Source organism: Ceratotherium simum, chromosome 10 (assembly GCF_057802395.1).
Source record: "Ceratotherium simum simum isolate JZ-2026a chromosome 10, ASM5780239v1, whole genome shotgun sequence".
Lineage (NCBI taxonomy): Eukaryota > Metazoa > Chordata > Mammalia > Perissodactyla > Rhinocerotidae > Ceratotherium > Ceratotherium simum.
This window is the reverse complement of record NC_141909.1, coordinates 57,425,298-57,569,476: the sequence shown is the minus strand read 5'-3', so window position 1 is coordinate 57,569,476 and position 144,179 is coordinate 57,425,298. Positions and strand designations below refer to the sequence as shown.

The following is a 144,179-nucleotide window of genomic DNA, read 5'->3' as shown; positions in this document are numbered from 1 at the left end:
TCATCTAAGGAGAGTGCATTGACCTCTCTGAGGAGCAACAAGATACTCCCCGCATTTATTGGGCAAGTTCATTGAGAACTGCTGGGACAGCACTTAACACAGTGTCTGGCAAATAAGGTCTCAATAAATGTTAGCTACTGTTGTTGTTACGAAAACTCTTTCATAGAGGCTGGATGTGGCTCTACCAGAGGCCCTGGTCGCCCCAATGTCAGTGCCCACAGCCTGTAGGGAATTCCCACAATTCAATAGCAAAAAAACAAAAACAACCTGATTTAAAAATGGGCAAAGGAACTAAATAGATATTTCTGCAAAGAAGACATACAAATGGCCAATAGGTACGTGAAAAGGTGCTCCACATCACTAATCATTAGGGAAATGCAAATCAAAATCACGAGATATCACCTCACACTGGTTAGGATGGCTATTACATACACATATATGTATACAGTTATATACATAGAAAAGATAACAAGTGTTGTTGAGAACGTGGAGAAAAGGGAACACTTATGCACTGTTGGTGGTACTGTAAATTGATGCAGCCACTATGGAAAACAGTATGGAGATTCCTCAAAAAATTAAAAATAAAACTACCATAACATCCAGCAATCCCATTTCTGGGAATATATCCAAAGAAATTTAAATCAGGATCTTGAAGAAATATCCGCACTCCCGTGTTCATTGTAGCATTGTTTACAATAGCCAAGACATGGAAGCAACCTAAGTGTCCAATGATGGATGAATGGATAAAGAAAATTTGGTATATATCTACAATGAAATATTATTCAGCCTTAAGAAGAAGGAAATTCTGCCGTTTGAACAACATGCATGAACCTGGAGGACATTATGCTAAGTGAGATAAATCAGACACAGAAGGACAAATACTACTTGACAACACTTACATGTGGAATCTAAAATAGTCAGATTCATAGAAGCAGAGAGCAGAATGGTATTTGCCAGGAGCTGGCGGGAGGGGGAAACGGGGGTATCAGTCAAAGGGTACAAAGTTTCAGCTGTACAGGACAAATAAGTCCTAGAGATCTGCTGTACAGCATAGTGCCGACAGTTAATAACACTGCAGTGTATGCTCAACAATCCAGTAAGAGGGTAGATCTTAAGTTGCTTTCTCATCTCACATAGACACACACACAAATAATAAATCACGAGAGCGGGAGAAAACTTTTGCAGGTGATGGTATTATCATGGCATAGACTGTGCTGATGGTCTCACGGGTGTATGCTTATCGCCAAACTCATCAAGCTGCGTGCGTCAAAGGTGTGCAGCTTTTTGTATGTGAACCTCAACAAAATGGTTTTAAAAAAAAATTTAAGAAAAACAGTAACAAAGACCAGTTGAGTAAAAAAAAAAATATGTTAACTTCACCCAAAAACACCCTCACAGAAACACCCAGAATAATGTTTGACCAAATATCTGGGTACCCTGAGGCCCAGTGAAGTTGACACATAAAATTAACGGTCACAGTTTATATAAACGTGTCCCCACTAAACTGTGAGTTCCTCGAGGACCAGTACTAGCGTCTTTAATCTCCGCATCTCAGGGTGGAGCACAGCCAATATTGTTTACTAAGTGGGCAGTGGTTCTGGCCCTGATCAGAAGACTCACATTTTTAGGTAAGAAAATGCTACCTCCTCACTGATAGCCAATTTTACAATTCTTCCTTCAGCCCAAAGTCATTAATTCTTAGGTCTAACATGAAGCCTTGAACTGTTCATGCTGAAATGTAATCCCATTAAATCTTGTCTAATCCTCAGTGGAGGAGAGAGCACAGCCTATCATGCCTCCCAGTATTGTAATCAGCATCACCTCAAGCGCAGCAGGACAAGTAGATCTTCACGGCCCTTCCCCCTTCAGCCTCCCCTTGTGCATCGAAGGTCACCACCTCTACCATGTGGGAGAAAGTCATCCGATGGACACATTATACCAAGGAGAAGGAGACTGAGATTTCTCGAAAGATAACTATGTGCTACACACTGTGTGCATGTTATCTAATTTAATCATCACAACAGCCACAAGTAGTATTCTTTACATTTGACAAATGAGGAGTTTCAGAGAAGATACTTAAATTCTGGGTAAGTAAATGTCGATCCTCTATTATACGGTGGGAATGGGACTTGAACCCAGGTCTGCCTGGCTCCGTAGCTCTTGGTCTCTCTAGGACTCCATGCTGTCTCCCTTACAGGGAGTGGAATTACTCTTGTCATCTTCTGTAGAAACAAGCAAGATTGCCAGGAAAGTGCCTGGTGACTCTCCCCAGGTGGCCTGCAATGAGCCGGCTAGTACTGGAGGCGCCTCTTTCCCCAGCAGGTGGACTGAACCAGTCTCCCTCAAGGTCTCCGGATGTGGGCAGCTGAGTTTCCAAACCATGGCTGAACACAGCTGGTAGCAAAGCTCAGATCATTTGGTGCTCAAACATAGACTGTTTTTACCCTGAGCTCCAAGCACACTCTCATGCTTACTCCATGAAAGGGGAGAGCATTATGGGGAGGAGGTTCTCCTGCTGGCCAGCATGCCCCGCTCGCCTGGGCCCGAGCGCACCTCTCCCGGGGCTGTCAGGAGAGAGGGACTGCTCGACTGTCGGCCCTCCTGCTGGCGGCTCCGGTCGTGCCAGTGAGGCCTCCTGGTGTTCGCCTGAGCCTGCTGTGGGGCCTCTTCTCATAGTCCCTTATTTCTAGATAGCACTTTACAGTTTACCTTCACATATATTTCTTGCTTCATCTGCTAAATCAGGAGTTGGCCAACTACTACCAGCGGGCCAAACCCTGCTTGTGCCTATTTTTGTTGTTGGAACACACCCAACCCCGTTCTGACACGTTTTGTCTGTGGCTGCTTTCCCAGTTGAGTAGCTGCTGCAGAGACCATTACGGTCTGCAAAGCTTAGAATATTTACTATCAGGCCCTTTACAGAAAAAGTTTGCCAGCCTGCTCTAAACAACCCCAGGAGGCAAAAGCAATTACTATCATTATTTCCAACTTACAGGTGAAAAAACTTTGATGAAACCAAGCGGCTCAGAAAGCCAAAATGTTTTCTTAAGGACACAGAACTGGTTGGCAGAGTCAAAGCAAAAGGCAAGAGCTTTTCCTCCATGTAGGAATTCATATTTAAGAGAACGGAACATAGGGAAGCATTGGCACCAGAGGGTAATTCTTTGAGAATGTCTTTTAGGCCCAGTGACCCTGTCTTGGGGAAAAAAAAAATACAGGCAGGTTTCTGCTCTTGAAGCATGTTGGACAGCCCACACTTCTCAGTCTGTGGATGTTGAGAATCAGCCCTGAGCTCGAGGCTGCAGGGTTTGAAATGCCAGCCAAAAGGGTCTGGAATGTTCGGAGTTGATATTTCATTAACTTTTTATATTCTAATTCAAGAAGTAAAGAAAACCCTTACAAACCATGGGTATGCAAGAAATAAACGTGAGAAAGGTGCGTGCAGGGACGAAGCCATGAAGTCTTCTGGTGTAGCCAGGGAAGCAAACTTGCAGGGGGTGACTTTTCTCATGTAAGATTCTTTCCTCCCTCCCACCCAGCCGCTCACCACTCACAGAATCTGAGTGGCGAAGGCAGCCACGTTCAGAGTCATCGTGTCCCTGTGCTGCCTAGACCCAGAGATGCTTCTCATGGCTGTTCTCATGTTGATTCGTGTTTATAACACAGAGACTCGGAGGCTTTTGTTTCTGACAAGAACTCGTCATTTCTTAATGACATTTAGTAGCAGCCAGGCACCACCTCCTTGTGGCTCCATCCAAGACATTCTCACTCTCCCTGGTCACCCTGGGATGTTTAGAATGGTCTGGCAATGGATGCTGAAGGGTGGGGGAGCCCACAGGGGACTTGGTTCTCAGTCTTGGAAACCAGGGGTCTGTGGAGCTCTGGGCAGGTAACCCCAACGCTGTGTAGATGGAGGAGGCCTTGCAGCCTAGGGAGGCAGCCCTAGTCCTGAGGCAAAGCTTTGAAGCAGGAGCACCTCGGAAGAGAAAAAAAAAAAGGAAAGCAAGGCCTGGGCTAGACGGTGAAGCCAACCGAGAGGAAAGAAGGCAGGAGGCTGCCGACAGCAGTCAACCCTCGTGGGCCAGGTGAGTGGGTGCATCTATAAATGGCTCCTCCTGGATTATGCAGTGCACAGCCCATGCAGCCATACGTAGCAGCTCTGAGAAGCACCAGTTTGGCTCGAAAACTTTCAGAAATAGATTTTGGAAATATAAGATTGAGTCAAGCTTAGTAAGTGTATGTGTGTGTGTGTGTGTATATATATATATATATATATATATATATATATATGCGTGGATCTTTGAGCATAAGAAAGGATGAAAGAAACAGAATAAAAATAAAATAAAATGAGCGCTTCTGCGCTCTTTGTGCTGAGCTGCATTATTAATGATCAAGGCCTTGCCTGGGAGACAGCAATCTAATAGAGGTTTTAAGAAGTTATTCTGCATGAACAGGTCAAAGGCAAGGAGCAGGAAAGAGGCAGATCTGAGACTCCGGTGCCAGTGGTTCCTCCTCTCTCCACCAGAACCTGGAGACAGGCCTGTTTTCCCAGCCAGCCCCACTCTTACCTCCACATCAATATTTTCCATCAATTTCCTTCCAATACCCTTAAAAACAAGATGTTATCAGCTGTAGCCAATTTCATGCAGACTTGAAGGAAATTAAACCCTGGGTTTGCTGGAAGATATGAGGGCAGTGGTTCTCAAACTTTCCTGTGGTCAGAACGCCCTGGAGAGCTTGGGAACACACTGATGACTGGGCCAACTTTGGTTTCAGATTCAGTAGCTCTGTGGGTGGGACCCAAGAATTTGCATTTCTAATAAATTCCCAGGTCAAGCTGTTGCTGCTGGTCCAGGGACCACACTTTGAGAACTACTGGATGATAGACTAGTATGTTTAATAGCACAGACTTTGGGGCCAGACTGCCCCTGTGCGAATCCTGGTCCCACGCCTTACTTGAGGAAGCTACTCAAACTCTTTGCACCTAGTTCATCAGCTATAAAAGGGTGTTTTGACAGGGATTAAATTAGTTAATAATACACAGAGTCCAGCCTATAGAAGCCATTGCCTATCTCAGCCTCATTTGAAGATAGAGAAGGACAAAGAGGAGGCAACACAAGTTAGGGGAGGGGAGAGGGGCAGACAGGCAGGGCCAGGCGGTGGCCAGGGACCCTCCAGCCCTGTCTCTGCATGGTGGGCGTTGGCTGCCCTGGCCATCACCCCCACGACCTGCTCACAAATTGCCTGCTGACATTGCGTCGCTGCCTTCCCACCGCCCAGGGGAAGAAGAAGAAAAGGAAAGGGCAGGTGTCGTGACGTCTTATCCACAAGGCACTGCCATGTCTGCTGTCTCCTTTGGTCTTCTCCACACCCCTGTGAGTTAGACCTTATCAGATGCAGACATCTGAGGCTCAGAAGGGTCAAGTGACCCTCCTTCAGGTTGGAAAGCCAAGGCACCCACTGGCTCTGAAGCAGCAGCTCCATGCGGGCACCTTGTTAGCATGACTGGCCAACACCTTAGCTAGATTGCCCTTCTCTTTCTTCCTTCTTCTAGAGCAAGGGTCAGGGTCAATGTTCAAGGGCTCTTCCTGGGAAAGGGTCCCTGGCAGAAGAATGGCTGAAGGTGATCCTCCTGATTTGAGAGGGTCTGGGGAATTCCCAAGCCAACAGCTTCTCCAGCATCCCAAAAAAGGCTAAGGGGACAAACACAGGGTGGGCCCCTGTTCCTGCGCTTGGCCTGGAGGGGCAGGTCTCAGCTCACAGAGCACTGATGGGACAGGGTGGCAGGGCTAACCCGAGAGCACTCAGGACACCCACAGGCAGCTATGCAGAGGCTCTTCCTTGAAGTCAGGAGAGACGGGGGGTGGGAGTGGAGCTGTAGGGCCAGGTGACTGTCTCAGGTTCAGCATTCCATTACCCGCTGACCACCCTCAGGCTATGGAAGCCCGCCCCATTCAGGGGTGGGGGGTGAGGGACAGAGAGGTGGTGGCAGAATCCAGAATCTTCTTACTCCAGGCCACCTGCCCCATCAAGGACTTTTCCTGACCCCCCAGCTTTGCCCCAGGCTTCAGTTCTCATCTCCATTTGTCTCCTCACTTGCTGTCTTGCCATTGCTTGACTGCCTGGCATTTGACCTCCACACCCATGAACTAGTCCAAGGGCAGCCCTGATGCACAGTGGGCTGGAGGTCAGACAGGCCAGGCCCTCTGCTCCCAGGTACCCCCTGCTCCTACCCCGAACTTTGCTTGGTGCATCTAGAGAGGGTAGACAGTCAGAACATTGGGGAAAGCCCTGTGCAAGCTCTCAAGTCCATGGGCACAAGCTGCCTGTATATCCTGACCAACTGCCTTTCTGTTCAGGGAAACATGTTGTTTTCTTTCCAATATGATTTCAAACCAAGTAACAACATCATCAGAGGGACTTGAAATGCCCAAAGCCACAAAGGCTGTCATCATGAATCTTTTTCTGCCCCAGTCAACTCAAAGTTTGATTCCAAGGAACATTGTAAATTGCTGCTGGGTGACAGCTAAATACAACACAAACATGTCACAAACCTCATAAGCTCAGTGAGAGTGACAGAAACAGACTGAAAAATTAATATGTCATACACACATCTCTGGCTTGTCTGTTTTTCAGATTTAACCACATTTATGCTTTTATCAGCACTAGATAATCTTCAGCCACCAAATGGTCCTTTTGGGATTGTAAATGTCTTTGAAATGAACATTTCCACACAGAACTCCCCTTATGTATCAGAGGAGTTTGAAGGTGCTTTGTGATGTGATTTGAAAGGAGCTAAAAAGCACTTCCTGTCCCAAATCTTCTTCCTTGCCACAGTGCCTGAAATTCCCACAATTAAGGGCACTTATTTAGGACATGACATTGAATTCAGACAGCATCTGCTAAAATTCAGTTCCATTCCCAAAACAGGTAGCAAGTTGACCAATTAGCACACAGCTCTTCCTCCATCTCTCCTTCCCGTTCTTCCTTCTTAAATGTTGTTGAGGGACCACCATGCATTACCTCAAGGGTTCTTAACTGAGGGTCCCAGACACGGGCTTCAGTGGTTTCACGACATGGTCTGTCAGTTTAGTGCATGTGTTATGTGCACATAGATCTCTAGAGAGAGGTCTCGAACTCCCATTGTATTTCAAGGAGGTCTATGACTCCCCAAAGGGTAAGACTCATTAAATTTTTCTATATTAATTTGACCAATTTAGAAGGTTGGCCCAGGGACAACAACCAGGTGACCTGGGAGGAAGGGTCTCTATGCCCTGCCACCAGGAAGGGCAAACCAGTTGGAAGGTCACACAGCAGACCCTGGGGAAAGGGCCAAGGTCACATTTGACCTTCTTTGTGATTATGCCTAACGATGACCTCTTATCTCTACATCTCCCTCCTCCCCACCCTCCCTCCAGCAACTACATACACACTCTCTGCAGAATAACAATATATAATTTATTAAGCACGTACAGCATGACTGGTACTACGCTTAGCACTACATATGTTGTCTTCTTTAATCCACACAACAACCATTTGAGATCCTATTGAGATTCTATTATTGCCCCATTTTACAGGTGGTGAAACTGAGGCTTAGAATGATTAAGTTGCCAAGATCACGCAGATAACAAACAGCAAAACAGGGCTCAGATAGCCTTACTCCGGAATCCATGCTTTTAACCACGATGTCAATGGTTCTCAAACATGAGTGGGCATCAAAATCACCTGGAGGGCTTGTGAAAACTCAGATTTCTGGCCCCACTCTAGAATTTCTGATTAAGCAGCTCTGGAGTGGACCCCAAGAACTGGCATTTCTAACAAGTTCCTAGATGCTGCTGCTTCTGGTCTGGGGACCCCGCTGTCATACAGTGAAGTTAATAAGTCCCTCCCTTGTGCAGGCTCTTTGCACAGGTTCCTTCCAAGACCCTGGAGGGATCCTAAAAATGTGTTCATAAGATCATATATTTTTGTAAAATTTAACAATACGTTTGTGTGTTATTTTCTTAAAGGGGATCCTAAAAGTTGTATAAGCTTTGAGTTCCCCCAAAGCCTGGATTTTCCCCAAGCCCTGGTGTCTTCCTTCAGTCACATTTCTCCTGTTTTCATCTCAGACCTGGCTCCCGTTCCAGTCCACACCCAGGAGCAATAGCTACCCCCACCTCAGCAGGCTGGGATTCCACAAAGTTCTTCAGTCTGTCAGGATATAGCTGCAGACAGATCTGTCTGCAAGTTTCAGATAAAGATGGGCCTAAAGTAGCTGAGTGTATTCAAGTGGCAGCCTCAGCTATCAAGACCCCCTGGTGGAAGTCTGGGTTGGAATCTTAAGGGATGTCACACAGGCCCCTGCAGGAGGGGAGGGGAGATGGAGAGGGCCCTTGGCCCCTCTGATGCACCAGTGATGGAGGTAGTGAGGGAACCCCTTCTTCAGTACAGGGTGGTGAGAGAGGGCGCGGGGGCCCTTTGCACCGGTTGCTTCAAATCTTCCACCTGGCAGAGCTCACTACCACCCAGAAAGTCCGTGAGCATGTTGTTTGGGAAGCAGGAAAAAGAGGAAGGCGAGAAATGAAAGTCAAACTGGACCTTTCTACAGCAACTTGGGGCTGGAGGAACCCACAGGAGCTTGGTTACCCCCACCCTACTCCCACCACTCAGCAGGCTGGAGGGCAGCACCGCCCAGTAGAAATACAACTTGGAGCCACAGATACAACTTTATATGTTCTAGTAGCCACATCAAAACGGCCAGAAACAGGTGAAATTAATTTTAATAATATATTTAATCCAACATATTCAAAATTTTATCACAACATATAATCAATATAAAAATTATTAATGAGTTTATTATTACAGTAGTCTCCCCTTATCTGCGGTTTCACTTTCCGCGGTTTCAGTTACCTACAGTCAACCATAGTCTGGAAGCAGATGATCCTCCTCCTGAGTGTTGTCAAGTCAGTAGTAGCCTAATGTTATGTCACAGTGCCTATGTCATTCACCTCACTTCATCTCATTCACCTCGCTTCATCTCATCACGTAGGCATTGTATCATCTCACGTCATCACAAGAAGAAAGGTGAGTACAGTACAATAAGATATTTTGAGAGAGAGACCACATTCACATAACTTTTGTTACAGTATATTATGTGTTCTATTTTATTATTAGTTTTTGTTACTCTCTTACTGTACCCAATTTATAAATTAAACTTTATCATAAGTATGTATGTACAGGAAAAAACATAGTATATATAGGGTTTGATACTATCCATGGTTTCAGGCATCCACTACGGGTCTTGGAACATATACTCTGTGGATAAGGGGGGACTACTGTATACTTAAATAAGTTATATTAAAACTTCAGATCCTCAGTTGAACTAGCTTTTTTTCAAGTGTCCAATAGTCACACGTGGCTAGTATTGGAGGCACAGCTCAAAGATAAAACAAACTGACTTCCTGGGCCTCCTGGGAGTTTATGCATAGATGAGAATGTCTATGTCCCTGAAATGGTGGTAGTCACAGCACAGTTGTCTGGAGACATCAAAGGGAAGATGAGGGAGGGATTTTGGAGTTTGGAAAAAAGCAAAAGGCAAAAATTCAAGATGGTTAGGATTCCTATCCCAGAGTCTCATATTTCTGGAATGACTCCCTTTAACTCCTGTCACCCCACGCCCTCACTCTACCGGATGAGCAGGTTGTAGCCGAGAAAAGTGAGGCTGCTACACAGCTTTCTTGGCTCCTCACCCCTCAGGGCTCAGCCCAAATGTCACCTCCTCAGAGACCCCAGCCACCCCCTCTTCCTAGTCAATCTCTAGCCTTGCTTTATTTTCTGCACATTACAGTCCGAAATCACGTTACTCATCTGTCACCTTGTTTATTCTGTCTCCTCCAAATAGATGTGAGTGGGGGCAGGTCCCTTGTCTGTCTCACAGCACACTCCCAGCACCTAGAGCTGTGCTGTGCACATTGCAGGCACTCAGGTATTTTGACTGACTGACTGAAATATAAATACTTTATTAAAATGGATATATAACTCTGGTATTTGCAAGAGTGATGTTCTGAGACATTCACAGTTCTCCCAAGCATATAATCTCCTCCATAAAAAACAACCAGTTTAAAAAAAAAAAAAAAAAGCCAAAGCCACACTGAGATGCTCGATGAGTGTCTGACTCCAGCTCATCAGTTTCTGCAATGAGTCTAAAGCTCAAATGTTAACTCTGAGATGCCAGCTCTCCACATTTCTGCAGGCCTGGGATGGAGACGGAAGAGTTAATATTCCATCACGGAGCCGAGGTCTTTGACTGTGATCACATTGATAATTTTCTTTCCATTAAGATGTTGAAGCCTTGTGGCTGTTCTAAGTGACGCTTTTCTAAGTAATGGTCTCTCCTGGTGTAAAAATGCTATAAGTAATGGGAAGAAAGGAAAAAGAGAGAGGAGCTTGGCCTCTCACCGTATCTATATAGTCAATTGGTGTTTCTGTCCCTGGTCCTGATATGTTCATAGGAACACACCATGGACCACGGCAGAATTTCCAGGAATGCTAGATGTGGTTTTACTATTTTTATGTCTACTCATTGAAAACTGAACAGAGAAAGGTGAGACCTTGTCCTGAGCCTGAAGCAGAGCTAACTGGGAGGCAAGGAGATGAGACTATGAGCCATGTGACATAGACCCTCAGGTTCACCGCACCTGGCAGGGGGGAACTAGGAATTTCCACTTGTGGCTTGGCACTCCCCTCTGCTTCCCCTATGGTCCCCACAGCCCACACATGACACAGAACTCTGTCCTGGCCTCTGAGTTGCCTGTGCTCTGCTGTATCCAAGCTCCTTGCCCTCTGCCAGGCTTAGCTGTCCACCTTCCCTGTGGTGGCAGCAGGATTGCAGAGGAAGAGGAAGGGGCAAGGGATCTAGACCAGAGAGAGCCAGTTGGCAGGACCAGAGTGTGGCCTTGCAGGGGTTCCACCTACTGTCTCTAGGATGGTGCCCACCTCTCACATCTCCTTTCTCAGTCTGGTCTGTCCTCTTCCCTCCTCTTCACCAAGCCATATTCCTCCCTCTTCCTCCTCCTACTGAATCTCCCTACCTGACTTAGGTCATCGTACTCCCTCTGCGATGCTACTGACCTCTATTTTTCAGAGTTCTAAAAATCCATATGTCTATTTAAGATGGGCCTGACTTCTTTGAGGACAGTATCTGCCTCTTCTGCTTCCTCATAAGCCCTTCCTATAGTCAATAAAGTACCAAGGGTGGAGACTGGGGGGTGAGGGCCCCTGAGGAGCCCACGTGGGAGAGAAGCAGCCAGAGAGGTGGTAGGGAGTCAGAGCAGTGGAGAGTTAAGAATGTTGATGGAGGAGAGGGTTTCAAGGGGGAGATGAGGCAATCAAACTCTACAGAGACAGGGAGAGAGAGAGAGAGAGAGAAGGCAGCAAAAGGGCACTTTTGGATTCAAGAATTAGGAAATCACCAGAGAACTTGGAGAGGAGCAATTTTGGCATAGTTTCAAGGAAAAGCTAAATTGAAAAGCGTTAAGAAGTGAACGAAGGGCAGTACCCAGTGCTGGTAAGATGCCCTTTCAAGTACTGCTCGCCAAGTATAAATTGATGTGACCATGTATTGAGAGCTTTAAAAATATTTATACTCTTTGGCTCAGGATTTCATTTCTAGGCATGGAATACAGAAAAAGATGTAGGCACAAGAATGTTTATCACAACATTACTTATAATCATTAGAAAATGAAAAACACTTAAATGTCCAAAATTGGATATCAAAGATGAAAAATTATTTAGTCATTACCATTATTATGTTTAATCATCTAGGATTACAATATCATATTTAATCAAACTTCAGAATATAAAACACTATATTCAGTACGAATCAAATTTTGTTAAATAAAAAATTTGGATATATCTCTCTATGTCTATTTACCTACTATTTTTGTATCTAGCCTCATAGATAAAATGTCTAAAGAAGAAACCTGCTAGAACATTAGTAGTCAGTGGTCCTATCTGCATTGTGGGCTTATGGGTAATTTTAATTTTCTTTTTTATATATTCTGTATTTTTCAAATTTCTGTAGTAATTATGAGTCATGCTTATAATCAGGACGACAGAAAAGGTTTGCTTTTATAATAGAATTAACCGGTGGTGAGGAAGTAGAAGTAAGGAATGAAGATTGTTTTTTAAGAAGTTCAGAAGAGGCAAGAGAGTTTCAGTTCAAGATGGTGACATAAGAGGATCCTGAACTCACCTCTTTCTAAGGACACACCAAATCTACAGCTACATATGGAATGATTTCCGCTGAAAGAAGTCTGGAAACCAGTTCAGCAACTCCTATACATAGAGTAAGTGAGGAAAAGCCCACATCAAAACCAGTAGGAGAGGCTGAGAAACCATCTTGCCATAAACCCACAACTAGGAGGGAGCTCACAACTTCCAGCTTCTCTCTGAGGACAGAAGGGTTTGGACAGCACATCTGGTGCCCAAACTTTTAAGACTTCCACCTGAAACATGGGCCCCCAAAACATCTAGCTTTGAAAGCCAATAAGGCTTGCATCCATAAGATCCACAAGGCTACAGACAACTAAGAGACAGTTCTTAAAGGGCTCCCATGAACTCATGTGGCTAACACCTTAGGGCCTAGTGCAGAGGCAGCAGACTGAAACAAGAGCAGTCTTTCCATGAAAGAAATCTATTTGCTTATCTTAAAAGCTTTGGCCTAAGGGGAAGGTTTCTAATTTAACACACATCAAGGGAATGACTACAGCCTTCTCCAGAGACCAGGGAGGCCAGTGGGCACCATCTTTGCACTTTCCCTTTGCCTCACACCCGGTTGTTGGTGTCTCCCAGAAAAAAGCTTGTGCACATGTCTGGCACGCTGGTTTTGCAGCTGCCACCCAGAGGACACCCCTGCTTGCCTTGTTCTGGTGGTCAATGGGGCTTACATTCACAGGGCCCCCTGGATTGTAACAAACAGAGAAACAGTACTTAAATACCTATACCCCAAGGCACAGCACAGAGGCAGTAGACAGAAACACCTATCTTCCAGTCTTCCCCTGAAAGAGATATATTTGCATACTTTAAAAGCGCTGCCTGAGGGTCCAGCTTCCAATCAGCCTAAATCTAGGTTCTGAGATCCTCCTCTTTGGGACACATCTAGGTCTTGGCACACCCTCAACTACTGGGACCCACTAAGAAAAAAGAAGTCTGCTTGGACAATCACGAAGGTTTGAGAGACAACCAAGAGCTAGGGCAAAGTTGAACAATAAATTTCATCTTTTACATGAGACCACTCCATCAAGACTGGGAAAAGTGGCTGTTTTATCCAGTGCATAGAAACCAACACAGAAAGTCAAGGAAAATGAAGGAACAGAAGAATATGTTCCTAATGAGAGAATAAGATAAAATCTCAGAAAGAGATCTTAATGAAATGGAGATAAGTGATTGATCTGATAAAGAATTCAATATAATGGATATAAAGATGCTCCCTGGGGTCAGGAGAACAATGCATGAACAAAGTGAGAATTTCAACAAAGAGATAGAAGATATTAAAAAACTAACAAACAGAAATCACATGGGCTGGCCCTGTGGCTTAGTGGTTAAGTGCACGAGCTCCGCTCCTGGCGGCCCAGGTTCAGATCCTGGGTGCGCACCGTCGCACTGCTTCTCTGGCCATGCTGAGGCTGCATCCCACATACAGCAACTAGAAGGATGTGCAACTATGACATACAACTATCTACTGGGGCTTTGGGGAAAAAAAAAAGGAGGAGGATTGGCAATAGATGTTAGCTCAGAGTCGGTCTTCCTCAGCAAAAAGAGGAGGATTAGCATGGATGTTAGCTCAGGGCTGATCTTCCTCACAAAAAAAAAAAAAAAAAAAAGGAATCACAGAGCTGAAGAATACAATAACAACTGAAAAATTCAATAGAGGGTTTCAATAGCAGATTAGATGAAGTGGAAAAATGGATCATTGAACTTGAAGGGCAGTGGAATCCATCCAATAAGAGGAGTAAAAAGAAAAAAGAATGAAATTAAGTGAAGATAGCTTAAGGGACTTATGGGACAACATCGAGTGGACCAATACTCGGTTTATAGGAGTCCCTGAAGGAGAAGAGAACTTATGTGAAGAAACAATGGCTGAAAACTTCTCTAACCTGGGGAAGGTAACAGACATCCAGATCCAAGAAGTCCAGAGAGTTACAAATAAGATAAATCCAACAGACCCACGCCAAGACACATTATAATTAAATTGTCAAAAGTTAAAGGAGAGAATATTAACAGCAGCAAGATAAAAATTACTTGTTACTTACAAAGGAACCCCCATAAGACTATCAGCAGATTTTTCAGCAGAAATTTTTCAGACCAGAAGGGAGTGGCACGATATATTCAAGTGTTGAAAGATAAAAACTGCCAACCAAGAATACTCTACTTGGCAAAGTTGTCCTTCAGAATTGAAGGAGAGATAAAGAGTATTCCAGAGAAGCAAAAGCTGAAGGAGTCCATCACCACTGGACTAGACTTACAAGAAATGTTAAAGGTACTTCTTTAAGATGAAATTAAGGGGTAGTAATTAGTAACAGGAAAACATATGAAAGTATACATCTCACTGGTATACGTAAATATATAGGTAAATTCAAAATAATCTAATGTAATGGTGGTGGGTAAATCACTTATAAATGTAGTATAAAAATACTAGACAATAAAAGATAAAAATAGTAAAAATAACTATAACTACAATAATTTGTTTATGGATACACAAGATAAAAAGATGTAAATTGTGACAGCAGAAACATAAAAGGTGTGTGGGGCAAGAAAAAAAATGTAGAGCTTTAGCATGCATTCAAACTTAAATTGTTGTCAGCTTAAAATAGACTGTTCTAACTCTAAGATGTTTTATATAAGCCTCATGGTAACCACAAACCAAATACTTATAGCAGATACACCAAGGTAAAGAAACAGGTATCTAAGCATACCACTATAGAAAATCATCAAATCACAAAGGAAGAGAGCAAGAAAAGAAGCAAGGAACAAAGGAATTACAACAGCCAGAACACAATGAACAAAATAGCAATAATAAATCCATACCTATCAATAATTACTTTAAATATAAATGGACTAAATTCTCCAATCAAAAGATATCAGATGGCTGAATGGATAGAAAATAAGACCCAACTATGTGCTGCCTACAAGAGACTTACTTCAGCTTTAAGGACACACGTAGAAAGTGAAGGGATGGAAAAAGATATTCCCAGCAAATGGAAACCAAAAGAAAGCTGAGATAGCTATACTTATAACAGACAAAATAGACTTTATGATGAAGACTATAATAAGAGACAAAGTTCATTATATAATGCTAAAGGGGTCAAACAAGAGGATATAATATTTGTAAATATTTATGCACCCAACAAAGGAGCACCTAAATATATAAAGCAAATATTAACAGATCTAGAGGGAGAAATAGAAAGCAATACAATATTAGTAGAGGACTTTAATATCCTATTTTCATCAATGCATAGGTCATCCAGACAAAAAATCAGTAAGAAAACATTGGTGTTAAACAACACGTTAGATCAGATGGAATTAACAGATATATACAAAACATTCCATCCACCAGCAACAGAATACACATTCTTCTCAAGTGCACCTGGAACATTCTCCAGGATAGATCATATGTTAGGCCACAAAAAAAGTGTTAATAAATTTAGGAAGATTGAAACCATATCAAGCATCTTTTCTGACACCAACAGTATGAAACTAGAAATTAATTACAAGAAAAAAACTGGAAATTCACAAGTATGTGGAGATTAAACACCACATTACTGAACAACCAATGAGTTAAAGAAGAAATCAAAAGAGAAATTAAAAAATACCTCTATACAAATGAAAATGGAAATACAACGTACCAAAACTTTTCCTATGCAGCAAAGCAATTCTAAGATCAATGTTCATAGCAATAAATCCCTACATTAAGAAACAAGATAGATCTCAAATAAACAACCTAACTTTACACCTCAAGGAAGTAGAAAAATAAGAACAAATGAAACCCGAAGTTAGTAGAAGGAAGGAAATAGCAAAGATCAGAGCAGAGATAAATGAAATAGAGACTAAGAAGACAGTAGAAAAGATCAATGAAACTAAGAGCTGGTTCTTTGAAAAGATAAACAAAACTGGCAAACCTGTAGCTGGAACCACCAAAAAAAAAAGATAAAGGGCTCAAATAAATAAAACCAGAAATGAAAGTGGAGATGTTATAACAGATACCAAAGAAAAACAAAGGATCATATATTTGTATATGATCAAATATACACCAACAAAATATATGCCAACAAATTGGACAACCTAGAAGAAATGGATAAATTCCTAGAAATATACAACCCACCAAGCCCAAATCATGAAGAAATAGAAAATCTGAATAGACCAATTACTAGAAAAGAGATTGAATCAGTAATCAAAAACCACTCAACAAACAAAAGCCCAGGACGAGACAGCTTCATTGGTGCATTCTACCAAACATGCAAAGAAGAATTAATACTAATCCTTCTCAAACTCTTCCAAAAAATAGAAGAGGAGAGGTGCTGGCCCAGTGGCACAGTGGTTAAGTTTGTGCACTCTGCTCTGGCGGCCCAGGGTTCGCAGGTTAGGATCTCGGGTGTGGACCTATGTACTGCTATCTAGCCATGCTGTGGTGGCATCCCACATATAAAGTAGAGGAAGATGGGCACAGATGTTAGCACAGGGCCAATCTTCCTCAGCAAAAAGAGAATTGGCAATGGATGTTAGCTCAGGGCTAATCTTCCTCAAAAAAAAAAATATATAGAAGAAGAGAGAACCCACTTCTAAAATCATTTTATGAGGCCAGCATTACCCTGATAACAAACCTAGACAAGAACACTACAAGAAAAGAAAATTACAGGCCAATATCCCTAATGAACATACATGTAAAAATCCTCAACAAAATATTAGCAAACCAAATTCAACAATACATTAAAAGGATCATATACATGATGAAGTGGGATTTATTCCAGGGTGCAAGGGTGGTTCAACATTCACAAATCAATCCATGTGACACACCACATTAATAAAATGAAGGATAAAAATCATATGATCATCTCAAAAGGTGCAGAAAAAGCCTTAGACAAAAATCAGCATCCATTCATGATAAAAACTCTCAACAAACTGTATATAGAGGGAAAGTACCTCAACATAGTAAAGATCATATATGACAAGCCTACAGCTAACATCATATTCAAGGGTGAAAAACTGAAAGCTTTTCCTCTAAGATCAGGAACAATACAAGGATGCCCACTCTTGCCACTTTTATTCAACATAGTGCTAGAAGTCTTAGCCAGAGCAATTAGGCAAGAAGAAGAAATAAAGGCATTTAAATTGGAATGGAAGAATTAAAATTGTTTCTATTTGTAGGTAACATGTTATTATATATAGAAAACCCTAAAGACTCCACCAAAAAAACTGTTAGAACTAATAAACATATTCAATAAAGTTGCAGAATACAAAGTCAATATACAAAAATCTGTTGCATTTCTATATACTAAGAATAAACTCTCAGAAAGAGAAATTAATAAAATAATCCCATTTACAATTTCATCAAAAAGAGTACAATACCTAGGAATAAATTTAACCAAGGAGGTGAAAGACCTATACACCTAAAACTACAAGATGTTGATGAAAAAAAGTGAAGAAGACACAGATAAGTGGAATGATATCTCATACTCAGTGATTGGAAGAATTAATATTGTTAAAATGTCCATACTACCCAAAGCAATCTATAGATTCAATGCAATCCCTATCAAAATTTCAAGGGCACTTTTTACAGAAATAGAACAAATAATCCTAAAATTTGTATGGAACCACAAAGGACCCTGAATAGACAAAGCAATAAGAAGAAAGAAGAACAAATCTGGAGGCACCACACTTCTTGATTTCAAACTATATTACAAAGCTATAGTAGTCAAAACAGTATAGTTTTGGCATAAAAACAGACACATAGATCAATGAAACAGAATAAAGAGTCCAGAAATAAACCCAGACATATATGGTCAATTAATATATGACAAAAGAGCCAAAGTTATACAATGGGAGAAAGGATAGTCTCTTCAAGAAATGGTATTGGGAAAACTCGACAGCCACATGCAGAAGAATGAAACCGGACCACTATCTTACAGCATATACAGAAATCAACTCAAAATGGATTAAAGACTTAAACATAACACCTGAAACCATAACACTCCTAGAAGAAAACATAGGCAGTAACCTCCTTGACTTTGGTGTTGGCAATGATTTTTTTGGATTTCACACCAAAAGAAAAGGCAACAAAAGAAAAAATAAACAAGTGAGACTACATCAAACTAAAAAGATTTTGTATAGCAAAGCAAACCATCAACAAAATGAAAAGGCAACCTACATAATGGAAGAAAATATTTGCAAATCATGTATCTAATAAGGGGTTAATATCCAAAATATATAAAGAACTCACACAATTCAATAGTAAAAAAGCAATCTGATTAAAAAATGGGCAGAGGATCTGAATAAACATTTTTCCAAAGAAGACATACGAATGGCCGACAGGTACATGAAACAATGTTCAGCATCACTAATCATCAGGGAAACACAAATCACAACCACAATGAGATATCACCTCGCACCTGTTAGAAAGGCTATTATCAAAAAGACAAGTGTTGGTGAGGATGTGGAGAAAAGGGAACTTTGTGCACTGTTGGTAGGAATGTAAATTAGTGCAGCTACTGTGGAAAACAGTGTGGAAGTTCCTCAAAATATTAAAAATAGGACTACCATATGATCCAGCAATTCTACTTCTGGGTATTTATCTGAAGGAAATGAAATCACTATCTTGAAAGATATCTGCACCCTCATGTTCATATTACCATTATTTATAATAGCCAAGACACAGAAACAACCTAAGTGTCCATCAGTGGTGGATGGATAAAGAAAATTTGGTATATTTATAGAGCCTAAGATTATTCAGCTGTAAAAGAGAAGGAAATTCTGCCATTTGCAACAACACGGATTGACCGTGAGGGCATTATGCTAAGTGAAATAAGTCAGACAGAGAAAGACAAATACCATATTATCCTACTTAAATGTGGAATTGAAAAAAAAAAAAACTGAACTCAGATATGGAGAACAGATTGGTGGTTGCTGGAGGCAGGGGGTAGGGGGTTGTTGAAATGGGTGAAGATAGTCAAAAGGTACAAACTTCCAGTTATAAGATGCATAACTCCTGGGAGTGTAGTGTACAACATGGTGACTATATTTTTTAATTAAAAAGAGAAAAAGTAAGTTCAGTTGAAGTGATGGGGAGAAAGAAGATGGTAATTCAAGGAGTAGCAAGGTATGGGAAGGCTTGGTTTAGGTTTATTTTTTAAGACAGGGTACAATAGACCATCCTTTTAGGCAGAGAAGAATAAATAGGGAGGGACAATTTGAAGATCCAAGGGAGAGAGTAATTAACAAGAATGACCACAGCCACAGGGGCAGATCAGTAGCACAAGGAGAGATGGTCTTAGAGGGAAGAGGGACCTTTCTTTCCTGAGATGGTCCAAGGTAGAGAGAAGGGAGGGGAGAGGAGCCCAGAGTGGTCTCAATAATGACCCTGCTCTGCTCTAGTACAGAGCATGAGGCACAGGGGTGGGGTAGGCGTGGGCTTTGGGAGGGAGGAAGGCACCTCACTCTGTCTGCATCTCCACACCTGGGACCATAATCCTTCTTGCCTTCTCATTAAAATACGTTCCAGGCATCCACACCTCTGTGCTCCCACTTTTCTCCCTTCCACAGAATCTTGCACAAGCGAGACATATAGATGTAGTATGTTACTGGTTGTAGGCATATTGCATTTTGCAGGTGGCTCTTGGAGGGGATCTAGTGGAACACAGAGGAATGGTGTCTCCTCCTGGGAGTGACTGCAAACTCAGCCGGTCTAAAGCTGAGGCCATTGCCACCTGCCCAAGCCAGCTCCCCTTGAAGATTGCTATTCTTGTTATAGGCGTGGAGGTCCAGACATAGGGCTGAAAACCAGAGCCATCTTTGACAGTTTCCTCCTCAAGGATCCTCTCAACTCTTCCTTGCAGTGTCTCTTGTGCCCACGTCAGGAATAGTCTCACTCCCACTGTTGGCCTCAGGTCCTAATCACCTCTCAGAGAGATGACAAAATTACCCACCAGCTGGTCTCCCTGCCTCCAGCTTATTCCCACTGCCCTCTGTTCCTGCAATGCTTTGCTCCCCTTGGCTAAGCGGCCTTCGGTGATGCTGTTCTTTCCTGGTGAAATGCCCTTACTGTCTTCTCTTGGCACCCTCCAGACTCAGCTCTGACACTCCCATTCAGGTCCAGCCTCTCCCTCTCATCCAGCAAGCTATGCTGTGACCGTTGAACTTCTCTGTGTAATCTGCAGGACTCTGTGAGGACCGGAACACGGTTCTATTTGTCATGTTATCCTAACGTCTAACCTGGTATCTGGCACTTAGTTTGAGTGCCTGGTAAGTGATGAAGGAAGAGCTGAGCGAAAGAGTGATGCTCACAGCTTATTCTACTCAAGTTGAATGAGTAGGTGATGGGAACTAACACTCGTGCTGTGTCTACTCCAGGCGTTGCACCTAGTGTCCTAAATGCTTTGAATACGTTATTTCAATAAGTCGCAGATCAACACAGGGAGGTAGAGGTTATTATTACTATATTGCAGATGAGGAAATGGGCTTAGAAAGGGAAAGAGTTTACTCAAAGGCACCCAGCTGGCCCCCACCACTGTCTAACTCCAAAGTCCCTATTATCTCGGTCTATATATCATTACACTCTATCTCCCTCCCCAGTTAAACTCCCTAGTGATTGCAAAGCTTAGGCAACTGAGAAGTTACTCCTTTGCAAAGAAGTTTAGGGCTTCTAACAAACAACTTTGTCATCCGTGCATCTTTAAATATCTATTTCTTATCTTTACATCAGTCCTAGAGCTCTTTGCAGGCAGGAACTGTGTCTTATTCATCTTTGGCAAGTTTTAGGTATTTTGTAAATATTTACTGACTAGATTATCAATGAAATTATTTATTGATTTATTATGAAACTATGAGGATGAATTTTCTGGAGGCAGGTTAGGAAGTATTTTTGAGCAGATGGCCCATTTGGGCACCCATCAAATTATACTAGATGGGTCATTTTCTAAGCACAGGGCCAGCCCTGGGGCTGTAGATGGAACAAATTTAAATTCATGCTGAATTCATTAAAAATTGCAGGGCAAGAAATCTTTCAGGAGCACTAATGACGTCCCCATTTAAAACTAAATTAATTCTGTATGGTCTAAATATTATTACAGTGAAGTGCAAACGAACATAATTGTGAGGAGGCCCTGCTTCTGAAAAGGAATCCATTAAAGGAGAGTCAATCATCCAGGCTTAGCTATTTGTTAATACTACTTGACATCTTCTGTGTTACCTCACTTTTCTCAGTTCATTTACTCAACACATATTTATGGAGCACCTGTTCAAACAGCGCAGGGGACTGGCTGCTTGGGAAGTAGCAACAGAAATGGAAGGTGTGGTCCTTGCTCTGGAGGTCTTTGCTGCTCCAAGTGTAGTCTGAGAACCAGCACGTCAAGAGTTTAGCTAAACTACGCCATGATATTGCTGTCTCAGCATTCATTTTGTGTGGCCAAGTGGCCTGCAGGGGCCTTAAACTGACCCTCCTGCAAGCAGATGACCAGGATAACACCCGCAGAGTCACAAGAAAATTTAAGTTTCTGACATGACTCCTTCCCCTTGTGTACCCCTTAGATAAGACCCCCATGAAGCTTACTAAAACCCCGCTGTTTTTAGTTTGAATTGACTAATTGCGCCTCAGACCGGAAACTCCAAAGCACTCCACCCACAGACCCTAATAAAAGCATATGCCCAAGGTCCTGATGTGCTCTCTGCTTGTTCCCTGCCATGACTTCCCTGCGTGGCCCCTCAAGGAGGCCCCTCGAGGTGTACTCTTCCAGGATCTGTAAGCAATAAACCTCTCTATTTCAATTTCCCTCCTGGTCTTTTGTTGAACCCTGGCTCACCATCCAACACCTCGGGGCTCGCATTTAACAACGACACAACACAGCAGCAGCAGCACCTGGGAGCTTGTTAGAAAGGCAGGATCTCAGACCCCATCCCAGACCTACTGAGTCAGAATCTCCAGTTTAACAAGATCTCTGAGTGATTTGAATGGCCATTCAAGTCTGAGAACCACCGTGGAAATCACTACCATCTAGTTGGCCACCTAGGGCAATCAAATGAGATACCTTCTTAACGATATAAAACTTTCTCAATCAGGTCTAGCCTATGCGTATATCATTTTGTTCTACACCTTACACTTACACAATGTTATATGTCAATCGTATCTCAATAATGCTGGGGGGGAAACGCCTACTCTGACCACCTTCTTCACTCCTGCAACCTGAATCCCCCACCACACCACCCTCATAATCTCCTTGTTTTTTTCCCTCCTGACATTTATTACCTTCTAACATACATTATACATAGTTATTATGTACATAGTTTACTCTCTGTCTCCTCCTGCTAGAGTTGAAGTCCACAGAGGGAAGGATCTTTGCCTGCTTTGCTGACTGATACACCCCAAGGATTACGGATTTGAGCTCCTCGAGGGCGGGGATGTTTCTGATGTTCTTCTAGCCCCCAGCTCAGCCTGAGGCTTTCTAAGTGCAGAACAAACGTTTCTTAATAATTGGATAAAGATTGGCTGGCTGCTTCCAGGGCCCAAAGACCCTCCCCTAGTGCAGTACTTCCAGGCTGTCTCCTTGTTCTGAGTCACTGAAGAGCAACCTGGAATCTGCATGCCTCATGGGTAGCATACCATGTCGTCCAAACTGAGATGCTTTTGCGATTGCAGGGAGGAGGAGGGGCGCTATTAATAATTCTACAGATACAACAGGTACGGCATGGGGATGGTCTCAAGCAGCTGTCACCTTACTTATGGGGCCCACTCTGTTATAGTCTGCAATCCGGTTCCAGAAAGATGGATTGGAAAGTTGCCTCCATGTTAGTTCTTCTCTTATACACTCAGATATTAATATTTTGTGTCAAATAGTGCCAATTTTCTCACTGATATTCTCCTATGAAATACAGTAGATTATCTAGATTGTAAGCTTATATTTTGTTTCTGTGGAATGCAATGATACCATTTTTATTTACAAGGAGGAAAACGTAAACATACCTGTTTTTCCAAAATTGGCTTTTATGCAGAAAGGGCTGTGTATCCCAACACTAAGCAGAGGAAATGACAGGTGCAAGAGTGTGGAGGTGTCGGGGAGGATGGGGAGGCAGGACCCCATGGCGTTTCCCTTATACCTCTTGCCTGAACACAGCTGGAGCCTCTGTCGCAAAACAAAAACAGAACAAACACCCCCCCACCTTGCTTTCCTTCCTTCCATCATGAGTCCCCACAATACATACATAAAACTTGTTTTTTGAGGGGAGCACATTTGATTTTTTTTTCATAAATATTTAACAATATGGTGTGGAAGAGATACCCATATTATGTTCCCTTCAGTAAAACAAAGGCTGACAAACAAGCCTGTCACCGGAATGCACCATCTTCATTAATACAGGTATTATGTAATGCTTTGCATTGTTCACCTATGCTCTCCTGGCTCTCAACTGAGTTCTAAGCTTGTTGGGGAAGGGATCGTGTCATATATTTTTGTCTTAGTCTGGCATCATTTAGTTGCAAGAAACAGAATCCAATTCCATCTAGGTCAAGTTAAGAAATGCCTTATTGGAATGTTATAGGAACATCTCATGGAACAAAGCGCAGGAGTTACAGGCAGGCCTGAGTGCAATGGGAAACGTGCAATGCATGGAGCCCGCTCGCCATCCCTCAGAGCCCGTGGTCCCCCTCCTCACTGCATCTCTCTCTCCTTTCTCTGCACCAGCTTTCCCTCCATGCTTGTGCCCCCAACTACCTAACCAATTCTTTCTCATGCTTCATGTTTTTCCAATGGGAACACCATTGGCAGCTTGGGTGGGACAATTCTTTACTGAGTTGATTGTCCTGTGCATAGCTAGATATTTAGCGTCTCCTGCCCCTACCCAACGAATGCTAGTAATGTCTCCTTACCTATTTATTGTAACAACTTAAAATACCACTATGCATTTCCAAACGACCTCAACTATGTAATAATACAGGTGCAGCATCTACTTCCAACAGAGTGTCAGTGTCTTAGTTCACATTCCCAGGAGAGAAACTGATTGATCATTCTGCAGCCATTAAATTGGACCCTGGTCCACTCAGTCATGACTGGAAGTGTGAATTTCAGTCAATCACAATCATAGGGTACACCCAAGGCTGCCAAGACCTGCCCTTCATCGGAGCTAAAGGTAGGGATAGTTCCCAGAGAAGGGACTGTGACTAATTAGTCTAAATTAGATTGACGAAAGGATGGGGTCAACACAAGGAGTTCTCAGGGATAATCACATTTCTCAGGAGGCCCCAATTGCAGTGCTCAGTTTCTGGCCATGCATTTGGAATCAATGCCTACAGGTCATCTATTCTGCCTTCCCGTCTCCTTTGAATGCCAACCTTGGCCCCACCTTTTATCTTCCCTATTTCCACTTTCCCTCATCCTGCAGTTTCCTACACCTCCTCCAACCTTTCAAGTCCATGAGAATGTGATCTTAGTGGTTCTGGCTCCTCATGCATACCAGATAATATGACATTAATTTACTAGAATTCAAACTATTTTATAGTCATAAGAACATAGGAAAATGCCCTAATTTACCCCTCGAATTACCATACTTTTTGCTTATGTTTGCCTTGCACAGCTGTTCACCATTTGAAAAGGCCATCACAATGCTCAGAAGATAATCAAAGAAGCTACTTAAGAATAACATGCTGCGTTTTTACAAAACCAATGCCCGTGCTGAACTTGGAATGGTAATGAACTCAGGCAGGAACTCAACTGAGACCTCCATGGCCAACCCACCCAGCTGGGATATTTGCATTTTATACAAACCATTTTATGATGCTATAAATTTCACATTTTTACAGTTACAGGTCTTAATCATTGTGAATACCATTTCTGCACGTATCTTTGGTAAACGGAATTAAAATTTCCACATGATCTGAAAATGCTAAATTGTTAATTGCTTTTCTAGGGCTCTGTGGCTTGTTCTGACCTCTGATGATTTCATCATTGTTTATGCATATAAAAATGACAATTTAAGTTCCTGAGCCTAATGTAAGTCTCCAGGCATTTTTCAGTCCATTTTTGCTGCTTTTTGATATCCTTCAAGATAGAGGACCAGGGTTTGAAAAGCAGTGAGTATATTGGTTGAGGCTTATAAATCCATTTCTCACACCAAGTTATTTTATAAGCAACCTAAGTACAAAATAATGGAGATACCAATTTGTAAACCCAGCATATATTATAAACACCACTGTATCTACTGTCACACTTTAAAGCATTCATTTCTAACATGCAATCACAATGTGTAATCCATAGTTTTTTAGTTGTTTTGTTCAGCATTTGGCTCTTAAACAAATCTGCTTTTCCATTTAGTATCTTCTTCTTAGAGATTGCTTTAACCTCATTCATTTGAAGTTTTGAACTTGCTCTTTATATATTTGCTTACTTTTTAGGTCACAAAGCTTTTTGACACAGATTCAAGCAAATTTCTTGGATCTAGATAAGCATTTGTTTCAAAAGTCATCATCAAGCTGTTTAACGACTGTTTATGAGCACTGAATGCTCTTCTATTCTGAGTTTTTCATTCACTTGTATTTTCTTTATCAGTTCTGTATGTTTGCTTAAAGAACATAAAGTAGGGGATGTGTTTACAAGACAATAAATTTAACAAGCTCTTTTTGATTTAACCATGAAATGAAAGCTTGTGCTTCCCTGAAAACATCTTTTGCATGAAGCGAAGGCTTGATTCTTTCTATTGTCACTACCTGCCAGGATTGATCAACGAATTCCTTGTAAATACTGAGCAGACCAAGGTAGGGGTGGGTGGAGGGGGGGTTTGAAAAGCAGTGAGTGTATTGGTTGAGACTTATAAACCCCTTTTTCACACCAAGTGTGTGTGGTTGAGGGAGCAATGGGGCTATAGGAAAAGTGTCAAATTTCCATGGGAATAAATAGAAACGGAAGAACTTGGATGCATCTGTAAAGGGTCTGAGGAGTCCTGCCTGTGTGTCTGACAAAGCCACGCTGTCCTCACAGTATTGGGCCATAAGAGATGCTGGGTCTGTCTTTTGAATTAATCTAAGAATTCCCTAGATGGTCTTGCCTGCTTCACCCTCACAACGCTGCCCCTAGTTTATCCTTCTCAACAGTAAATGTGAATCTATTATGTCCTCTTTAAAACTCTTCCGAGTTTTCCTATGGCTTGCAGGGAAAACATACAAATGAATTGGCAAGACCTCTAAAGCTAGCATCACTGGGCCTCAGGTCATCTCTCTGGCCATGCCTCAAAGCACTTCCCCTTTGTCCACTCCATTCCAGCCATGTGGGGCTGCATGGAGCCCCTGCAATGAGCCATTTTTCCTTTCATGTGTACATATCTGTCTAAAAGGACTCTCTCACCCTGTACAGGTTTTACCTGCCCTTATAACTCCTAGCAAACTTCTATTCGTCCTTCAAGACCCAGTTCAAGCATTACCTCTATGTAGTTTTCCCCAACCACCAACCCCCTTCCAACAACTGAACCAGTAGTTCCCTCCTTGCTGACACAGCTCTGTGTTCATACCTTTATTCCAGCACTTATCACATAGTGTTATAACTATTTTTCTCCAAGAGGCCAGTGGTTTTCTCCTTGATTACATAACAAAGTCATATGGGAAGATCTTTTCACAATGCCTATTCTTAGGCTGCACCCTTGAAGATTCTAATTTAGTAGGTTTGGGGTGGGGCCCAGGAATCTTTTTTTTTTTTTTTTAAGTACTCTAGGTGAATCTGATGTGCATGCCTGGTTGAGATTTATCTGAATTACTGTGAGCTCTGGGCCGTCCAGGACCGGGCCTTGTTCGTTTCTGACCCCCTGCCCATAGCAGAGTGGCACTTAGTAGGCTCTCAGTTGATAGGGAAAGAGAGGAAGAAAGAGGGAAGGGATGGAGGGAGGAAAGGGGAGCAGGGGAGAAAGAAAGGAAAAAGCAGGGGAGTTCTAGGCTTATTGGATAAATCTTACCCTCTGCGGGAAAATACTACCAATTAATACAGGTTGTTTTATGGAAAGAAACTCCTGGTTTAGCTATAAGGACAAGATCTACCTCCCAAGAAGATATGAGCCAGAAGATAACATACACTTACAAAGAGGTACTGATGAATGTGTGGGCACAGCCAAACCATAGGAGTTATTCCTGGTCTTATAAACCCCAGTCTAAACCATCCATAGAAAATACATCAATCCGCCTCTTGAACTGACCCGTAGTACATCACCTCTCTTGTAATCTGATATCCAGCCTAAAAGATCTTCCACTTCTGTGAGTCACAAATTATTCCCTAGCCCAGCCAAGTGTTCCCAGTCTCAAACCAATTTTTCAGCAATCAGGTGCAGACCGCACGGATCAGCCCTGCCCACCCCAGAGCCACGGCCAGGATGATTTGCTCTGAGTGCAGAGATCTGCCCTCAGATGGCATCTCGTAGAAGAGGATAGGACAGATAAGAGAAGACTCCAGAGTGGGATCGGGAAGAAATCTTTCCCACCTCTCGAGAAATTTTCCAGCTGCGAGACCAGTGCCATCATTTTCCTCTGTACTGAATACGAGGATTCGGCTAAGCACTGCGCAAAACCAGCCCCCCAGGGCTGCCAGGCTCCGGCAAAAACAGATCTTTCTCAACTTGTGAGATCACTTGTTCACACGCCTGGTTTTCATAATCATTGCACAACAGACCTCAGGATTTTAGCAGCCAAGATGCCCAGTATAATGAGCCTGGTCAGAGCTGACTGGAATTACTAACGACTGGGGGTTTTTGTTTTTAAATATATGCCCCAGTTAGGGAAGGAAAACTCATTGTGCAGGGCACAGCATTGCAAGCACAAGACGTGACATGAGGAAGAGTTATGGCTGCAGCCACCACAACGTGACTCTGCTTTGGGGCCCTGCCAGATTCCCATAAAACCCTCCTCTTCCTGGAGTCTACACCATGCACTCTTATGTCATCAATTTAAGAGGCTTTTATGAGATGCCAGAGCATGTTACTTAAAGCATTCCCATTTATTTTGCCTTTCTTTATGTTTTTATTACATAGAATTTGAATTAAATCCATTTGGCAAAGTTTTAGAGTGGAGGGAGGCAGGGGTACGTCAGGAGGAAAGGAATTTGTTAGAGAAGGGAGAGCTCCCTTAGACCTCGGTGAGGGAACAGAAGAGGCCTCCGGGTGAGAAGTGCGCCCTCCCCCCAGTTTGGTGAGATATGGAAAGTCCTTCCCTCCCTCCTACAACCTGTGGTCATTTTTCTAAAGGCAACCTCTGCCCTCCATTGTTCTGTTCAAAACTCTCCAATGACATCACATTACCCTCAGAATAAAACCCAGGTTCCACATTTGATATTACTCATCACCTAAGATCTGCCCTCAATCTGCCTCTACAACTGATTTAGGTTCTTTCCTCTTCTTACTTCTCACTCTCCGGCTAAACATGAACTGCTTCCTGCTGATCCTCCCACTCACCAGCCTTCAAATCCTACCCGAAGGTCAAGGCTCAGACAAAATATCACCTCAGCCTCAACATTTCACATAATCCTTCTGGAAGTAAGTGGTTGGTTCCTTCTCTGAATGCCTGTGGCATTTTATTTGTACTTCTTTGTGACAATGATCACTTTTTATCTTGATTTCTACAGTGCATGCTTCTTTTTTTTTTCAAAATCGTAAGTCTAGAACAACAGCTACCTGAATGTTCTATCTTGGACTCACTCTCAGCACGTAGTACAATGACTTGAACATCAGAGGAATCCAATTAATACCTGTTGAATGGCTGTGTATATGCTGGCCCCAAAAAGCAATTCCAGAATTAAGAAGCATTTGCCACTTACCTATAAATGGGTCTTAAGTGTTTGTTTTAGAGGCTGCTCCCAGAATCACATACCAACCCCCACCCCCCGCCCCCGCAAAAAAAAGCAGGCCTGGCAATCACACGAACTAGCCTCATGGATCCATTGGTCAGCCCCAAGCCAGAGCCATGGCCAGGCTGATTGGCTCTGACGTCAGAGATCTGCACTCGGACGGCATCTTGTAGACGATTATTAAATACCAGGATTGGGTTCATCTGGTCACAATAAAGAGGATCCTACTCAGCCAGAGCTATTAAAACAGAATTCATCCTGAGGATCCATAAGGAGCTGTAATCAGGCCAAGCCCCCTGGGGACACACCTGGAGTCTGGATCTGGGGACCTTCATTCTGGCCCTTCACCTTGGTCAGACGTGGCCACACACTTCACATTTGCTTCTTTCTACTGGGCCACAGGCGGGCCCTTCCATCTAGGCAAGGTCTCCCTGTGTCCAGCCATTCCCCTGTAGCTCTTCCAACCAGCAGGGAAATGCATCGTCTCTATCTTTTTCAGTTTGAATTTCTAAGCAAAGCAATTTGATCGGTCCAGCGCATCTCTCTAAGCCAGATGACTATGGCCCTTGGGTCAGGTGCCTTCCTTGGGGTCCAGTCAGCAGAGGCAGGGGCACAGGAACACCATGCACCTGTGGGTGTGTGCACTGGAAGCTGTTGGTCAGGCAGACACAGCACACCTGTGGAGTATCAATGCCCGCCCCCCGCTGTGACCTTGCAGCAAGGGAACGGTGAGGGAGGAGGCCTCTGCTCCCTGTCACGGCAGTTAAGAGAGACGCAGTGATCAGATGTGGCAGCTAATTCAGCCAGATGTCCAGGCTCTGACGGCCTGAAATGAGAGTTGACGGGGGAAAATGAAATAAGTGCAAGGGGTCCCAGACTTGTTGGGAAATAAAACTAAAAACACACACAAGGGAGAAAGAGAAAAAAATGAAGTATTTTAAACACAATAATTAACATCCGAAGCCTGAGGACAGTCTGAACTGAGTGATAAACTCAACGCCTTATTAGAACCTTAAAGAGAGTTCATTTGTTCCTCCTCCTGTATTTTAGATTCATAGTCTATCCTGGGTCCTCATTTTTAAGGCTTTGGACATTTAAAAAGAAAAAAACACATCAGAAGCCATTGCCAGATTCACGCCTAAAACCCCGAGGTTTCTGATGTTCATTGCACGTTTCGCCTCTAGAAGTGGCTAACGCCCATTCAATTCCTACCTAACAAGCCCTGCATTCTCACATCACTCACGACAGTCCGTTATAATCACAGATGGAGAGCCGCGATCAGCTGTTCAATCTGGTGACCACAAGCACTAGTTGTTTCTTTTAGCAGATTCAAGCAATCACCTTCATGTATCTCTGAGAGAAGAGTCTGCTAAGATCTGATTACAGGGCACTAATGATCATGGGTGGCCGATGGCCCCCCTCTTCCCTCCTCTCGTTGCTTCTTGCTCTTTCTCCCTTCAGGAATGCTCTGGCTGAGAGGATGAATCCAATAACGATCATAAGAGCCAACATCTATTGAATGATTAATATATACCAGGCACCCTTGTAAGCACATTCCATAACTACCTCATTGAATCCTCATGACAGCCCTATGGGCGGGCACATCCATATCCCTAATTTACAGAGATGTTTTCTATGTTCAGAGGGGGCTTCAGAAGCAGAAAGCAGTTAAGTAACTTGCCCAAGGTCACAGCCCCGGTAGGAGGATGCCACCCAGGCAGACCCACCCCAGCGTTCCTCAATCTCTCTCAGAGTTCCTCTGTTTATCGTCTATGCTCTCCTCCCAATCTAGGCTGGGGATGGAGTTGGGGGTGAAGGGGAAGGAGGGTGCCAAGAGATAAAGGCACAGCACATGCCAGGCAGGGCAGAACTTGACAAAACTTACTAGATTTGTGACGTAAAGCAAGTTACTTAACCTCTCTGTGCCTTAGTGTCCTCATGTGCAGAGGTAACAATAGCTACTTCACAAGGTGATCAGGAGTACGAACTCTTGCCTGGAACAGACGAACAGCTCGATTCATGGAAGTAGATATAAGTATGACTATCACGTTATAATTCTCCACCCCAGTGCTATCTGCAGCCCATCCCAGAAGGGCCTTGCTTCCTGAGGCAGCTGTAGTACTAGGAAGCAATCCACATGGCTGACTTCCAGAGATGCATAAGAGGGAAGCTTTCTAAGGATGGAATTTCTGGATCCACAACAAGGTAATAAAATATTCTTAGGTTGTGACATGTAATATCAGTTTAATTTGCACAACAACTTCTGAGATAATAGATGCTTTTATCCTCATTTTACAAATGGGAAAACTGAGGCACAGCAAGATTGATCAATTTGCCCAACATCAAAATTGGGTAAGTGGAAGAGACAACATTCCAACCTGGGCACTGATCAAGTAGCTACCCCATCTCAGCACGCTGAGTTGCAATGAAAAGAGCAGGGAGAGACAGGAACGTATCCTAATGGGACGTGCATTTAATCAATGGGCCCCCTGTCTTTTTTTTTCCCCATCAAGCAGACCTGCTGCCTCAGCTCCTGACCCTGGCCCACCCGCAGCAGGGGTGAAGCCCAGCCCTCCCTGCCCGGTGAGCACCCCTCCTGCCTGGCAGGGAGCTCCGTTTCTTATCCTCCATCCACACCCCTCCCCACACACAGGAAAGACATGACAGGGGAAAGAAAAATATCTTTTTTGTGGCCTGGAAGATTTAGTTTTAGGAGTTAATGCTACTTCAGCACCAAGTCAACAGAAATATGTGATGATGATGGGGTACTTATTTTGTCAATTAATTTTTAATTTCACATTTTTTATTTACTTTCTTGGGGAAAATTCTACATTCTTCTCCACCGCCCGGTGGGTGGATGTCTTGAGATCTATCTCGTGTCCCTCTTATTATTTTCACTTTTATGCTTTTTTAAAAAACAGTTTTTCACTTTGTCACTCCTTAGGGCTTGCATTAAGTCCTACCACCTCAATTATCACCTCTGCAGCATTAAAATTTACACCTGAGTTCCAGCCCTCACCCGGCACCTGACGGGAGTTTCTCATCTCCTTATAGCCGGGTGGGCAACACTTCCTTTCTCTTCTCTTTCCCCAGCTCTGGTGACAGAGGAAGACAAATGTGGGGAGCCTGAACCTCTGAGGTCTGGTCACAGTCCTGCGTGCAGAGCAGTAGCTTGGCTGAGATGAGTTCAATATTCTTGACTTTTAGACAGCTGAGCGCTTTTTAAACAAAAACTTGAACAGTCATTTCCATCCCTGATAAAGAATTAAACTGTATCAAAATCACATTGTTTTTATTCTTCTGATAGAAAAATCCATAGGAATTTTGCCCAGGCATTTCAAGTTGAGGCTAATTCCATTTCATGCGAAATCTCCTCCAAGATAGGAAACCATCGGCCAATCAAATTTAGGGGCTTCACCTGCCCCCACTCCTACCTGGAAAGCACATGTACTCAGTGGTCCACGACAGTGATGTGCTTTGCACTTTTCCTGTAGTGAGGGAGGAAAAGCAGAGGCTTCCACCCCAGACCCTAGACTAATTCATTATCCAACAGATGGTGAGCACCTCCTATGTTGCAGGCAGCACACTAGGCACAGGGGATAGAAAAGAGACCCTGTTATGGCTCTAGGAAAGAAATCAATCATACTCCTGTTTCCATCCTCTGAGTTCAAAACCAACAGAGAGATACATTCAAGAGTCTGACAGATAGAGATTAAAATATCAGCTTTATTATTGGTAAAAGCTGGATTGGAGACGTGGCTTAGATACGCAGCCTCCTATTATTTCCCACACATGCCCAACCCATTACTGCAGAGCCGGACTATCACAGCCTCCCCCAAAGGGCAGAGCATGCCCAGGAAGCTGGCTGCCAGGCTGAGAGCAGATAGGCATACCCAGCTCCTCCACAGGGGTTACATCTGAACGAGAAAGGAAGGGCAGAGCCCGACATGCTGGCACCAGGCCCTTCTCCAAGCTCACCAGTTCCATACACCAGTTACTCTTCTGCAAAGAAGGAATGAGTGAGGACGATAGGAGGGCCAGGAATGTGGTTCTGGCTGAAGCCCTTCCACCTGGAAGCACGGCACCAGGGAACTAGAGATGCCCCCTACAAACACGCTCCCTCCTCCCATGGGAGAGGACAGCCCAGTGGGGAGACTGGAAAAGAATTATAAAACAACGTGATAATTGCTTTACAGAGCAGGTGGCCTCCGGGCTAAGGCCAGAAGGTTGAGCAGGGCCCTTGCCAGCTGGACGTGTTGCAGAAGGACTAGGATGTGCCAAGGCTCGGAGCCTGATATAAAGAGGGTGGGCACAAGACAAGGGTGGACATGCACATGCAGGACGTGACTGAAGCGGACTCTGTCCTCTGGCTCTCTAAGGACCAGCTTCCTCTACCTCCATCTCCTTTGCAGGCAAGGAATAAGGAATTGAGCACAAGACTCAGGAGGCATGTGCTCCCTGGGGCAAATACTGGCTTCCTTGGTGCCTGGTTCACGTGGGTGCTCAGCACATATTTGTCCTTGGAACTCACACATACCCCTCTGGCGGCTTTCTACTCACCCTGGAGCAGGCCACTTTTCCCTCGTGCCTATTTCTTTCAACTGCAGAGACCCCAGTCCCAGTCACCTTCTCACTTCCCTGAGCCTCTGTTGTGAACATTCCAGAAGTGATGTTTGCACAAGGCTGATGGTCTCCGAAGCACGGCTCTCTGTAAATACACAGTTTTATTATTAGAAGATGATGAATTTTTAAAATGCCAATTCTGGCCTTTTCATCGTGACAGAGTGTAACTCAAGTCTGCGTACACTTTGTTCCTTCATCAGACAACTTGCAGGTCTCACCTCTGTGCTGAGGACACGACTTTGGGCAGCAATCAAGGTCACAGATGCCCAGGGGAGCCAGTGAGGTCCTATGAGTGATAGAGACTGCCTGTCCTGAGCACGGCTGCCCAACTCTTGGGAATGTTCAGGAATATAGGTTCAGCGTGGCTTGTCAAGAGAAGGTGGAAATCTGTATTTTATGTGAAATCTCCTGAATTTTAAATATTGACCTCAAATTCAAAAATTAGAAAAGGACAGTATGAAGGCCTAACAGGACACGTCTGTGGGCTGAATGTGCTCCCCTCCTGCTTCCCCTGCCAGCTGGCTTCTGATCTGTGGCAGCTCAGCCCTGATGTCAGGTTTCGGTAGCTGCACCCTATTGCCAGAAGGAGAGCTCAGGTCTCGAGGAAGTGAGCCTGGGTCACCCAGGGGAGGGCGATGTCTGTGCTGTGCATGATATTTTAAACTACTGGTTCTTAACATTTTAGCTTTACACTAATTTTTCCTTTAATGTTTCCAGTTGGAGGGCTTGCCCTAATTAAGGCTTACGCCCTCTAGCTCTGATTCGTAGCCAGACAGGGAGTGGAGTGAGGCACGCAGAGCAGAGCCTGTGCCGCTACACAGGTCCTGGTTCAAATCCTAGTTCCACCCTTTATTGGCTGTGTGATTCAGGCAGGTCACTTAACCTTTCCGGGCCTCTTCTACAAAAGAGGGATGGTCAAAATCCCTATTTCAAAGGACAACTGCAAGAGATACCACAGGTAAAGCATCAGCACCTTCTCTGGCAGAGTGACACCCCAGATATAGGGTTCCCTTCCTATAAATGCCTTCCATTCCCAACACAGAACCCCGGGGGGATGTAGAAAGCCATGTGGGCAACTCTTGGGGAGAGAAAAATAAAGAGACCAGAGTCAGCTAGTATTTTGGACACATTCGTAATTCTCAGCAAGTTGCTGATCTAACTGGGAAAAAATTTGCCACATGCTTAACTGGCTTCCTCTACTAACAGGATCAAATAAGCTTTCATGACAAAGTCTGGGGCACAGAGTCCTCTTAAGCTCTTGGCGTCTGCCCTCAGGCCCTCCGTGGGTTTGGAGTGATTCTTTCTCTCCGGTGGAGATTATCTCCCTGCCTCCTCCCGGGCTTGCACCAGAGAGCTTGTGTGTGACTCTCGCCCACGGCTTATTATTCCATCTCATCTCTCAGTTGTCTGTGGATGGGTCTCTCCCCCCATTAGAATGTAAAGTGGTGGGAGGTGGGTTGGATGGCGGGCTGAGTCTCCATCTCATTCATCCTTGTATCTCCCTCTTCCTCCATCACCTACCTGCTGGCTGTGAAGTAGTGCTAAAAAAAAACCCCAAAGCAAAACAAAACAAAAAAATCTCCTAATTAAGGATTAGGCCAAGAAGCATTCCCATCACAGTGCCTAAATTCTCTGCTAATCCCATTCTAGCTTTTGTCTATTGATAGTTTTCACGTCCTTTCCATCCGTTTCCACTTTACAGCTGTCAATGCTATCAACTATTACTTCACCATAGGATTGTTGTCTGTCTCCTTCCTTACATTAGAGAATCTTTGGGTGCCTGTACAACTTTGAACATAAAACTTTGGAAGTGATGAACTGTGAGGAATAGGAAGTGAGTCTTTAAAAAAAATTTTTTATTGAGGCAAAATTCACACAACACAAAATTAACCATTTTAAGTGTGTAATTCAGTGGCATTGAATACATTCACAATGTTGTGCAACCACCACCAGTATCTAGTTCCAAAACGTTTTTATGAAAATCCTGTACGTATTAGGCAGTCACTCCCTCTATAACATACACCCCAGCCCTTGGCAACCACTGATCCATGCTCTATCTCTATAGGTTTACCCATTCTGGATATTTTGTATAAATAGAATCACATAATATGTGGCCTTTTGTGTCTGGCTTCTTTCATTCAGCATGATGTTTTCAAGGTTTGTTTAGTATCAGTACTTCATTCCTTTTTATAGCTGAGTAATATTCTACTGTATATACCACATTTTGTTTATCTAGTCATCCATTGATGGACATTTGGGCTGCTTCCACGTTTTGGTTATGATGAACAATGCTGCCATGAAATTCTGTGGAGAACGGGGTGTTTTTTTGTATTCTCAGTTCAGTAGGCTTGCAATAAATATTTATTAAATAGTTGGCTGGATAGTCAAAAAATTCTTGTGAAAAAAAAACACGTCAACGCAATAGATTTTAAGCTCTAAGCTTAAAAGTTCCCATTACCTCATCTCCAACTCCAAGGAAAGCAGCTGACACTGTTTGGTGCTTGACAAATGTTATGGGTGCTGACGGCGATGATCATACGGACAATAATAATGAAGAGGAAACCAAGGATGATGTTCATTCTAGAACTAGTTCTGGTAGTAGCACTGGGCTTCGTAGAATCACAGATGAATTTACGATGGCAAGATTGAATAAAGACAGGCAGCCTGTAGTTTAGATGTTCCTCAGCTCCTGCAAAAATCCAGCAAAAGAAAACAAGAGGCCTAAGGTTAGAAACAAACTTCGCATTTGCCCCACACCTGCACCAAGGAGCAGTGGAACTTCCGCCCAGAGAGCAGAGCTGTGACATGTTGGGACGCTGTAGCGACAGAGACAGGCCTGCTGCAAGACGATGGGCTTCGGCCAGCTCTTTTGAGGGAAGACAGCAAGCTGCTCTGGAGCCAAAGAGAAGAGGCTGTGAATAGAATACCGACAGGCCCCGGGAAAATAGCGATGTGGTTGCATATCAAAGAAGAATCACATTGTGGGAAGAAAAATTGGTCCTACGTTGGCCTTTTCAGTGACACCTGAGCAAATCGTCAGTAACTCTTTTCAAGGTGTTTCTGTGAATATAAAGTACGTCCTGGACTGTGACACATTTTGAAGTATAATGAATTGCACAGTTCTGTTGTTTGACTGCCACTTTCTGGTTGTGTGGTATGCAGCACTAGAAATAACCAATGATCCCACATTCATTTATTCATTCATTCAGCAAACATTTATACGGTAATAACTACGTGCAAGGCACTGTGCTCAGTAGTACAGGACGACTGAGAGGAGCCCATAATCCATGGAGAGATGTTATTTGGTTTCAAAGATTGAATAGGAACTCACCAGGATGGGTGTGCGCTGGGGAGGGGAAGGCATAGGACTGAAAAATCAAACTTGGAGGAAGATGGAAAGATATGACCTAGGGACAAGGTTTTTTAAAATTCAGATAATGCAATGATCAATTTAAAAATATCTGGGATGATCTATAATGGGGCAATATTTGAAGAAAGTGATTTTGGAGTAAAACATCTTTTTTACTTCTAATTTATTAAACAATGGTTACTTGCCAATGTTCTAAAAGGAACTGAAGTGATTTACAATTAAAGTTACTTATCTCAGTGTAAGAGAGAACCCCGTTATCTAAGTGGCAGCAGAGGCTGTTGGCAGCCCACTGGCCTCACTGGCCCTGCACTCAGGTGGTTCCTATTGCCCCTTCTACAGCTCTGCCCGAGGGCTTGCTCAGGGGGCTCAGCCTGCTGGAAATGCTAGGAGGTAACGCCTCAGCAGCCCTCAGCCAACGGCAGAAGAGAGCTGGAGGATAAATATCCCAACTTCCTCAGGTGGGGTGACTCTGATATGCATTCTACACTGTCTTCCAGAAGCCCCCAGCAGGACGGGGCTCCAACTGCCCACAGTAGCGTCTTGCTCATTAATGCACTCTGTATTGGCTTCCTTCTCTTCTCTCCTTCACTTCTCCATTTTCTTATGAGTGCTTCCTGGGATCACCTCCCAAAGAAACTATTTGCATGCAAATCTTGGTCTCAGGGTCTGTTTCAGGAGGAACCCAACTGTTGTGGGTTGAACTGTGTCTCCCAAAAAGATATGTTGAAGCTCTAACCTCCCCTCCCCAATCTGTGCGTGTGACCCTATTTGGAAATAGGATCTTTGCAAATGGAATCGAGTTAGGATGAGGTCATCCTGGATTAGGGTAGGCCCTAACCCAATATGACTGGTGTTCCTATAAGAGGAGGAGAAGGGTCACAGACACACGCAGGCAGAATGTTATATGAAGGTGGAGGCAGAGACTGGAGTGATGCAGCCGCAAGCCAAGGAACACCAAGGATTGCCAGCAGTCATGAGAAGCTAGGAGAGATGCACGGAAAGGATTCTCTCTCTCAGAACCTCCCGAAGGAACCAATCCTACTGACACCCGGATTTTGGACTTCTGGCCCCATGAACTATGAGAGAATAAATTCCTGTTCCTTTAAGCCACCCAGGTTGTGGTCCTTTGTTACAGCTTTCCTAGGAAACTAATACACCAACCTATGACAGAAGTGAATGTTTCATTCTTCTGAACTTTCCAAGAGTCTGGGGCTCTTTGGTCATGTGCTTCTGAGTCCCTAACTGCAGGGGTCCACATTGTTCCTGCTCTGGGGTCAGACTGTGATGGCGGGAGAAATCAGGCAGAAAGGATGGAAGAAGGAGGCAAGTGGACTCTTCTGGAGTCCTCCTGGGTAGTGACAGCCAATGAAAATAACAATATGACCAGATATTACAAACAGAAAGGACTGGAAGTGCCTGATGCTCTGTAACATTTACAGATCTTTTCTACACACATCCGCAAAACCCTACACTACATGTGACTGAGCTGGCACAGCTTGTAAATGCTAAGGCATGCTCTTTGCCATCTTTAGATGGATCGTGGCACTAATGAAATACTGACACAAGAGATTGTATAACTTGAAAACTTGCTTATGTCAAGTTATACATCCCAAATCTCTTGGCTTTTTATATTTCTATTCAAGAAAGGAAAGAGAGAGAGAGAAAGAGAGAGGGAAAGAGAAGGAAAGAGAGAGAAAGAGAGGGAAAGGAAGAAGGAAGGGAGGAAGGAAGGAAGGAAGGCAGGCAGGAAGGAAGGAAGGAAGGAGGGAAAGAAGGAAGGGAGGGAGGAAAAGAAAGAAAGAAAAGAATGACACATGCAATCATTGAGCTCTTTTGAAAATTATCTTAGTCCTTTATCAAAACCCAATTCCGGGGGCCAGCCACATGGAGGAGTGGTTAAGTTCACGTGTTCCGCTTCAGCGGCCCAGCGTTCGCTGGTTCAGATCCTAGGTGAGGGCCTACTCACCGCTCATCAAGCCGTGCTGAGGTGGTATCCCACATAGAAGAGCTACAACTCTATAACTATGATACACAACTATGTACTGGGGCTTTGGGGAGGAAAAAAAAGAAAAAGAGGAAGATTGGCAACAGATGTTAGTGCAGGGCCAATCTTCCTTAAAAAAAAAAAAATTCCAGTTTTCAAACCTTCAGGTGTTCCTATCTTTTTTTATCCACCTTTCTTGAGTCTGTTACCTCTTCTGTAACTTGCATATCAGCTTTCTTCTCTAAGAAATACATCTCCTTTTAAGTGTTTGACCTTGAGCCAAAAGATGGAGGAGGGAGAGAGGAAAATCAGCACAGCCTGATGAAGACACTGCAAACCCACTCCTGAGGCTGGGGAGACGCCTCGTATTTCTTTGGTAACTTTGAGTTTCCCTCCTGGACTTTCATCCCCTGGGCCAATCATCAGATACGTACCCAAACCTAAACGCAGAGAGGGCCTGTGGTTGGAAGTGGCCACACCAATTTGGAAGTCTCTTTTAAGGATTTGATCCTGCCATTCTGCAGACAAGGGTTGCCATGGTAACTCTCCAGGGGGCATTTTCAAGTAGACAGAGACATTCCAACATGCAGAGACAGTTGGTTAAGAAAATCTATCTTGACAAATGTTTGGCGTTTTAATTTGAGGCAGAGTCAGAAACTCTGCCTGCAGCTCTGAGTGACCCTCTGAGCAGGAGAAGCAAGTGATCAAAGTCATCTGTAATGTCTGTAATCAGACGGCCAGCGTGGGTGGGCTCGTGGGGCGTGGCGGGCGGGAGAGCAGGGCCTGGAAACCCTCTCTGGGAGGCCTCTCTGTAAGAAAGAGGCCCAGCTAGCTAAAGACCTTGTAAGTGCCGTTAAGAGCAGACATCAATGATGTTGGTTCCTTCTGGAAAGGGAGACCAGCATTCTCTTTCTTTTGCTATTTAACTCTCTTATTCAATCATTCACCCTCCCCATCAACCCCCTAGAATCTTCCCGCCTTTCCAGGTTCTTTTTCTCTTAGGCGACATACCATATTGGATTTTGGATTCATTTGAACATGGAGTTCAGTCCTAGCTGTGTGATCTTGTTACTTAACCTCTCTGGACCATGATTTCCTCACCTGTTAAATGGAGATAGGCCAGTGGAGGATACTTATAAACAGTAAATGAGATGATATCTGTAAATGGCTTAGCACAAAAGGAGCACCGAACATTCTAATAAATGTTGCTTCCTTCTCCTCTTATAACTTCTCTCTTTTTCTTTGTGGTCTTTGTGTAAAGAATAGTGACTATAAGTTAGAAATAAATATGTCATCCCCCTAGTTCTGTGGGTATTTGGCTAGAGTAAAAGAGTTTGATGGTAGTTACTGTTCAAATGGAGGAGAGACTCTCACAGGATAAAGGCACGACATCCCAAAAGAGTTGGAATGGGATGAGCAGAAACATTGAGGAGTCAACAAAATCTATCTGTGACCACTTCTAGTGAGTCAGGACTGCTGGGGGTGGGGGTAGGAGGAAGTACAAAAGTGTCCCCAGTAGCACAATATGAATGTACTCAATGCCACTGAACTGTGCACTTAAAAATGGTAAAGATGGTAAATTTCATGTTATGAGTATTTTACCACAATTAAAAAAAAGTGTCACCAGCCTGCCCAGTGGTGCAAGCGGTTAAGTGTGTGTGCTCCACTGCGGCGGTCCAGGGTTCGCTGGTTCGGATCCTGGGCGCTCACCAACACACTGCTTGTAGAGCCATGCTGTGGCAGTGTCCCATATAAAGTAGAGGAAGATGGGCACGGATGTTAGCCCAGGGCCAATTGTCCTCAGCAAAAAGAGGAGGATGGGCATCAGATGTTAGCGCAGTGCTGTTCTTCCTCACCAGAAAAAAAAACAAACAAAAAAAGTGTCACAAGTGATTTCCTGAGGATTTTATTCCAGATGAAAAAAAAAAAATAGTGCAATGAATGCATTAAACTAAGAAATAAATCTATTTAGGTTTTTCTTTACAAACAACATGGCATCCTTAAATAGGGTGAGCTCTGCAAGGAAAAAAGGCACTGTAAATTTTGAAAGCCAGTGAGAGAATGAAAAGTCATTAAATGCCCAAGACAAGAAACCTCTTTTCCAATCCCCTTGAACTAGGATCTTGGGCACACACAACACTGGTAAGTCTGTAGGCTACCTTTAAAATTCAGCTCTTGAGTTTCCTTCTAAATGTCTCCATATTTTACCCCGGAAGGTAAGTGAATCCACATGGAATTGCAAAGTCATGAAACCACTGTGTCTGGGATATAGCTGAGTTTGGTCAGGGCTGCAGAATATCCGAGGGCTTCTGGGTTCTCATGGTAGCCAGGCGCCCACTCCAGAGAACACAGCCTCCTCCCCAAAGAAGGCTGCTTCTCACCTAGGGGATGGGCTCCAGGGAGGCGCAGGGGAAATTTCTGTTGTAAAGGTGCCTCAAAGGGTGGTTGTATTAAATCACCACTGAAAATGGCAAGTGCAGTAAATTATTTAATGAATCTTTCACTGCAGGGTGTCGGCTTTTGTTTTCTTCAAATTAAAAATGAAAAAAAAAGAAAGCAATTTCAGTGAGACTCTGCTCAATGTTTCTCAAGCCTGTGGAGTTTCATTCCCAGCTCTGCCTCTAGAAAAAAGCATGTCAATCACGGAGTTCGGTAGCTGAAATGAGGAAGAGCTTTCCAGGGGAGCTCTGATCCACGGCATGGGGACAGGCACCTGCGTGGTAGGGACAACTCTGCCCATTTCATACAAGGGGAAAATGGCTCTGAGTGAGTCAACAACATACAGAAGTTAACCCAGATGGTAAAATGGGGGGCCAGGAGGACTCCAGAGCCCTCCCTGCTTCCATCAAACCACAAGCTCCATTCAGCAACCGCGGAGGAGGGACCACAGCAGCATGAGGGAGAGGAGGTTTCAGTTTAGGTGGAGCAAAGGGGGGCTGGAAAGCAGCAATGAAATGCAGTGCTACTACAAAAGCCCAGCAAAAACCCAGTCAAGGCCAAGCCCTAGGGGGCTTTGAGTGCTAGGGTGAGGCTCACTACCGATGTTGAGTAACTAATGGGGAGCCATTGAGGATGTGTGAGGAAGGGAGTGCTGGTGCCAGATCTTTAGGAAGGTTCCTCCAGCTGCAACCTGGGGAGCAGACCAAAATGGAAGGACTTGAGGAGAGTATCAGTGGTTGGCGGTGATGTAGGCTTCAGGGTTCGGCCGTTCTCCATTTTCTGAGTGGTTATACTCTCTCCCTTTCTGTGCAGATCTCCTCATGGGAGGAGGCAGTGTAGTGAGCTGGTCACGAGCTCTACCAAGCTCTACCTCTTTGTAGCTATGCGATTTGGGACAAATTACTTTCCTCTCTGAGCTTAGTTTCCTCTTCTATAAAATGGGCATAATATTATGCGCCTCATAGGGTGACTGTGAAAGATAATGAGAAAACAGTCATTTAACCCTTGGTAGAATGTTCCATATCTATAAGTGACACCTGTTAGTATCACTATTATGAATGCATGAAAGCGTTTGCTCCTTCAATACACTTGGGCGAGCAGCTCTGATCAAAATCAAAACTGTGAAGTAAGTGAAATTAATCTTTAGTCTCCTTCCATCTCTACCCTCAACGCCCCAAGCTCCAAAAACTCATTTGGTGGCAAAACCCGACCTGGAGTCAAGGGAGCCTAGGGATAAACTTTATCTTAGTGTGAAGACTCGTACATTTTCTGCTGAAGTGCTCATGTGTTTGATGATGGCGGCAAGGCTATGGTGCTCCGTTGTTCGGTCAAAGGCTAGTCTAGAAGTGGCTGCGAAGGTATTTTTAAGATGTAATTAACACCTGCAATCAGCGAACCTTAAATAAAAGAGATTACCCTTGATGATGTGGGTGGGCCTCTGTATTCCGTAGTTTGCTTGGCCTGCCATAACAAAATACCACCGACTGGGGGGCTGAAACAACAGACATTTATTTCTCACAGTTCTGGAGGCTGGAAGTCCAAGGGCAAGGTGCCAACAGGTTTGGTTTCTCCTGAGGCTTCTCCCCGTGGCAGGCAGTTGGCAGCCTCCCCTCTGTGTCCTCACATGGCCTTTTCTCCGTGCACCCTCCCTGGTGTCACTTTCTCTTCCTATAAGGACACTAGTCATACTGGATTAGGCCCCACCCTCGTAACCTCATCTAACACTAACTATCTCTTTAGAGACCCTGTCTCCAAATACAGTCACATTGGGGGTTAAGTCTTCAACATAAGCATTTTGGGAGCACACAAGTCAGTCCATAAAAGCCTCACTCAATCAGCTGAAGGCCTTAAGAGCAAAAACTGAGGTTTCCTGAAGAAGAAGGAATTTTGCCTCAAGACTGTAACATAGAAATCCTGCCTGAGTTTGCAGCCTTCTGTCTTGCCCTGCAGGTTTTGGACTTGCCAGCCTCCATGGTCATGTAAACCAATTCCTTAAATCAAATCTCTTTATATATATATATATATCATATATATGTGATATATGATATATGACATATAATAGGATACATATATAATATGTGATATATAATAGGGTGCAGTGCCATGTGCACCTGTCTCCCGGCCATGAGGGCTCTTTGGGCCATGCTGTCCAGCAGCTGAAGGCCCAGAACCCGAGGAGGCAGGGCACCCTCCTGGAGTGAAGTGGGATTGAGGAGAATGTGGGCGGAATGGCAGTTCTCCAGAGCAGCTGGCTGAATACAAGTCCTTATTTGGTAAGGCCTGGCCCTGTGAAAGTGAGCCCCACTTGATTTCATGGAAATGCTTTCATTTTATTTCCCTAGATAACATGTTTTCTCGGTCTTTGGTGATCGGTTCTTCCTGCCACCTTATCTCGTCCATTTGCCTTATAAATGATCTCAATTGTGACCCTGAGCTACTAATTGAGTCTGTTAAACACTGTGAGTTTTCTGCCTTCAGTGGTGCCATAGAAATCGAGGGTTTTGCTGCTAAGTGACTAATCTGTCTGAATATATTAATTATTGTATGACCTGTTAGAGCTTTGAGAACATTCTAAGAACGCCTGATAATAAAACATCTCCCTGTGATTGGTCTTTTCACAGTCAGGAGAATATCTCATACCAAATGAAAGCCTCACTCTGTGTTAGGCACATCAAAACAAGCCCTCAGAAACCGAGACTGCACGGATGTGCTATAACACATTTGTATCCGTGAGGACTGGCTAGGTTATACTGCAGTAACAAACAGCTCCCCAAACTCAGCAGCTTAAAACAACAAAAATTTCTTTCTTGTTCATGCTCCCTTATCCCTAGGGGCTCTGTTCTGAGTCATCCTCATATTGGGACCCAGGCTGACAAACAGCCTCTGTCTCTGCGTTTCTCATTACCGCAAAGAGGGCAAAGGGCACTCTGGGATCCCTCACACTGCGAGTAAATGCTCCGCCCAGCAGAGCAGTGCAGCCTTCCACTTACAACTCATTGGCTAGACCTGGTCACATGGCCCCAGTCCAATCACAGGGGCCGGAAAATAAAATTTTCCCATGTGCCCAGAAAGTGGAGTTCTGGAAATATTCAGTGGGTAGCATTAATAACTACCACAATAATGTACTATGGTTAGTAATTTTCACATCTGTCTCTCACACCAGATTGCAGGCTCCTCGAGGCAGTGGGCTGTGTATTACTCCCTTTGTAGCCCCAAGACCCAGCAATCTTCCATAATTCCCGAAGGTGCCCAGTAAATGTTTGATGAATGACTAAATGAATATTCTTTCTCTTTTCCCCTCCATCTTGGATTTTTTTTTTTTGAATGAAGAGGAATGATTCCTTGGCTACATGTAGCCGCCTTAGGTCTTGTCAGAGAAGTTGGGGGAACTATTTAAGATACAATCCAAAAGAGGTCCTGCTGAGGTGGCCACTCAAGGCACTGATTTCACCATCTGAATATGCCAGCCCTGCTCTATTCTGGCAATGTGTGGCCACGGTTGGATCAGGATCCTTCTTTGCAAACTTCTCTCTCTGGTCAGCCAGCGCTAGTGGCTGAAATGTCACCATTAAGAGCAGTTTAGGGGAGTTAGGGAGTGATCCCTTTTAATACTCGCCTCCTTGTTTGTGAGCCAACATATTTAAGCTTTCAGAGGGGAAAGGTTGATCAAATCCTCTCCAGTGAGAGGGCACCCTCCTGAAGAACCAGAGACTATGAGAGCCTGGGAGAAGCCAATGAGTGAGAAGAGACGTCTAAGCACAGCACAGGGGTGGAAAGCATAAGTGAGGCAGCAGCTGTGAAGGTCCAAGCATCTAGAGGGCAGTTGGGGGTGGGTGCCTGGGTGGGGGGCAAGGATATGCCAGGAGGAGGCAAAGGGCACTATCCAGAAGACACAGGTCCTGATATGAATTGTGCCTCCCTCACAGTGATGTCAGGGCAGCTGTGGGCCAAGGCCATGTGCCAACAAGCAGAAGAGCACAACCTGGAGATGTGGGGCTCCAGGGAGAGCACTGAAGGTGGGAAAGAGCAGACAGGCTGGGTTCTAACTCCAACTCCAGACCTTTCCTTGCTATGTGACCTTGGGTGTGTTCTTTATTTTCTCTGAACCTCAGTTTTTTCTTCTATCAAGTGGGACTAACCATATCAGTAAGGCTGATGTGAAGATTTAGGAGATGATACATGTTAAGTGGTAAATCACTGAGCTTGGTGCATGGAAGGTAACAACTGCTTGATAAATGTGAGCATCCTTTCATCCTTTCTCCTGCTTTAACTTCTTCAAGCCCAACTCCTCAGACAAACACAGACAGACACACACACACACAAAGACAGAGGGCAAAGAGAAAATTCTTAGCTTTGTAAAAGTACCACTCTTACCTTTGGAGTCTTTAGACTAGTGTTTTCTAATTTTTTTGATCACAACCCAAAGTAAGAAATATGTTTCAACAAAACCACATGTGGCCTGGTGGAGGAAAATGGGTGAAAGTGTTGAACTCCACCTCACCATGCAGGAATGTAGAACATGCAGGAATCACAAACCCAACAATCCTCTCCTGTGTATCCACAGAAACTTCTCCGCAGGCAAGCTGAGGAAATAAAGGAGAATGTTCATAGCCGCACTGTTGGTAAACACCCAATCTGGAACCATCCCCATGTCCACTGGCCCTGGGGCAGTACATAAATCCTGGTGCAATCATTGGAAGAAAGCTACATGGCGGTGAAAATGAATGAACTACAGCTGCACACATCAACAGGAATAAATCTCACAAACATAACATGGAGCAAAAGAAGCAAATCCTAGAAGAATCACTATGAAGAGATCCAAGACAGGCCCAACTAAACTCTCTTTTTCCTGGTGTATATGTGAGTGGTAGAATTATAAAGAAAGCAAGGTGACATTTATCATACAAGTCAGAATTGTGGTTGCCTCTGGGCAGGGGGTCAGGAATGAGGTGAGGAGGGTCTCACAGATGGCTTCTATGGTACAGCTCTGTCCTGGCTCTCAACCACAGTGGTGGGATTCAGGTTTTGGCTTTATTCGTCTACAAAATATATAAATCGTACATACGCTGCTGAGAGTTTAATGTATTTCATAATAAAAATAAAGGTAAAAAAATAAACAGAAAGAACATTTTATGTCCCACCCCAGTACATACATTTATATATCTGTGTGTGTATACACTCAAACAAAAATATCACAAAGAAAATTTCCCCTTTATTACATGAGGCATACTCATATATTTATTCCATTCTATTAGGTTCAATTCTCTTTTTTAATGCTAGATGTAAGCTACCAAACTGATTTCAAAAACCACTAGCAGATCACGACCTATAGTTTAAGAACACTGCCTTAGACTAATGATAAATACCAATATTCCACCTTGCCAAGAACAGAAAGGCTATTTGAAATATTTAGCAAAGCCCAGTGTGGCAAAGACAGCCCTTGTTCTCGGAAGAGATTTACCTCTTTTGCATTTCAACAGCAGAGCTTTTCCTCAGGGCCACCTGTCCAGTGTGTGATTGCTGGTTATTGTACTGCAGAATCAGGCACCCTCGTCAGCTGATTCCAACAGCTGATGACAAAGAAGGCCAGATGCAACAGTTTGGGGGCTGTGTTTCTGGGGTAGAATAACAGCATTTCCAAGAGACAAACCAAAGTGTGTCATCAGGAACTAAGCAATGGGAACTGTTTACAGTGCAGCAGGAAGGGAGAACTGCGGCAGCACATCTAGAGAAGGAGGAAGGCTGAGATGAAAACGGAGTGTGACAGAGCATCCCAGGGAAGGGCGTTCTGTTCAGGGGCTGTCCTGTGGTGGTTGACACGTGACGTGGAGGGAGCGGCTTGTGAATGAAAGAGTGTTCGCTGGCCAGACAACAGAGCGGCAGTAGGAACAATCAATAGACAACCAGTGAGCACTCTTTTAGTGTCTAAATCACTCAGAACTTTCCTCTCCAGGGCTTCAGTGTTAGCATTGCTTTTAAGGTTGAGCGTGACCCCGGGTAGACCAAGCCAACTCCCATGACTCAGATTCATGTGAATCATGAGTTTGCTCTAAAGAGACCAAGCAGCTGCTTGGGAGTCTCACGCCTTTCAGGATCCCTGCAGTGAAAGCCTTGCTGTCTTCTGGCTTTCCTGAAGACTCCCAAGCTCAGCGAATGGTGACTCCCTCACAGGCTCCAGAACCCAGACTGGCCAGATGGGGCTCCCACAGGATGCTGTGTCCAGGGACTCCAGCCCATCTAGCAAAACCCTAGATCGGCTATTTCAGATGGCCTCTGCCTTGGGCTGGTCCAGAGAGTGACGAGGGGAGGGTAGGCTCCGGCTGCTCGTAAGTCCTTTGGGACACTCTTTGTTTAAGCCTTGAAAAGATAAGTGGATGGAGCATCCAGGTGTTACTGCCGGGAGAGGTTAGAGTTAACTGCTGCCCTGTTCCTGCACTGAGCCACAAGAAGGTCGAAGCACAGATCCTGATAAATACCTGGCTGGTAGACGGGGTCAGAACCTGCGCCGTGAGCTGCCAGGAGGCAAGGAAATCATCTGGGCTCCAGATGGTCTCCGCAGTGATGCCGGGGCAGCTGGAGTCTCTCCTAATCATAGAGGTGGGTTGCCACAAGACAAGAGCAGGAATGCGAGAAAACGAGAAAGAAGAAATGACAGAACTCGCAAGTTCCTCTGTTTTCTTGACAATCGTTGAAAATTTATAACCAGAATAATAAAACTTAGGTTCCCAGGTCCCGTTCATTCAGCATTCCTCTTCCTAAGTAGGAATGAGAAATGTTCTGCAACATTATTGGACTCTACAAACTCCTTATCATCCATGTGCAGAGGAGAAGACCAGCTCCCTGTGCCGTCAGTCCATACCCACTCAGGGCCTTCCTTTTCATCAGGGTATACAGGAATGCAGAAAATTAGGAACCTTCTGGCCTCTCAAAGAATCCACGAGGGAGGGTCTGCTGAGATGACACAAAATGTGTCCCCTTCGCCCTAAGAAAACTGTTAATGCTACTTTGTTTGTGTTGTGGATAGAAGTGCAATATCGCAGCTGTGTGTGTGTGTGCGTGCGCACACGCACGCACGTGTTTGCCCACAAATTGAAGGAGAACAAGCTTCTGAGAAAGACCAGAAACGAATGGAAACACAGTCTGTTAAGCAAATGTTGACATAATCAGGAGCCAGGTATCACCTTGCAGGGAGCCGGCTGTCGCTCAAGGGGCCCTCTCTCCAGTACTTGGGGCTCTTGGCTCTCAGCCCAGTCTCTTGATCAGCAATGCCTGCTCCCTGACCTACTTTATATACAGAACTCACATATACATTTTAGATAGCCCCTAACAGGAGGATCAAGATTTGAGAACATAAATATGCCATGAAAGCTTTATGAAACAAAGACCGTGTTTCACAGTGAGTACACACTTCTTGATAATAAGAGAAATTAAGCTGCTGTGGGTTTTTCCCATCCTACTTGTAAATGCGCCCAGAGGGTAATAAGCCATGAGCACATCCAATAACTCTAATAATTGAATAATAAATAAGCATTGAGTCAAGACAGACTGTGTGAGGGAACGATGCCAACAGGCTGCAGCAGCACCTCCGCGAGTGTCACAAAGACAGGTTGAGACAGATCAAAGAGAAAATATTAGGACAACCCTCTATAGATTTCCTGACCTTGGCATTTGTCCAGGACATGTGGCTGCAAACAACTCCTAAATGCACACCTAGCACATACCACCGGCCTCCTTGCAGCTCTAAATGAGCCTGCTGAACACGTGGTTGTTATAGCATGTTGTTTAGTGGGCTTAAGACAGCCACTGGCAGCTGCAGGGCAATTGCCAGGAGTACTTAGACCATCACAAAATTGGATGGACTCTGACTTCACCATCAATCAGCTTCTTCCCCAGGAAAAAAAACGTGTGTGTGGGGCAGGGCAGGGAGTTAGGTTATTGAGTTAGAAGAATTAACATAATGGAAGGAAATGAGGAACTACACAAAGTGTATGAATTCATTGCCAGATATAATTCACTTCTGGAAACATGTTCTTTTCCTTTATGATTCCTGGCGGATTTGGCCCAATGATTTGGGGCGTGTCTGAGGCTCCATTTAAATCTGAGGTAAGGGAGAGTGAAGCTCCATCACTCGAGAAAGACTTACAGGCAACACATGAGTAGGGAAGGAATGGCTGGTGCATGTGATGAAATGCATAGCTCACACTTTTTGGGGGGAACTCAAGGAGGAGATGCTACAAAATTGGAGGGGCAGCATCCCTTTCCCAGGAGCTTCCATTAGGGAGGTCATGCCACCTTTAATGGAAACACCCAGAACTTGCCTCTGGCCATGCTCCTTTGGACCTTGGGAGACAGAAAGGAACATGGGGCCAGCAAATTGTTGTACATTCTGTTAACGTTGTTAGCATGTCCTTCAAAGTAGTGACCAAGTACTAGGATATCATTAGAAATGGAAGACACAGTCTCTGTTTCAGTCCACAGTGTAAGACTAAACCACCAAAAAACAGTTCTATGGATATACAGATATTGATCTAACAGTTCTCTGTGTTCATTTTACACACTTAGCATGGTACTCTGTACACAGGGCCTTTTGTAAAGGTTGTGGCTGATCATTAGAGGAAAAGGAAGACAAGGAGGAGGAGAAGGAGGAGGAGATGCTGATGCTGATGATGCCTTGGAATGGTCTGGTGAAATCTCTTCTGTAAAAGGCATGAATTAAACGATCTATACTAATACTTGAAATCTATGAAAAACCACTTTACTTTCCTGTTCAGTCCAAAAATTCTATAAATATGAATATTGTGCCTCTCAGTGCTGTGCACATAATAGTTGAATAAGAAACACCTATGGACTGATTTTACTAATTCATTTAATAGAGTGTAAGTGGAAAGACTAAGTCTGTTCCACCATCAGATAGCTTGTTAACAGTGGAGTACAAAGAGAAATTGATTAGGCAGAGTCCCAGATGGAGATCAGGTCCTTGAATAAAGAGCCCTTTGGATTCCATTTCTAAGTTCATCTTTTCTGCTGGGAGAGGAAGAGTAAGAAAGCATCAAAGTGATGATGTCAGGGATATCAGAGCCCACCCTTTTCTTAAGAAGGGAGAATCGCACACATCCATTGAACCATTAGGAGATTGAAAAATCGGCTTTTGTTTTTCTTAAAGAGCTCCAACTTCTTATTTTCTCTGTCAGTGGGAGTGAGTAAATTTTGAGTGTCTACTGTTCATTCCTTCAATGATTTTTTTTTTACTGAACATCTGCTAGGTACTGTACATCATCAATGCCAAGCCAATTTAGAAACTGTCAGTGCCCTCAGGGAGCTTGTAAACTAGTAAGAGTCTGAAAAGTATTCGTTCTTTACTACAACACAAGGCAGGATAAGGTAAATGCCCTAGAAAGAAGCAAATAAAGGCTAGTAGGTGCTCTGAGGTGGTAGAGATATGGCAAGAGAAGAATCTACCATTTCCACTGTTGCGTGAGAACGGGGAGAGGGAAGAGCCATCAGAATGCTGACACCTGGCCCCCTGAAGCCGATCAGACACTGCAGGTATATGGGCAATATGTTGGCCTCCCTACCGACAGCCCCCTTCTCCCCTGATCTTGACTCACTATTTGCTACCTCTTTAAGAAACAGAGTGGCTTTTGGCCTTCTGCTTGTTTCAGGATCTAGAAGCCAGAGACTACTTCAAGTGGTCTTAACACTTGTGCAGTCAGGAGACTAAATCTCTGATTCCAAGTCAACAGTCCAAAAGAAGAACGGGTAACGCCATTATATGCTGACATTTCTGCAGTGTCCAGTCTGAAAAGTGCTGGCTGTTTCTAGGTTAGCTACACTGAGAGCACTCAGGGTGAAATGTCCCAGCATTATCAAGAAATAGCATCATTTGGAGCCCTGCCATTATATACACTAAAAATACCACACCCCGTGGTCTGTCGAGGGGAAGAAAAACATCAACCTTCCTATGGAAACACATACACACCTGTCAAGTTCTCTCAGTGCTACCTTTGTTTATATTCCTGACTTCTTGTTTTTTGCCATTAACCCCAGAATCTTCTTGATGAATTTACATTAACAAACCTCAAAGAATTACAGTCTTTATGATAATTTGGATGCAATGGCCTCATATGGAATTAAATAACTGCTTTACCTGGCAATGGTTCCTAATCTACACTCTTTAGAAAGAGCTGTCTGGTATTGGTGTTGCTAGGATATTCTTTTTTACAGGAGAGAGAAAATCAATCTGAGAGGTTACCATCAACTTGGATATGAAAATGCCAGTGGAGGGTGAAAAATAACAGAAATATTGCCAAGAACAATTTTCCTCCTCAAATGTCCTGATGGGCCTCAAGACTACACAGCACTCACCCTTCTAATCAAGGGTGGGCAGATCACAGGGCAGTAAATAACATCTAAGAAAGGCACGTTCCCCTTATTTTTTTAATTTTATAGGTAATCACGTGCTTGACGTGGAAAAATAGAAAATACAGATACATAAAGAGATAAAACAACCAACCAAAATTCTACTACCCAGAGAAAATCCCTGTAAATATTTTAGTGTATATCCACTGCTATAGATTAAATATTTGTGTCCCCTTAAAATTCATATATTGAAACCCTAACCTCCAATATGATGGTATTGGGAAAAGATTAGGTCATAAGGGCAGAGCCCTCATGAATGGGATTAGTGCTCTTATAAAAGAGACCCCAGACAGCTCGCTTCTCCTTTCTGCTGTATAAGAACACAGTGAGAAGACGGCCATCTATAAATCAGGGAGGGGGCTCTCACCAGACACCGAATGTGCCGGCACCTTGATCCTGGACTTCCCAGCCTCCAGAACTGTGAGAAATAAATTTCTCTTATTTATAAGCCACCCAGTCTATGGTGTTCTGTTATAGCTGCCCGAACAGACTAAGACATCCAACAAAATTTTTCATATATTTGTGTTTAATTTTAACGGAATTAATGCTATATTTAATATTTTGTGACCTACTTTATCCCTTAATATATCATTAATATCTTTGTATATTTACATACATAAAGATATATATAAAATAAATATACAATATACAAAAATATATATATTGTATATTATAACATATATAAAATAAACATAAAATATCTTTATATATTTACATCTCCACTTTATTATTTTCAATGTTTAAATAATATTCTATTCTCAAGATGGACTATAATTCGTTTATTCAATTCTGTATATCATTTAGGACATTTAGATTGCTTGTAGGTTTTCCATATTAAAAGAATACCCTAATGAGTATCTTTATATCTACACTTTGCATAATTGTCTGTTGCCTTCTTAGGATAAACTCCTTAGAATGGAATTACTAGGAACATATACGTTTTTGAGGCATTTGTTATCTTTTTTCAAACTGGACTCCAGGACATTGTACTGACTTAGACTTTTAGCAATAGTGTCTAAGACAGCCTCTTTCCCTAGACCCATGAGAGGCACCTTTTAAAATCCTGTGTATCATCTTTGCCCTTGGACTCCCGATGGGGACATGCTCCTTCCTGACAGCAGCTTACAGAGCTCTGTACCACTCACATGCACCAAAGAAAGAAAGATGGGCAGGCAGCCATAAACTGGAGGACTAACTGAGATAGGCTGTCAGGACACAGTGAAATTTTGCTCAGGAGAAAGAAAAGGAGAAAAGAGCAAGGTGTCAGCCTCAGAGATGTGCAGCTTGGTTTTCTCTTTCCTTCCTTTCTGTTTTAAAAGCAGTAATACTTTCTATTTATACAGTATTGCTCTTCTGAAAAAGTTAGATTACCCCAACAAGGTTTTGGCTTTCAATCCTTTTCCAGATTCAAGTATAATTGATACCTGTGTGCTTTTACACAGATTGTTGTAGATTGTTGTACCCAATCCTCCCTGCTACCTTATTTGGCACAGGTATGATTATCCTCTTCACTATGGATTAGGACACTTGCTTAAGTGGCAGGGTAGAGTGTTGAACCTCTGGTCCCCAGTCTAGTGCTCCCTTTCAATATTTTCCTCTTTCATTTAATATTTAAGAGATTGGAATAAATACACATTAACTCTAGGATCTGTGGTAAAAATTGCCTTTTGACATAATTCCTGGTATCAACTTATGTTGTGCTTTTTCTTATTTTCTCCTAAAGAAGAGTCCAGCACAAATAAAGCAAAACTGAAATCTGGTCCCAGCTACTCTGTGGATGCCGTGTCATTAACTGCATTAATGGAACCCTATTCGTTCTGTGAGCGTCTCTTTGGGGTCATGGCTACTGACTTGTGAGGAGGCGCCAGTGTTTGGACAGTGCTCTAAGGGGCCCTGTGATGGTTAATTTTATCTGTAAACTTGGCTAGGCCATAGTACTCAGATATTTGGCCAAACATTATTCTAGATACTACTATGAAAGTATTTTTTTCGATGAGCTTAGCATTTAAATCAGCAGAATTTGAGTAAAGCAAATTACCCTCCACAATGTGGGCAGGCCTCATCCAATCAGTTGAAGGCATTAGTAGAAAAAGACTGATCTCCCCTGAAGAAGAGGAAATTCTGCCTCCAGACTGCCTGCAGACCTGCCCTGCAGCGTCGCCTCTTCCCTGGGCCTCCAGTCTGCCAGCCTGCCCTGCAGATTTTGAACTTGCCAGCCTCCACAATTGTGTGAGCCAATTCCTTAAAACAAATTCTCTCTCTCTCTCTCTCTCTCTCCACACACACACACACACACACACACACACACACATCTTGTTGGTTGTGTTTCTCTGGAGAACCCTATTACAGGCCATTTGCCAACTTGTGACAGAGCTTTCTGGTGAGAGTTTCTACCTTATCTAGTGTCACTTTCAAATATAAGAAGCAAGCATAGGGGAACTCTATGCCTTCCCACTTTTCAAAGACCTGGTCAAATAAGAATGATAATAATTAGTAATGTTCCAGGTACTGTGCCAAATTTACAACCCAACACCAGGAGGTTGGCCTTAGCAACCCCATTGACCGAAGAGGAAGATAAGGCCTGGGGAGGCTGGGCTACCTACTCTAGCCTTGTAAATGTGACTCCAGTGAAATAATACCAGCAGCTCTAAGTGGCAAGCCTGGGGTTCAGATCCAGATTCGCCTGACTTGCTGACTCCCAAGTTCAGGCCTTTGACCTCTATGTCATCCTGCCTTGTTGTTAAAGTAGTTTGGCATTTGAAAAAAATATTCAGTCCCAACTGAGCATGCGCAGGGCTCTGAATTCTCTTTACTACTGAGCAGGTGAAAACCACGCAAGGACAGTGGTTCAGGTTCTGAACACACAAAATGAGGTTCAGACGGAATGAGAGTCTTTCCCTGAGCCAGTACGTCAGAGCTCTCAGTTTCTCCAGTTTGAGAAGGAATTAGATGCTCAAGATCTCCCACTGATTGTTTCCATATCTCTGTCTTCATCTCCAGCTCCAATCCCTCTCTAAGGCCCATTACACGCAGAGCTGGGCTCCAGCCCTGCTTAAATAGGCCCTGACTCAGCTCTCCCAGGCTCCCGGTGTCCCCACGGGAGCTGCCTTCTGGCCGAGTAGCCTGTTAGCTTCTCTGCTCCATGGATGAAAATATCGCTAGCACGCTCACCAGACCCACTGTTCTCTTTCCCTCCTCACTGCCACATTCCCCTTCTTTCATCCTCTTCCTTTGCAGGTAAAAATATCTGGAGACAGGGGCCAAGGGGAGGAGAGGAGGAGAAGGAGGAAGACCAACGCTATCCCTTTCCTCTCCTCTTCCTTCTCAAGTCCAGACACAGTAAAAACATAATAAGCATCTTTCAGCCATGTGAATAGATGCTGCTGTAACTATTGCAAGAAAACATCAATGTGTTTTAACACTCAAGGAGACAAACCTGTAAGAAAGCCCTGTCTACTGCCGTTTGGAGTCATGGAAGGGAAAAGGACAATATGACAAGAGGCACTGGGCTCCTATTTGGTTCTAATATGAAAAACACCATTTGCCCTCCATTGGTGACACTTCAAGTGCTATAGAAGTGTGTTCACTCAGAAAATATTCGATATTTTACAGTGTTCTTTCCTATTTTCCTGGGTAAGATTTACAGAATCATTCTGCCTCTTTATTGCTACTGTTTCCCCTTCCCCCACCCTCCGGATGCCAGAAGCAGCTGCTGTTGCCTTGGCAACATTACAGAATAAACTTGTTGCTTTTGGACCATCTGTACGCAACCTGGGCTATGTTGAGGCTGTTTGTTTCCTTTTCCTATTTGTCATCCACCAAAATTCAGACTTCACAATTCAGAGGCTGACCTTCCTGAATAGTTATATGAGGGCTAACAGAACTTCTCCTACCTATCTCAAAGTTAGAAGGGCTGGTTCATTCCTCTGGATTCGAGTCTTTGCCATAGGACCCTTAGTAAAATATATGCCTGTTGCTAAGGAGACAGGACCCCCAACACATTACAATCCAATGGGATTTGTCAGTGTTATTATAGAAAACAGAATCTCAACGGACAGAAGCACAGGGCCACCGTGCGAAAAAACAGCAGTGTTTTAAAATAATATGCTTTTTTTCCCTAACTATAGGCATATTTTTACTAACGTATCTATTTGGCCTTATTCCAAAAGGGATATAATGTAGTGATTATAAAGATAACATTTGTATCTTAAAATAGATTTGGAAAATAGACAATACTTATAAATCACCAATAATCCTGCTACCCATAGACAGTTACTATTTTTGGACATTTTTTCTTTTGTGCTGTATGTTTCTTTAAAAAATAAGATGGATTTGTTTTATAAATACAATTTTATATCCCAATTTTCCTAATTTAATATACATTGGGCATTTTTGCATGTTATAAAAATTATTTGAAATATGATTTCTCTCTCTCCTCTCCCCCATCCCTTTCTCTCTTTGCGATGTATTTGTTATTTGTTAAAGAACCCAGTCATTTTTCCTGTAGACTTGCCTACAACCTGGATTTTGCTAGTTGGATCCCATGTTGTTATTTATGTTCCTCTGTCCCCTATATTTCCTAAAAATTGGTAGCTAAATCTAGAAGTTTGAACAGATTCACATTTGTTACTTTGGCATTGATCATCATTCCCCAGATCCATTATTTCATTAGGAACTTCAAAAAGGTGATATTCTTATTTTACCATCATTTCATCATTTGTTAACTGGAGTACTTCTACAAATAGAAACTTCTTGTTGACTATTTAATTATACGGAGGTACAGTTCCTAGAAGAAAGGCAGGATAAATGCCTAATTTATTCCCATTGTTTGCCAGTTATCAAAAATAATGATATAAGTGCCAACAATGATCCAAAGGGAACTAATTAGTTTTTCTAGTATCATTATGAACACATAGATTTAAACATATTTGATGTGTTTTAATCCATTGCAGTTATTATTCTTAATCATGCTCCAATTGTTCCATCTTCAGCCTGTGGAAGCCTCTTCACACTGCTTTCTGAATCCTTAAGAAGACTCCAGCACTTTTTCTAGTACTTTTTTTATTGCATCCTTACTTTCTGGTGTGATGAGATGTTCCAGGCTCATCTTAAACATTTTCTGCTCCAGACCTAGAACTAACCACTTCTTCAAAAAGATCTAGTTGTTCTGTTTTTAAGTGGGAAAATTTATATAGAAACCACATTTTGGGTGTTAAGGTGCTCATTTTTAAAGATCTTTTCTGTCGACAGAATTAAGAAAGTTTGCTTTGGGCCGGCCCCGTGGCTTGGCGGTTAAGTGTGTGCGCTCTGCTGCTGGCGGCCCGGGTTGGGATCCTGGGCGCACACCGACGCACCGCTTCTCCAGCCATGCTGAGGCCGTGTCCCACATAGAGCAACTAGAAGGATGTGCAGCTATGACATACAACTATCTACTGGGGCTTTGGGGGAAAAATAAATAGATAAATAAAATTATAAAAAAAAAAAGTTTGCTTCTGCTCTTCCCCTTTTCCTCCTCCTCCTCCTCTGCCTGTTCCTTAACATAAAATACACCATTGCAATTATTGCCATTTGAATTCAAGACTACAGTATTTTTCTTTAACCTCACCAACCTTATACCTGTGACTCCTTTCTCTTATGCCAGTGACACCAACATAATTACTCATTTGCTTCATCAACAATACACACACATGCAATTACTCCAAAACTTAGTGGTTCAAAGCAATGATAAACACTAATTATATTGCAGTTTCTATGGATCAGCAAATAAGAAGCAGCTTAGCTGTGTGGTTCTGGGTCAAAGTCTTTCATGAGATTGCAGACAAAATGTTACCCAGAGTTGCAGCTATCTTAAGGTATGACTGGGGCTGGGAGATCTGCTTCCAAGGGGGCCTACTCACACAGCTACCAAGTTTATGCTGGGTGTTGACAGAAGACTTCAGTTGCTCTCAGAAGGCTGCAGGATGGTCCTCACAGTATGATTTCTGGCTTCCCCCAAAGTGAGTTATTCAAGAGGGCAAGGTATAATTGGCAATGCCTTTGATGATCTAGCCTCAAAAATCACACGTTGTCATGTCTATCATATTCTATTGTTATAAGTGAATTACTGTGTCTGGCTCATATTCAAAGGGAGGAGAATTAGTCCCCACTCATTGAAAGGGGGATGTCAAAGATGTGCAGGCATGTTTCTTTCCACTCTCTGGCTGCAACTTATTTACACTGCAAATGTAGAATACACTCCCCCTTTCCAAAGACTCCCCAAAAGTCTCATTCTTTTACAGCATCAGCTTAAAGTCCAGGATCTTGTTACCTAAATCAGGTCCAGGTATGGAGGAGACACCTCAGGTATCCTAGAGTATAGCTCCTTGAGTACAGTTCCTTACAATCTGAAGACCTATGATCTAAAAAGAAGTTATTTTCCACCTCCTCACACATGTACACACACTTAACATACAATAGTGGGACAAGCATAGGATAACTACTATGAACCACCTTCCCCCCAACCCCAATCAAAATAGAGGAAAACAAGAGATATACAGCACCTCTGACCCATACCAAAATCCATCAGGGCAAATGTTGAAAGTTCCTTGACTAGGACTCAAGGCCTGAAAATGAGGCCTTAGTCCATAGCTCTCAGGTCCAGCCTCTGAGCTCTTGGTTCCACCTTCTAGATGATCCTTTCTTTTTTGTGAAAGGTAGCCCATGTTTTCTGCTATAGAGTTTTCTCAGCTTGCTTTCTGCCTATAGAAGCTTCAGGGTCCAAAGGTCTCATATCATTTTACACAGATTTACTCCTTTCAGTCCAAGCTTGTGGTATTTCTGCCAATTTACTTCTCTTAAAAACTTGATGGATCTCCTATGATTCTTGTTGTAGCCCACTCAGACAAAACCACATTCAAAAATTCTTCCAAACTAAGCCCTTCTTGAACTTAGGCTTCTACTAACAGTCTTTTCAAAGCTTTTCATGCTTTCATTAATACTCTCAGCTTCTGTCCACTGCCCAATTCCAAAGCCACTCCTAAATTTTAAGATTTTGTTATGGCAGTGTCCTACTCTTGGTACAAATTCTATATTAGTTATCTATTGCTGCATGACAAATCATCCTAAAACTTAGTGGCTTAAAGCAACACTAAAAATTTATTATGTCACAGTTTCTGTAGGTTAGGAATTTGAGAGCAGCTCAGCTGGGTAGTTCTGGCAGAGAGTTTCTCATATAGTTGCTGTAAAGAATTTGGCAGGGCTGCAGTTATCTGAAGGATTGACCAAGGCTAAGGGATCTGCTTCCAAGGTGTCTCATTGACATGGCTGGCAAGTTGGTACTGGCTGTTGGCAGAACACATTAGTTCTTTTCCATATGGGCCTCTCCAGAGGGCTAATAGAATGTTCTCATGGCATGAGGCTGGCCCCAGAGCAGGTGATCCAACAGAATAATGGAGAAATTCCAATTCCTCTGATGATCTAGCTTCAGAAGTGACACACAATCATTTCCACACTTTTCATTAGAAACAAGTCACTAATTAGAACCAAGTCACTAAGTCTGGCTCAAATTCAAGGAGAGGAGGATTAGGCTCTACTTTTTGAAGGTGATGATATACTTTTAAACCACTACAAACCGTACCACCAACAGTATAATTAATAAAAGTAGTTAAATTTTTTGAACTTTTTGTCCTTAGAGTATATCTGACTAAAGATTTATAGTCAAATTACTATGTTGCAAAAGTCACTTAAGATTGTCCTTTCTGTGTGCACATTCCACCAATCTGAAAAGCAGTTGATTTGTTTTTATGCTGTTTTGCTTTTGACTTTTGGGGATTTCTTTTTTGTCTTGTTTTATAATTTTATAAAATAATTTCAAGGTTTCAAAGTCAAACTACATAACAAGGTAGATTCAGAGAAGTCTAACTTTATCATCTGCCCCCTCCACCCACTTCCCTTCTCTCCCCAAAGTTATTTGTATGACTGTTTTTAGTTTTCTATTTGTTTTTCTATTTTAAAAATGTAAATAACAAATAAATACATATCCCTCATTCTAAGATAAATATTTGCATGTTATGCACACTATTCCTCACATTTCTTTTTTTATCTACCAAGATAACCTGAATTCGTTTTGTAGCAGTATTTGGAGATAACTGTCATTTCTTCTTATGGCTAATAGTCACCACTATATGATGTATATAGTTTATTCAACCAGGCCCCTACAAAGGGATAATGGGGAGGTTTCTAGTCTTTTACTATTACAAATAGTGCTGCAATGAATAGCTTTAAACATACATCTTTCTAAATTTCTTCCAGAAACATATTTTTATAGCTATAATTTATTCCATGTTGTAGACAGATGTACTTTAAATTATTTGTCTACTTCTATTGTGGACATGTAGATTCTTTCTATTTTTTCTAGTAGTAAAAATGATACAACAATGAATATCCTTGCACTTAAATCTTTGATGACATTTCTGGTTATATCATAAGAACAGATTCCTAGAAATTTAGTTAGTAGGTCAAATTTTATGAACATTTTTAGGCAGTTGGTGCATATTGTTACATTGTTTTCCAGAAAGAATCCAAAAAGTTTACACTCTCAGAGGCAGTAAATCTCAGTATCTGGCACTGGAGAGCTTTGGATTCAACTCTACCTTTAGTATTTACTAGTTGAGTGACCTGGATAAGTTAATTTTCCTGAGCCACAGCTTCGTTGTCTAGAAATGAGAAAAATAATACTTATCTCATGGGGTTGTTGTGAAGAGAAAAATAAGATATTTGACTACATATCTACTAGAGTACACAGGCCAAGTATTTAGCATAGTGCTAAATGTTTGTTATTACTATTTTAGCCTTTAAATGTTTGTTATTATTATTTCTATCACCAGTAGATAAGAATATCAGTTTCACAGCAGATTCATCAGCATTGGATATTATTGTTTAAAAATAAAAAGTGCCAATTTGACATGTAAAAAATGCTATCTTCTTTTAATTTTCATTTCTTTGATTTCTGGTTCTATTGAACATTTTTCATTTATTTATTAATCTTTTTATTTCTTCTTCTATGTACTCTGTTTATATCTTTGGTCTATGTTTCTATATAATTTTAGTTCTTTAAAATGCACATACAAGAGTTCTTTATTAGGAATACAAATCTTTTGTTGTCATAATTGCTGCAAATATATCCATATTTTGGGTTTTTTCAATTTCAGTTGTTAGATGTTATTTTGACATTCAGAGTTTAACATTTTATGTAATCAAGTATTTCCCTTTGTTATTACTTCAAATAGACTTTTTAAATCTTCATGAAGTATTTCACTATTTCAAAATTCAATTATGTGCTCATCCACATGTTATTTTAGTGTTATTTGGGGCATATATCTTACATATAGAAAAATGCACTGGTCATAAGTTCACAGCCTGATAAATTTCCACCAAATGGATATATTCATTGTATTAGTTTGCCAGAACTGCCATAAAAAAGTACCACAAATTGGGTGGTTTAAACAACAGAACTCTATTGTCTCATAGTTCCGGAGGCCAGAAGCCTGAGATCAAGGTGTCAGCAGGGTTGGTCCTTCTGAAGGCTGTGAGGGAGAATCTGTTCCATGCCTTTGTCCTGGCTTCTGGTGGCTTGTTGATCATCTTTGGTGTTCCTTGGCTTGTAGACATATTGCCCTAATCTCTGCCTTCATGTTCACGTGGCATTCTCCCTGTGTGCATGTCTCTGTATCCAAATTCCCCCCTTTTTTATAAGGACACCAGTCATATTGGATTAGAGCTCACACTAATGACCTCATTTTAACTTGATTACCTCTGTAATGACCCTGTTTCCAAACAAGGTCACATTCTGAGGTACTGGGAGTTAGGACTTGAGCATATCTCTTTTAGGGAAAACAATTCAACCCACACATTCATGAAACTAGAATATAGATCAAGAAACACACTATATCTAGCTTTCTGAAACCTAACTCACATCCCCTTCAGTCATAACCTCTTGTCAAGGTTACCACTCTCCAGATTTCCCGTACCATAAATTACCTTTTCTGTGTTCTTGAACTTCATATAAATGGAATCCCACAACATGTTTTCTTTTGTGTCTGGCTTCTCTACTTCAAAATTATATCTGTGAGATCTATCCATGTTATTGTATTGTTGCCTGTAGCAATATTTCTTTTTCATTTTTATGTAGTATTTAACAAAAGGAGGAAAATAATATAATTATGTTTTTGGGTTTTTTTTTTTTTTTTGGTGAGGAAGATTTGCCCTGAGCTAACATCCACTGGCAATCCTTCTCTTTTTTCACTTGACGAGGATCAGCCCTGAGCCAACATCTGTGCTAGTCCTCCTCTATTTTGCATTTGGGATGCCTCTACAGCATGGCTGATGAGTGGTGTCTGTCTGCACCTGGGATCCAAACCTGTGAACCCCGGCAGCTAAAACAGAGCACGCAGAACTCTAACCACTCTGGCGTGAGGCTGGCTCCATAATTTATGTTTTATTTTTGATAGATACTTAGGTTGTTTCCAGTTTTTAACTATTACAAATATGTTGCTATGAAAATCCTAGTACAAGTCTTTTGTGAGCACGTGCTCGCATCTTTGTTGGGTATATGAAGTGGAGGTTCTGGGTATTAGAACATGCATATGTTTGGCTTTACTAGACGCTCCCAAACAGTTTTCCCAAGTGGTTTCCAGCAGCGTATGAGAGTTTTGCTTGTTGTACGTCCTCATCAGCACTTCATGTGGACTTGGTCAAAAATATTTTTGATGAGAAGACGACGATGATGATGATGATGACAATAACTTCTCATTAAAGTTATTATGAAAACCAGGCCTTGGGCTGGTCATTTTACCTATATTATCCCATTTAATCTTTAAATTCCTTTTCAAGGGAGTTATTATTAGTTTCATTTTACAGACAACAAAACTAAATGTCAGTGAGATTAAGTAATTTGCCCAAAGTAACAGTGAGTAGCAATGTAGGGTTTGAATCCAAATTTGTCTGATTACCAATCCTGGAGTCTTTCTAGCCCAGATAAAACGTAAATCTGTAAGTATGCTCTATGATGTTCACACAATGATGAAATTGCCTACCAACACTCTTCTCAGAACATATCCCCCTCGTTAAGTCACACATGGCTATAATGAGTGGGTCCAGGGACTCATATCCTATAAAAGTATCACACTGATAAAGTTCTAACCAGTTTAAATGTTGTCATCTTCCAGGTTTGTGCCAGTGCAATTATTTTAGAAAGTACAAAGTTTCCATTTTAATTGGTGCTTGGCTTATTTGTTTCTTAAAACATTGGTTTGGTTTTGAATTCAAGTTAAAACTTAACACCTGGGCTTTGTCCCGGTTTCAGTAAACCTGTGCATTTTTTCCCCCACATTTTAATCTATTGTTGGTTCAATTATGTGACCAGGTCACAGACATAGGTGTGTGTCTGCTTTGCATACATTACAACCCAAGCACTGTAGCCACAGCAGAGAGAGAGCCATTCATGAAGGAGCAATGGGCTCACACTCTGGATGCAATTCACACACTAGGCTGATCCTCACCCCGGGGGCACCGGGTCTGGGCTGACTTCTCAATAGAGAAACAGCCAAAGAAGAGAGGAGGCACAACACACTCAACTCTCCTGCTTTAGTCGCAAAGACTGGCTAAGCCATCAGATCTCGTCCCCATAAACCCTAAAACTCTTCCTGTACTGCTCAGGGGCCTTTCTTCCACCGGGTTGGTTTAGTGCCCCCGCCAGCCCCATTCTGGAGAGAGAGGGAGTGCAGTCCGAGGACTAGAATGCCCCCTGCCTGCTCCCGCACAGAAATGTGCTGCTGGCGTTCACAGAGACGAACAAATGATGTGGTATGTGCGCTCTTAATCTCTATTTTAATGTCTCCAACAACCTAGTGGTTAATTAGCAATTTGCTGTCCACCAATATGCAAATGAATGACAAGCAAAGGCCCTCCGCATCTGTAATTATTTTGCTGATTTACAAGCCACTTTCCTCTCTGTGTAGGTTTTTCTCTGTGTGTGCATTCATGCATCAGGGATTTCATTATTTTTAGAAGCATACTCTGTGCATTTTTATGCTTTAATATTTTCAAGCTTCAATAATTACAGTATTATGGATCTATATATATATTTTTTTTCCCTCAACTCCAAATGCATTTATTTTTTAGGGATTCTTTTCTTTGATAAAGAGTGGAGAGTAAGATTTGTCAAGGGGCTGAAATCCAAATGGCAGAGAGAGTCAGAGCGCAAGATTGAAGGATGCACGTTTCTGCTGCTGCCAAATCCTTATCTGGAATCGGAGGAGTCTTGTAATATTTGATTTTCTCCCAAGCAGCTCTGGCGAGTCGAGCCACAATTTGTGTTATCCATCTGCCTACTTTGGAGCAGGGTGTTTTACTATTTGGCCATTTAAATGCTTTACGTTTTTGCCAGAGCATTAAGAAAGGCTTTCATGTTAAATTAAGTCAATTAATAAATGGAGACATATTAAGCAATCAATTTTGTCAGCCTATCTCCCCAGCATTATGTATGGTTGGCTGTAATCACAAGATAAATGCAATGTGCTGATCTATGGTAATGTTCAATAATACATTCTCCGCCAGGCTCAATTCATCAGGGAGTTTCGGTAGGGGAGGCATTTGTTATTGGCTGTCTCTGCACCTCAAGGATAACATTTCTGTCCTTTTGATTGGCCGCCTCACTGCTGCAAGATTCTAACCGTCTTATTTTGATGATGAATATGAAGGCATGCTAAGCCAGGCTGGAGCGGAGTGTCTCAGAGGCTGCGCTCCTTCCAGAGCCCAAGGACTTACAGCTTCCTTCGCTGCTCCCTGTGCCAACACCACCCCCAAAAGTTGTGATGCTTTTCTTCACCCAGTGCTTTGGGGCTGTGTTAGATCTCATTCACCTCCGTTTTCAGCACTACAAGGCTAAACGGGTTTTCTCCGCCGCTGGGCAACTTGTCTGCGTCGTAAACCCCACGCACAACCTAAAGGTGAGTTGCTCTCGGTCATTTTATTTTCACGCTGCTCAGGTTCAACTCCTTTCTCCGGGGGCGTCAGTGACCCTCCCTCGCGCGTGGGGCTCCTGGCAATGGCTCGTTCGCTGATACTAGGACGGTGTTTGGTACCCGGAGAGGTTGCCTCGCTCATCCTCTCTCTAGGTGGCTTGGCTCTCAGTGACTGTGTTGTTTCCCTGACTGGCAAGAACAACTAGAGCGATAGTCTAGTTGCTTTCCCTCAAGCTGTCAGCCTAAGAGTGGGGTGGGGGTCAGAAGGGAGGGTGGTGGAGGGAACAGGGGGCATCCTCCTCTCTTTCCCAAATATTCGTGGGCAAGTGTTCAGGAGACAGGATTTGAAAAGTTACCCAAATTGTAGTCTGTCCCGTGTGTTTGGAAAGGCAGGCAAGCACATGGATTTTGTAAGCCCCTTCTGGCTGCCGCTGAAGTAGCTACCGGCTACAGGACCCCCAGACACGGGACCTGGGAGTTGGCCAAAGGGCTCTTTCTGCAAAGTGTTTTCCCTTGTGCTCGGGCTCGGCGTGTGTGCGTGTGCGTGTGTGTGCGTGCGTGTGTGTGTGTGTGTGTGAGACAGAGAGAGAGAGAGAGAGAGAGAGAGATGTCGGGAGGAGTTTGTCTTCTTTCGTTACCGGGAGCTGGACGCGCCCCTTGCACCGAAGACAGGAGGAGGCAGATTTGCTTCAATTGTGTAATAACGAACCCGGCTGGGAGCTGGGGCTGCCCGAATCACCGCAGGCGGCTGCGGTGCTGTGTTGCTGTGGCCGCCAGCTGCGCGCCTGGCGCCGCTGCCTCTGCATTTGTGCCTTCAGGTCAATGCCCTTTAAGAGAACAGCCAAAATAGGGGATCCGGGAGGACCGCTACGCATCACAGCCAAGACTGATGGGAAAATGAATGAAGAGCCACTGGCTAGGGGTGCTGGGGAAGAGGGGAAGGCCGGGTCCGGGGGGTGGGGGCTGCTGGAACTCCCCAAATGTGAAACTCTGAGCCCCCTTGGCTCTGTACTAAAATAAATGATGGACTCCTTGGGAGTTGCTTTCCTATTCTCCTCACTATACCCAGGGCTGAGTGACCGGGGAAGGGCATGTTTGCAGCCTGAGTGCCGGAACAGTCTCTGGGAGGACAGATCTGTCGTTCTGACCACTGCCATTGGACAGCAAGAGTATTGCTTGCTGCTCATCACTTTATAAACTCCTTAAAGAGTCAGACTGTCCTCAGCTGGAGCCCTGCAGGTCAGCCCTGATGGGTGCCCCCATCAATTCCTGGACGTTCCTGGAGGGACAGGTGCCTGGCATCCCTGGGACCATATGCCAAGGCCAGTCCTGGACAGAGGGGTGATGGACTGCTCTGGGGCTGTTGTGGTGCACTCTAACTAGGAGCTGGCTTTCTGTGGTACCCAAGCTGTGACTACACCATCTCACTCAACCACTCTCGCTCTCCCTTTCTCTCTCTCTTCCCCCTCATTTCACTACTTCTTTTTCCCTTCAAGTCTTAGTTTTATAAATGAGAATTCACCACCAGTCATCCTTGGCAAAGTGAGTGTATGATGTACATATTAAAATATGATTCTGAATTCCATTTTATGACCACTTTTGAGACCACATTCAGACTCCCATTATTTTGTCACTTTATATTAGTTAGTTCCCTGTGGCAAGAAATTTTGTTTACTCCTGTTTTGCATTTTAATACAAATTGTTTATGAGACAGTGTTTCCAAAGTTTGAATTTATATGGTTCACTGACTGCAGCTGACGATGGAGGAGGAGAGGGATGCTCAGATCTTGGTATGGGGTGGGGGGAAAAGCATCTGGGTATATTTTTCAGTGATGTCGGCCTGAATATTGACAAGTAGTCCTGCTGCCTGGACCCAGGAGTCCAGAGTCAGGGTTGGGGGTCCCTGGATCAGCTCTGACTGGCTGTGTGACCTCAAATGACTCAACCCCTCGAGCTTTCCCTTTCTCACCTCCCAAATGGATGTACAAGTCTCTATTCTGCCTCCTCCATGGCTCTGTGAGACTGAAAAGAGATGCTAGCGGTGGATGTGCTTTATAACATTCTCCTACAAAAAATACGTTATTGCACATAATTTATAGGGTTCCATTAGGAACTTCAAAAGTTGTCACTTACAGCCTTCAGCCAACTTAGAAACAATATAAGCAGTAACACAGGAGACATATGCTCTGAGAGGCTAATTTCCATGGCTCACTTTTTCACATACATTCTCATTTGGCTTTTCATTTCCCATTAAAAAAAAAACTACTTAGAGATTTTGCACAGATGAGCATCATCTCAGGTAAATAAAGCAAGTTGAGTGCTGCTAATGCTGCCAGGGGGTGCAACAGGGCACACAGGATTCACAGAGGCTGTGCCAGGCTGAGAGAGACCTCTGCAGTTCAGCCACCTCTGTGGAGTTCTCGACAAGTGCCACGTGCTTGCCCAGGGTCCAGGTGGCCCATCGGGCAAGTTTTACCTGCTTCTCAAACCTGAGGGCTAACAGCTCCTTGCAGAGCTTTTAAACGAACAATTCTACAGGAGCATTGCTGCCCCCATCACTTATATTCAAAAGTGCATGAAACCTCAAGAGAAAAGTGCTCCTTCTAAGCATTAATTTCCACAGACAGACCACGGAAATATGCCTTGGATGTAATAAGCTGTGATCCACATAGCGGGAAAAATTCTTTTTTAAAAGAAAAGAAAAAAGCTGTGGCAGTGTTAACCCAGAATAGCTATTGATCTGTGGTGCTTCCCTGCACTTTGTATGATAGGCTGGTATAGGCAATGGTGACCAAGCACAGAGAGACTGCAGCCTTGCTTTCAATTTTCTAGGTTGTATGTAGCTACAAAGAGGGCTGGGAAGCCTATGTTTTTCTATGTGGAGCATTTCTGCACTTTGTCCTTTCCCAGGCTTTCCCGAGAATACTAACAGTATTTTAGGACCTGAGGCAAGTGCTGAGTTATAATCAAAATTCACTTACTGAGCAGAGAAAATCATGTATTTACTATGCTTCTATAGGTCACCTTCATTCTCAATCTTATTATGGCAATTACTCAGTAACCTGGGATTCCTTCAAGCAAGCTGATGCCTTTCCTTCTAAAAGGAAAGCAGAAGCCTTCAGGGAATGCAGACACCCTGGCTAAAGCCTTAGGCCTATCCTAATTAAAAGGGGTGTTTAGAGTAGCTGGCCTGGAACACGAGAGACCTCCACTTTAAGCAAGTGCCAGGCAGGGGACAAATCCATAGCAGAGCCCTCTCCGCGGAGGGCAAATGACACTCCATGTTTCCCTGTGTCTGCCTCTACCTGTCAGATGGCTGCTTGCACAGATTAGAGTTCCAGATGATGCCCCCCACTTCTCCTTCCCACCCTGTGAAAAGTGACCACCAAGGAGCCAGTGTCCTTGGCTGGCTGCCCTCTGCGTCTTCATTCACAGAGGTTACTGCAACGTGGCCAGCGGGCTTCAGCCTGGCCCTGGGGAGGGCTCCAGCTCCCGGTCCTGATTCAGCACTCCTTTCTCCCTCCTATCTTTTGCTTGTTTCTAAACCAGGAAAGCCTTTCTCTCCTGGCTCCTCTCCCATCGGCACTAGCCGCTTCTATAATGCCCTGCCCTGGGCAGTCAGTCCTCTGTTCTGCCCCATCTCCAGAGGTGCCCTTCGAGGGGTGGGCTGGCCAGTCCCTGCACCAGACCTCTCCAGGAAAGGGTCTGTAGTGGCAGCAGAGCCCTTCTGGGTCAGTCCTCAGCGCTTCCCAAGCAGACAGTAGCTGAGCTGAGGCTGCCTGGGCGACTTCCTTCTCTTAACCACAGCCCTTGATAAACCAGTTTCTGAAAGAAGACCAGCAAAATGTTTTCTAGCAAATTTCCGAAAGGCTCTTGCTAGCTCCAGCGTCATTGCTGAGACCCCCAGTGCCCTCCCCAGCATCCAGACCTGAGAGTGCGAGGCTATTCATGCCTCCATCCAGTCATCCCAGAGTCCACACACACACACACACACACACACACACACACACTAGGTGGGAGGGGCATATGAGATAATAATGGCTTAATTTAAGTGCCTGACAGACACTAAATCTAAAATTAGGGCATTTTAGTACAATTACTTGAAGCATCCACAAGCCTTTCATTCTAAGACCCACCTGTGTGGATGAATGTGTTAAGTGATAGTGGGGATGGGGCGGGGGTCCTACATGGAGGAGGAGGGGCATCATCAAAGGAGAGAACCGAGGAGAGATGTGTGGCACAGCCAAACATCGCCTCTACAGATTATGGGATAATCTTTGGAAATCCTGGGCCCGCCCTGGGGCTTTCACTAGCTCTGCCTGACACAGCACAGCAGGCAGCTGAGTGAGAGCTAAAGACCTGGACATTGTTTTTAGAGATTTAAAGGTGGCCTTTGGAGTGTTCAACCTGAATACCTATTTTAAAGCAGTTAAAGGCTTCCGACAAGATTGTTTAATAGCTGGTGTGTGGGTCACTCAGCTCTTATTGACATAGCTGCCTCTGAGGGTCCCATCCCCAGTCCTCTGGAAATTTTACCATCTTCCTTCTGCTGCCCAGGCTTGGGCCTCTTCACAGCTCATTAGCACCTTAGAGGGGCGGGCAAAGGATAGGCAGGGCTGAACCCAGTGGTGCTCACTCCGTGAGATTTATTCTAAAGGCTTTCCCTTGCAGCCTCTTCCAGGCCTTGAGTCTCTGTGAATATTGTATGACACTGGATTCCACAGGCACAGAGCAATCGTGTGGCTTTTCTGGATAATGGTGATTGCAAATGAGGCTCCTGAGTCACATAACTGGAGGCCCCAGCCCCGAGCAGTCATTTGGTTACCTGTGCACTGGTGATGGAGTTGTAGAGGAGGCTAACGCAGTGCTGGGATGAGGTGAGCCGATTACCTCTGCACTGCATTTGTCCAGCAGCCTCGAAGCAAAGCCTGTGGAACTCCCTTAACCAAGACCCCTCAAGCTACAGAAACTGTTTGGCAGAAATTAGAAAACAGATACTAAAAGCTTTCTTTGAAATCCACAGAGAGGCCAGAGCTATTTGGCTGGTTTTCCTGGGGTAAGGCAGAATATTTTTCTAGCAATTAATAATAAGGAAAAAAATTAACTGTCTGTGAAGGTATTTTACACTTAGCAAAGTCATCTTGACTCAACCAGCAATGTTCCTCCAAGGGGAAAGTTGACCACTAAATGTCACGTGGAAGGGGTCAACCTGGAGGATGGAGAATGTTGTCCCACGGGGGTCTGTGGCTCAGGGAATGATGGGGAGAATGTCAGAACTGGGAGGTTAAACCTTCTTGTTTTACAGAGGAGAAAACTGAGGCCAGAGAGAGGACGCGACTTGTATTAATTTCCTATGGCTGCTGTAACAAAGTACCACAAAGTGGGAGGCTTAAAACCAGAGAAATGTACTCTCTCACAGTTCAGGAGGCTAGAAGTCCAAAATCAAGGCATCAGCAGGGTCATGCTCCCTCCAAGTCTCCAGGGAAGAATCTGTTCTTTACCTCTTCCAGCTTTTGAGGTCTCCATGTGTTCCTCGGCTAGTGGCCACACCCCTCCAATCTCTGCCTCTGTGGTCACACTGCCTCCTTCTCTTCTCTGTGTGTCTTCTCCTTTGCGTGTCTATCTTATAAGGATACATGTAACTGCGTTTAGGGCCCACCTGGATAATCCAGGGTAAGCTTCTCCTCATAAGAGCCTTAAATTAATCACACCTTTGAGCCTATAATATTCACTCCTTCGCCATATAAGGTAATAGTCACAGGTTCCGGGCATTAGGATGTGAACATGTCTTTTCAACCCACTACATGACTTTTGCAAAGTCAGTCTATTTAGTGACGGAATTGGAACCAGAGGTAAGGTCTCCCAATGTCAGAAGGATATGCCCTGCACTGCCCCAGGCTGCCTTCAAATTAGCCCAAACTCAATATCCCTTGCTTGGGTGCATGCTGTGGGAACAGAAGATTGCAGGAACCCCCTTCCTGTGCCCCATCAGCCTGGCCTGGGCCAGCAGTATGATGCCATGGGCTGCACCACACCATCTACCATCTCACCTTCACCAGACTCACATTTCCTTAGCAAATTGGAACCTCTACATCATCATCCTCCCTTAATCCTCTGCCCCCCCATAAATCTTTCCTTTTCTTTTATGAATTCTTTTAAAAATAATACAATTAACATAAATGCATACACATCATATTTTAAAAATCAAATAATAAAAAGATACAAAGTCAAAAGCATCAAGCTTTATATTTTGCCCTTGATGCATATTTTATAAATCCACCATATCAATGTGGGGAGGAGCAGCGGGCATAGAGAAAAAATATGGGCTTTGGGGGAGACAGGCCTGAATTCAAATCCAGACTGTGCCACTTGCTGATGTGTGACCTTGAACAAATAACTTAGCCTCTCAGAGGCTCCATATCCTCACCTATAACAAGGAGGAAAGAACGCCCCCTTTCTCTGCTGGCAGTAGGGATTAAATGAGCTCACACAAGGAGAATGTCTGCCCGAGAGGAGCGAGTCAGTAAATACCAGCAGTTATTGTCACCACAGTCCCACCTGGCTGTCTTTCTCCTCCTTCCCTCCCTCTCTGCAAGCTTCCCCACTTGCTGTTTCTTGGTATTTGTGAATCGCCCTTGGCCTTGAAGAGAATTTTGAATAGCACAACTTCTTGCCTTATGTAAAAGTCAGATTTGTCCCTAATGCTTAGCTTCAAAGAAAGCACTGAACTCTGCTTGGGTTCTGAGCCCAGAAGTCCAATGGGAGAGGGGCTGGGTCTTGGGAGGACACAGGTGCCCAGGGTGGGACAGGGGCTGAATGAGCTGGATCTTCTGTCATTCACAGAGCCAGGAGCTGCACAGATAAGTCCCCTTCTCCACCCGTCTTGACACTTGCCCCTCATGACTTATGCAGGACCTCTTTTTATTAGCAACAGCTGAGTAAGCATGTGGGTAAATAGCTCTGCGAGGGGCATCTGATCCAGAGGGTTTGGATGTGAGGCTGAGTGACACCACTGAGAGATTCAACGGGGTAGGTAGAGGTAGATGGGCAAAACCTGCTTGCTCCCTGGGAGATTGGACATTTTCCCTCTGCCCTTCAGTTCATTCTGCCTTGAGGAAGTAGCTTCCTCTGAGTGGGGCAGGGATGGAGGGGGTGGATGCTCAATCAAGGCTGCAGCCCCTGGAATTGAGGGAGGGCAAGAGAGATGCTCTGACCTTTCTGAGCCAAGAAAGAATTCCTGGATCCTACTGTCCTCAGAGAATTTTGAAAGCACTGAGCTAGACCATAAGCCTGAGTCCCCTGCTCTCCAACCTGAGTTTCTATACACATACACACACACACACACACACACACACACACAACTGACGACAATTCTGAGATGCCAACCTGTTTGGACCCTGAGTGGTCTCTGAATAGCAGAACAAGATCAGAGACACAAAGTCCAGTGGATCCCCAGCGCTATGGAGAAAAGAACGGAGATGAACAAGGCCCTTTTCCCCAGCCTAGTCTGTGCCTGACAGCTCCAGTCTCAGGAAAGACATAAAGGGAGAAAGCAGTGTTGGGAAAGAAAAGAGTAACATTCTAGTTGAGGCCCTAGAGTATGGGTTTGAGAGACAGATCTGGGTTTGAATCCAATGCCGTCACTTTCCTTGAGTAAGCTCTTTGACCTCCCTGAGCCTGCATTTCCGCGACTGTGAAATGGTTGTTGTAAAGAGGAAATCATATGATGTACATACAGTGCTCGGTCCAGCACCTAGCACATAACAAATACTCCTTAAATGGCAGCTGCCATTACTATTAAGATAGTCCCCTAGAGATGGTACCTGATGTACAAGAAGTGACCAAGGTTCTTTTGCCCAATGTTTATGGGTAACCAAACTTCTCTTACTCCAATCAGATGGGGGGAAGGGTGAGTAGTAAGAGGACCCATCTGTTGAGTGACCAAGATTTTGAAGGTTTAAGCTAAGATAACCAGAGCGATGCTCTAGTTCCTGGTCCTGGCCTAACAGATGAGGCCCAAAGGGGCGAAGTGATTTGCCCAAGGTCACAGTTGATGAGGGGCAGAGTCCACTGCTCTATCTGTACCACCACACTGATGGGGGGTGGGGCATTGGTTAAGGACACTGCCTCTCTAATGTGACTCATGGCATGCTATACATCTTCCCAGAGGTCCTTGCCCTCAGGAATTTGCCAGGGTGTAAACCAGCTAGGCAACAGTGGGGCGTTAAAAAGGCAGATGTTCCTTGTGTCTCTAATCCTGGCACAAATACATAGCAAGGGACCAGGATGAGGCTCCAAATGAAGTCACCAAAGACACGAAGCCATAACCCCAGACTTTCAAAGAGCAGGAAGGATCAAGTTCTGCTACAAAAGGCTACATTTTCATCTTGACTATGGGTCCAGGATGAAGGCACCATCAGAAAACAGATCTGAAATCAGCCTAATGTTTTTAGCCTAAGAACAGGGTCCTCGTGGATAATTTAGAATTGTGGTCTAACTGGACATGTCAGTTTTATTTGCAAGATGCTGTATCTCTTAATAATTTCTTGGTCCTTTAATGTATTTTTAATCAAGAATCCATGATTACAAGGGAGCTGCGTGCTGCAGGGCTGTCTCCAGCCGTGGCACTGGGAACTCCAGCCAGGAGAGGGTGGTCTGTGGAAGGGGCAGGGCCAGGCTCCCCAGGATGAAACCGGAGAGTGTCCTCTATGGAGGAGAAAGGCCACTGCAGACCGTGTTTGGAGAGGGAAGACAAGGTTAGCCTGGCATTAGGAAGGTCCCACAGAGATGGAACCAAGTTCAGATCAACAACAGATTTTACAAAAGACTGGCCAGCAAGTCTAGCCATCTGCCCAACTTTGTAGTCAGACGCCATGGTCCCTCAGATCTAACTCGTATGACCTCACTAAGGACGCGCCAGGAAGTTGGAAGAAAGTAGTCACTGGGAACCTCAGGTTCCTTTTCTACAAATTAGAGGTGTACTGTGACTTATACTAAGCTAAGCCAGCTACACATCCTGAAATTCTCAGACAATAGTTTTCTACAGTCTCAGTTATACACACAATAATAACAATAATGATAAGAACAACCACAAAATGGCTACCACTTATTGAAAGCATGCTATGACCAGGAACTGTGTTAAATGCTATGCTTTTAATTCTCACTAGGAAGTGGCATATTATTATCATTCTCCATTATACAGAATAGCAAAGCAGAAAAAGGTGAAAGAGCTTACTCAATGTCACACAGCTCTTTTTAAATTAAAATCCTTTGCTTTTAAGCACTTCTTGATAAGTCATCCCTTAGCGTTCTCTTTTCACAACAAACGACTGAGCCACCTTGCGTGGCCATAGGACCAATATTGAGTGTATTACATTTCATTTAAAAATATTGAGCTGGGATCCTGTCTTATTCACCCTTGTGTGCATATGCCTCGCACACACACACAGATGCTTCAGCTCGTGGTGGACGGTCCTGGGAGGCATTCTCTAGGCTTCTCTATGCTGCCTGGTGGAATCACACCCTGGTGGCCTACAGCAGCGACCTTGCTCCCTTCCTCCTGCTCCTTGGAGTCACCTCCCAAATAAACTACTGCATCCAAACTTTTATCTCCAGCTCTGCTTTTTGGGAACCCAAATTAAGCCTACATGTGTGTACATGTTTTTTTATTAGCTGATGTTCAGTGAGCACTTACTAAGTGCCAAGTGCTGTGCTAAGTTGATTTACCTGAGTTGCCTTTTTTTAAATCCCTGGAACAGTGCCGTCAGTCTAGCCCCAAATTGCACAGGAGGAAGATGAGGCACAGAGAGATTAAGTAACTCGGCCAAGGACACATCCACTGAGTGGGAAAGTTTAGCTGGTCCTTTTAACCTCTGTGTTAGGCTGTCTCTCCCTCTTGATCACAGAATTGGTTATCTGGAAGCTTCTACAAAGAGCCCAACTCTCCAAATTCAGGCTTAATAAAAATTATGATTGGCATAAAATACTGGAGGAAAATCTTTGCAACAACGTTACCTAAATGTCCAACTCAAAATTATCCGGCAGAAAAGGCAATTTGTGTGCTCCATTACCACTTTTTAAAAATGGGTTTCGTGATTTGCCAGGTCTGAAACTAGCACTGACCACCTAATCTGGGACATATGATTGTCTTGTCAATACCTGACTTGTTTCTCAATGACAGTGGGAGCTGGTTGACCACATCAGAAATGCAAACGCTCTCTAAGCATTGGGATACCATTAAACAGCCCGCTTTTTCTCTGAGAAAGGAAGAAAAGACGAAATCTTTTTATACAAAAGCAAAAATGTCCTTTAAGAGAGTGTGGCTCTTACCATGTCATGCCTGTTCTCTGAGAGAGCCACAGGCCTTTGAAATTTCCTTTCTCATTAGCAGCCATATTTTATTACAATTTATTTTTTTCTAAAATCAAGGAGATACGAAATTTTAATGACCATTTTCTAGCTAATTTAAGTTGGCCTCTACCTTGATTTCTGGGAAACCCTTCCTCTAACGCCCTTCAAACATCTTCTCTTTCCAAAACTCCTGTGGGAAGAACTGAGGGAGGGAGGCGCCAGGTGAGAGGTGAGCTTACAGGAGGGAAGTGGAGTGATGTTTGCCAGCTTTGTTTCCAGGGCGCAAGCTGGAGCACTGCGGGACAGGGTTTACGCTGGCTTTAGAGAGCGTGAGGGAAACACTCGGCCAGGAGCTGTGGAGGGGAAGTCACCAAAGTGAACTCCAGAGTCACCTCATCCAGCAGCCCTGGCGTCTGGGAAAAGTCACAAGGGCTGCAGAGGACTCACAGGGGACACTGAAGGGAAAGGAATTCTATGAGGAAAGTGCCTCAGACGTGAGCCATGCGCCATCACAACCATTCCCAGTCCCCCATGACCCTGCTCATCACAGCGCCCCTCAGGCGATGCCCTGGAGGGCCCTCTGCCGCCCCCTGCCCTGCCTGGCCTCCCCAGAAGCAGGAGGGCGGATGAACACATTAAGAAGCTGCCTCATTGAAGCCAAAGAGATACATCTGTTTATGGTAATTAAATCAATGCCAGTTGGACCCTTCTCAGCTGCTTACTGAAGCGAGTGCCAGATACATGAGGCTCTCCAAGAATCCGGGAGAAATGGGAGGCGGGAAGTCGAGCTCCCAGGCACTTACCCCCCACTCGTCGAAAATACTTGGACGAGGACGTTTCCTCAGAGCCAAGAGGCCAAGCTTTTATCTGCAGTCTGGCTCGGGTCCCTCCGCGCCTTGAGCAAGCCATTTAACCTGGGCTTCTCCATCTGTCAGGTGAGAAGGTAACACTTGAGCTGCGCCTCCCTCCGAGGTGACCTTGGTGCACAGAGATAAGTCCTTACCATTGACCTTATCTACACGCTGCCTCTTTTCAAAAGGGGTTTGAGACAATTTATGACAAATAGTGGAGTGATGGAGTCAATAAGATGGAAGTGAAATGGAGAATGCAAGTAGTTAATTGTATGAGCTCAACCACTTACCATGGGTGATAGAAATTTAGTAGAAAGGTTAAATTTCACAGAGGTATTTTAAACCGTATCCAGTATTTTCACCATAAGCATCTTTGCCGCAAGCATTTTCACCGCATAACTAAATGGCCTTAAGGCAATTTTGCCGTAAAAGATAAAATAACTGATGGACAGTTTGGTATCAACTGGTTGACTGGTTTCATTTCTCCATTGACGCAGTACTCGCATTGTTATCTTATATAAGTCTTAGCTCCACGTTTCCCATGGAATTGGGAACATCTGTCAATGGACATGTGGCAATATGCCAGGAACAAACAGTGCAGAAGGCTTTTCACAACGCAATACAAAGCTCAGTTAGAAACATGCAGCCCAGTATTTGCAAACTGATGCCTCTCTTAATGAAAGGAAGAAATGTTAGCAAAAAAAGAAAAAGTGCGATGGATGCCAAACGAGGAGATTAATCAACAAGCAAAAAAAGAAAAAAAAATGCTAGGAGTGGAAGACTTTGAAGACAAATGATAGATACAAGCAACTCACAAAATAAAAACTGTTATTTGTGAGGTATTGCCAAGAAGCCACAAACATTTTATTTTTTTTATTTATTTATTTAAATTTTTATTTATTTATTTTTCCCCCAAAGCCCCAGTAGACAGTTGTATGTCATAGCTGCACATCCTTCTAGTTGCTGTATGTGGGACGCGGCCTCAGCCTGGCTGGACAAGCGGTGCGTCGGTGCGCGCCCGGGATGCGAACCCGGGCCACCAGCAGCGGAGTGCGTGCACTTAACCGCTAAGCCACGGGGCCGGCCCTACACACATTTTAAATGTATTCAGATATTTTGTATTTCACAATAGTCTTTTTAATTTTGTTACTCATTTTTCATGTTTCTTTATGTCCTTTTTAGTGTTCCTCTTTTATTTTTTGTTATTTTATGGCAAAATTGCCTTATGGCCAATTACGCGGTGAAAATGTTTGTGGCAAAAATTCTTGCGGCAAAGATGTCTACAGCAAAGCTGCTTATGACGAAAATACCTAGAATCATTTTAAGCACCTCTCAGTGTCCTGGAAAGATCATGGCCATTGTACTCAGATGTGGCTTCAAATTTAGTTCTGATATTCATAACTGTGTGACCCTTGGCAAGTTACTTAACCACTCTGAGCTTTGTTTTCCTCATCTATAATAAGACATACAATGTGAAGTTAATGGAGGATTAAATGTGACAAATATATGCAAAGCACCTAGACCAGCACCAGGCACATAGTAGGGCTCTCGTAAACACTGATTTCTTTTTTTGGTCCTTCCTTCCCTTTTTTTAAAATTTTTTTCCATGTTAAATAAGCAAGTCTCCAGGAAACACTTCTGACGTTATTTGAATAGGGGGTTGGAGGGGAATCTCTGGGAATGAGAAAGAGTTTGAAATTATGAAAGGAAGAGAACCTTGTCATGCAGGGAAGAGACAAATTTTCAAGATGGAGAGTGACTCAGTTAACTTATCCAAAGTCACCAGATGAATCTTTTAAATTCTCTGCATCTTATTTTCATTATCTGGGTATGGAATTAATTAGATGGGTTCCCTCACATACCTCAGATCTCCCAAAGGGGTCTGGGAGTAGAATGGGAACACTGGGAGGATGTGGTTTCCACATGAAGCTGGGAAGACCAGGGACGGGGCCATCGTTATGGAGGGCCAGGGGCACAACTGCAGACAGACGTGAAGTTTCACAACAGCAGGATGGCTAGGCGGTCCAGATGGCGCTAGAACCTGCCGTTCTGGGACAGCAGATGTCTGCACATTTCCCACTAACCAATTAGAGAATAAAGATGACAGATGCAATCCCCTCCTACTCTCTGAGGTCACGTGGGTATGTCCAAGCGGACAGGATGTGGTTTCTGCAAAGAGACAACCAGCAAAATTCCAGGCAACTGGTTAGCATCAGTGACGTGCAGCAGCAGGAAGCAGCCCATGCCGCCTCCTCTCTGAAGCCTTTCCTGATAACCCCCGTTCTCCCCAGGGAGAACCAAACTCTTCCCTGTCTCACTGATCCCTGTATTGATTTTACTCACAGCCCTCAGACTCTTTCACTGTATGCAGTCATTTGATATCTGTGTCCCTATCAGACAGTGAGTCCCTCAAGGACTCTGTGTCCCCAGGCCTAGCAGAAAGGACTGTCACATAGTAGGTGCTTAGTAAATGTGGGTCTAATTAATACATGGAAGGCTCAAGACTAAGAAAAAGACAAGGAAGTGGGAGAACTGAGCAGGTTATCAAGAAAGAGGCTTAAGAACAGGGAAAGAGATGGAGCCTGTCTCTGGAAGCCTGCTCTAAGCTAGAAACTCGGAATGAGGAAGACAGTTAGGTTACAAGGCCAGAGCAGGACAAGCAGTGAGACTTGGTCCCAACTCCCCCAGATCCCTCCTGCCTGAAGACAGTGTTGGGTTCCTGAGCCTGGGCTGGGTCTGGGTTCATGGTTGGGGTCAAGGATATGGGAAAGTGCAGTGTGATGCTAAGTGTTGGACTGGGGAGCCATACAACCTGTGTTCAGCTACTGCCTCCATGGCTATCGGCCCTATGACTTTGGACTTGCAACTTAGCTTTCTTTATGCCTCAGTTTTCCCGTCTGTAAAATGGGAATAATAAAACTACCTGCATCCTAGGGTTGTTGTGAGGACCAAATGAGTCAAGGCAGTAAAGTGCTTGGAACAGTGCTTGGCACAGAGTACATTCTATATGGGTGTCAGCTATTATTATTGCCGCTGTTGTTGTTGTTATTATCATTGGCAGATGTGAGGAGGGCACACTTAGTCCATAGGTCCTGACGGTGATGCAGTGAAAGGAGAAAGAGGAATCTAGTGGGTTCTGCCTCCATCGCCTGTATTAAATCTGCTCTCACTTTAACTGGGTAGGAGTCAATCATCTGAAGGTTAGTTCTCTACACGCTGTTGAGAAATGTTTTAAGTTCCACTTTTTGAGAGTCACCACCACAATGGTGCCAAAGGCTGACTTTTAAAAAAACGTGGGTTTGGAATCGGTTTGCTGATACCTTCAAATCAGGGGGCTTTGTGGCTTAGGGGATAGGGGAGACCAGTCTTTCTCTTTCTGTCTTTGTAGCCTATCCTGTGGGCTCTCAGACCTAAAGGGGACAGAAGAACATTAAAAGCTCCTTTAGTTGTTGGAGGACAGTTTCTGTTTGTTTCTAAACACACACTTATAAAGCACTTACTATGTGCCAAATACACTGTTCTACTTACAAATATTAACTCAGTCCTCAAAATAACCCTGTGAAATAGAGCAATTACTATCACTACTTACAGATGAGGAATGAGGCACAGAGAGGGTAAGCGGCGTGCTCACAGCCTTGAGTGGGGAGCGAGCTGTGGAGCCAGGATCGTGGGTGAACTCAGGAGCCGGGCCCAGAGCTCCTCCTGCGTCTGCTGTTGGGCCACCTGTCCAGAAGGCCTAAGTTTGGGTAAGTGCACAAGAAGGGAAGCAGGCCTCTCCCAGCCCCTGGCGGGTTGAGCTGCCTGCCTATCCCAGGGTCTCCCACTCAGAGCAGCCCTCTCCTGCCTTCCCTGCTGGAAGGGGAATCCCACAGACCCCACCGGATTTCCAGGACTGCCTCTGGATGGCCCAGCTTCAGAAGGGAGGTTTTGCGCCCCACAGATACTGAGCTGAGAACCTAAGGGGACAGCTCCCACGAGGACGAGGACAAGGACACCGTCTACCAGCCATGGGCTCTGAGCTCCCAGGGAGCACTGCCCTGTGACCTGAGACCTCTCCACCACCTCTTCCCCTTGGTTTTCCATCACCTCTCAGATAGTCCCCGGTCTCAGAACACGTAGGGCTCGGGGCCTGGGGGGCTTCCTCTCTCTTCCCCAGGGAGCCCAGTGGATGTCAATAAACAGGTCTGTGTGATTACCGTGCCTTCACAATCGGACAGCCTTTTCTTTCCCCCGATAGAGATAAATGTTGATAACTCAATGATGATGAAAACATTGCAAAGTGCCAAGCACAGCACGTTCAGTTACAAAAGCCAGGAATAATTGCTTCAGCCTTGCTGCTAAGAAAACCAGTTGTTGAGTCCAGGATAATTCTAGTAAGAAATTGGCATTCGGGGATTAATTGTTTAGAATGTAATGACTGCTACAACCCAAACTAATGAGCGCAGAAGGCAGTTTCCAATTTGAATTTCACGAATGAAATAGCCTTTGCCAGGCTGGCTGGTACAAAAAAAAAGAGAATAGAAGGGCTTTTTTTTTTTTTTTTATCTTGGTACTGATTGGGTGAAAAATAAGCAAGCATTTTGGAAGAACAGCTTCTGAGAAGAGTAGCCAAAAGTTTGTGCAGATGCCTCAGGAAAACTCTTGACTGATTATCAAAAGCCTGGCTGAACTCTTCCCAGAGGCCCCGAGCAGGTTTGGGGGCAGTAAGGCGGGGTGAGTCATCACAGTGCTGCGGGAGAGGGGACGAGTGCTGGGCATGGAGTCAGACCTGGCCCTGACACTTCAGCTCCGACCTTCAGCCGGTCACCTCTCCTTTCTAAATCTGTCTCCTCCTGTAAAACCAGGATGCATAGCAGTACTTACCCTGCCAACCTCAACAGCTTATTGTGAGGATCAAATGAGAAAATATCTGGCAAAGTGCTCTGCGATCTTTAAATCACAATGTCGGTGGAGAGTATTATTTGGATAAATTACACCTTTCTCATCCTTTTATTTGTTTACTTAGTCCTGCCTTGTTCTAAAAACAACTCAAGGCAACCTGCCTATTTTTTTCTAATTTCTTGCAGAGCTATGAGCACCACGTAGCATAACTGTCATGGCAAGCAGTGGTTCAGTGCCAGAAAAGACCCAGGATGGCTTGCTGGGGCCACTGGACAGGAGCCTGAGGGCCCCGAAGAGAGTAGATCCCTTGCCAGGTCTTCAGAGCACTGAAGGACCTATGGATAATGGGTGAGGGGGAAAACAAGATGGAATAGCCCTTTCATTCCTGTGCCTATTTATTGAGTTCCTGCTTTGAGCATATATTTATTTATTGAGGGCCTGCCATGGTGAGTGGTGCTGTATTGGAGAGATTAACAGGACCCTTACAAGACACCTACTTAACAGGTACCTCATGGGAGAGGGCCCAAATTCTTCACCAGTTTCCCAGTTCTTATCCAGTTTCCTCCCATCTCTGTCCCTGCTTTCTAGCTGGCCTTGGTAATAGAGATGCTGAACAGGATTCCCCTGAATTCTTTCAACTAACTGAAGGCATGCTCATTGAAGTCCCACCACACATGAGGACTCCCCAGATCGCCTGCCAGCCTTGAGTGGTCAGAGTAGGTTCTGCGAGAGAATTTAGACCTAAGGATCTTAGGATAAAGGCAAAGTCAACAGAAAATCAAGTACTGGCCGAGGATGTGGAGAAACTGGAAACCTTGTGCACTATTGGTGAGAATATGAAATGGTGCAGCTGCTGTATAAGACAGTATGGAGGTTCCTCAAAAATTTTAACACAGATTTACCATATGACCCAGCAATTCCACTTCTGAGTATATACCACAAAGAATTGGAAATGGGCTGAAACAGGTATTTGTATACCAATGTTCATTGCAGCATTATTCACAACAGCCAAAAGGTGGAAACAGCCCAAGTGTCCATCAACAGATGAATGAATAAGAAAAATGTGGTCTATACATACAACAGACTATTATTCAGCCATAAAAAGGAATAAAATTCTGATACATGCTACAATATGGATGAACCTTGAAAATATGATGCTAAGTAAAATAAGCCAGACATAGAAGGACAAATATTGTATGATTCCACTTATATGAAATATCTCAAATAGGCAAGTTCATACAGACAAAAAGTAGATTAGAGGTTACCAGGGGCTGAGGGAAAGGGGAAATGGGAAGTTACTGCTTAATGGTCACAGTTTCTGTTTGGGGTGATGAATAAGTTCTGGAAATAGATAGTGGTGGTGGTTGCACAACATTGTGAATGTAATTAATGCTGCTGACTTGTACACTTAAAAATACTAAAAATGGCAAATTTTGTGTTACAAATATTTTATCATATAAAAAAACATATACTTCACTCCAAAAAAGGCAAAGTCCCTGAACAAAGCTGGGCAAGGCAAGGCCCTTACTTACCTGGGTGGCTTTGCTCTGTGCCTCTCTCCTACTCGTTCTCCAGCCACCTGGGGCTGGTTCACCTTCCTGTTCATCTTGTGCCCTCCCACCACTGGCCTTTGGAATGCTCCTCCACCTACCTAAAGCAAGCCTTTCCAGAACCCCCAGTCTAAGTCAGGGTCCTCGGTTACATGTTCTCAAAGACCCAGGCTCCTTCTCTTCAAAGTACACACCTCCAGTGGTGGTTTATCTGACTGATGTCTGACTCCCCCGTGAGACATAAACGCTGTGAAAACAGGAACCGTGTCCGTTTAATCTCTCCACTATAGCACCTCTGCCCACAGTAGGCCCTCGGTAAATAAATATATGCTGGATGAAGAAACACGTGAACAAATGAGCAACTCCATCTTCTTTTTTCCCATCTCTCCTCCATCATCTCTATCCCATTGTTCATTATCCACAGCACTTAACATCTGTCTGAAATAATTTGACATATTTATTTCTTTATGTATCTATGGTGTCTCTGCCTTCTAATTAGAATGTAAACCCCTTGAGAACAGGGACTTTTTCTGCCTTGCCCCCTGCAGTACCCCCAGTATATCACAGTGCCTGGTGTATTGTAGGGCTCAATAGATATCTATTGAATCAATGAATACACAGACCACCTTTGTCAACTCCTGCCTGGATTACCTTCTACTCGATTTCATTGTCTCCATATGAGAGCCAGACTCATATGTCTGCAAATGTGCATTTGTCCATGTCCCACTTCTGCTTTAAGCCTTCAGTGCTCCCACTAGGCCTGGAGGTAAGGTCCATGTTCCTGTTGGAGTACGCACTGGCCTCTCCTGACACTGCCCACATCGCTGTTCAAACATCCCACACTGGAGGGCTCTGAGCTCACTACATAGACCATTCTTAACTCGTGCTGTTCTCTATCCCCCAAATACCCTTCTCTGCTTCTCTATCTGGTTAGTACTTTCTCACCCTTCAAGACTGCTCAGATGTCATCTCCTTCCAGGACCCCTTCCCTAAACCTCTTGTGTGCATTTCCATCATGATACAAAACTGTTAACTGCTGGGCTCTCCCACTAAACTTGAGACCCTGGAGAGCTGGGAGCAAGTTCCATTCATCTAGGTACATGGCTCATTGCCTGGCATATGGCAAGCACTCAGTGAAGAGGAGTTTCACCAAACTGCACTCTTCAGAGTGAATTTGAGGATGAAGAGAAATGATCTCAATTCTGTGGAACCACCATTAGACCAGACAAGAGGGCATCCTGAGCCCTGGGTTCTGCAGGTCCCACCTGGCCCTCCTTGGGCTGTGCCTCACTCTGTGGGGTGAGGAATCTGCAGCCCCGAGTGAATGGTGCTACCTGGAGCTCAAACCTTCTCTTCTAGTCCTCTCTCTGGTAATCCAAAGCTTGTCTTCTGCAAATCTGTTCTCCCAAGGGTGCACCATGCCACTGGCATGCATGCCCCTAGGCCTGGCAGGTAGTCAAGACTTCCTCTTTGTGGAGACTATGGACAGAACTTAGATGCGCAGGCTGGGGTGACCAGATACATACATCAGGTATGGGATGGAGCCGGAGATGGGAAGGAAAGCAGGGTGGGCTGTCTAGCCTGGAGTCATGGATGACTCTCTCTCCACCACCATGTTCCAGAACTCCAAGGGGTCTGAGCTCTCTAAATTCAAGACTGGCCTTCTAACACGCTATGAAGATATTTCTTTATCAAGATGGGAAGAAATAATGTATTTTATTTAACGGTCTGTTGGGTTAGCTTGTATCTCTGAAACATCTAGACAAATGATCTGTGGGCCTCTGTTTGACCCTTGTCCCGGGTCTTGCTAATGTTAGGGATGGTCCTGCACCTCAGCCCGACAGGAAGGAAGTCCTCCTCACCAGGAGAGGAGGATCGTGGGATACGCTTCTTATGTCCTGACCACAGAAGCCTCCAAAAATACAGGGAAATTGCTACTCTAAATCGTGTGTGTGTATGTGTGTGTATAAATATATATGATTTATTAGTAGGCCTGAGAGAGAGAAGTGCCTCGTGGTCTTCTCTGGGGAAAAAATGCAGGAAGGGAAACAAACAAGATTGTTTTGCCTCAAACTAATTGATGGAGATAGCTGTCATTAAAGGGGTTACCTGGAGGGAGGGGCAGGGGGGACTGACTGGGAAGGGGCATGACAGAAGCTTCCAGGATGCTAGAAGTGTTCTCTCTCTTGATCTGGGTCACGCACGTGTTAAAATTCACCAGGCTGCACACTTGAGATTAGTGCATTTTACACACAAGTGGCTTTTGGAGTCAGCTTGGGCTTGCCGGCTCTATGCCCTTGAGCAAGTTACTTATCCACTTAAACCTCAATTGATTCAATGCACAGTAGGCGAGACCAACATGTCTACCTCGCAGCGCTGCGGGAGAGGTGGAAGGAGCCAGTGCTCCACCCGTGGGGGTTCTTTATCATATGAGCTACTTTAACTACTGTTGAGTTAGCTATGGAGAGTGTTGCTTATTAAAATGCTCAAAACTTTGAAATGTACAAATTTTTTTTAAGGTACTGTTTTTCTAAATGCAACGAAGTGAGTTAGTTCTATCCAAAATTCTCCTCCCTTCTAACTATGCTGTTAATACCACTCGTTTTCATGACTGATTTCTTTTAAACTGCACTTGGGTGTAGGTGTCGACTTTTCTGCATGGTCAGCAGGTTTCCCCTTCACCGTCAGGCATTAAATGCGACCGGAATTCAATCCTAAAGGAAACCAGAGCCCGCTGTTGAAACTGGCTTATTGAAAAAGGCCTTTATTGCTCTCGTGGTGGACTTGACCTTAGGCCCCCATGAGAGGCCTGGTCCTGGCTGCCTTTGATTCCTTATGGTAATGTCCCAGCTCTAATCTACTTCCACTCAGAAGCTCAGCGGGGGTGGAGAGGAGATTTCGACTGTTCTTATGTTAGGTAAGCTGGGACAGCAGTTTTTGAGTCTCACGAAATATTGAATATGCCTTCCCTATTATAGTGCTGTTAAATCATGCTGTTCTCTAAATTCAACTTCAAAGGGGAAGTGGGCTTCAACACAGAGTCCTAGAGGCTTCAAGAGTAGCATTTGTACATTCATCAAACCTTTACCTGGTGTTTGCCAGGGACAAGGGACCATCCTAGATACCATAGGACAAAAATAAAGAGGCTCTTGGCCCTCAAAGAGCTTAACTGGCAATTCCCTAGATGAGGCATTGGGAACGTGAACTTCAGCCATGGAGAAGGACATGTGCCCAATCTCGACACAGTATGAGTCAGGCAAGGACACTCAAGAGGGGAAGGGCAGGAGAAGGGACCTGAACAGAGCACTCCTGTAGGCCAGGCATAGTGGGGCTGCTTTGCTTATGATATCTCATTTAGTCATCCCAACAACCCTGCAAAGCAGTTATTATTACTCTCATTTTACAGATGAGGAAACTGAGGTTCAGAGAAGCTAAGACATTGCCCAAAGTCACAAAGTTTGTAAGTGGACTGGCTACATAATTTGTGGGGCACAGTGCAAAGTGAAAATACGGGCCCCTGTGTTAAAAAATTAAGAATTTCATGGTAGTGACAGTAATGTGTTAAATCAAGCATGAGACTCTTCTAAGCATGGGGCCCTGCACAGCTGCACAGGTTGGATACCCATGGAGCCAGCCTTGAGTGGAGGAGCTACAAAGAATTGTGGAAGCATAGAGGATGCAGGGAGGGACTAATCTTGGTTGGAAAGATTGATAAAATGAAAGGCATTAATTATAGAGGTGGCAGTGAACTGGGAGGGGAATATCACTTTTGTTTCATATAGTTGACACAAGACTACCCTGCTGACACTTTTTAGCCAGAATAAGATGTACCATGAGCTTCAATATCTCCTGAAGCCTATGGGACTTATGAGTCTGTCCTGGGAGTAAGCTGCCAGTTCTTGGTTTCATTCTCTGCTGTCTGGAACTTTCTCAGTCCCTCAGAGAACTCTGTGACCTTCTGGACCAGTTCCAGGCCTGGACTGGACATGCCTTTATAGTTCCCTATCAGTTAGGAATAAGATAAGTTGCAAACAACAGAATAATCAAGCATCAGTGGCTTGAACAAATATAGGTTTATTTTTCTCGCAAAACAAAGTCTAGGAGTAGACAGTTTCTAGCATTAGTTCAGGTTCTCAAAATGTCACTATTGGCCTCTCTGTGACTCTCTTACCCTTTCCGTCAGGGTGTCACCTCATAGTTGCAAGACGCTTGCTGCAGCTCCAGCCATCTTGACTGCATTCAAGACAAATAGAAGGGGAAAGGGTGACACTATGCCCAAAAGAGAAAGCAAAAACTTTCTCAGAATCCCCACCCCTAAATTATGGTCTTTAAGTTTCACTGACCAGAGCTGTCACACAGTCACACAGAACTGCCAAGAAGGGCTGGGAAAACAAAGAGCAGTGATTGGCTCAGACCTTGAAGTGGCCACTAAGCCGCCACGACCCAAACTGAAGTACTATTAGCCAATGAAAAAGGGAACTGGTATTGAGGAGGCACTTAGGACTCTTGGTGACTCTGTGGACTCATCTAGTGGCCTGAGTTCATCCCAGTCCACAAGTATGTCTGCCAGAAAGAATCCTAGGGGACCCTCAGGACATAGTTGGCCTGGGTGTCAATCTGTAGGTGCCTGTTACCCCAGGAGTATGGGGAGCTGGCACGTCTGCAGCCCATGGCCTGTGGCCCCATGTCACTTCATCTCCTCCCTTTAAGGTACTTACAACTCACATAGAGGGTTTAGGTCTTTCTGAGCATGTCCTTCCTCTCCTGTGGGACTATAAACTCCTAGAGTAAATCCATGTTCAATTTGAAGAAATATATTTAATGATGTCAACTGTGTTAGGAGCTGTGATTGTGTTACAATCCATTGACGTGTAATAAAGGCTGCAACACAGAGCTAAGGAGAGTGATGAGAGAAAGTGCAGAGTGCCTGCAGTAACATAGCTCAGAGAGTCAGAGGGCCTGCAGAGAAGGCTATTGATTGACCCATTGATCCATCGATCCATCCATCCACCCATCCATCCATCCATTCACTCAAATATTTATCTAGTACCTGTTACATGCCAAGCATCGTGCTGGGCTCTGCGGACGTATTAGTGAATCAGATAGACAGGTCTCTGATTTCATGGGGTTGATCTCAATCTAGTTCGGGGAAGAAGGAAAAAAAAAAAAAAGAAAATAAACAAATATATCAGATGATGTTAGATCCTTCACAGAGAATTAAAAGAAGCTTCTGTGGACCCAGGAAAGCCTTCTCTAAAAAAGTGGCACATGAGCTGGAATCCAAATGAAAACAACATTCCCAGGACCAGCCCTGCAAGACTCAGGGGAAACGCCTTCCTGGCAGAGGTTAAGGCGAAACCAAGGAACAAAGCTACAGAGTTGGGGTGCTAAGGTCCAGGGGGAGGAAGGCAGGACCTCTGAGTGTTGAGGGTCCTGGGCTTCATCTACAGTGTGAGGAGCCCTGGAGGAAAGCTGGGTCTTAGAGGATGAGTCCAGAGGATGAGCCCTGTCTTAGAGGAGGGAGCGGGAGGACGGGCCATCCCGTGGACAAAGCAGGTAACGACAAAGGCCCAGCGGTCGTGTGTGGCTGGAGCAGGTGTGACATGGGGGAGGGGGAGAGTGAACCTAGACACAAAGGGTCTTTGAGAAGGGACCTTGCCCTTAACCCTTGGGAACTCGCTGATGGAGCAGGTGGAGAGGTGTCTCTAGTATGTTAGCAGCGAGGACCGCCTGAGGGAGACAGCTGGCCGGCAGGAGAGCACTTAGAGGCGTTGCAGTATTCAGAAAAGAACTGACCAAGACCCACACCAAGGAGGCGGCTGGGTGGCGGGAAACAGAGCCCATCTGGGAGATGAGTAGGAGGTAGAAGCATGACCGGACTTTCATCTTTGGTCGCTCCGAAGGGCCTACCTGGTACCTTACCTCTTGCAGGTGTGCACTAATGTTTGTGGAATGAATGAAGAGATGATGCATCGGCTCAGAAGCCTAGGAAAGCAGCAACAGGGGAAATGGTTGCAGCAACAGAAAGTGCTGCCTCCTACGTCACATCTTGTTCACCAAGATGTTTCATAAAAGACACCAAGTTTTTTATTTTCCCCTACTGTTACCTTTAGCGGGAAAGTGAGCTGGGAGAAGTGGGTAATCCAGAGCACTGATTTACACAGGGGTGAAAAGGTCAATTCAGATTTAATGCCCTCCCCCATGAGGTGATGCTAAGCGCATCCCCCAGCTGGCTGGGAGCTGGGCTCCTGGCTTTGGTGAAATCTGTTTGCTTTCGGGTGTTTTATGGCAAAGAGTGCAGTGGGAAGCTCCAGTGTGGAGGCTGCCATCCCTCCCTGCCTTTTTTCTGTCATCTTCATTCCCATTTATTAATGGGATGCTCCCAGAGTCGAGATAATGATTTAAAAGCTCTAATTTTGTTACATTCTGAAGCCTGTCTGCCATCAAGGCTGATTGTAATGAGATTTGGGAAGGAGCTGGGCTCTTAGTTGGGGTCAATTCATCTCTGGGAGAAAGTGCTACCATCAAAGCGCCCAGGAATTATTAGCACTTAGAGGACCGCTGAAGAGACCTATTAATGTGAGATGCTCGGGGAGTCCTGAAGTGTGAGGTGCAATTATATTTCTTATTTATTTCCCCTGGCTTCATATTTAAGGGTGAAGAAAAGAGGGGTGGGTAGGAGCTCGTGAAAATCAATACATATTTATTAAGCACCTATAATACTGTCATACCACCTCACCTTTGCATTACGTTCCAGTACTCACGAATGCGAACACTTCAGCCCTATTAGGTCTCTCCCTCGCTTCTCAGCCCTGGAGGCAGCAGAGGACAGCTTGTTTTTCTGGCTTTGTTTTTTAATAAATGAGGAACCTAAGGCTCAGAGGGAATACGTCCCTTTGTCTAATAAGTGGTAGGGCAGGTTTTAAATTTGAATTTTGCATGTCTGGTGCACTGGTTTTATAAATAAATCCCATCACTTTCTTCATGTGCTAGGCTCTATGTGATGCCGTCTGGGGGTCCAGAGAAATTCAGCACATGTTCTCTTCTCTAATAGTGGTTCCCAACTCTGCCTGTGTGTTAGACTTGTCTAAGAAGAGTCTAAAAAAAATGCAGAAAACTGGGTCCTACCACCGTTGGTTCTGCTTTAATTAGATAAGGTCAGGCCCAGACCCTTTGAGCTTAGAGTGATGGGAGGGAGAGGGAAGAATACGGCATGAGACAGTGCAGCAGCGTGGGGGCCGTGGTCCCTCCATTATTATTTGCATTATTAGCAACGCTTTCTTGACAGCAACATCAGGCAGGCCCCCTGCCTGCTGCCGGGCCTGTCACATTCAATCCTAACAACTCTTTGAGCAGAAAACATTGTTGACACTTTTAGGAAACTTAATATGGCAAATAAAGGGTTTGGAATTAATAGGAATTGACTTCGAAACCAAGTTCTGCCGGTTTCTATTTGTGCAATTTCCAACAAGTCACTTAAACCCCTTTAAGTCAAATTTGCCTAGTTTGTAAAATGGGATGTAAAAGTTTGCCCTAGTTTGTAGTGTGTGAAGATCAAACGGAAGAAAGCGTATCTTTGAACTGTTACAGTTTACTATGTGAACCGTAAAAACATTGTCGCACTGGTACTACAGAGGAGAAAACTGAGGCTCAGAGCTGGTGAGCAATTTGCCCAAGGTCACGGGTTGCAGCCTCCTTTTGATACAAATCAGCATCACCCCCTATACTGTAGGGCCTATAGGACCAAACCACCAGATGAACACCTTCACAGAACCTGCATGCCCTGAAGGCATTTACCTCTTTGGACCTCTGTCTTAAAGGAAAGGTAGGATAACGCTGGGTGGAGAGAAGCAAGAAAGGCTTCCTAGTGTCTTTGGATAGAGAAAGTCTGAGACCAAAATGTCTCCAGTGCTTGGGAATCACAGAGGAGACCAAGCTCTCTAGGGCCGAGAGTTTACATTCAGATAATTGGAGAATTTTAAAGCTGGAAGGCATTTCAATTGTAAGTTCCACGAAAGGAAAGAAAATTGGAAAAACTCCAGGAGTGGAATGAAAACTTAAGGTTTCTAAAGTAGTGGCTATAAAAAGACTTGCCTGGAAAACTAGGGCAGACTCGCCTTGCCTATGGGAGCGCTGAGGATCAGCCGGAATAGTGGACAAGTACTTTCAAAATTCCGAAGCGGAGGTTCTCAGCACTGGCTGCAAATTAGAATCGCCTGGAGAGCTTTCACAAAACTCCAGAATTGGGGTCCCCACCCCAGGCTGATTAAGTCAACACTCAGGAGGTGGAGCCAGGCAGTAAATGCTCCCCAGGCAATTCAATTGTGCAGACAGAGCTGAGAAACTGCCCCTCCGAAGCATCATGCAAATATTTGAGTTGTAATTATGCAAGTAGACCCAGGACTGTTATGGAATAGGGTGCCCACCTTCCTCTCAGGTTCAAATAAGAGCCAACAGCTTTAATCTACAGCAGAAAGACCAGTTAAACCTAAGGAGGGGTTCTATCTGGGAGGGAAGATTAAAAGAGTCTCTAGGGGGCTTGCAACTCTCTAGGATGACCCAAGCGTAGCTGTCCATGTAGGGCCATGTGACCTCCAGTCTTCATTTGTTCCTTAATAAAGGAAATAAACAGAACTGCACGAAGGTAATATTTAAGGCTGGGGCTGGAGGCCATGGGGGCAGCTTTAAAACCAGCTCCTCCTGTTTCAGAATGAGGATGAGTTTCTATCTCCCCAGCCTGCTGCACACCCAGCTCCCACCCAATAAATATTTGTCATCTGTACTGAGGATATTTTCTCTTTTAAAAGTAACATTTTTCTGATTGTTTAAAAAATACACACTCATTTTCAAAATTTGGAAATTAACAATATAAGAAATTTATGGGGGCTGGCCCTGTGGCGCAGCGGTTAAGTGCGGGTGCTCTGCTTCGGAGGCCCAGGGTTTGCAGGTTCAGATCCTGGGCACCGATCAATGCACCGCCTGTCAAGCCATGCTGTGGCAGCATCCCATATAAAGTAGAGGAAGATGGGCATGGATGTTAGCCCAGGGCCAGTCTTCCTCAGCAAAAAAGAGGAGGATTGGCATCGGATGTTAGCTCAGGGCTGATCTTCCTCACAAAAAAAATAAAAATAAAAAATTTAAATCACCCATAATCTCACGGCCCGGATGCAATCATTTTTAATATTAATATTATTTTTGCCTTTTTTCCTAGTCCTTATATATATTTGGTAACGAAAACATTAGCTCACTTTTTCATGGCATTGATCACTCACGTAATAATTCAGAGTTGAACATTAGATCAAAAAAGATTCAAATTCAAATGCAATTTATTTAATTACAAGATAAGTCCTTTTAGAGCAGCATGTTTTCACATGATCCAACATGCTGCCTACTATACTTTGAAAAAATAATGAGTGGTTACTGGGGAAATATATTCACCTCTAAGAAATTTACACTGGAGCTGAAGAACAAGTACCCAAATCACATTCTAGAAAGATTGCAATTTTTCTGCTCATTGTTCCCAAATTATGGGATCAGATCTTATACAGGTCTGGGTTGAGACCCCAATGTCTTCAGAAAAGGCCCTGTCACAGCAGCTGAGCAGGTCTCAGGGCTAGTTCTATGGAGCATGGGCTGATAGCTCCAGGAGCCAGACTTCCCTGCGATGCCCTGGGTCCCACGTGTCACTTGCAGTGGGGGACACAGGCCCCAAGAGCAGAGGCATGTAGCCCAAGCTAGGAAAACACAGGTATGAGGCATTCGCTGTAACCGCTGCTGATGGCCCTCATAAATCACTCCACGTGCTTCCCCGGCCCTCAGCCCTGCTTCATGTACGGTGGTGCTGAAAGATAAGAACCAGAAATCAATCTGGCACGTGAAAACAGAACCTCCCATATTTCACACCAAACATTTGTTCTTGTTCTCTCTCCCCACCCAACTTGCTCAGCAGCAACCCCCCACACTCTCACTGATTATCAGCCCAATAATCGAGAATAGGTATGTCCCGGGGGCCATATCTAGGTGATGATATAATTAAGAGGGCCACGGAGCCATTTAAATAACACTTGCTGGTAGTTTGCATCTTCGTTACAGTTAATTAGGACGACAGTTAAAATTCCCTGCCGGTGTTTTCCACTTTGAAGTCTAACTGTTCTTATGGCACCCTCGTTTTCTGACTGCCTACTATGCGTCAGGCACTGTAGTAGGTCATGAGGCAATTTGGTCCAGGCCCTCAAAGAACTGATGATTTGGTTGGGGAGACAAGAAAACAAATAAATGTAACACACTGTGATTGGGCTATTAGTACCCATATTTGTGTCCCAGGGCCACTGTAACAAAGTACCACAAGTTAGGTGGCTTTAACAGCAGAAATTTATTATCTACGGTTCTGGAGGCTAGAAGGCCCAAATCAAGGTGTGGGCAGGGTTGCTCTTCCTGAGGGCTGTGAAGCTGTCTCTCCTAGCTTCTGGTGGCCCCAGGAGTTCCTTGGCTTGTGGATGGAGTTCTCCCTGTGTCTTCACATTGTCTTTTCTCTGGATGTGTCTGTCTCTGTGCCCAAAATTCCCCTTTTGATAAGAACATCAGACATTGGATTAGAGCCCACCCCAACAACCTCATTTTAACTTGATCATCTGCAAAGACCCTATTTCCAAATAAGGTCACATGAACAGGTACTGTGGGTTAGGACTTCAACATCTTTTTTGGGGACATGATTCAACCCACAATAGTACCTATATATACGCACAAAGCACAGATAAGGGAACAGCAGATGGTGGTGGGAGAGTCTGGGGAGGAGAGGGGAAGAGGACGTTCCAGGAAGAGGGAATATTACGTGCGAAGCCCCAGAGGGTCAGTACCAGCCTTATAGAAAACAAGACGGCAGCAGCAGGCTAGGAACAACCCCACGGCTGAGCTGTTCCCTGGTGAGGCTGCTCCAAGGACCCCAGAACCTGGAGGGGGAGGGCAATGAGAAGCCCTGGGTGACCAGAGACTCTCGCAGAAGAGGCCCGGGCAGAGTCTGTTCTTTGCAGGAGGGTATTTAGGATGTTGGCAGAGAAGGAGGGGGAAGCGGTGGGGCGGGAAAATGATGCTCAGAAGTGCTCTGGCGGGGAAATGCTGCTCAGAAGTGCTCTGGAATTGCCCTTCCTATGAGGAAGTTCCCACTGTGGGCCACCAGGGCACAGTCACCCTGGGACCCCTGGGAGACGATATGGAACACACCTCAGAGCTGTCCCGTCAAGAAGGAGGAATCTGGCTAGTTTTCCCCCAATTTCTTCTCCTCCTTTGTCAGGAGCTGCCCCTGGGGCAGAGTCGCAGTCGCTTGCAGTAGGAAGGCGTCTGCGTGTTCGGGAAGGGTGAGTGCCCAGGGGATGCGAGCCGGACATCTGCAGCGTCTGCTGCAATGTGTGTGATGAGCACGCAGTCTCCCCACACGTGCAGGAGACATCAGCAGGTGCACAGGGGCGAAAGGATGGGTTCGGGGCTCCGACAGACCTTGGGTCATATTCTCACCTCTAAAATGGGAATAGCAATGCTGCCTGACTCATGGGACAGTTAAGAAGAATAAATATATATAATATTAATATGAAATTATGTCTGTATTAAATATTTACATATACTATATTCATTAAAGTGCTTACAATGTTCCAGACACTATTTTCAGTGCATTGCATAAAAACTCATTTAATCCTCAGTAATACTAAAAGGCCAATGGTATTATTATTCCTCTTTTGCTACAAGGAAATCAAGGCACTAGCTAGTAGGTAGCAGAGATGGGATTTGGTTACTTAGTGCAAATTCCTAATCATTATGTAGTACAGGTACTGCATCTTTTTAATAAAATAATATTACCTGATTCAGTGAAACAATTGCCTGGTTGGTAATGAGCACTCCACATACTATTATTGCTGTCGTTGTTATTGTTCCTCGCTGTTACCTGCAGGCACAGCAGTGATGGTAGACACTCCTCTCCATGTTAGTCGTACTCTGAGCCATCTGCTCCAGGCACACTGGATTGGCTGTCCCAGAGCAGGTATGAAACAGTAAAATGCCACCCAAAGTGAAGAGAGCCCCTTGCTGCATGCACGTGATGCCAGAGAGCAGCCCCACCAGCCGTCACATCTCCCTGGGCAGGTGAAGGTGAGCCGTGCACTATTACCGCTGGACCTTGAGCAAGTGTAACTACAGGGCGCGGCCCAAAATGCGGCTGTCCTGAGGGCTCTGTTGACGTTTACATTCGGATGAATGCCGCTCCTCAGGGATTTTATAACTCAGCTGTTCTAATTTGTAACAAGACTTTTAAAAATAGATGCTTATGCATAATTTTCCAGTCCGCACGTTAGTGGACGTAAGTGGCTATAAGCACCTCTCCTTTTGCTGGGATAATGACAGGTTTCACTGGATAAACCTCACTTCATTGTCTTTATTCCAGTCAGTCATCAGGATCCTAAGGAGAAGAGCCCAGCAGAAACAGGGCCCCAGACTGCCTGACTGCAGGGCACCATTCTCCGCAGCCTTTGAGCAGGGAGGGGCGGGGCCCCCTGGAGTTGTGCAGTGCAGTGGCACAGAACAGAGACACAAGTGAGAAGCACTTCAACTGCAGCTCCTTCTGGTCTCATCAAGGTCCTGCAGGGTGCTAAAGCAGAAGGGCCCAGCCCGGCTGCCTGGGCTTCAGTTCTGCCTCCAACCACCTGTGTGAACCTGGGCAATGCAGCTAAGTGTTTCTGTGCCTCAGTTTCCTCATCTCCAGAACGAGGTTGATGTTGATTCCTAACTCAGGGCTTTGCCATGAGAAGTAAATGAGAAGGTGCATGTAACATGCTTAATGTGCAGCCTGGCTCCTGGAAAACGTTGCATAAATAGTATCTGTTGTCATTTTTATTACAAGGATTCCCCCATACTGCCATGTCACCTTAACGGCCTCTGTGACAGACGAAGAGACCAACTCCCAGGAAATTAATTGACTTATCTAGACTCTAGAGTCTCATTACAGGCTGGGGCAAGAACGGAATTTGGGGTTGTTTTCTTCCTACCAAGCCCTCTGAGATCATAGCGTGAGGTCTGTAATCAGCAGGAAAAGCCAGAAAGCACCGTCTTTCTGCTGGGTAAGATGTAACCCTTTCAAATGAATCAGGCAACCTAAAGGTGCCAGGGCTCATCCAGTGTGTTAGTCAGGGTTCTCCAGAGAGCGGAACCAATAGGATTTATCCATCTACCTACCTATGTATAGAAAGAGGGAGAGAGATTTATTTTAAGGAATTGGCTCACATGATTGTGAGAGCTGGCAAGTCCAAAAATCTGCAATGCAAGTGGCAGGTGGAGACTCAGGGAAGAGTTGCTACTGCAGCTCAAGTCTGAAGGCAGACTGCAAGCACAATTCCCTCTTCCTCAGGGGATGTCAGTCTGTTTCCTCTTAAGGCCTTCAACTGATTGGATGAGGCCCACCCACAATATGGAGGGTAATCTGCTCTACTCAAAGTCTATCGATTTAAATGTAATCTCATCCAAAAAATACCTTCACAGCAACATCTAGACTGCTGTTTGACCATATATCTAGGTACCTTTTAAGCTGACACATAAAATTAGCCATCACATCCAGAAAGATGAAATGCTCAGTACAGCCCCTCCCCAGCAAGCACCCACAGTGATTGATTTTTATTTCTGCTGGATCTTCGTGGGCAAACAAACTCATGACTTCCCCCAGCAGCCCAGAAGGATCTGAGCAGCATGGATGGCGGGGAGGAGCCGAGATCTGGGTATATGAGAGAGAATGAAGCCTACGGATGTGGCATTATCTTTGCGTGTGCTGCTCCCTGTGCCCTGAGCCCGTTCCCCTGTTTCTCTTCAATGCCCAGTTCTCATTCATTCTCTGAGAGGCCACTTCTGGGAATACTTCCCCGCTACCCTGAGATAGTGTTAGTTTTCCTCTTAAATATCCCATGGACCCAGCGACTACACCATGCCAGGGCACTTCTCCTGGGTGAGGTAATTGCTGGTTACTTAGTTTCTCCCACTGAACCAGCAGCTCCCTGGGGACTACACTCCAAAACCACTTCTTGAATGGATGGGTGAGCATTATAGAATGCATGTTTCTGTTGACCCAAAATTCACATATTGAAACCCTAGCCTCCAGTGGGGTGATATTAGGAGGTAGAGCATTTGGGAGGGGTAATTAGGTTTAGATGAGGTTATGAGGGTGGGGCACCTATAACGAGACTAGTGTCCTGCTTATAAGAAGACAGAGACTAGAGCTCCCTCCTCCGTGTGAGGATACAACAGAAGATGGCCATCTGCAAACCAGGGAGAGGGCTCTCACCAGACACCGGATCTGCTGGCACCTTGATCTTGGAATTCCCAGCCTCCAGCACTGTGAGAAATAACCTGTTGTTTAAGCCACTCTATGATATTCTGTTACAGCAGCCTGAACTAAGACAGACGAGTGAAAGACAGAATAAATGACTGTAAGGCTAGGCAGGAAGGGCTTGTCATGACAAAGTGGCCAAAGGGGCCTCGATTCAGGACCCCAGGAACAATGTTCTCCAGTGTCTTAGTCCATTCAGGCTGCTATAACAAAGTACCACAGACTGGACATCTTTTTTACTGTTCACAGATCTGAAGGCTGGAAGCCCGAGATCAGGGTGCCAACATGATCAGGTGAGGGCCCTTTTCTGCATCATGTATGCTTACATAGTGAAGGGCAAGGGAGCTCTCTGGAGCCTCTTCCATAGGGCACTAATCCCATTCATGACGGTTCCATCCGCACGACTTAAGTGCCTCTCAAAGGCCCCACCTCCTAATACCACCACACAGGCATTAGGGTTTCAACACACGAATTTGGGACGGGTGTAGACATTTAGATCATAGCATCCAGGTTTCCCTGCACCAAGTCCAGGGTTTTTCCTCTTGCTCCCTACGCTGTGGAAGCCAAACAGCCCCCTTCCCACCCTCACCCTCTCCCCATCTCAGCTGCATGAGAGCATCACGGAGCAAAGAGCTGAGGCCAGCAGGGTGCCAGGACCCCGTCCTGGGGCAGGCTCACCATGTTCCTGCTGGGTCTGGCCAACCTGCTTCCGACTGCGTACGGTGCCGACAGCGAGAGCTGGGCACCGTCTCACTTCCCAGCCGCCCCCAATGGGAGCCTGGAAGGCCTGAGTGGACCTCAGTATGCTTGCTTCCTTCCGCTCCTTAGGACTGACTGTGGCCTCACACTTGCAGCCCAGGAGCGGCTCAGCGTCTTTTTTTGCTGCCTGCACTTGTGCCTGTGAGGACACCTAAAACTTTCCCTCACCATGTTACCTCCCTGTGCGTGTCATCTGCAAAGGCTTTGTGCCACGAGGGCGTCAGGTAATCCTAGGGAATTCCTGTTTACTAGTGCTGGGACCTCAGGCTTCATTCTCAGTTCTCAGCAAAAGCTGCCTCCCCTGTGTGCTCTTTGGTGTGGTGATGTATATGTATACCCGTATGTGTCAGAGAAAAGCATGGTATTCAGAAAGCTGTACCCCAGGCTCCTAGTGATTCTACGTCATGATAATAATCATTATAATCATTATAATATTAGCCATCTGCTGCTCCGGAATGCCTGTAAGGATTAATGGATGCTGTTAACGAAGTGCGTGAGTCCTTGGGGAAAGATCTTTAGCAAGCACTATTTTTAACCTCTTTCAGGTGAAAAAAAAAAAAGGATAAATTAGAAATGGGACCACATCCTGGCCAGCACCCTGCCATGTCCCAGCCGTGTGGCCTTAGGCCAGTCATGTAACCTCTCTGACTCTGCTTCCTCGTCCATAAAATGGGCTCACAGGGCTTGTCTGTCCTCTCCCCTGGGGTTTGGGTGAGGACGAAAGGAAACTGTGTAAGTGGACTCCCATGAAAAGTAGCAAGTTTGGGACATATTCTCAAGCTTGACCCTGCATTATCAACCCTCAGGCCAAGTTTCTGCATCAAACAGCTTGAGGATCCACTGGCGGGGTATCCACCCCAGAAGAGGAAGGCCCTGGGGGTCCTAGGGAAGAGACATGGGAGTGAGTGACAATGAAAGCAGTTATCTTCTGTCCCACACTGTAACTTCAGAGCCCTGGGATCCTGAGGTGGTGTCCTGAGACAAAAAAGAAGATGTTAGGGGGCGGCCCACTGGCTTGGCGGTTAAGTTCATGCGCTCCGCTTTGGCGGCCCGGGGTTCACAGGTTCAGATCCTGGGCACAGACCGACTCACTGCTTGTCAGGCCATGCTGTGGTGACGTCCCATATAAAGTAGAGGAAGATGGGCACGGACGTTAGCCCAGGGCCAATCTTCCTCACCAAAAAGAGGAGGATTGGCAATAGATGTTAGCTCAGGGCTAATCTTCCTCACAAAAAAAAGAAAAGAAAAGAAAAGAAGATGTTACTCATAAGGTTTCATTTAGAAGGCATTAAAAGTGCTTTTCCAGAACATCCTATTACCTATCAACAAAGCCTAATTACAGAGTTTTCAAAATCTAGTTAGGCTGAAAACAGTCAATTCTCTTGGGAAAAGTTCATTGCCCCCATCATGACCAGAGTACCAACTACTACCACACTTCACCCCCTCCAGCTAGTCCTGCCTCGCTAAGTTCAGAGAAGAATCATCATCATCATCATCATCATCATCATCATCATCGCCACCAACACTGATTAGCAACTACTCTGTCCCAGGCAATGTGCTAAGTGCAATGTGCTCTTTTAATTCTTAAAATCACCCTATGACAGAAGTTCTATTATTGTCCTAACTTTACAGATGAAACTCAGAGAGGTTAAGTAACTTTCCCCAGGTTGCATAGTGAATGAGCAGCTGAACCAGGACTCAAACCCATGTCTCCAAAGCTTATTCTCTTAACTTCCTCCCTCCTTTACCTCTCTCAGGCATAATGGAATAATTCTTCAACCATATTCCCATGGAAGCCAACTAGAAGGATAGGGGCATGCAAGCTGTGCATTCTCTTTCTCTCAGACTCTGCCTGATTTCTGGAAACTCTGCTCCAGGCCCTTTCAGGTGCTGCCCACGCAGACTCGCACTCTAACTAAAAGGTCCATGGAGACGATGAATGGGAGGGTCCAGGGGGAGTTTGTTGCTTCATGTCCCCAGAGCCACCTGTAATTGAATCAGCAGGGACAATGCACAGCTCAATTTTAGCAGTAGAATCTGTTCAAAATCATAATTCTTGTCGAGTATCAATTCTAGACTCCACCAGTCACACGAGTATAGCAGCATATGGTTTCCCCAAGGGTTTGCCTCTGACTACAAGCCCAGGAGTGGGGAAACCAGCTAGCTCCGGGCAAATGCACTGGGCCAGAACTCCAGTCCTGCGCTGGTCCCTGTCGCAGCATTTTTCTGTTTCCAGGGAGTGGTTTGCTCCAATTCCAGGGCACATCAATACCCCACATCCAAGGCACCAAACACCCGCTGCTGGAAGCAGTTTGAAAAATGCCTCCCAGATTTTAAATACCCAGAGTGGTTCATAGCATCACTACATCAGCCCGACAAAACAAGCAAGAGTCAAGATAGATGAGGGCTCCTGGGGCAAACCATTCCTCACCCAGGTGGGAAAGCTGACTCCGGTGTGAAGCAGACGTTCATCCATCCATTCAGCCGACTAGCCATTGTGGAGCATCCACGATGCATGCGGGATAGGGCTGGGCCTGCTTGTCCCTCGTCTCCCTTGGAAGGTGGAGGTGGGATTGAGCAACCGGAGGACGCTGGTGTCTCTTGGGGGAGGACGCAGCGCTCAGTTTCCTGGGAGGGTCCAGAATGTTGGCTTAGACTGTGATCTAAGCTGAAGGTTTCTCAGCTACTCTTGCTGAACCATGCCTTCAGCTTGTCGCCCCAGGACCCTGCGCTGGTTCGGGAAATTTGGGTGCTATGAGTCAGTACTAGCTTAAACAGGGAGCCCATGGCTGAGTGACAGCCCTGGGTCCAGGCTGCTGATAGGAGGAATTCTAAATGGAAGTTGTTTTTGTTTTCTTTTTGCTTTGTTTCACTTCTCTCTGTTTCTATCTCTGTCTCTCTCCTCCCTCCCATACATTATTTAAAAAATAAAATTTTGCTAATTATAAAACCAGTACATGCTCTATAAGGATGCTTGTAAAATATAGACAACCAAGGAAAAAAATGTCTATAATCCTATCCAGAGATAACCACGATTAACATTCTGGTGTTTGTGCCTCCAGTAAATTTTTAATGCAATATGTTTGATTGCATTTTTTTGTAAGAACAACATTAAATAGCATTATGCATATACGGTCTTACGTGGCTTTTTTTTTTAAGGTAATATATTGTAAACATTTTACAAGGTCAGTATGAAGGTGGGATCCTCTTGGGTAAGTGCTTTGGGGACCTCTCTTATTTGCATTGTGGCTGCAACTTTCCTGGCAGTCCTGAAGCAGCTGATTCTGCCCGTGATCCAGAGTCACGCCTGGCAATTTCTCTATGAGGCACAGCTCTCAACCCCCAAATACACAATATATCTGGGGCATTTGTTACAACATCCAGAGATTCTCATTCTGCAGATCTGCCGGCACAAAAAACATGTCTGGTACTTGTAATGATTTCCAAACCATAGTCTATAAATTTCCAGGGTAGCCTTAAGTGTGGAACAGCAATTATGGAGTCCATTTAAAGGTCTCAGTTCTGTGGAGCCCCCAACAACCGCACTGCCCCCACCCGAACTCCCAGCAGCTCAGCCAATTACCTTAAGGCAGCAGCCACTGAGAGGTCAGAGGTTATGCAGGGCAGCCTTAGGATTTATGTCCACTTCAGGACTCATTGACCCTCATCGACTTCTTTTATGAGCCAGGACCAGGCAGGGACTATCAATATTGTTACAACAGGGTTGGAAGCCCACTCATTCACCATGTGGGATATGCCACTGAAGGCGTAAACAGTTGGCTTCAAAGGCTCCTTGCTTAACTAAGCTCTTTCAGATGAGACATGGTACAAATCTTAAACATAGTCACACTTTGAGATGCGCAATAAATGCAGCATTCTTTTCTCTATAACTGAATTTAATATATATTTTGAGTTCATCAAGAGCGGAATCTTAATCTTAACCAAGTTGGAGATTCCCCACTTTTGCTTAGAATTTGTGTCCAAGTTTTGAGGGGCCTGTGAAGTGATGCTCTGGTAGATGTTTAACAATTAGCTCTCCAAGGGGAAAAAGTATGCATATACATATATATATAAGTTTATTATAAATTTTACTGCTGTAAAGGATGTGTGACACAATTTTAAAATAATAATAAAATATACAATATTCTTAATTTTAAATTCCATATAGCCACACAGAATGCCTTCAGTGGTTTTGCTGAACTCTCGTGCCCATTTCCAACCTATGGTTACTATTCAATCATCATTCGGTAAAATCAGATTACAATGAGAAGTCATCACACCGTTGATGAATGTGTGTAATTTCCATATGAATGTTGGTGATATTTTCTTTTATGTTAACAAGATAAAAGTGAAACAGTAAAGGTAGATAGAGTCATGCACCGCATAATGACCTTTTGGTAATTGACAAACTGTATACACCACTGTAGTCCCATAAGATTAGTACCATATAGCCTAGGTGTGTGGTAGGCTATACCACCTAGGTTTGTCTAAGTACACCGTGTCATGTTCGCTCAAGGACGAGATCGCCTAATGATGCATTTCTCAGAACGTATCCCCGTCGTTAAGTAACATGTGACTCTATCAGAGTATCACTCACTCGTCAATGATGTGAATGACTTCTTGGCTGAATCAGATAATAATTTTAGAATAATAAAAGAATATTCCCTCAATTTTTTGTGCTGTTTAGCACAAAGTAACAGCTACATACATGACACACTTTTAAGTTTAATTTGCCTTATTAACATTTTCTCTATCACTTTCTTCAGTCTACTCTAGACAATCAAAAAAACAGGAAATCAAGCCGTGTTTTGTAGCATTTGCCAATTTCCGTGGTGTAAATACTCCACTCTGGCTAATTTCAAGCTACCAACATCATATTGTCCATGATGTTGGGAAGAGACACTTATCATTATTTAGTATTTCCACCCTACAGATAAAGATACAAATACAGATTTATAAATATGTAAATAACCTCAAGAACACATATGATGCTAAGTGAAATAAGTCAGAGGGAGAAGGTCAAATACCATATGATCTCACTCAAAAGTAAAAGATAAAAAACAACAACAAACAATCATGTAGAGACAGAGAAGGATGGTTACCAGAGGGAAAGGGGGAAGGAATGAGGGCACAAGGGATGATTAGGCACATGTGTTTGGTGATGGATTGTAATTAGTCTTTGGGTGGTGTACATGATGTAATCTATGCAGAAATAGAAGTATAATGATGTACACCTGAAATTTATACAATGTTATAAACCAATATTACTACAATAAAAAAACACGTATAACAGTAAAATAATTATGAAATGATGATTTTTGAGTATTATTACCTTTGTTTTTAGTATAATTGATCTAATTGTCAGTTTATATAATTTAATTTTAATAATGGCGGTGTTTTAACAATCAGCTCACAAAATTCCTGAAACTTGAACAATTAGCTCTTGTGAGCTGATACAAACTGGGTCTATGTGCTGTCATGGTTGGATTTGCTGGGCATTCTTTCTAGCTGTTGTCATCTGTCTATACTGACACCCACTAAGAGTTCTTGCTGCCATCAGTTCTCTGGTCATTGGTCCAAGCAGGTCACTGCTGTGTCTTGACTTCTCTATACACACTGTCTTCTCCAGGTCCATAAGCTCTCTCTCAGCTCACTTCTATGCCCTTCTGGATGAATGGGGATGCAGATATTAAAATTCATTAGGAAAGTTGGGAGATTCTTTAATGATATGTAATGCTAACTTTCTGCTCTACTAAACATACTAAATAGACTCATATATATTTGAGTCTATTTTTGGATACTGTGCTGTTCCATTGATCTGCTTGTTTTTTCATGCACCAGAATCATACTGTTTTCAATACTGTAACTTTATTCTGTGTTTTACAATTTGGTCGACTAGTCTCTTTCACTATTATTCATTTTTCAGTGGTATTCTGACTAGTGTGTTTATTTTTTTATATCAACTTTTAAAATCAACTTGTTTAATTGTGTTTTTTAACCTATTGGCATATTTATTATGATTCTGTTAAATTTATAAAATGTCAACATATTTATAATAGCAAACCATCCTATTCATGAATCGATTATACTTTTTATTTATTCAACTCTTTGTGTTCTTCAGTAACATTTTTTTTTTTTTTAAATTTTATTTATTTATTTTTCCCCCAAAGCCCCAGCAGATAGTTGTAGGTCATAGCTGCACATCCTTCTAGTTGCCGTATGTGGGACGCGGCCTCAGCGTGGCCGGAGAGGCGGTGCGTCGGTGCGCGCCCGGGATCCGAACCCCGGCCGCCGGTAGTGGAGCACGCGCTCTTAACCGCTAAGCCACGGGGCTGGCCCCTTCAGTAACATTTTAAACTTTTTTTCTTATAGCTCGTGAATGTTTCCTATAAAATTTGTTCCTAGGTATTATTTTTAATGTGCAAAACTAGTTTGTGTTTGAATATATGAAAATTACTAATTAATATTTATTAAACTTGTGCTTTTCAGAATTCTTTAATTTTTATAATTTTCCAGTTGATCCTCTCCTCTCCAAATTTTTATACCTCTTATTTTTTTCTCCTATCAAATTGCATTGGCTACTTCCTGTGGAACATTAAATAATAATAGTCAGTGAACATTTTTTCTTTTGAGGAAGACTGGTCCTGAGCTAACATCTGTTGCCAATCTTCCTCTTTTTCTTTTTTCTTTTTTTCTCCCCAAAGCCCCCAGTACATAGTTGTATATTCTAGTTGTAGGTCCTTCTAGTTCTTCTATCCGGGACACCACCTCAGCATGGCTTGATGAGTGGTGAGTAGGTCACCGCCCAGGATCCAAACCGGTGAACCCCAGGCTGCAGAAGCAGAATGCATGAACTTAACCACTGCGCCACTGGGGTTGGCCCCTCAGTGAACATTCTTGATTTGTTCCAGGTTTCAGTAATGCTTCCAGGTTTGCTCAATATAAATTATGACAGCCTACTTGTTAAGAAAGTTTCTCTTAGTCCTATTTTTTGTAACAATTTTATTGAGATACAATTCACATACATTTTAAGTGTATAATTCGGTTGGTTTTCATATCTTCACAGAGTTGTACAACCATCACCACTAGCTAGTTTTAGAAAATTTTCATCACCCCCAAAAGAAACCCCATATCCATTAGCAGTCATTCTCACCCTCCCCTCTCCCAGCCCCTGGCAACCACTAATCTACTTTTTGTCTCTATGGATATGCCTATTCTGGACATTTCATACAAATGGAATCATACAATACGTGTCTTTTGTGACTGGCTTCTTTCACTTTGCATAATGTTTTCAAAGGTTATCCATATTGCAACATGTATTAATACACTACATTTATCCATTTATCAGTTGATGGGCATTTGGGTTTTTTCCAATCTTTGGCTATTATGAATAATACTGCTTTGAACATTCGTGTAAACGTTTTTGTGTAGACATAAGTTTTCATTTCTCTAGAAGTGGATTATAAGATAATTCTACGTTTAACCTTCTGAGGAACTGCCAGAATGTCTTCCAAAGCAGCTGCACCATTTTATATTTCCACCAGCAGTATATGAGTGTTCCAATTTCTCCGTATCCTCACCAACACTTGTTATCCGTCTTTTTTTTGGGGGGGGTGAGGAAGACTGGCCCTGAGCCAACATCTGTTGCCAATCTTTCCTCTTTTTGCTGAGGAAGATTGTCCCTGAGCTAACATCTGTGCCAATCTTCCTCTATTTTGTATGTGGGACACCACCACAACATGGCTTGATGAGCAGTGCGGTGGTCCACGCCCAGGATCTGAACCTGTAAACCCTGGGCCGCTGAAGTGGAGTGCACAAACTTAACCACCATGCCACCTGGCCGGCCCCTATCTGTCTTTTTTGTTTTAGTCATCCCAGGGGGTGTTGAATTGGTATCTCACTGTGGTTTTGAATTGCACTTCTCTAAGAGCTAATGACATTGAGCATGTTTTCATGTGTTTATTGGCCGTTTATATATCTTCTTTTGAGAAATGCATATTCAAATTCTTCCATTTTTTAATTGGGTTATTGTCTTTTTGTTGTTGAGTTGTAAGAGTTTTTATGTATTCTGGATCCCTTATTGGATATATGATTTGCATATATTTTCTCTCATTTTTCACTGTATCAAATGTCTTTTCAACATGAAGGAAGATATTATGTAATTCTTTTTGATCTATTTATATGGTGAATCATGTTAATAGCTTTCTAAATATTGAACCATCCTTGCATTCCTTCCCAGCCAAGGGATATTATTCTTTCAATATGCTGCTGCTGTACTCTATTTGCTACCATTTTATTTAGAATTTTATATCAATGTGCATAAGTGAGATTAGTATATAGTTTTCTTTTTGTGTTATCTTCATTAAATTTTATTATTAATATTATGCAATTTTCTAAAAATAAGATTTCCTTTTGGTCTGATAACAACTTAAGTAGGATAAAGATCATCTGTTTGGTAAAGATCTGGTAGAATTCCCCTATGAAACTATCTGGCCTGGTGGTTGCATCTTGGGAGGGTTGTGGGAGGGGAGCAACAATGTTCTCTATTGCTTCTTAGCAATCGCTGTGTTTAGATTTTCTATGTCTCCTGGGATTACTTTTCTTAATTCATCTTTTCTAGGGAAAGCATACATATATTTGCATAGGCTGGAGCAACATAGTGTTTTATAATTTCTACAAATTTCCTCTCTGAGCTGATTCTCATTTCATATTTTTACACTGTCCTTAAGTAATGACTCAAGTTGTTCTTTGGGGGAAAGGAGACCTCTCTGGGAGTCCCACCTTTGCTCATTAGCCCCAGTGGAACAATTTAAATGTGAAACAAGAAGTTAGATCCTGCTCGGTAAACCCAGATTCTCCATGCGGGAGACTTGGTGCCTGTTCACCTAGTCAATAGCTATTTTCCTCTCCTTCTTATCCCGTTCTCTTTGAGTGATTCCCTGAAGAAACCTACGGTAATCTAGACTTGGTGAGTAGTTTATGCCTAAATTTGAATAAGATCTGTAGTTAGTTAAGAGTATTGTACCAATTTTATTTTCCTGACTTTGATCATTGCATAATGGTTATACAAGATGTTAGCATTAGGTGAAGATGGATGAACCTTACATGGGAAATCTCTGTACTATTTTTGCAACTTTTCTCTAAGTCTAAAATTAGTTCAAAATTAAAAGATAATTTGAAAAATACCTGATATTGTACACAAAACTTGAATCTACAACTTTAAAGCTTAAGAGAGAGTACTTGCAATGTAAAAGGAGTCTTTGCTTTTTAGAAATAGGTTTGTTTTTATTAATATGTATTTATAGCAATGTTAATATATTAATAGTAGTAACAGTAATAATAAACTCACTTAAATAAAATATAAAGTGATTGCATTTTTAAAAATGTAATTTGTAAAACCATTCTATTTGGAGAAGTTCCAAACACAATTTACTTTTTAGGACTCAATCAGTTTTCAGTGGACTATATGCATCTCTACAAAGGGATTGTATGTGATTGAATAAAAATATGCATTTTGTAACTGCTACTAAACTTATATGCCTCGTCACATCCCACACACCTACCTGGTGATATTTTAATTAGAAATTTGTATGAACCTCTTCACGATCCCCCTTAAAATCCTTTAGTGACCCACCAAAGTCCTCATGACAAGACCCAAACTCCTCAGCAGGGCATACATAGCTTGGAGGCCTCTTCTGTGTCATTTCTCCTCACCCCTACCCACCTTGACCTTGACCACTTTGACCTCCCAGGATTGCTGAACTGTTTGCAGCCTTCAACTCTGTTGCACATGTCCTTGCTTTTCATCTACCCCAATGCCCTTTCCTTCTCCCCACAGCATGCCTTTTGACAACGTAGACCCAACTTGTCCTTCAAGGCTCAGCTCAGCTGTCACCTCCTCCATGAGACTTTCCCTGGCCAGATGTCTCTCACTGTTTCTCCTCTGCTCCCACAGCACCTTGGGCTTACTTCTACCATAGCACTGACTACACCTGTATTGTAGCTGTCTGTTTTCCAGCCTGTCCCTCCATCAGACTGTGCTCTCTTTAGGGGGCAGACGCTAGGTTTTTTTTATCATCAGGATCTATCACAGTTCCTGCCACATGGAAGATGGTTGATAAAGTTTGATGAATGAATGAATAAAACTAAATCCACAGACTCAGGCGTGTCAACAGACCCTGCTTGTTCACCTGCTATATGCCCACCAGGGACCTGAGCAAGACAGAGTTGTATAAAGTGCAGCCCTCACTTTCCAACTAGTCAGAAGATTAAGTCACTCCTGCCCATACCCTATTGAGCAGCTTTTATGGTCCACGGCAGCTTCAATCCAGAACTCCTTGTTCCACCTTCTTTAGCCTGCCTAATGCATATTAATTTGGGATGGCAACATGCTGAATGCAGAACTGGAGCTAGCTGGGCGCTTTCATGAGGCTCACCAAGGCCTCTGATCTCTGTTTTAGAATATTGCGTTATCCCAGAGTATCCCCACTGCCTATCCCAAGACATAAACTGTGGCTCCTAGAGATAGCAAATGTGGCTCCCCCATCTAGTATATGCATATCTTTGCTGAGAATTATTCTAATAATCCAGAAGCTTTTCCCACTCTGCTTTCTGCCCAGGAACCATACTCCAAGATCCAAAAGAAGGGTTAACTTAATAGTTCCTTCTCTGGCTCACCCACCTTGCTCTATAACCTCACCACCTCCATCATAAGGTCAAGGCCAGGTGGTGGGAAGAAACTGGACCATGGGGAAAACTGTCACCCTGCCACTTTATTGAATTTTTTTACTCTTTGTACTAATTTTCTGGTTGGTTCTCTTGTGTGATGTCCCAATCTCTATGAAGAGCATTATCCCCCCCTGCTACCTGCGTCTTCCAGAGTCAGCATGGACAAGCAGACTCTCCATCAAAATTCAGCCTCACTGCCCTTAATGTCCTCACCAGCTGGCCTAGACCAATGCCTGGAATGTAGAGAATATCAGTCAGCAAATGTTATTGACTGGGTGACGAATGCACCTGACCTTACCTATATTCAGGATTACAGGATACACTAGATATGAAAATACTTTTAATAATGCTAGTGATAGTTTGAGGTAATAGTTCTTCACTGGAAAGATGGCATAAGAATGAATAATGTAATTTGTTATTAAATATCTACTGAGCCCTTGCTACATGAAAGGCTCTAGACACACATTTCCATTATAATTTTTAGTCACTAATATTAGAAGGCATGTCATATTCAATACAGCCTTTGTATCATGGTCATATATCCAGTATATGGAACCAATCAAAATTGTTGTGAAACCCCCTGCCATCTCTCCCAACCCCATCTTGCTTTCAAAACTCTAGGTTATCTGGTTGCATCTTTCCTGCCCAGCCTTACTTCTCATTATTCTGCTGAGGCCTCACCAGCCCATGAAAAGACTAGCTCCTCACCATGCTCAAGCTGTTCCCCATCCTCCGGGAGTACTCTCCTCTCATCCCTCCACCACTCAGCTCTCATCCATTGTTTCTGGCCCACTTCAAAGGTTACTCCGTACACAAGCCTTTTCCTACATCTCAAGCAATTTGGTACTGAAGGGAACGCAGCCTGCGTCACTCCATGTACACTTATATTGCAGAAACATATGGCTCTACACATGGCAAGTGTTGGTGAGCTCTCTGATGGCCAAAATAACAACATCTATGGCCATGTCCCCCTCAACATGTCACACTGTGTCCAGCATATTCTAGTTGCTCTATAGGCATGTGTTGATTGATAAGGACCCTAGGGGAAAGTGGCCCTGAACCTACAGTCAAAAGTGGACACAGGCAGAGTCTGTCCTTCTCATGGGATGATTGTGGAAGGGAGGCCCCATCCCCCTCCCCACCGTGAACATGGCGCCAGGAGAGGTCACCCACAAAGACGATGTTCTATGGAAATCTTCACCAAGACCCTTAATTTCTTGTGTTAAAACAACAAACAAGGTGATCCCAGCACAATCTCTAATAGGTAGCATGGGTCAACAATTATTCATTTGTACCACTGCTTTTCGCATGACAGGCTGAGATGAAAATTTGTCCTCTTCCTGGCAAGAGCTATAAATTAGTTTTATGCTACTGTTAAACCCAGAGGCAAAAAAGGGAAAGGATTGGAAGTGGGGGAGGGTCAGCAAATAAGGCCTGACTGCTTCCAACGACAAAGCTACTCTCTGACCGTCTGGACAAGGGAGGAGGAGGCAACAGACGACAGGGAGATCGGGCCAGAAAAGAAGTTGATGCGGAGTCTCTGAGATAAGACAGTGAACACTTTGAGAGTCTGAACTGGATCTTATTTTTCTTTTTATCCCCAATATCTGGCAGATTTGCTGAATGAATGAACAAATAAAATGTTGGATGTGTGCAGCAACTGTTTCTCTCTTAGCCAGATCTGAATGTAACCACTTATGCCACATCCACATGAGTTCTCTAGGAGTGCTCCAAGGCCAATGGAGCTGAGAAAAACGATGGTATTAATCAACATTTTTTTGACATGTATTGTTCCATAAGCTATTAAGAAAAAAATAGCTTATAAGACTATACATATAATATTTAGGTATTTATGTCTAAAAGCCATTGAAAAAAGTACACAGAAAAATGTTAATAATGGTACTTGTCAGTGTGGTGTCATTCTGAGTTTATTCTTTTCTTTATACAAGGCAGAATTTTCTAAAATTTTTGTAATGAGAATATGTTCCTTTCTAATCAGAAAAAAAAAAAATGTTAAAAAAGAAAATCCACCATCAATCCATAGTGATCTGTACTAGGGAAAGAGAACAGCGGTGTAGATCATCTAGAAGATGGGAAAAGTCACCCGTGCTTGACTTTGGAACGTGCTACGTACATTTTTTTCCCCAGAAGATTTATCTTCCTAATTATACTTTGCTCTTTACTTAATATTAGGATTAGTTCTAAGTCCCTGTGCTCCCTTGCCAACTAATGAGCTGAACTGGATGGCAGGAAAAAGTCAGCTTGGGATGAAATGAAATAGGAGCTGCAGATAATCCACAGGTGGATAATTGAGCTTTGGCTCTCACACAGAGAGCAGGCAGCAAGCCCTGCGGGGCTCGGTTCAGTGTTCTGAAGCCAGACTCCTGAGGATCAAAACCCCACTTCACTACTGCTAACTCTGAGGTCTTGGGAAAGACCCTGTCTTTTCTCTGCTCTAGTTTCTAGTATGCAAACTGCTAGTGATAATAGTCTCCACCGTATGGAGCCTGGAGGAGGATTAAATGAGTTGATGCGTGTAATGTGCTTGGCGTAGGCCCCCAGCAGGTGTGGGCCATGACAATTACGTGTGTTGGGCATGCCCTTCCATGATTTGCATCCATATAATACTTTCTTCCAAATGCATTTCACCATTTAAAACACATTTTAACATCTTCCTCCCATCCCCCAGGAGAGGGGCAGTTATCATCATTCTCATTTTACAGTCATAGAAACTAAGGCCCGGAAACGTGAGAGAGTTGCTCTTGGTTTTGTAAAGAGTGGAAGAACTGGGACCCCCATCTCAGTTCTCCCTGAGCCCGCATTGCCATGTGTCCCTGTCCCTCCCTATCACACACAGGGTTGGGTTTGACTCTGCCTCTGTTCCCTTTCTTAGTCAACACAAGGAAATTTAAGTTTCATCCTGAGACCTATCCATAAAGATCTGTGAAGATTAGCCAGGGAATGACTGTTAAGTGCTTGGCCAAGATCAAATGCTATGGAAATGCCGAGTTCTAGTAATGGGGAGAAACTGAAGAGACTTCAGTTCATTTGACCCCTTGTCATGAGGGTGGTACATTAGCAGGGCTGGGATAGAGGACTTGTCATTTCTGTGTTTTATGGAGGAAGGCTTTAGTGCCATTATCAACTTATCTTCCTTCTGAAATATTCTCCAATATTAGATTTATGGAAAAATTTTTTGGCAGCGGTGGAATGGGGAGAAGGATAATGTCCTTCCAAACTCCCCTTCCTTTACAGGTAATTTATACAGAAATCAGACCCTTAGAGTAGATTACAGCTCCTTCCTCATCTCCCTTCCAAGGCACCTTCTCCTCCTTCTTATCTTCCCTCCCCTCCCACTGGGTTCGATTTTAAGAGAAGAGAAAGCATAAAGGACAGGGCAGTTTGCACTCAGACCTATGCAAGACACTGGACAGGATCCCCCCGGACCATTTTCCTACAAATCCCTCCCTGACCCCTGAAAGCATTTGCTCTCCCTACTAGAAAAGTCAGCTCCATGAAGACACCGAACATGTTTGCTTCGTTCACCATTTTATCCCCGGCACCTCCCACAGCACATAGTAACTGCTCAATGTATGTTTTTTGAATGAATAAGTGAGTGAATGAATGAATGAATTCACTATGTAATAGCAGAATGGTACAGAAATCAATGAATGCTGCTGAAGAGGGTGATATTTGTCTTTTGTTTGTGTATTACTACTTAAAACTAAGAGGAGGAAGCTGCTTCTAAATTCTGAACATGAGAACCCAATTAAACTAAACAGTCAGAAATTATGGGCAGCCATAAAAAATGGAGAATTTATTAATTAAAGCTAAGCGCTCTCCAAAAAATGAATCTAAACACTGTGAACAAAAGAAGATAAACCAAATTCTCACTCTGTGCTTAAAAATTCCCTCAGAGCTATGCTTGCCTCCTGCTCCTCCTAGGAAGTCGGTCTGTGTTACCAAGCTCTGCCTGGGCATGGGGACTCCGTACAACTGACAAATCAAGTCGTTATCTTGTGGAATTGGGCAGCCCTATGACCTCCATTATGAAGTTACCGTGAAACCTGCAAGGGCTGGAGGTTGTTAAAGAATCAGAGAGTTACAAGGAATGTCTGAGGTTATTAAAAACCATTTATTTGATTCCAAAAGGGATGCCCAGCAGGGTATAAGTGGGCAGGGAAGAGCTGGTCCAGCCCCTCGCTCCTCAAAGTGTGGTCTGTGACATTCCCGGAGCTGGTTGGGAACACAGAATCTCAGCCCCAGCCCAGACCTGCTGAGTCACTCTGCATCTTCACACGATGCCCAGACAACTCGTGCGCACACTACAGTGTTCAAGTTCCCCGTCTAGCCGGCTCTTAGTGGAGTAGTGAAAGGAGAGTTTAGCTGCTTGTGAAACTGCAAGGACGTTATGGGAGATTATAGAAATGCGGGGCATAAAATCAGTGCTTTGGATCAGTCGAAGCCTTGCATGTGCCTTCCCTTCTACAACATCCCCTGATAGCGCAGGGAATAGAGGAGAGAGAGGAAGCAAGGCCGCCCCCGGGTGATCCTAGAGGTGACCCAGGCTGCAGGATTGTTCAGGTTGCAGCAATCCTAGCCTGCAGATGGCTGAGTTGGAGCCCAGGGACTTAATCTCCTTCCCCTTGGGCCAGTTTGGGATGCTTGTAGAAAGTGAGCACTCTCCAATGGGGGAAATGTGAACAAAACAGGATCAATGTTGAAAAGTAGTCATGGTGCATTCTGAAAAGAAATACACTTATGGGGACAATTTCAATTGCCTTGAAGTGCATTGGGCTAATTATCTTAGTAGACACTAATAAACGTGTTCCTTAGAGACACACGGTGTCTGTAACAACTCAAAGATGAATATTGGATGAATGAGTTATTAGGGACTGGCCAGACTGCTAACCTCCCAAGCCCAGGGGGCAGCAATTCTCCCTTCTGCCTCCCCATGTCTTCCCCCTAAGCCTAAGATTTTTATTAAATATATACCCAGCTATTGGGCAAGCTTTAGAGTCAATAAAACACCTGCCCCCACCCCACTTACGAGGATTTACTGGAGCTGTCAGCAGCTTTTCATGGCTGTGCTGTCCCTCAACTTGGGGCGAGGAAAGCCTCGTGGCAGAGAGAGAGGAAGCCATTTATTTAGCCAGGCACTTGCCCTAAGTCAGGGGTTGGCCTCCTCTAACCCCGTGACACACCGTGGTAACCCGTAATCTAGTCTCAGAGAGGAGCCTTCTGCCCCTAGGGCCAAAGCACTAGGCCTGCGCCACTCCAGGCATCACTGCCTTTCCTCTGGGCTTCCAGGCCCTGCGTCTCCCCGAGAGTGTCACCCACGACTCCACCTTCTAAGCCCACAGGACTCACTCTCCCTGGACTCCCAGGGCCTGCCCCTGCTGTGACTCTCATTCCCAACCTCCAATCCCCCTAGCTGTTAGTATCACAGGCAACCAGCGGGTCAAATGAGCACCAGGGAAAATGAAAGAAAAGGTTTTCTAGGATTCTTCCTTAAGACCCACACAATATGCTGTGGACAGATTTTTGGGACCTCTCTCCCTGGTCTATCAGGCAAATCTAGCAAGCAAACTGCATAGGCTTTAAGTCAGTACAATAAAATCCATGCTGTATGGTGAAGCAGCCGTGCAGGCCATCTTCAGCCTATGTCAAAATGACCTCGCAACCCCACACCTCATGACTGAAGACGCCAGCTGGGCAGATCCACCACAGGAAAAGATAAAGGGGAACCTTGCTCTCACATTTCCCAGTAGCATGTCTTAGAGATTGAGGGAATAATTAACGACCCTGGTCCTTGCCTCCCTCCACACATAGATAACGTTGGCATCTCTGAACTTGTTTGATGTATAACCAAGAAATTCTTGTTTATGGTGCCTTCACCTTATCATTAGAGAAAAGCCCAGATGTACTCTATCCCTTTTTGTTTTGACGTATATGAAACCTAGTTGTAAGATTTTTTTCTTTTCCTCTTCCCTGCACGTACAGTTTGTGAAAGAGACATAAGCTGCACTTAACCTCACACATCTCGGAGCAGTTCCATCAGAGCGCACTGTTGAACTGCTTTCCCAGGGTTCCAACTCCTCACGTTGATTGTTGAATGAACTCCTTCACTAATATCACCTAGACTCTTTCAGCCGACAATGCCCATCTAACAGTGACCTGGAGACAATGGCCACACATTCCCATTCCCCTCTCTTTCTTTTCTTGTTGTTGTTTCGTGTATAGCATGCAATGAAGTACACAAATCTTTAGCATCTATCTCAATGGATTGTTACATATATCTACATCCACAGAACCACCAGCTAGATCAAGAGTTACAATATTTCGAGCGCCCCAGAGGATCTCTCATTTCCCTTTCCAGTCAACATGCCCCCATGCAAAAATAATCACCGTTCAAGCCTCTGTCACCATAGATCAGTTTTGACTATTTTTGACCTTCGTACAAATAGAGTTATTAAGTATATACTCTTCTGTGTCTAGCTTTTCTTTATTCAACATGTTTTTGAAATTTGTCCATGTTGCTGTGCGTAGCAGTAGTTCATTCTCTTGTTATAGCTGTGTAGCATTCCATTGTCTGAATTTACCACAACGTATCCATTTAAAGGACAGTTACCTGGCTTTTAGATTTAGGGCTCTTATGAATTATATGTATTCATGTATATGTTTTTTGATCACATAACACTCATTTCTGTCAGGTGTTGAATATAACTATTAAGGGTCTGAGATTTTAATTGGCTTTCAGGCTCACAAAGTAGCCTGCCCAAGTTTCCTGGATGCTGGTGGAAGGCACGAGACTCCTGGGTCAGAGACGAAGAGCAGTTTCTTACCCACAGCAATAGCAACAGCCAGAGTATTTGCATTTTTGCACCAGTTCCTCGAGACACAATTCCCATAGCGTAATTCAGAGAGGGCCAAATGATGCCTACACACACAGTAGGTTGCATTACAAAGACTTAGGAACCTGAATCTTTTATAATGGACAGTAAGCATGCCTGCCCTTAGCTCTGGAGGGAGATATGAACTCTGTGTCCCAAGGCTGTAAGCAAATCTGCCCTTTGCTCCAGAGAGGGAAACTCTCTCTATATTTTAAGGCTGTTCACCATACAAACATCCTTGAAAAGATAGTCTGGAGCAGAGGACATTCAGTGCCTTGCTTGCAAGATGTGTAGAAATGCAAGAGACCAACGGAGAATTGTTCCCCAACAGGTGTGTGCCCCAGCGTGGAATTGCTGAGTTCTGTGTACAGAGCTGGGATACATTTAGCTTTAGTAGATACTGCCAAAAAATTTCCCAAAGTGATTGTACCAATTTATACTCCCATTACCAGTGTATGAGGTTTCAATTGCTCCACATCCTTGCCAACATTTGGTATCATTGATCTGTTTCATTTAAGCCATCCTGGTATGGCCGTGCCTTTGTTTTTCCAGGGACTCCTCCATATAGCAGGGCTACTTAGACGTTATTTATAACGATGGTTCAAATCAACATGAATATTATTGCCATTATTAAATTTTCATTTGTCAACTATATATTAATAGCCATATGCCAAGTGAGTTATGGGCAGTGGGTCTGAGGCTCTGGGGAAGGAGAAACATGCGCAGGGCAGACTTGGCTCAGGAAACACATTTTAGAGATACAGCAGGTGGAGGTGGTTCCTAAGCAGAGAGAGCTGGGCTTAAGCGAAGGCACCGTCTATGCAATGCCGCTCAGACCCTGCCCCCATGGTTTCATACAACGTACTTCATGTCTCCTTCAGTCTTCCCTTCAGCCCTATGAGATATGATAATTCCCATTTCATAGATGAAGAAAATGAAGCATAGAGAGGTTAATTAATGAGTTCACCGTCTCACTGCTTTTAGTAACAAAGCCAGGATTCATACCCAAGTGGGTTTGACTTCAAAAATATTTTCTTTCTACTCTGCAGCACTGTCTTTCCATCTACTCTTGGTCAAATGACACAGTTCCTATTTTAAGGACAGGCTTATAGGAAGGTCTAATTTGCTAAAGATGATTATTTGGGAATTACGTCTGCTGTTGGAAGATGGTCTTTTGTGTGAAATGACCTAGTTCTCTGCTCTAGATTTGTTCATCTCTTGTGTTAGGACATGGGTATTGAGGCAAAGGACTATAGGTCACACACATGCCTGTGTGTAGACATGGCGTTTCCTGACTGTGAGGCTATTCCCAGTCTCAATCATCCAGGCAAGAGGCAAATCCTGGGACCGGCCTGGTGGCGTAGCAGTTAAGTGCATGCACTCTGCTTCGGCGGCCCGGGGTTCGCGGGTTCAGATCCTGGGGGCGCACAGACACACCACTTGTCAAGTCATGCTGTGGCGGCGTCCCATATAAAGTGGAGGAAGATGGGCACGGATGTTAGCCCAGGGCCGGTCCTCCTCAGCAAAAAGAGGAGAATTGACATAGGATGTTAGCTCAGGGCTAATCTTCCTCACAAAAAAAAAAGAGGCAAATCCTCAGGTAGGAATCCAGAACTCCAAGCAGAGGTCCTAGGCAGGCAGAGGGAACCCCTACTCCTCTCAAAACCTTGCATCTTGGGTCTAGAAGACTTAGAAGATAGCAGGTGTGCAGGCATGAATTCATCAGCGGTGTGAGATTTGGAGACAGACTGGGAGCCAGGATGGGACAGGCCTAATGTTTCACACGGTAAGCTAGCCTGACCCTAAGCACTGGTTCAGTTTTAAAGTCCGGTCAGAGTGAGCTCAGGATTGCTTCTGCTTCATTTCACTCTGAATTTGCAAAGAAGCAGTTCAAAGATACACCCAGAATCAGAGACACGTGTGAATGCTGCTCTCCGGGACCTCCCTAATTCCTTACAGACACCAGAAGTGCCATGGTCTCAGCAGCCAGGCTGTGAGAAATCCACCAGGTCAGAGTTGCTCAAAACTCTGATGGGGAGACCCGGGGCAGGGGGCTGGGAATGGAGGAAGTCACATCAACATTCCGGTGACATGCACACTTTATGCAGGTCCTCTAGTTTAAGACCCAAAGGAATTTATCCATTCTTTAAAAAAAAAGGTGTTCAGCTCTTTTAGGTACCAGATAATATTCTAGAGATACAGCAGTGAGCATAACCAAGGTCCTAGTCCAAGAAACAGCAGGGAAGACAGAAAGTACACAGATAAATATATGACCTACACTCTATATATGCTGTAATATGTATTATAATCCTATAGTATTGATAAATGCTATCAAATAAGATAAAGCAAGGAAAGGAGATTCAGAGGTTTTTTTTTTAATAGGTAAGTGAAGGAGATCATCAGAGTGGAGGTCACTGTAGAGCAGAGATGTGAATGAAGTGTGAGAGTAAGCCACATGGATATCTGGTGGTGTACTAAGCAGAAGGAATAGACTGTGCAAAGGCCCTGTGGCAGGTGTAGATGGCATGTTCAAAGACCAGCAAGAGGCCAATGTGCTTAGAGCAGAGTGAGCAAGGAGGGTGGGGGGTGAAGAAAAGTTGAGGGCAAGAGTTAGACAGCGGCCACAATGTGTTGGTTCTTGATGGCCACGATAGGGAGTTTGGGCTTCACTCTGAATCTGGTGGAAAACCATTAAAATATTTAGTGAGAAAAGTTACAGTCTGTATGAGGGCAAGAATGGATGCAGGAAGACTCATTTATTCGTTTCCTAGAACTGCCATACAAATTACCACAAACTTGGTGGCTCAAAATCACAGAAATTTATTCTCACACAGTTCTGGAGTCCAAAATTCCAAAATCAAAGTGTCAACAGGGCCACACTCACTCTGAAGGCTCTAGGGGAGAATCCGTCCTTACTTCTGGTTCTGGTGGCTCCAGGCATTCCTTGGCTTGTGGCCACATTATTCTAATCTCTACCTCCATCTTCACACGGCCTTTTCTTCTGTGACTGTGTCTTCTCCTCTTTCTGTCTCTTCTAGGAACACTTGTCATTGGATTTAGGGCCTATCTGGATAATCCTGGAAGATGTCATCTTGAGATCCTTAACTTATTTACATCTGCAAAGATGCTTTTCTCAAATAAAGTCACATTCACAGGTTCTAGGGGTTAGCAAGGGGACATATCTTTTGGGGGCCACCTTTCAACCCACTACAACTAGCTAGGAGGCTATAGTAGTAGCCCAGATGGGCGATGAGGGTGACCTGCCTTAGGGTGGCGGCTGTCAGATGGTGAGAAGGGCATGGATTGTGTTGCAGTGATAAGTCAACAGGGAGGAGTCATTCCTTCATCCTCTCCACAAATATGTGTTGGGTGCCTGCCATGTTCCAAGCACTACATGCACTGGTGATACAGCAGGTATCAGATGCAATTCTCACCCACCTGGAGCTCACGTCACAGTCCAGCAGGAAAACTGGACATTGAGTAAGTGTGTTGCGTGTTGTTAAGGAACAGACCTGACCTAGTCACAGTAAAGAACACCTGAAGGAGGAATACAACTCAGCCAGGCCAAAGGCCTCTCTGGGACTAGGGGATGGGGAGGCTGGAGAGTTCTGGCAGAGAGAGCTTAATTTGCGAAGTTTCTGGTCATGATATCTTCGAATAACCAGGCGAACAAAGATGGCATGTGGCCTTGGGGCAGCCTGGCCATCAGAATATCTCAGACCACCCAGGACACACCTCTGCCCACTCATAGCCCGCTGACACATCTGCTTCTGCAGTTTGCATTCCCATACGTAACCATTTTTAGCAACCCACCCCCTCTCTAAGGTTACGGGCACTGCCTCCTACCATAGTGACCCCTGACACACGAGCAACGCTGTTGCCCGCAACCTGAGGTTGTCCAGACTGGCTGAGGTTGTGCTCCCAGCATGCTAGGCACACCTTCCTTGAGTCACTCCCACGGTGATGAAGTTATCCCACAGAGATGCTCATAGTTAATGGAGCTTCAATTAATTAAATTTTAACCTTTAAACTGCTCAGACAGGCACCAGGTTTCACTTGCCAATTGCGGATATAAAAGTCTGACTACAAAAACTTGCTTTTAAGAAAAAGTCTTTCATCCAAAAGATTCATAAAACTCATTGGCATGCTCTAAACCTCACGGATGAAAGGCAGAGCCGAAGGATAAATGAACATGGAGCAGCATTCCTCTACCGTGTGGTTTGACTGCAGGCCTGCCCCGAACATTTGCAGGCCTCAAGGCAAACATGCAAATGCAAGTCCACATACTGTACGTCTAAATACTTAAAAGTAAAAATTAAGGTAAGAGGCTCTTAAAATACATTCTACCCTCCTACCTTAATGATTATCTCTTCATAATAATCTAGATGGCCACAGCCCCCAGCCAATGATCCATCTCACTTTTTCCTAATCAGGCTTAATCCTGCATGGTAATGAGTCTCATGCAAAGGCAAATGGACACCCCAGCCCACACATCCAAGCTCTGCTCACATCTCCCCAAAATAGTCACCACTGGCCACACCTCACATCTAATGGTTCACCTTCTAGATGATGGATCCTAGAAATAGCACAGGCTGCAGGAAGCTGACTCAGAGCCTTTGGGTAGGGAATTCTAGGATCCCAGATATCTGGAGTGTGGTCTAGAAGGGCCAGTTCGGGAGCTCTGTGTGGGTACAACCCATTAGCACCTCATCCCTTGGGGAGGGGTATAGCTAGAGGAGAGGCAATTATCTTTGGATTGGATTGAAGTTACTTCCTGGTGATTGTTAGCAGAAAATGACTAAGGACACATGGGTGTATCCAGCCCCTCCTTAGGTCAATGGTCCTGCCAAGACGCAGGAGGATAAAGTGGGTCTAGATCAATCTAGGATGTGGACAGATTTCCTGGGTTGGTTCAGCAGATTGTCCTTCCCAAACAACCTGTGAGCAGCAACCTGCTATTGATAAAGGGAATGCCTCAGGCTTGAGTAATCTGGTAAAAAGTAAGAGGAAAGAAAGTACTTCTCTGGCATGAGAAGTTTCTTCTTCAAAACTTTTATTTTACTTCCCATGATAGCAGCTGAGCATGCGCCAGCGCCCTCCTCCTGGTCAGAGCCCAGTGCATGTTCTGTGGCCCATCACCGTCAGGTTCTGGGTGAGGAGCTGCCAGGAGACCTTCCTGATGAACCCACAGCTGTGGACATACCCGCACACACACACACACACACACACACACACACACACACATACTTCTAAGGAAGGGTAGAGGACAGAGCCTCCAGTGGAAGACGAACATCCTTTCCATGGATATGGTTCAGAACAGGGTTCCGTATATGAATCATTCATTCATTCATTCATTCAAGCAATAAATACTTACTGAGAGTTGACTAGATGCCAGACACCGCAAAGTGCTGGCTTTGCCCATCAGTGGGCTTGGCGCTGGGCAAACTAAACACAGCCCGTGCCCTCAATGACTTCCAACCTAGTTGAGGAGAGAAGGCCACGAACTAGTGATTTTCAATATGAATTGAAATAAGTAGTGAATTGTATGGACCCATCTTAACTGCTGCTTGACTTCGCCGGTTAGGGAAGAAGGCAGCATCCCCATCTTACAGGGGCTGATGGTCTCAAACAGACAATACCATTGGGACCATGGCTGACACACCTGAACTATATAAAAGACAAGAACCAGCATGGTCCTCATATATGAAGTTGTTGCTAATGCATTGATGAGTGCTACAAATATGTGTCAAGGCTCTATTTGCATGTCAGCACTGTGCTAGCAGTGAGGACATGTGAACAATGAGTCTCCATCCTGAAGGCAGATCAACAGACAGGAAACTATTCATGTATAAATCACCTAAGCTGGGCAGCCAAGGGCTAGGATCTAGGAACTAATGAAGGGCCATGGGAGCTTGAGGACTAAGTCATATTTTTGGTTTTCACAATGTCATCCACACATTCCTTCCCAGCCCCTCACATAGCCAGGGACTATAATATTTATAAGATGACCAGCTTGGTCAAGAGGCTTTTGACACCATAGGACAGGTGCATATGCTGACATCTGTATGGACCCCTTTTGTTGTTTTTCACCCGTGGGCCTTGGTTTTAAGATTTGTCCACCAAAATTTTCATTTACCTCTTTTTACAGTAATACTCATTTCCTTCTTTTTAAATTAATTAATGGCATAGATAGCCCAAGACTCAAGGCTTCTGTGTGTTTGCTAACCAATGACTCCTCACTGAATTTACATAATTTTGATCACCAGCAAAGACACTGTGTATGCAGTGATATATCAGAGGCAAGGTCCTGATACTCTGAGACATGGCATCAGACCACCACAAGTCCTTGACTCAGTGGCCGGATACAGGAATATTTAGGGAATAAGCTTCCGGGCCCGTCCCTAAAGTGAAACATCTCTCTGAAATATTTTAACCAATCTTCACAGCTTGAAAACCACGGAGTTCATCAAGGAGAGTCCATTTCTAGCATCTGTTACACTGATTAACAAACTACTAATTTCACCAATGAAAACCTCTGCAGAAATGTTAATTAGCAGCATCTGGTGTGGCTCAGAAATATGGATACTAATTGAGGCATTGTAGTCATCATCTCTGGAGTATGGCCTTCCCGGTAAAATGTTAGGTGATCACCTCGAAGTGTGAATTCGTGATTAGGGAAGTGACAGCCCCTGGAGTGTAGGTTAAAAATGTACACATTTATATCACATTCTCTCCACTAAAGTATTTTAAAGAAAATTATAGACATTATCATGCTGTCCACATGAAGATCTCATCCATCTGTGTACCAAGTATAAGTGAGTCTGGGGGAAAAGGAGCATGAGATACGTTGTCTAATGAAAATGTTCTATCCTAGATCATAAAAGCCCCATTATTGTTTTCTATCTCCGCTTAACTTATTTCTTAACTGTTTGGAAGCATCCCAGCATCCTCCTGGGTTTTGCGTGCACGCGTACAGTCATGCTAGGTTTTGAGGAAGAGAGGTAGACAGCCAGCGCATCCCAGGAAAATGGAATGGGCAACCCTCAGCCTTCAGCCTTGACTGTCCTTCCCAGAAACAGCAAGAATTTTTAAACACTACAGAGTAGGACCTGAGAGCAGTTACAATTGTTCTCGCTTCTTAGCAGACCTGATTCCCAACTTGGTTGAGGCCTTGACTTTATCCCAATACTCCGATACCTGCCCTGAAATGTTACCCCCCAAACTCCTGCACCTGCTCTTCCTCCCTGTGTGTGATAGGTATTGATAGCATCACTGCTTCTCCTGTTCCCCAGCTCTGAAAATCCCACTTAATTAACTCTCACAAATAAGGGCATGAGCAAACTCAAAGCAAACGCCTGTCATTTGAAATTGGGTGCAAACCCTCCTTCGGCTGAAATGCATCAGCATGGCGATGTTCCTGGAAGCAAGTTGAAGGGCAGAGCGGCCCTCTAAGTGGGCTTACTGACCACGGGGAGCAGATGCTGGGGAAAGGGCCACGTGATTTTCCGGGGGCAGGTTTCCTCTTTAGAGGCCAGGATTTGGAGGGATAGCCATTACCAACCATGGGAGTGTGGCTGATCAAATTAAGGAAGGTGTTTTTAAATTCAATTACACCCTCAGTGGAAATGGTCTCACTAATGCATGGGGAAAAAATTATACCCAGTCCATAAAGCCTAACATTTCTAAACCCAATTTTGTGCATTATTCTAAAGGTTAATTCAAGATCTCTCTTCCAAATGGGAAGCTAAATACAGCCAATGGGAGGAAGGCATCCGCTGACTGACTGAGGGGTTTATCAGTCTGTAAGAGTTCATTAGTTTTAATTAGTGTAATCACTAATGTTGCATTAACAGTTTAGTGAAGGAAAGTAATTACTCACACATCCACTGTATTAGATGGGAAGATTAGAATTCATTTTCCAAAACGATTAGCATTTTGCCAATTAAAAGAATTCCTTCTCCCTGCCAGCAGCCCTGTGACCTGGCTCACCCAAAGATCGTTCAAATGAAACATATTTTGCATCAGAAGATGAAGCAGGAAGAAATGAAGAATTAAGGCTGTGTTTATTCTTAGCACCTTCTTGGGGCACAGCAAGTGCACGGGGTTTGATGAGTTTATAATGTCTCACTCTATTTGCATAGTCATTCACATCAGTCACTTGGATATACTCCCAGCTGCTTTGTTACCCCACAGCAACTGAAAAATGAAAAGGCTAGTGGCAGATGAGGTCCAAGGAAGCAATGGGAGAGTCTAGGGGGAATGACCATTGCTAGGGTCCAATCGCTAAACAAGGGCCGGGACTTGCAACTGGCCCGGTCCTGAGTGCCAGCTTGGAAGGCTTTGCTGGTGCTGCTCACAGGAGCTGCCTGAAGCATGAAGCTGTGCCTCTTGGGCCCTCGTGCTGACTTCCACTGAGCACCGGGTGTCATCTTGGTGCCTAAGCTCAGATGACTTAGGCAGTATGGTCTGACTGCTCTCCAGCACCGCGACCCACCTCCTCTCCATCTTCACCAGGTCATCCATTTACCAGCCATTTGGAACTTGTCATTTTTTAAACATCCCATGTCCTATCATACCCGGCTCCTTCAAACCTGCTATTCACTCATCAGCAAACCTTTGGCCTATTCTGTTAGAGCATTCACCCTTCATCCTTTGCCCAGTGTAAATGTCACTTCACACTGACTAGAATAGCTACCTCTCCCACTTTGTACTCTCAGAGCCCCACTGCATCCTGCATTTTTGCATTCTATTATAATATTTTACATAATCATAGTGAGCGAGCTACTGAGGCAGGAACAAGGAGCTTACCTTGTTCAGTATCTTCAGCCCCTTGCACATGTTAGATGCTGTACACACTTTTGTCGAATGGCTTAATGAATTATAGGCATCTATCTATCACCCCCACCCCCTCCATCAGCCTCATCAAATCTCAGCCTAGAAGGCCCAGCAGGGTTAGATCAATGAACATTGAAGAGGGGGGAATTGAAACACTTGCATACAGGTAAGCACTCCTTCTTCGGCTGTGCCATTTCCAAAGGGCACCTCACCCAGCACCATTTCCGAAAGGAGCCAACCCTTGCTGACTGCATCTCTGGGCTCCTTTCTGGTAGGTGTCTGATCGGGTTTAGCCAATGGGAGGCACTGGTGGAAGTTTGGAGGGAGGGAAGAAAAGAAGGTCAAGGTATTTCTTCCCCATGCCCTCCTTACTTTAATTTCACATCTCTGATACTAGCTGCACAGAACAGGATGGAGAGGATGGAAAATAGATCTGAAAAAGGGCATGTGGAGAATAACTAGCCCAGAGGCAATTTCCGAGATGGGAAGTTCAGGATGTTCTGTCGTCATGAGTCAGTGTTGAGACAGGAGGCCCAGGTCAAGTGCGATGTTGGGGTCTACAGGCTCTTACCTGTGCTTAGCCAAGAGTGCTACCCAGGGGCAAAGGTCAGCTGACCAGGACAGACACAGGCAGGCATGGACAGAGGCAGAAGGCCACCAGAAGTCTTCATTCAAAACCACATCTAAATGGAAATACCATCTTGATGTAATGCTTGGTGTGGTCCTTAAAGCTGTTTGACAGGCATCATTTGATTTGATCCCCTAACAACCCTTGAGATAAATATTTTGCTGATGGGGAAACTGACTTAATCAAGGCTGCTGGACAGATAAACAGTGAAACAGTCCAGGTTCTGCTGACATCCAGCCTGTGATCTTCCTAGTCTATGATGTATGTCAGCTTTAACTGATCTGGGCTCCATTCCCAGCTCCACCCCTTATGAGCTGTGTGACCTTGGGCAAGTGACTCAACCTCTCTGTGTGTCAGTTTCTTCATCTGTAAGACACAGGTATAATATGTTTCTCTGGTGATTGTTGTACAGACTAAGTGAGAGAGAGGGGCTTCTCAGGGGCTGACAGCACGTGGGGCTTTCCACAGGAGGCCAAGACCAGGTCCTCTTGAACTTAGCAGAAGAGGCTGACCTTCTGCCGGGCCGAGACAGCTGGAAGGACCTGGAAGGGGCCTTGCACCTGGCTGACAGAGTATGTGAGCCTGGGATTCTTCTGCAATCCCAAGGGATGGGAGGAACCCTCCCCCCTCACCCACTGGCTAAATGGTACACGCCACCAGCAGGCAGGTGGGAACTCAGCCAGATTTAATTTTTTTTTTTAAAGGAAATTGATCTTTTCTGTGAAAAATTAAATGAAATAATTATGCAAAAAATACCTACTTTCCGCAGTGCCTAACACTTAGTAGATGCTACATACTCGTTAGTTCCCTCCCCTATATTTAACACTAAAGGGTAAGTCAGACTCATCACTAGCAGGATTCTGGAACACAGCCTGTTCCTTCGTGGGCCTGGTGGATGTGCAGGATGGGTGACAGCAGGCTGCCCAGTAGCTGTCATCAGAAGCAGGGCAGGAACTACTGGAAGGCCCTGTAGCTCCACTCCAGGTCTGCTGCACTCCTGGGGGAACACAGCTAACAGCTCCAGAGCAGAGCTAGGCTGGCCCCCACTTGCCTCCAGGTCACCTGCGCCACAGGGTGACCATCCCAGCACACCACGTGGGTGGGTGTGTGGGTGTGTGTGTGTGTCCCCTACATGCGCTAAACAGAGAGAAGCTAGCCAGGCCTCCGTTGTTAGCTACCCTCTGAGCCCAGGAGATAGAAACTGGCAGCGGTGCTGGTGAGTGTGAATGACAGACCTTTGCCCTCATCCTCTGTACGCTGGAAATGAACCAAAGGGAGGTGAGAAGACAAGTGCCCAAAGGTACCTGCCGTCCAGAAAGGCCTTGGAGAGCTAGGGCACAACACTCACTACCTGAGGGCGGAGACCGGCTGCCACGTGTTGGCCTCATGCCTGGAGAGCCCTGCAGTGCAGCCACCTCCACAGCACAGCCTACATCCTGCAGGCTAATTAAAGAAAAAAAGAACTCAAACTCAAGGAACAGAGCGGGGAGCTGGAGGCGGGCACGACGGGGTGGAGGTGGGGGATGCTGCTGTGTTCAGAGCCAGGAGGCGTGACAATGAATCCCAGGCTTTCCACGAGCTTTGCAACCTCCGGCATGTTACTAGGGGAGCCTGTTTCTTCAACTGAAAAATATGAATCACAGTCCTCTTGTCACAGGGAGGACCCTTGTGAAAACCACAATTAATTACATGCATAGTAATGTCTGTACCACCCACACCAGGAAACTCCGCGTTTATTTTGCTCACAGCTGTACCCCGAGTGCCCGCAGGGTTTGGCCATAGCAGGTACTGGATAAATGTTTACTGATATCTGATCAGAAGGTGCTGTCAGCTCCTGGTGTTTTGAGGGCATTTGTGGGCAAACTGCCCTGAGGAACAAAAGGTCAGGAGAGTCTCAGGGTGGAGGCCGTCTGGTGGTGAGCCCCTGGGGAGGCTGCTCCGGAGCAGAGAGCCAGGCACAGGGCAGAGGTGTGCCTGGTCGGCGGCAGTCCCCGGAGGCACAGGTGAGACTTCAACCCCAGGAAAGGTGGCCCAATAGCGCATAATCAGCTCTGTGTCCCACCAGTTGCCTAAGGACCCAGGAGAAGGGCACCCAACAGCACAACCCTTGACAAATGGGCACTCACTGAAATTTTGTTTTAAAAGTAATAGTAATGATAAAATAGGGAAAAAAATCCATTGACCTTCATTGCCTGCAAAAAAAACCAACAGAATCAAAAAAGAAAAAAAAATTGATTTTTCTGTTTTTTATGACTAATGACCATAATCATGCATGTTATTTGAGGGGGGAAATTGCCTATTTGCTTGAGTATCTTATTAAAGAATCAGAAAGGCGTAAATATTGCATTTTCTTGGACTGAGTTTTCAGAATCTCAACCACCCAAGACATCCACTGTGTCCCTCATTTTTTTTTTAGTTTTTTTTTTTTAATGTCCTATAGAATTTGAAAAATCTCTTCTTGCAGAAGGAATCTTTTGAAGGAGCTTCTATTTTTAATTGGGTAAATTTAGATTCTATACTGAGAAGAAATGACATGGAGAAGACTGACAATGTTTCAGCATCTAAATTTGGCACAACATTCCAAACATTTAATTTTGTCTCAGAAAAATATTTGTCAAAACAGATAATAACAAGTGTTGGCAAAGACGTGGAGAAATTGGAACCCTCTTCTATGGCTAATGGGAATGTACAAACGGGGCTGTCACTTTGGAAAACAGTCCAGCAGTTCTCCTCATTTTTTTCTTTTTTTTGCTGAGGAAGATTTGCCCTGAGCTAACATCTGTGCCAATGTTCCTCCATTTTGTATGTGGGTCACTGCCACAGCATGGCCACTGACAAGTGGTATAGGCCTGCACCTGGGAACCGAATCTGGGCCGCTGAAGCAGAGCGCGCCAAACTTAACCACTAAGCCACAGGTCCAGCCCCTCTTCTCATTTTTTAAGAAATACAACTTTCGGGCCAGCCCCATGGCTTAGTGGTTAAGTGAGTGCGCTCCGCTGCTGGCGGCCCGGGTTCGGATCCTGGGCACGCACTGACGCACTGCTTCTCCGGCCATGCTGAGGCCGCATCCCACATACAGCAACTAGAAGGACGTGCAGCTATGACATACAACTATCTACTGGGGCTTTGGGGGAAAAATAAATAAAATTAAAAAAAAAAAAAAAAAAGAAATACAACTTTCTCCACCTGCACTGGAGAGTCTGGTTTTAACACCTTGAACGCCAGGGGGTCTCAGGCGGGCTGAGAGCTTGGCCTCACGCCCACTAACATTCTTCTCTTTCTCCTACAGTATGTGTCCAGCCGCCGTGCCGTCACTCAGAGTGTGCCAGAGCAAGGCAGCTTCCCCCCTCACCACCTCACCCACCACCACCGCCACCACCGCCCCCACCATCACCTCCGCCACCACACCCGCCCCCACCACCTCCACCACCAGGAGACAGGGCTGCACACTGCCCAGGTGACGCCCTGCATATGCCCCTTGTTCTCCTGCCAGTGGGAAGGCCACCTGGAGGTGGTGGTGCCCCACCTGCGGCAGATGCACAGGGTTGACATCCTGCAGGGAGCTGAGATAGTCTTCCTGGCCACGGACATGCACCTCCCAGCGCCAGCCGACTGGATCATCATGCACTCCTGCCTCGGCCACCACTTTCTGCTGGTGCTTAGGAAACAGGAGAGGCACGAGGGGCACCCCCAGTTCTTCGCCACCATGATGCTGATCGGGACCCCAACCCAGGCCGACTGCTTCACCTACCGCCTGGAGCTCAACAGAAACCATCGGCGTCTCAAATGGGAGGCTACTCCCCGGTCTGTCCTTGAGTGCGTGGACTCGGTGATCACCGATGGGGACTGCCTCGTCCTCAACACCTCGCTGGCCCAGCTCTTCTCCGACAATGGCAGCCTCGCCATCGGAATCGCCATCACTGCCACAGAGGTCTGCTCTTCAGAAGCTGAGATGTGAAGCAAGAGGCCACGGGACGCTCACACACAGCTACCCCTCCACAAGGAAACCCTGCCTGTGCCCCTCGGATCTCCGAATGCCAGGACTCCGGACTCCTTTTTATTCTTCTCCCTCCTTCCTTCCTTCCTGCCTTCCTTCCTTCCTTTCTTTTTTTGTCTCAGGTACTTTGTGGTATTTAGTATTTGTTTGCCGTGGGCATTATATTAACGTAAACACCCTGTGATTCCCGGTCTTGGTGTGATGTTTGTCCTGATTTGTTGGTATAGTTTTATAGAACATTTTAAATCAGATTCAATCAGAATGGTTATTTCTTGCCACCCCCATTCCCTTCTTCACTGCTTCCAAAGTGAGCAAAAGCCGTGGAGACCACGAAGCAGACTGCTGGGGTTGAAAGGAGACTTAGCGTCCAAATCATTTCTTCCTTCTCTTTTCGGTCTCTCTCAGAGGAAGCTAGCTCTGAAATGGGCGAGGACAGCAGGTTGGGGAAGGGGACCTGGCCAGCTCAGAGATATATTTCAGACCAACCAGACACAACTCTGACACCTTCCCAGGAACCTCAGGGTCAGAACTAAGCTGTCTGGACATGAGGAGATGGCGTGTCATCAGAAGCCAGGACACTGGGCTGGAGGTGCCATCACGCAAGGAGTCCTCCAGGTTGATCCTGGGGCTCGGGGGAGGGGGCAGATGTTGACCCCTCTGTTGGCGGGCTGTCAGGGGCTTGCTCTCAACCTGTGCCATCTTTCCCTGCTCTGGAATCAAGGTCCTCAAGTTTTGGGTGCTTTCTCGAAAACCTCTTTGCCCACTGTTGAGCAAGTAGTAGGAAAAGGTAGGCAAGATGCAGGGGAAGAGAAGCAACTGAAAAAACAAAAGATAAAATTAATCTCCCGCCTCTGGGAGGGCGTTCTCTCCTCAGAGAGTTTTATTATCAAGTTATAAAATCCACCCATCCTTTCACAAGGGTGGAGTATTTTTGTATCATGCGAAGAACCCACTTTGCTCTTGATACCTCATAAACCAGAACCATGACTCAGTGTCAAACACAAGGAACTCGGAGGGTGGGACCTCAGGTCAGAGGTCACTCATGCACCTGGGAGGGTCCTCTTTCCTTTCCTTGTTTTCTAAAGTGCTCTGAGGGCCCCATTCAGCCCACAGACGTTACCACTGGGTCAACTCTGTATTCAGCACCCTGTCTCGGTGTGAATGAAAAGGCAATGAAAATCCATCTTGCCTCTGCGTAGGCTGCTTTCTCGTATTTCATTGTCAGAACAATTCAACAACTTCTTGAGGAAGCCTCTCGTGTATTTGAAGAAAGTAAGCATGTTTAGCCGGCTTTGTCTCTTCTGTTCAAAGGCAAATACATGTAAGCCTTCCCAGCAGGCCCTTTTCTCCCTCTTTTTGCCGTTTTTGTCCTCCCCTTGGCCACTCTCTGGTCACTGAGAAGCACAGCACCCAAACCCCACACAACACTCATTAGAATTGAGAGGGTCTTTTGCCAACCAGATGTGCTCTCTGCCTCGTTCCCTCGCCTCAGCCATCTTGGCCGGATCCTGGCAGGCCTCTAAATAAGTATTTAGTTTCAGGCAGCTTGCCCTGGCTGGCCATCAACAATCTTTTCCCCACCGAAAATAACTGATCCTGAAACACAACACCCTTCCCCCAACAACCAGGTAATCCTCTAGCTGCCTATGCTGCCAACCCACCCCCAAGCACCAGAAGGGTGGTGCCTTCAATAGAAGATTTCATAATGCAGCCCCTCTAGTCACACAGTAATCGCTAGGACCCTGGGGCTGAGCTGTCTTTGGGTTAGAGCCCAAAGGGGGCCAATAAACACCATGTCACTGACAGAGGCAAATGTCAGATCTGTAGTCCCAAGGAAGGGCTGTAACCTGCTTGATCTGTCAGAACATCCTACCAGGGCACCAGCTCTCCCTTGGAACCGCACAGACGGCCAGGGAACAAGCTGAGGCTGGTTGGCCAGCGCTGGGAGAGATGGCTCCCTTGGATCCTTACTTCATCCCCAGGCCCTTCCCCAGAACCCAAGACCTCCTTGCCTGTAAGTCTGACACCTCTGGAAGCCACAGTTCCTCCCCTGGTTTCTGATACTCAATCACTTTACAAACATTTATGTAGCATCACAGGTGGCCCAGACAAATAAGCAAACATAACCTCAGTAAGCATATAATTATGTTTTACAGGACCTTAGGCTCCTGCAAACATCACCTCTGCCTTCTTGTTGTGCCACATTACCTGAGCCAAAGAGGGAATAACTTCAGGCTATTATTATTGCACACAAGACTGAATTATGAGTAAGTGATCCCAGATGGGAACTGGTATTTTTGGTTCCTAGAAACCTTTAGAATAAGGAGTGGAAATGTGTTGTTTTTGTCCATCTATAGTGCTCCCAAGAAGGCCTTCCTGTCCCCATGAGAAGAATCGGAGAAAAAGGAGCAAACTAAAAACAATGAATGGGGAATAGAAAATGGTACCAAAAAAGTGTGTTATATTGAGCTTTATAGTCACAAAGGGCTCCCCCATTTGAGTCTCAGGTTAATCCTCATCAGCATCCTCAATATACTAAAAAAATAGAAGTTCAGAGACATAAAATGACCTTCCCAAGGTCACATATCAAATGGTTGGGACCACGACTAGAACCTTGCCAACGAACGCAAACTTGGTGTTCTTAAACTAAGAAAATGGACCCAAGATATTCAGCAATGTTCCTGCCACATCAGTGGACTCTGGGCCTGAGGGTCAGCTGGGTCTTGTTTCTGTGATACTTGGGGGAGCAGGGAGAGAGAGACTAGAGCGGATTTGCTTTTAGAGGCATCTCAGCTTGAAGAACTGGTCAACCTGCAAAGACGGGGGTGGGGGAATGCGGGAACCGGTATGTGGAGGCTTCAGTGCCCTCAGGCCCTTTCTGTACCCCATCACCCACTCCAGGCTCCCCATTCTTAGATTCCCAGGAGTCTGTCGAGTGAAGATCTCTGGGATCTGGTTGCCTCATTCAGTCCTCGGTGCTCACTTAATGACTCGTCCTCTAAGGAGTATTTGCATTTTAAAAGTGGGCCTAGGGAGATAGTAGCATTTACAGCAAGAAATGAGTTACCAGTATTTGCACCTCACACATCTGTGAGAATGACTTTTTCAGGAGTTGTAGACATTCCTCCCCTTGAGGCTGAGCCTACGTCAATGGTCGATGCTGAAATGGAGGTCAGGCCATACAACGAAGATTGTCTTTAACCATCGATCTCTGTATGGACTTGCATCTGGGATAGATCCCATCACTACCTGTGGCTACTGTGAATATTTAGAAATGGATCAGGTTAATAATAATAGTACTCACGGCTACCATTATTGAGGGTTTACTATGTGACCCAGTGGGCTAAGTAGTTTGAATATATTGTCTCATTTAATCCCCATAACAACCTTATGAAGCTGGTACTATTGTTGTACCCATAAGAAACTTAAGCTAGGAGAGGTTAGACACTTGTTTAAGGTCACACAGCTAGCAAATGGTAGAGCTGGGCCTGGAACCCAGCACGTCTAGCTCCAAAGTCCAGGCTTCTAATCAATGTCAACTATGTCATTTCTATGAATTCATGGACTCAAGGCTCAGAAGGACCCAGTAATAAATTCTGAATGGCATAGAGCCCTATTAGTACTTTAGTACTAATTTCCACTTTTTCTTCCTCTTTTCCCAGCCCGAGACAGAGTGGTGTGCTGGAGCTAGCTTGTACACCTGTTGATAAATTTCTTAAGGAATTTTGCAAGCCGATTGTTAAGCACAGCCATTAGTAAAAATTCAATTATATAAATTTACAGTTAAATGTTATATTAAAAACAAAGGTAATAAATACTCAAAACTCACTACTTCCTATTTTTTTCACAAATACTTTTTATTTCTGTGCTCTTGAAGTTATTTACATCTATCACATCTATATGGTGAACATACTGTATAATAATGTGCTACAGTGCATCTCCCAACTCCACGTTTAGTGACATCATGGTAATAACTTGAAATTGGTCATGATGGTAGTAGTTACATGGAAACTGGCAAGTGCTATAAGCCAGAGAGCTTCCCCGCTTCAGAGAACTAGATGTTGAACATTTACCAGCACACCACTGCCTAGACATCTCTGATGCACACAGTGGGGTGGGGAGAGGGGACTTTGGAAGGAGAGGCAAGATCCTGGTGGCCACCCTGACAGGGACACAGATGACAGCCATGCCAGCCAAACAGCAAGTTATTGGCAAAAGATAAACTGTTCTGGAGAAGAGACTCTGAGGCAGATTCTATGCAGCTTCAGGGACATTCCCTGCCCTTCTCTAGACACCCTCTATTGCTGTTAGCGTGAGAAGTTCTATCTAATGACTTTCATGGAAAAATCACGACTCCACAAAACCAGCCTATTGGCTATCCCAGTCCAAACAGAAAAACCAAGCTCTACAAAACTGGAATCTCCTATTACGTGTTGTCATAGGCCATCTTTCTTACCTCTACATGTAGACCAAAATTTAATCTAAAGAAATATTTTGCTTAAAGAGACTGGAAATATCCAACATCTGAGAAGGGCACAGTGAGCAGTGGTTTCAAACATCACATAAATGTGTGACCACAGGGGTGGGACCCTTACATAGCACAAAGCTGAGGGACAGGAGAGGGAACCAGTCAAGGGATGTCACACAAAGAACAGAGCCAAGAGCCTTGCTTTCCCCCAACTCTGGCTACTTCACATCATTGCAGTCTGACAAGGACTCTGTTCACCATCCGTGGCCCACCCAGACCAATACTCTTTCTAAATTAAGGGCATGGTTCCTGCTAGGATAAAAGTCACAGGAAGCACCAGGCTGAGTGCCTTGAAGCAGGCGGAGTCTCCAGGGTCAACAGTGAATCAGTTACTCTGATCTTCGTGGTTTCAGTGTAAGGGGTGGAGGAAGTGAGACGTGCTGAAGCTTCCACTTGCATCCAATTTCTGGGGGAAGGGGAAGGGATTGTGGACTGGACAAGAAAGACTCATGCTTTGATTAAAGTTCAACTACAAATAGCATCAATAGCAGAGTCTCCTAGTAGCTTGTTAGACCTTCAGATGATTTGTTCTGAAGATTTCCTTTTAGAATTGGTGAATTCTCTGTTGTGTTAACCTGGAGAATGGCAGCCAAGAAAAACTCCACTGAAAAGAGATCTGTTGTAGATGAGCATTGATTTTTCCCCAAATCAAGTTACCACATGAGTTACCCACATGGGTTAGAGTTTGTCTTTTCCAATATTGTATGAAAATGTTTTACCTTGAGTAATATACTATAAATATTCCCCTCCCTTTTGTAACATTTTTTTAGGGTATTGAGATAAGAAAGAGAAGGGAAATTAAGAATCATTTTACTTAACCTGAATTGATGTATATATAATTTTCTAGGCTTTCTTATGATGTTAAAGACAACAAGAAGAGGCAAACTTATAATGGTACCTTATCTCTACCCTGTCTCCCTTGAAAAATGTCATTAAATTGCATTTGATATTGTTTCCTTGAACCCTTTGGAGTTGTTTTTTGTTGTTGTTGTCGGGCTTTTTCCTCCCCACAGGCTATTTTGCAACATGAGGGAATAGAAATGATAGACTACAAGGGAAAGTGCAATTATCAGAAATTCGCCAGCTGCCACATTTTGACTTATGTTTCATTATCTTCCTCCTCTTTTCATTTTTGCCTCTATTTTAAAGTCATAATTGGATGTAAGGAAGAAAGTGCTACTGGAGGTAAATAAAAACCCTGGCAACTAATTTGTCCCCAGTACTATTTCAGCATATGGTGCTACCCTGAGAAGAGAGACCAAAGCCTCTCTCACTGGATTGCAAAGAAAGAGACAGGCCTTCACCCCCCTTCCTCCCAGTGCCCCTTATCTCAGCTCTCCTCAGCCTCCTCCTGACAACAGTGTCCCTGAAATTTACTTCTGGACCTATCAGATCAGTTGTCAAAGGAGCTTTCATGGTTTGATTCTTTAATTTCAGGCCACTGTTAGTTACTCACAAAATCAGGATTGAGCAAGAGTTCTAATCCTATTGCCTGTCAATTCATTTTAACCTCTCTCTTCTTGCCTGCCTCCTTATTCCCAGAACCTGTTTCCTGCTCTCACAAAGGTTTATAGAAAGTGCCTTGAATTGATCTGAGTGATCAAAACTGACCGCACGGCCAGCATGAATATTCATGGGCCAGGTTACTTTTCAGTTAGTTGTCATCTCTTGGGACAATTTTGCACCCCACAGTGTCCCAGATATTTACCTTTTCCCTCATAATCCCCTCAAAGATGCACAGTAAGTTTGCTGAGTGCTAGAGAGAGACTTAGCTGAAAGAAGGGAGAAACTGACCCTCCTGAAATCCAGCAGGGGAGGGAGGCCCACCCCCGAACCTACTCGGGGATCTAGGATTTTAGTTCCCAAACTTTAGTGTGCTTAAGAATTATCAAGAGAACTTGATTTCTGGGCCCCAGCACCAGAGAGTCTGATTCAGGAAGTCCAAACTGGAACCCAGGATTCTGATTTTTAACACTCTCCCCCACGAGATTCTGTTGGGAGTATTTAGCTGACCATTAGATTCTCAAATCCACAGCTGAGCACACTGGTGAGAAAAGGAGCCACAGAAAACAAAGGAGCAGATAAAGTCACCTGAAGACAGGTGGTCCCTCTGCAAGAGGGAGGAAGGCAGGAAAGGAGGTGATGGGAAGTGGCCATAGTTACATTCTGATGGAAAGGCGGGAAGCACTTAAATGGAGGCCAAAAGGAATAGCAGAGGGGAATTGGGTAGCAGTTCTCTGTAACCAGAGAGTAGAGGAAACTCTATTCTTCTGTCATAGGCAGGATGCCAGAGCTCATCAGGCAAGACCCATGAGCAGGGCTGGCTGACAGAGGCCAGCATGGAAGGGCCCCCAGTGCTGAGTGTCACAGAGTGACAATCCCCGCAGTCTGGTGCTGATGAAGGGACTGTGTAAATCTTCCCCGTGAGCACAGAAGGGGCTCATCCTGTAAATCCCTGCCAGGTCAGGATGATAATTCATGTTTAAATCTCTGCCCCCAGCCCCGACAGCAAGTTACCTAGCAAATCCCCAGGGAGGCATTTATTTATCCTGCAAATCTCCCTGGGATGCCTAAGCAGGGGTCACCATTTCAGGGCCCTCAGTGGGCAACGTGAATTATCAGGCCACTTTCTGAGACAGCTCAGAGTTAAGCCCCATGTAAGCCTTGTCTATGGGGTGAGAGAGAGGGAAATTGCTGAACTAGTTCCTTATTAGCCTAGAGGTAGACAAGATATACTCTGCACACCCTCTGCAAGGGGGCCGATAGGAAAAGCATCTATAAGGATCAAAGTTGGGGGCTTGGATTACCACCCAGCCAGGAGGTAATTGAATCTTCCATGCTCTCTGCCTCTTCTGGGGTTCTAACTCAAATTTCATTAATACACAGGAGACAGACATTTCTTGCTTTTGAGATCTGACTTTACAGACAATTCTGGGAATTACAGATTTAAAAAATAAAACACAATCAAACAAGACATCAAGCATCCCAATACATCGAAGTGCTTCTAGGTGGTTCAAAAGGTCCTGCTTCCTGCAAACAATGACCAAGGGTCAAGGCGGGTGGGTAAAACCCAGGACAGTCTCCTGAATGCCTGTGTCCACTCCTAAGCATCTAGCTCTGCTCCTCTACCATCCCAGGAAAGGTGCTCTGTAGAAAAGGAGAGTTAGAAAAACCATTCTCATGGGGCTGGTTTAGGGAAGTGGCCACACCCTGAGGGTGAGGCTCCGTTGGGGAAGGGGCTCTAGAGGGGAGGGCAGAGAATAGGCCTGCTTAATAAACTACAAGGCTCCCAGTTAAATTTGGATTTCAGATAAACAACAACAATAAAAATTTTAGTGTAAGTATATCTTGTGCAATATTTGGGACATAGTTATACTAAAATAGTATTCATTGTTTATCTGAAATTCAAATTTAACCGAGTGTCCTGTGTTTTTATTTGCTAAATCTGGCAAACCTAGGAGGAAGGAATCCATCAAGTGCATTCATTTTATTGTGGGTACAGGTTGCTATTCGTCGCAAGCACTCAGGATGGGAGTCCTCCCACCCCCCACCCCCTAACCCCCTACCCCCCCGACCTCCTCCACACCCCACACCCCCTAACCCACCTACTACCCTTGCTAACTTTGCTGCTAATCTGGGGGGCCAAGTATGTGGCCAATTCCTTCTGGCTACAGGGCTGGTACAGCCTTTTCCCCTAGGCCCTGCCACCACATCCATGGTGGGCCTGTTTTCTGGTTGGAAACTGGTGGGCTGGAACTTGCCTCTGCTTCTTAATAAGACCAGAATGTCTTGAGATCTCAGAGTCTCAGTGACATTTGGGCAGAGGGAAGCCATGGCAATTTAGAAATAGCCCCAAGTCTTTGCGCACCATTAAGAAGAGCATTTCAAGACAGAATGTATGGGTGCCTTTAGCCTGAGCAACAAAATATTATTGAATCCCTACCGTATGTTGGACTTGCTAGAGGATACAAGAGGAGGAGAAGATCTGGCCCTTGCCCTCAAAGAACATCTCAGCGTATTCAAGGATACAAAATAAATGCACTTAAACATGCATCGAGCCACTGTCAAGTGGCCCTGCAGTTCCCAAGCAGCAGCCCAGTAGCAGGCGTTGGATTGGTTTGCACGCATCCACAGATTTGGCCATTAAGGAGACAATGAGCACAAATGGATTTAGACCATTTATTATTTACAGCAATAAGAACATTTTGGTCCGGGTTCCCTGAGCCCCAATTCCAATAGGACAATGCAACGAGGGCTGGGTATTCCTGCACACAGAGTGGGGGTGCATTCCAGGAAAGGAACCCTGAGACCAGGAGACTCTGATCTTACATGGGGTTGCTAGCAAAGCTGCCCATCCTCCCCTCTGGAGAGAGAGATTATTTTTATTCCCCTGGAATGTAAGCAAATCTGTTTGAGGAGGGAATACCTCTATCTTTACTATCCAGGAAGATAAATAATGTCTCCATGCTTACATTAACATTCCTTTTAAAAGATAGCCCCAGGGCAAATTGGCTCTTCACGCCTAGATGTGTAGAAACGTGACAGATTCAAAGACAATTGTCTCCCAACAGCTACACACAGCCTTACATGAGGAAGAGTTAATGAAACGATTAAGATTTTAACTGGCATGGTTTGAGGAAGAGTTTGATGGCTGCTAATATGGTTAAAGAATGCTCCATGGATGAAGAAGTATGTGAAGTCTTCCCTAAAGAACTTGTAAATAATGTCCAAGACTACCAGCCAATTTTATCCGGTAAAACAGGGGATAAACAGAAAATAAATATTTTAGGTTTTGCAGACCATATGCCCTCTATGACAACTATTCAGTTCTGCCATTGAAGGGTGAAAGCAGCCATTGACAATCCGTAAACGAGTGAGTACGGCTGTGTTCCAATAAAACATTTTTTTGTTTTGTTTTTGGTGAGGAAGATGGGCTCTGAGCTAACATCTATGCCAATCTTCCTCTACTTTTTGTATGCGGGACGCCACCACAGCATGGCTTGATGAGCAGTGTGTAGGTCCGCACCCGGGATCTGAACCTGCGAACCCTGGGCTGCCGAAACGGAGCATGCAAACTTTACTATGCTACAGGGCCAGCCCCCCGATAAAACTTTATTTACAAAAACGGCAGCAGACTGGATTTGTCCCACAGGCTATAGTTCGTCAACTCCTGCACTAGAACACACAACAATTAACATTCAAACAGATGCAATGGGACAATCAATTGTTGGAAAAGGTAGGAGGGATTCATTCAAGAGGAAGAGAGTTGGAAGAAGAAGAACCCAATAATGAAAAGAGTAATAGAGGAAATATGTACACTAGGTAATTCCTAGAGTCCTTTATCATTCTGAAATTCCATACTTGTTTAGGGATTCGGTAGAGTAACCATAACTTATCTAGGCATTTTGAGCTTTCTCCCAAATATAAGAATGAAGTTAGAGTCCTGTTGGAATCTTAACCTATGTATTCCTCTCTGAGATTCTAGAAGAACTAGAAGATTCTAGAAGAGCTAAATGATTCTAGAGGGCCACAGAGAGCCTTACTCATATGATATCTCCTAGGTTCCCTGAAATAAATGATGAAGGGGACTTTAAATCTGATGGTCAGTGACTTGTCCCTACCACCGGGATTAAGGCTTCATTACATGAGGGGGAGTGCATCGATGGAGAATTCTGCAAGTAACTTCCCTGAGGCAGAAGACAGCCAAAATACGAGGGTTCTGTCTTGGGAAATCCAGTCTGTCATAAGAGATAAAGACTTTGGAATATGATAGTGTGTGGTGCTGCTCAAATATCCTTTTTCCCTAGTGTGTTAAGATGTCCCTGGGATTTGTTTTAGTTAGGTGTGGTAAGACAACAGACATGAAGACAACTGCCTTTGAAAGCAAAGTTTATTAGTTACAATTCCCAGGGCAGGGGGGAGAGGGGATACACCATGCCACACAGGGCCACACAAGGAAGCACTGGCGTCAATCAGGAGGCAGAAGGAACGAAGGGAAAGCATCGTGGGCAAAAGCTTTTACTGTGGTTTTCGCAGGAAGGAATGAGCGAGGCAGAGTAAACACAGGTTTAGGACTGGGTATTTGAATCACTTCTGGCTCCAGGCTACAATGATGGTCTCTAATTTTTCCTGTATTCGGCCCTGGGGTGATTTAGGGCAGGGGACAGTGTTCCACTGTAGGAGTCTGATAGAAGGGGAAGGAGGGGTGGGGTATGGATTCAGGGTTGGTTGGTTTGCATACCGAGGGCATGCTCACAGGCAAGTTGTTTGTTATCTCTAGGAATTCACTAACCTTGGAAGGGGCAGTCCTTCCCCAGTTCCTCTAGGCCCCAAGATGTAAAAGCATCACAAAACATAGAAAATAAAACACATGATTAATACACCCAGCCCCTGGAAAATTTTCTTCTACATGTCTGGACAGAAGAAACCATAGCCTAAAAGAGTTTTGATCTCTTGGAGAAGGTCATATGGGCTGAAAGAGCTGTGATCTTTGTGGAAAATTCTACCTTCGCACTTGGGTGGCTACTGCAGAAGCCGTGGCGTGAGGCCCAGACTGAGGCAGTGGGAGCAGCAGAGCTTAGAGAGAGACAACAGCCTTTCAAGAGGACTGTAGTTCGTAACAAAAAGTTGTTCAGCCTGTGTGAATTTGCCCTCTGGAGTTGTGCAGTGCACAATCTGCACAGCTGTACACAGGGGCCCTGAGTGTGAACCACCCAGGACACACAGGAAAGGGGGAGTATACCAGTCAAGATTTTTAGTTATGGACAATAAAATCTACTTTAGCTAGTTTAAGTAGAAAATATATTACGAAGTTCACAGGAGGGCCAGAGAGAGTCACACAGCCAGGGACAGAGCAGCCAGAGAAAACACCTAGCTACGTCACAGAACTCTTCTAGAAGAAAACCACTCCTGTTGCCTTCTGCTGCTCGACACCTTGATGCTAGGGCCCGGACATTAGGGTCAGAAACTGCTACAGCTGCCCCAGAAGAGGGAAGGGTAGCCGAACATGCCACGCCAAAATATGACTTTAGGAGATCAGGACATGCCACCCCAAAATACATTGCTTTGGTAAATTGATTGTTTTGAGCTGTAGGCACTTAAAGAACAGTAAATGCAGGGAGAGGCTTTCTGTGCACTCCCCTTATCTGCCTAAAGACAGATCCTCCAAAAGGAACTCAGTTGTCACAGATCCCCTCTGGGGGAGTTTCATCAACCAGGGAGATGGACTCTCGTCACAGGACAGGAGACTACAAGTCGACACCACACTCAGACAAACTGTCACAAACTATCAGACCTCCCATCTATTCTTCTAAGAGCCCACTCATTTTTCCTAAAAATCATTTACTCTCCCCTAAAAGGCCTACATCCTCTTCCCCTTTTCCTATTAAGATGGTATTTAAGCCTGAATTCTGAAGCCACCTCTTGGGGTTACTCATTTTTCCTGGGTGTCTCCCATATATATGTGAGGTATACATGTTAATAAACTCCTGTTTGTTTTTCTCTTGTTAATCTGTGTTTTATTACAGGGACCTCAGCTAACAACTCAGAGGGGGAGAGGGAAAACTATTTTTCCTCCCCTCCAAGAGCCAGATGTCCTTGCCACCACGCTTACCAGAAAATCAAACCCCTAAATCATGTGAGGAATCCTAAAGACCAGGGAAACTGGGAAGGATAGGTCTTAGCTTTCAGGCTCTTTGCTCAGGAAGGCAAACTGAAAAGAATTGGAATCTGCAATAAGCGAACCAACTTTTGCTGTCTGTCACAGTAAAGAATGAGAGACTCAGAGTTCCAGGAACAAAACTGGGGATGAGAAGCACCTACCACTGGGATTACCATCTGAGTTCTGGACCATCCCCATGCTGGTGTGGGCTGGAGAACAAAGGGTGAATAATTTTAAGTAAGAAGCACCAAGCCCTTTAAGTAGACTGCATTTTGCCAATAGACCTATTCCTGAAACAATGAACTAAATCACATGCTAAGTGCCACATATAATATTTATCACTGAAAGAATCCCATTGTGGATCCTTTTGCAAAGTGAATAACCGTCCTTCTATATTTCTTTCACGTGAAACTGGATTTAATATATTGAGCTTTCTTGAATCAAGGTATACCATCCCCTTGGAGCCTTTAAAAGAACAGAACATCACAAATCTCATGAAAGGAGGCCATAAAAAGTCACAGTTTTGACATAACAGGCATGACATAACTGCAAATGGAAACTGGCAACTGTCAGTGCCATCGTTAAGCTCCCTGCCTTCCAAATTAAGAGCTGGAACTCATCAGCTTGGACATGGAGGGAAGGATCTGTGTGACCCTAACACCTGGCTGTATCCACTTAGTGGCTGAAGTCCTCTGAGTATCAACTGGAATGTAGCTCATGGGCCCCACACCCACATGTGGGCTATAAATACTCACCGAGGTGCTGCACGGGAGGCACAGGTACTTAATGCTCTCATAAAACGCAGCTCACAGATGGTAATTAACACCTCATACTGTCCCCACTGTGCAAAGCAGAATTGCTACGGTGGCAGCAACTCTGATTTCTGATTTCTTATTTTTAATTTTTGCCCAGAGAGCTGGAGGCCAAAAGCTGCACATTATGAAAGATTTCTCTGCCAGCTCACTCAAGTCTCAGCTCATAATGGAGATTGGTTCTTGTTAATAGATTCATGTACTCGTTCCCCAGTGCCTTGTCAAATAATAGCAGTCAAAGCAATAAGAGAGGAGTCCACACTCACACACATCTCACAAGTGCAACAGTAAGGAGGAGGTTTGTTTATTACCCCGTCTGGAGCAGAATCAAATTATTTGTGGACCATTTAGATGCAAATGTGTCATTCATTTAGCAAACATGCTGCATATGCAGACAATTTAGCCAAACAATGGATCTATAAGGACATCCCCACTAATGTTCACATATCAACTGTGCCTTTTCAAAGGGGATTTGGATTTTCTCTGAATTGATCAAACTTGACAAGTAATTTCTACCTAATGTTCAGGCTAGCCTCTTCTCTCTTCACCATTTGCAGGTGAGAAATCCTATTTTCTCCTGGTGACGAGGTAATACAAAAGGCTACAGAGGCAGGTTAAGGAAGAGAAGGAGATTTTGTGCCCACGACTGTGTCGCCATAGAAAATAAAACCATTCTGAAGGATCTATTTTGTTTGGTTGCTTTGCAATGACAAAACATTTCCATTCCACACATGCCCCATCCCCCAACCCATTTATGCTTCCTGAGCTGCTGCAGGAGAGGAAGCTGTGAAGAAATCTAAGCCATCTTTGTACAAAGAGAGAGAGCGTTCTCGCACACCCACTCTGAAGAATGTCTCATCCCTGCCCGGGAATTGTAAAAGAGCCACTGCTGTTCCAACAACTCTCAGAATCAATGAAAACCATATTAGGGAAAAAGACACCAAATTTGAAAACTCGCCCCATCCTGGAGTTTATTATCAAAATGTCAGCTTGATTCAGTTGTATTAAACAATTGGGTGAATGGGAGAAAGGTAGGTAATAAGCCAGCAGGTCAGAGATGTAAAACAGAATTAGATGAATGTTTCTACCGCAGGCTTAGAGGGAGGGGCTGTGCTGCCTTTGAGTGAGCTTCGAAGATCAGCCTCTAAGGATTCTAATCTCATGACTAAAATCTACGTGGTGGTCTGTACTGGTGCAATGTGGGTGACTTTTTTTTAAAAAAATCACATTTTTCTTTGTCCATTCCAAATGGAGAAATACCTGTGATCTGCCCACTGTCTCCTCAAGGAGCCTTAGCCCAACAGAAGCCTCCGCCGATGCCAGCAGATTCTTTGGCCTGGTCATTGGAAAACAACAATTAAATTGCCAACCTGTCCTCTAACTAGGTTACCTCCTGTTTTACTGGAAAGCCAGACAATGCCTAGATTCAACGGACAATGATAAAGCGGCAATGATGCGACTAGGAACACTGGGCTAGATGTCTTTTAAATTTCTTAGGGAAAAAAAAAATTCTTGCTATTGTTTTTGTTAATTTAACAAATTTTATAAAACGTTGGCTAGGGTATAATTCTCTAAGTTCTAAATACAACTCACGCCAAATGAATTGTAATTCGCCCTCATCTATCCCTACCTGTACTTCTCCATCCACCTCTACACACACACACACACACACACCCCCTGTATCCACACTCACTTCCCACTCCCTGCTCTTTGCAACAATCCAGACTCTTAAACCTGCTGCTTCTACTTCATTAACCTCTAATGCCTTCCTTTTCTGTGTTCCAGCTTCATCCATCACAACTCCCTACCTCGGCTCTCTCACGTCACAAGCTACCACCTTCTTGCCAAATTCAGTGGCCTCTTCTCAGCTTTGTTTCACTCAAACTCTCTGCCACACTTGGTGTTGTGGATGCTCACGGATTTCTAGGAAATTCCCGAGCACTACACAGAGAGTTCCACTAGGTACCTCAAACTCAGTTTACCCAAGGTCAACATTGACCTGCATCCTCTACCTACATGGGGGCACCTCCAACAAACCTTCCATTCTTCTTGAGTTCCCAGCACTCTCCTCTCAGTCACCTGGACTAGAAACCCCAGAGGCATCTTAAACCCTCCCCTTTTCCTCACCTGGCTTTTCCAGTCTACCTTGGCATCCTCCTAAGTCTTCTCCTACATCATTGGTTCTCCAAGACTTGTCCTGCATTTCAGAAAATCACATCACAAATGGCAGTATCACTCAAGGTATTCAAATTACCCCATAAACTACTCCACATTATATTACATTGTATTTGCAAGTTGTCACCTTCACAGTGATCTTAGTGTGGCTGAAAATATCTGACTGCTTCATGTTGAAATGCATGTTATTTGATTGTAAGTGACTTTCTTTATGTTTCTCCTTTATATAACACTTAGTGTATTATAATTTGTAAAATTACGAGAGCAGGTTGATTGTATT

General features: G+C 44.4%; 1 protein-coding gene across 1 annotated transcript; it reads left to right on the top strand.

Moving 5' to 3' along the window:
• Positions 1-64,728: 64,728 nt before the first annotated feature.
• On the top strand, positions 64,729-128,685 carry SIAH3 (siah E3 ubiquitin protein ligase family member 3). The gene is made up of 2 exons (XM_087435765.1): positions 64,729-64,878; positions 128,017-128,685. The coding sequence occupies exons 1-2, from the start codon at positions 64,744-64,746 to the stop codon at positions 128,683-128,685; spliced, it is 804 nt and encodes a 267-aa protein (XP_087291891.1). The 5' UTR covers positions 64,729-64,743.
• The last annotated feature ends 15,494 nt before the right edge of the window (positions 128,686-144,179 follow it).

Excerpts from the sequence above, each read along its gene's own strand:
- SIAH3 (XM_087435765.1), top strand. The coding sequence starts at position 64,744 with ATGCTTTTCTTCACCCAGTGCTTTGGGGCTGTGTTAGATCTCATTCAC. Across the intron at positions 64,879-128,016 it reads ACCCCACGCACAACCTAAAG|TATGTGTCCAGCCGCCGTGC; the intron begins GTGAGTTGCTCT and ends TTTCTCCTACAG.